Source organism: Schistosoma mansoni, chromosome 1 (assembly GCF_000237925.1).
Source record: "Schistosoma mansoni strain Puerto Rico chromosome 1, complete genome".
NCBI classification, from domain to species: Eukaryota; Metazoa; Platyhelminthes; class Trematoda; order Strigeidida; family Schistosomatidae; genus Schistosoma; species Schistosoma mansoni.
In genome coordinates, this window is record NC_031495.1 from 64,117,221 (window position 1) to 64,242,410 (window position 125,190).

The 125,190-nt window shown below is 37.0% G+C and overlaps 4 protein-coding genes and 1 non-coding gene across 6 annotated transcripts in view; 1 reads left to right on the forward strand and 4 right to left on the reverse strand.

The window, feature by feature from the left end:
- Smp_001090 (putative nuclear pore complex protein) overlaps positions 1–24,103 on the reverse strand; it is a gene marked incomplete at both ends in the record, with an annotated part of 32,026 nt that extends 7,923 nt beyond the window's left edge. The window contains 11 exons of the mRNA XM_018795188.1: positions 1,552–1,690; positions 7,921–8,117; positions 9,605–9,959; positions 12,092–12,277; positions 14,042–14,272; positions 15,764–15,877; positions 17,006–17,078; positions 18,878–18,969; positions 21,246–21,317; positions 23,731–23,863; positions 23,904–24,103. Of these exons, the coding sequence (XP_018649525.1) occupies positions 1,552–1,690; positions 7,921–8,117; positions 9,605–9,959; positions 12,092–12,277; positions 14,042–14,272; positions 15,764–15,877; positions 17,006–17,078; positions 18,878–18,969; positions 21,246–21,317; positions 23,731–23,863; positions 23,904–24,103 (1,792 nt within the window). The remainder of the gene's footprint in view (positions 1–1,551; positions 1,691–7,920; positions 8,118–9,604; positions 9,960–12,091; positions 12,278–14,041; positions 14,273–15,763; positions 15,878–17,005; positions 17,079–18,877; positions 18,970–21,245; positions 21,318–23,730; positions 23,864–23,903) is intronic.
- Positions 24,104–37,752: 13,649 nt separating this feature from the next.
- Positions 37,753–38,724, reverse strand: Smp_001085 (gag-pol protein; the record flags this gene model as incomplete). The annotated part of the gene is made up of 1 exon (XM_018795189.1): positions 37,753–38,724. One exon carries the CDS (start codon positions 38,722–38,724, stop codon positions 37,753–37,755), a length of 972 nt encoding a protein of 323 aa, XP_018649526.1.
- A 3,408-nt stretch (positions 38,725–42,132) lies between these two features.
- On the forward strand, positions 42,133–42,809 carry Smp_001080 (hypothetical protein). The gene is made up of 4 exons (XM_018795190.1): positions 42,133–42,296; positions 42,330–42,406; positions 42,442–42,488; positions 42,518–42,809. Exons 1-4 carry the CDS (start codon positions 42,168–42,170, stop codon positions 42,640–42,642), a joined length of 378 nt encoding a protein of 125 aa, XP_018649527.1. The 5' UTR covers positions 42,133–42,167; the 3' UTR covers positions 42,643–42,809.
- A 5,209-nt stretch (positions 42,810–48,018) lies between these two features.
- Smp_001070.1 lies at positions 48,019–113,676 on the reverse strand (the record flags this gene model as incomplete). 2 transcript variants are annotated; one of them, XM_018795191.1, is made up of 2 exons in its annotated part: positions 48,019–48,132; positions 113,203–113,676. In XM_018795191.1, the coding sequence occupies 2 exons, from the start codon at positions 113,674–113,676 to the stop codon at positions 48,019–48,021; spliced, it is 588 nt and encodes a 195-aa protein (XP_018649528.1). The 2 variants fall into 2 exon arrangements, with proteins under 2 accessions (XP_018649528.1, XP_018649529.1); XM_018795192.1 differs by lacking the exon at positions 48,019–48,132 and adding an exon at positions 107,149–107,268.
- Positions 113,677–119,995: 6,319 nt separating this feature from the next.
- Smp_tRNA_00896_Undet_???.1.1 lies at positions 119,996–120,065 on the reverse strand. Its single transcript has one exon. It is a non-coding gene (tRNA).
- Positions 120,066–125,190: the final 5,125 nt, after the last annotated feature.

Sequence of the window (125,190 nt, forward strand, 5' to 3'; positions counted from 1 at the left end):
AAAGCATGAGTCAATTGAAGCTAGACCAGTGCTTCCAAGTTTTCCTTGGTGGTCTAGCTTCAATTGACTCATGCTTTCAACTATGTAAATACTAAATCTCCACAAAAAACCCCTTCTGATTATTATTGTTTTATTAAGTCAATTATTGATTCCATCAGATGGAAATTTATTGACAACTAGGAAACACGGAGCAATTATTTCTTACTGGTTACGAACATAAAATCAATGATGAAATATCGAAGTGGACGAAATCGATAAGGTCACAAATCCTCGTCGACTGAAATGATTGAGATATATACCATATATCTCATTAACCATTGCCTATCATAATAGTCAATATTGGGTAGATTAGAGCTTAGTTGGAAGAAAGTCAAGGTTAGTCAAATCAAGATGTGACATTAAATTATGAGGTTGATGACTGTCGGTTTGAACTATTTTGGCAGCTATAGACCGTCTGTTTAATAATAATAATAATCAATGATTTCGAATGACATGTATTAAAATCAGAGGGATGAATTTCTCAGCAACCCAGTGATTTACAGTACCAAAGATTAGTGAAGTTCATCAAGTGTAAAATGAAACAGTGACTTATAGATGATATCGAATCGTTTAGTTTTGCAAATTGATTAAAGCTGGAAGTATGAACTATTGGATTTCAACTTAGTGGTCTAAAATATAATCGTCCTAAATTTGATTCTATGTAAGGGACTGAAGATGAGAGCGCGACGAAAGATCATAACAAGGATTTATATTTTATCGTAGTTATTACAATACTGCAATTGATCATCTCTATTGAATTACGTACATCTAGATAAGATTGCCTTAATATTGTCATTGGATCATAAGTTTTCAATAAATTTCGATTCTAACAAGAAGTAAAGTCCAGGAAATGCATTTTCGTCTATTTGAGACTTGTCACCTGAATGTCCTTGTATCCCTGAATTAATTATTGAATTGAGACTCAAACCTATCGGTTATCGCTTTAAACGCCATGCTATCTAACCATAAGGCCACTGGGTCTAAAAGATCAAACGTATTTGAACTTCAGTAAAGCATATCAACAATGGTGTTGGGGATGTTAAATCCCCAGAACTCGCACCGAAAACGCTTTTTTTCACCTTCGAATCGTATTTCCTACTTGGGAAAATGTTAAACGCTATTGGTCCGTTGTATCTTTTAATACGCTATTTTGTAATGCTTGCCAAGGACAATTTTATACTGTATACATACGTTTGATTTCTTCCTGCTGTGATTGTTTGTGCTTCTGACTGCTTACGGAATATATATCTTCCCCACTTCCAACTTGGACTTTTCACTCTAGTTAGCTGGGTCTGGGACGCATCAGTATAGTTAGCCTATGGGTCTCTGGTCACAAGTCTTTGTTCCGTTCGCTGACTAAGTGAATTCGTAACCGTTTCAGACATAACAAATGGAATATAGGTAAGTGATTCTGACAAGTCCAAACTATGCAGGAGAGTGTGTCATAGACTCTATTCAATGTCATTTTATCAATAAAAATGAAAAAACGTAACGCAAATTATGAATACCTACCTGATAAAAACCATGAATACCATTCAATTTGTAATGATTCATTAGGTAATGCAGAAACATAATAAGCAACTAAATCTGTTTCTTTATTTACAATTAAAAAGCATAAATAAGCTTTAATAATTTCTGAATATGATTCATCCTATTAAAAGAGAAAATGGAATAGTGAATAAGTAATCAGATGAATTGTACTGTGTAAAGTGAAATTAACAACAACAAAAAACATACTTCGGTTTCTGTACTAAATAATTTATTAACGTAGTAGTAATTCTAATATGAGTAGCTTCAAGCTCTACATTAAGTAGAGGGGGGAATAGTATGAATGATACCATCCAACTTTACATATCAAAGTTATGGGAGTGCACCCAAATGCCCTGGTATGGGCGAGAGTGGGGAGAGTCCGCTCTCCTTCTCCAAATGCTCTCACATGGCCACGCGTATATAGCCTCTGTCAGGGAAGTCCTACTCAGTGCCTTCTCATGATATTACTGTTGTTTAAGAAATTGAGAGGACGAAAATCGAATATCCGGCCCTTTAATCGGGTTGGTGAACACGGATTGTCCACCTAGGGGAGTTGGAAAACCCTCATTCCAAACCAGTGGTGCACATGGACTGGCTCCAGTATCCTGAGGGATCAAATGGCGTATGAATCAATCGTTGGTCACCGGCTACTATGACACTGCATCTCCTCACGATGCTCCACTGCCTTATGGATCAGACCTTTAGGTCAAAGACTCCGGGTGTGGTCCCCTGAGAAAACCACCTGTTTCAGTTTGGGCACCTGGTCAGTATCACAGCCCTCACACAAATCAAATGAGATTTGTGTGGCGCATATTTATCTGGTGCTTCCTTGTACCAATATTTATGTTTAAATAAATAAAATAAAAAAGTGAATACATAGTTGTAAGTGGAACAACTCTAACTACTAAGAAACCGCTTCATAGTCATAACCACTCTTTATGAAGAAAGTAAGAGAAGGTTACAGCAGGATCACCATTAGCTTCTATTCTCAGCTATATCTCATAACGTCTCTAGCCACTGTGTTGCACCATCTCTAGGACCCCAACCAGGAAGTCGTGAAGGACCAACAGAAGCCAGCCCTTTGCAGCTTTCTTTCATACCACGATACCATGTCATGTCCCGATCGTTGCTGCTACCTTGACGTGGTGGTCGGGCTTGCCTATCGTGATGAACTAATCGAGCTATGCTGGCTGGAACAATCGTTCCTCGAGGTCCTACCATGCCAGACAGGTCGGTTGAAGAGCGGTGAGACTAAAAGCAGCAAACCCAAGGTCCGAAGGCGAAGTCGTACTGCTGACTGTACAGAGGTGTGACAGCAGTAAGGTGTTTCCTTCAGACAACCAGCATGACAGCGATGCTGCCTTCCCACAAGGAGGGGTGGGGTTAGAAAAGGTCGACCCTAAAAATGCACACCTCGCTTTATCCCACGGATATCCGTCTCCGGCGGTAAGGTTTTTTTGAAGAACGGAGCTAACACAAAAACTACCCACAAAAAGGTCGTGTGTGACCGACCTCAAGCAGTTGTCCCTTGGGCACTGCGGTCACGCTCTCAGGTCATTAAGACCACTTCTAACCCAATTTCCTTTTCAGGTACCTCTAGAAGAATCCTTCCACGGTGTGGGCAACCGGGAAGTGATAACTGCCCTCATACCTCTAACAACACTCAAGACCACTGTATTCATAATCAATCTCCTTCTTCACTTCCTACTATTCCTTCTACCTTGACTTTCAACACTAAACTTTCTGTTCCGGTTTCCTCCTCAAGTGTCACCATGGCCAACGATTCTAGTGCGCGAAACGCTGTCCCAGGTCTACTAAAACCTCGCTCCAAACTACACATTGGAGCCTTCAACGTACGTACCCTATGCCAAATCGGTCAACAGGCCTCCTTAGCTAAAACTCTAGAATCTCGTACCATTGATGTATGCTGTGTCTCCGAAACACGCATACAGGATCCCAGTGTGGTCATTCACTTGACCTCACCTCGCCAAAATGGACAGCCGACGAAATACACCCTCCGTGTATCTGGCGACCCGTTGGCTAGTTCTCGTGGACTTGCAGGTGTAGGCATAGCACTAAGTACAAGGGCAGAACAGGCACTACTAGAATGGATCCCCGTTAACAGTCGCCTGTGTGCTGTCCGGCTAAATGGCTCCGTAAGAACTCGGAAGGATAGGGACACACGTCGTTGCCTTTTCGTCGTTTCTGCCTACGCTCCCACTGACTGCAGCCATGATGAAGTAAAAGATGACTTTTACAGAAAACTCTCTGAGCTTCTTCAGAAAGCTAAGCGCTCAGACATAGTAGTCGTAGCGGGTGACTTTAATGCCCAGGTAGGCAGCTTAAATCAAACAGAAAGACATTTAGGTGGGTGTTTTAGTATTCCGGCTCAACGAACCGATAATGGTGATCGTCTGTTGCAACTATGCTCAGACAATCGTTTATTTTTAGCAAGCACTAATTTTAAGCATAAGGAGAGACATCGTCTAACATGGCGACCACCTGCACCAAACCAACGATGGACTCAAATAAACCATATTGTCATCAGTCATCGTTGGAGAGGCTCAATAGAAGATTGTCGCTCGTATTGGAATACTTGTTTAGACTCTGATCACGCTTTAATACGAGCGCGCATTTGTCTGCGCCTCAATGGACGCAGGAAAATTACACTAAGAAGACCCATTAGGATTGAACTGGAGGACGAGAAAGCCAAATGCGAATGCCAGAAACAACTGAGTTCACATCTAGGCAGTTCTGTAAACGAGACTGACCCAGATGCTGCTTGGAAAGACATACGAACAGCTGTGGAAACAGCAGTAACATCTATTAGTCATTTAAACCATAGGGCTCCAAAAAACCAGTGGATTTCCTCTAAGTCTATTTCACTGATGGATTCGCGTAAACTCATCCCATCAGGCTCTGAACACGACGAAGAGCGTAAACAAATTAGATCTAGGTTAACTAAAAGTCTAAGGAACGATCGTGAGCAGTGGTGGGCAACGAAAGCAAAAGAGATGGAAAAGGCAGCGGCTGTAGGCAACACCAGGCAACTATTCAGACTAATAAAAGAAACCGGAATTAAGAAGTCAAGTGTAAGTGAGACAATCTCCGAAAAAGACGGAACCCTTATCTGCTCTCAACCTAAACGTTTAGAACGATGGGCGGAACACTTTAAGGAGCAGTTTAGCTGGCCTTCAGCTACTGCACAACTACCCACTATTCCCAGAAAACCTGAATGGAACATTGAGGTAGGCCCCCCGACCCTACTTGAAGTTCAAAAGGCTATAAGTAATCTGAAACGAGGAAAAGCAGCTGGTCCAGATGGATTGGCTCCAGAGGTCTTTAAATATGGTGGTCCAATTTTAGCGATTAGGTTGACTAATATTCTGGCTAAAATCTGGGAGACGGATGTAATCCCATCCGACTGGTCACAATCACTTATTGTCCCAATATATAAAAAGGGGTCCAAATCATCCTGCGATAACCATAGAGGGATTAGTCTGACTAACATAGCATCTAAAATACTAGCCTCAATAATTATCAGGCGCCTAAGACTCGTGAACTGCAAACACGAGAAAATCAGGCTGGCTTCAGACCTGGTCGTGGCTGTATCGACCACATATTCACCATTCGTCAAGTTTTAGAGCACAGACACGCTTATCGGCGTCCGACAATGATAGTTTTTCTTGACTTGAAAGCAGCATTTGACTCTATAGACCGAGAGGTTCTGTGGCAGTGTCTGTCATTGAAAGGTGTACCTGAGAAGTACATAAACCTTTTGAAGGCTCTTTACTCGAACACTATTAGTCGAGTAAGAGCTTATGGCGAACTGTCATATGATTTTACAACCTCAAGTGGTGTCCGTCAAGGTTGTCCACTATCCCCGTTTTTGTTTAACTTCATTATAGACTTGTTGCTGCAAATAACACTCTCTTCGACTGAATCTACAGGAATTGATCTCCTACCAGGGGGACCACTAAGCGACTTAGAATACGCAGATGACATAGTCCTGTTTGGTGAAGACGCTGGCAAAATGCAGAGTCTTCTGTTGGAACTCAGTAATAATGCCAGGATGTTTGGGATGCGTTTCTCCCCATCCAAATGTAAATTGTTACTCCAGGACTGGCCTGCGTCAACACCCGAACTAAGGATAGGGAGTGAAGTAGTCGAATGCGTCGACAACTTCACTTATCTTGGAAATCTGATCAGCCCTAATGGGTTGGTGTCTGACGAAATCTCTGCACGGATTCAAAAAGCTCGTTTGGCTTTTGACAACTTACGTCACCTATGGCGTAGACGAGATATCCGTCTATCAATTAAGGGATGAGTATACTGCGCAGCAGTTCGTTCTGTTCTACTTTACGCCTGTGAAACATGGCCATTAAGAGTAGAAGATACTCGTAGGTTACTAGTATTTGACCACAGATGCCTTAGAAATATTGCTCGCATCTGCTGGGATCACCGGGTAAGTAATAGTGAGGTTAGACGCAGGGTATTAGGGAACGATGGTAAATCAGTTGATGAGGTGATGAATCTTCATCGACTGAGATGGTTGGGCCATGTGTTACGTATGCCTGAACACCGATTACCACGACGCGCTATGATGACTAGTATTGGGGACGGTTGGAAGAGAGTTAGGGGCGGCCAAACCAAAACATGGCATCAGTGCTTGAAGTCACTAACTTCCAGTCTGAGCCATGTTGGCAGATGCAGACTACCTGGTTGGGGTCCGTGTGACTATCGTAACCAATGGTTGGAGATTCTGTGTGACATGGCTCAGAATCGATCAAAATGGCGTAGGTGTATACACTCTTTATCTTCCCTTAAACCTTGAGACTAAAATTGCTTCATATCTCTCTTCCTTCCTGTACTATATCCTTATATACAACCTATAATTTATATACTACTACCAACACTAAATTAACTACTATGAATCCGGTGTTGATCTTGTTGTGCTAACGAGGTATGGCAACTTGGACCGATGCATATATGTGCCTGGTCCTACGTTGTAGCTGACTGACTGACCATGTCATACACGGACTTTTCCTAGTTAGATGAAAAATTGCCATGTCATGTTTAAGTTATACCAGTCATACTATGTTTAAACCGGGTTCTTCTAGAAAATTTGGGAAATGCGGATTCCAAAATGACAATATACATGAACTCCAGCATCCTCAGGAGACGAATAGCGTAGGAATCTAGTCTGGTCAGAAGGAAGCAAGGGACTGAACCTTTTTACGCTACTTCACTTCCGTATGAATCACACTGTTAGGCCAAAAGCTTAGACACTAATCTACTACAAAAACCACCATCTACACTTTTCGCGTTTCAACAATATTGCACACCACACATAAATAAGGTTATGAATACTAATGAATAAAATGCTTTACTCCGCCTTTCTATTCAGTTTACTTAGTAACTAACTAAGCAGTAATTAAAATTCAATACTCCTCAAAGCGTCCTCAAGTCGTTAAAGTGTTGATTTATTGAGTGCTGTCATACAATGTAAAATATGATACATCATTTCTAAAACCACAGGTACCCTTTAAACTTGACGTTTTCAATGTTCACAAATTCATGTAGATCATACAACAGACAATTCTAGCTATGTAGTCTGGAAATTCTTGTTATCAAAGACCTGTATTCAAGAATTCACCAAAGTACTCCAAATTTACTCTCCATTTGTCAATTCAAAAAATTCGTTACTCGTGAAACTGTCCGGGAAATTTGTAGCATTGGTGTCTGGTCTGTGTAGCGTCAGTTTAATACTAGATACCAGGGTGCAACCTGTGCTAATCCACTGGATCCCCATTAATACTCATTGACATCCTGTTAGGTTAGAAGGTCCCATCAAAAAGAGGTCATAAATAAAAGCAATCTACAGAAAAGCTTACCGCATTTATGGTCTCAGTACCTCTTAAAAATTATGCAAGTGGAAGCAAACATGATATTAGTTTGTATAAATCATAATAGTGAATCAGTATTATAACATAACTACGACTGTTACATGACGACCAACTGCATCTAACAACAAAACAAGGCTGTTCTTGAATAGATTACGGTACCGTATCTTCATTATTATCATGATCTGATGACAGAGATTCAATCGTTTGTTTGCTTCAAACTGATGAAAAACAAGTCATTATATAATAAGCTACCAAATTAGCCGTTTGTACAAACGGCTTGTTGTGCTAACGAGGTACGGCAATTTGCAAAGATGCATATGTGTGCCTGGTCCTACGTTGTAGCTGACTGACTGACTGACCGTTTGTACAAAAGAAACAATCTCAAAGTTCAAATAAAAAATTGTCAATAAACCAAAGAAAAAAATTTCCCGAAAATATGAATTACCGGAATATCAGAATCTGCTGATTTTAAAAACAGAACAAAATGTGTCAGAAATCGAAGTGTATGACAAACTACTTGATCAGTATTCCCAACTTTATTCAAATTTGGCGGTTGTAATGGAGTTACATCTGGAACAATACCATCACCTAAACCATAACATACAAGTTTCGGCATAACATTGGCTAAAGTTAGGAGAAAAGCTGTAAAAAATTGAAAACAGAATGTATTGAAACCAACAAATGTGCTAGACATTGACAATCAAATTAAGATAATTCATCAATAAGCAAAAGGTATTTTTTTTAATAATAACCAAATGAGTAGTAATTAATGTCATGTATTGTGAGGAGTCTGCTCTTTTGTTCTTAATCGGAAAGTTCTGAAATGACTGAGCATGTTATATATTCTTTCGTGGAAGTCCTACAACTCACTACCTTTATATGGTAGGGTGTTTCCATAAAAAGCGAGAAGGTAAAAGTAAACATCTAACATTTAAATCAAGACGGTAGATAGGGAAACCTCACCACCAAGAGGAGTTAAAAAGTCTAGATTTTAAACAAATAATGCAAACGAAGTCCAAAATTGTGCACAAACCCACTTTGTTCACTGATATTACTCAACTGACCTATAGAAATCTCAAGATGAGCGCTGTTATGACACAACTTCATCTGAACTGTTTACGTAATGGAGCTTTAGTGAAAGTTATCGAATTCGAGATAGTGATTATAACTGAATAGTAAACGACATTTTTTCGATGAATGCAGTTAAACGATTAGGAACGCGTTCATATCCAACAGACTGTACAAGGAACCCTAATCTAACTATATACAGATACAAAAAAAACCGGTATCTGTTTAAAGAATTCAACATGAGATATATGGAAAAATCGAGTGTCTAGACTGTATATGCTTTTATCTCCAATATTAAAATGAAATTCCTTAGGTCTTCTATTACAGCTTATAATTTATTATTATTTAAACACATAAATATTGGTACAAGGGGGCACCAGATATATATGCAAAACAGAAATCTTATTTGATTTGTGTGAGGGCTGTGATACTGACCAGGTGCCCAAACTGAAACAGGTGGTTTTCTTAGGGGGCCACACCCGGAGCCTTTGACCTAAAGGTGTGATCCATAAGGCAGTGGAGCATCGTGAGGAGATGCAGTCTCATGGTAGCCATTGATCAACGATTGATTCATAAGCCATTTATTCCTTCAGGATGCTGGAGCCCAAGTGAACCATTGGTTTGGGATCAGGGTTTTCCAACTCTCCTAGGTGGACTCTCCATGTCCACCAACCCGATTAAAGGGCCGGATATTCGATTTTCGTCCTCTCAATTTCTTAAACAACAGTAATGTCGTGAGAAGGCACTGAGTAGGACTTCCCTGACAGAGGCTATATACGCGTGGCCATGTGAGAGCATTTGGAGAAGGAGAGCGGACTCTCTCCACTCTCGGCCGAACCAGGGCATTTGAGGGCACAGCTTATAAACATTGATTAATTAATAAGTGACATGAACCTACCTCTTTCTTGTTAAAAAAATTATACAGTTATCCCCTGAAGTAAAAGAATTTGGTATTCATATACTAGATTACTATGAATTTCATCACTTTCTTAAATGTATACACATTTTAAAACATTAAAAATTACACTTATGGATCAAATGTTTTTCTTAATAAAACTTACAATCATAATTCTTCAACATGATAGTCTGTTGTACAGCATAGAAAATGCAATATATAATAGCGTATACAGAAGGTGATTCCATATCATTCCCATTGGCACCGCCGCCACCAATATCATCATTCGTGTACAAATATGAAGTATCATCCATTAAGAAATCATTCATTGCAGAACGTAGTACTGATTTCATACGTAGATTATTACATTTTTCTAAACATCCAATAGCAGACCAACCTAAACGTGCATCGACACGTGCAAATACATCGGATAATGTCCAATCACCTGGTGTCCAAGCTGATTCAGGTAAGCTTAAACCGCCATCCAGAGGCCAATATTTAGATGTTTTCCCGGTAACAGCCTAAGAAATTAATATTTTAAGAATTAAATTAGAATAAGCTAATCAAAGAAGAGAGAATTTTGCTATTAAGTAAGATTGTATATAATTAGGAAGATAGAATCCCAACAATTCCATCCATAATGCACACTGACTGATCTGTTCATAACTAATCAACGCTAATGGAAAAATCAAGAGGATACTAGGAGTTTTCATCTAAATTCTACGTAAAAGTTTCTCTTTATTACTGTACATCTTTTTTGTTTAGCTTCGTTTGACCACATTGTATCTCAAATCAATTCTTTTAGTGATTTGTATTAAGTTAAGTGCATTGGTTAAAGAGTACTAGACAAGGGGTAATGTGTCGAGAAGCGGATGAAAAAAATAAGTCAACATTTCAAGTCACTAGTCAGTGAGATAGGAATTTTGTCACTCCATATTTTGATTCATGCTATTGCGTGGTCGAAACAAACAAAGTCTTTAAAAACTATGTCATTATAATTTCATATTGATTCAATATGTAATGTAAAGAGTCGTTTCCAACATAAATATCAATTATTCGTGGTCACGGACAAGATTTTATCTTCTAATGTTTCGTGATTGAATGGTATCTAAGGCTCTAAGGATTGTAGACATATTTGTTGTCAATTTGAGTATCACTAGTGTGAACCCGTTTCCAATCAGTTTAACTTCATTATAGACCTATTGCTCTTCGACTGAATTTTCAGAAATTGATCTCCTACCAGGAGGTCCACTAAGCGACTTAGAATACGCAGATGACATAGTCCTGTTTGGTGAAGACGCTGACAAAATGCAGAGTCTTTTGTTAGAACTGAGTAATAATCCCAGGATGTTTGGGATGCGTTTCTCCCCATCCAAATGTAAATTGTTACTCCAGGACTGGCCTGCGTCAACACCTGAAATTCACTTATCTTGGAAATCTGATCAGCCCTAATGGGTTGGTGTCTGACGAAATCTCTGCACGGATTCAAAAAGCTCGTTTGGCTTTTGACAACTTACGTCACCTATGGCGAAGACGAGATATCCGTCAATCAATTAAGGGACGAGTATACTGCGCAGCAGTTCGTTCTGTCCTACTTTACGGCTGTGAAACATGGCCATTAAGAGTAGAAGATACTCGTAAGTTACTAGTATTTGACCACAGATGTCTTAGAAATATTGGTCGCATCTGCTGGGATAACCGGGTAAGTAATAGTGAGGTTAGACACAGGGTATTAGGAAATGATGGTAAATTAGTTGATGAGGTCATGAATCTTCATCGACTGAGATGGTTGGGCTACGTGTTAAGTATGCCTGAACACCGATTACCAAGACGCATTATGCTGACTAGTGTAGGGGATGGTTGGAAAAGAGTTAGGGGCGGCCAAACCAAAACGTGGCATCAGTGTTTGAAGTCACTAACTTCCAGTCTGAGCCATGTTGGTAGATGCAGACTACCTGGTTGGGGTCCGTGTGACTATCGTAACCAATGGTTGCAGACTCTAGGTGACATGGCTCAGAATCGATCACAATGGCATAGGTGTATACACTCTTTATCTTCCCTTAAACCTTGAGATTAAAATTGCTTTATAACTTTTTTCCTTCCTATACTATATCCTTATATACAACCTATCTTTTATATATTACTACCACTAAATTAACTTCTATGAATCCGGTGTTCATCTTGTTGTGCTAACGAGGTATGGCAACTTGGACCGATGCATAAATGTGCCTGGTCCTACGTTGTAGCTGACTGACTGACTGAATCAGTCATATTAGAAGGTATATACAACGAAAAATTTCACAAACTAGAAAGAATCTGAGTATGATTATGTAGATGGACACTACATTTGACTATCTTTGAATAAGTATTAATCAACGTGAAATTAAGAGCAGTAAATTAGCAAATAAAACACTCGGCCACAAGTCTAAACCCTACTCTATCTACTTCAGTTAGGACACCACTGATTGGTAATTACTAGACCTTCCACACACATAAATGTGGAAATATTATGGCTGAAAGTCGAATCATGATACGTGAATTCAGGATAAAATAATCAACTTGGATTTTATAAATAAATATTGTTTATAACATACAAAAGTGTCATATAACATTACACCTTGTTAACATAGATACTCTGAAAGCATGAACTTACTAGTGTATCAGCCCTAGGACCAGTATTCAATAAACTACGTAGACTAGAATCTACACGAGCTTCAACTAAAGCACGACAATGTGCCCATGTTTGATCTGTCCATGAAGTTGGTAAAATTTGTGATAAAACATTTAAATTTCCTGATAATGTAGCATAGATAGCTCGTTCAAATGAACGTAATTTTATCTATATATATATATAAAATAATAATGAAAGAAAAGTTAATAAGACCTTCAATAGGAAACAAAGAAAATCCTCTTTAAAATAAAACTGATTTCAACATTCAATAAAATTTATAGGATATAAAGTGAATTTTAGAAAAACTAAATCATCTACTTCCAAAGAACACATTACGCCGGGAAAAAGAAGCGGATATGAAAAGGATGAATGTTAACTGGAAGGAACTAGAAAGGATTGCCCAGGACAGAGTTGGATAGAGAATGCTGTTGAGTCGCCTATGCTCCTCGACGAGGGGTAACAGGCGTGAGTAAGTAAGTAAGTAATTATAAATCATCTACTTAAATGAACCTGTAATAAAGTGACAACATTATAAGCTAAAACAGCTAACCTTCAAATATTAAAGTAATAAGTTCCATCTTCATTCTATTGAAATTGGATCTAAGTATCTGAGAGTACCATTGTGATATGTGCTACTTATATCGATATAAGTAGTATACAACGCTAGTAAATAATAGAATATCTAGCAGCAGAAGGTCGAGAAGGAAAGAACTGGAACAGAAGGCAATTTGTATGGAATTGATGAAACAGAGAAAATTGAGACAATTGATTAACATTTTGCGAATTAAGTATTTACTATATGGTTCTCAGATTTCACTAAGGTGTTCTGTAATTTTGTGTTCAAATACATTCGATTTTCTCCACTTGTGTTCTCGTTCACTACACTAATACTAGACATTATTATTATTATTATTACTATTATTATTATTTAAACACATAAATATCGGTTCAAGGGGGCACCAGATATATATGCGCCACACAAATCACATTTGATTTGTGTGAGGGCTGTGATATTGCCCGGGTGCCCAAACTGAAGCAGGTGGTTTTCTTATGGGGCCACATCCGGAGCCACAAGGCAATGGAGCAGGATACCGGAGCCCATATGCACCATTGGTTTGGAATTAGGGTTTTCCAACTCACCTAGGTGGACTTTCCGTGTCCACCGACCCGGTTAAAGCACCGGACATTCGCTTTTCGTCCTCTCAATTTCGTAAACAACAGTAATGCTGTGGTGTGGTCTACTTATATCCATATAAGTAGTATATGGTGTTGGTCAGACATAGAATGTATTTTGGCAGAAGACCGATGAGGAAAGAACTGAAACGAAGTGCAATCGGTTGGAAAATGCACGAACAATGGAATTAGAGAAGAAACAGTGAAGATTGAGACTATTGGTTGTTAATTTGCAAATTAACTGTTCATTGTATGGTTTTCAGAATTTACTGAGATAGTCTGTAATGTTTGCTTAAATACATTCGATTGTCCCCAATCGTGTTCTGTTCACTACGATGCCACTGTGAGAAGGCAGTGAGTAAGACTTCCCTGGCAGAGGCTATATACACTCTGCCATATGAGAGCATTTGGAGAGGGAGAGCGGACTCTCCCCTCTCTCGGCCGTACCAGGGCATATAAACGAATAGTTTGACTCAAACTAGAGTACTTTATACATTTCATCACCTGATAGATTACCTTATATTAAATGAATTAAATTACATAACAAGATGAGAAAGAAAGAAAACATATTCATTTTGTTAATAAAAGATAATTTCACTATCAACACAATAAAGAAAGAACAACTTGATCGATAGCATTCGATCAGCACTAAGAAGGACTTGACACGTATGACATTGATCATCACCCAGTGATCAATCAATAGTGAAAGAAAGAACAAATTTCAATGATATGAATGTCAATATTAAAATAAGAACTTACATTCTCTGAATTCCACCAACATACAGATTTGTATAAAATTCTCATTGGATTCCCTTCAATATTGAATTTCATTTGTAATGGTTTAGAATAATTAGAATTTTCATTTGTATCTTTTATTGTTTGAATTTGAGTTGATTCATTTTCCACAAAACCGGAATAATGAAATGGTCGCCAACCTTCAAGTGAGATAGCACGCCAAAATTCACCACGTTGTGTACAAAGAAGTTGAGCCTACAAAAAAAAACAATAATAAATAAAGTCAAATTGGTGAACTGTTGCTCAAACATCGTGGATTGGTTGAAGTTAGACATCAACACTGTTGGATGCCGGCTCAGTGGTCTATCGGTTAAGTGCTCTGGCGTGAGACTGGTAGATCATGGGTTCGAATCTCGCGAGTGCGGGATCGTGGATGTGCACTGCTGAGGAGTCCCATAATAGGACGAAACGGTCGCCCAGTGGTCCCAGGTTTTCCATAATGGTCTAGCTTCAATTGGCTCATGATTTCAACTATGAAAATACTAAATTCTCCACAAAACCCCTTCTGAACAAATGAATTTATTGAATGAAAGAGAATATTTTTTGTAATTTTGATCTGAAAAATGCACACCATATATCTAATAAGTATGTAAACTGAGCTGATAAAAATCTGCAGTACTTTAGAAAAACTCAGTAAGTCCGCGAAGCATTGGAAGTTGTTTACTGAGATAAGCCAGTGAAAATGGAATGCATCGAAGCATGAATCAAGAGTTTCGGGGGTGGGGGTGGGGTTGAGAAGACTACAAGAACAACCGTTGGTCTCCCGTGTTATTAAAAATACTGTACTTGGGAAATCTCTTGTGAATAAGATCGTCACTTCAATATATGCATGATTATTGATAAAATAATTTTGTGAAGATTGTCAGTGCTCACGATCATAACAAAGCGTGAAACGACAAATCAGTTGACGAACCTAACTTTTGATAGCTTCCAAAGACATTTCAAACAATATAAGCAGAAATCGAACATGTATTGCTATAAATATGGAGTATTTCGAAGGAACTGAGAATGTGGTTGGGACACATCACGCACTCCCAACCACCATCTTGATGTCCGGTGACAGCTGGTGTATGGGTAGGTTGAAAGAAAGCCAGGAGCGATCAAACCGAAACTTGACACCATTACATGAAGTCACTAACTGTTAGATTAAGCTGTGAAGGTAGGTGCAGACAATTTGGTCGACTTCCACATAATTATCATAACCAACGATTATAGACTCTGAATGACATGACTTTGTATCAGTCGCGCTGGGGCAGGTGTACTTACTATTCGTTTTTCTTGAAATACCAAGGTTCTTGATTATTTGAATTGTTTCATTTAATGAATCCAGATTTTCTTCGAGAATCATATTTTCTATGATTTGCCTTTATTACTAACACTAATATTCTTAATAATTGAACTATTCAGACATCTCAAAGCTGATGTTATGTAGCAACTTGAGCTGATGTGTATGACTAAATTTAACACATGTTTCAGCTGCCTCATTCGATAAACATTCATAGTTCTATCAATTCATCATGCATTTTTACTTAATACCCGAAATCTAACCTCAACACTACTGAGTATACATGAACAATCCTTCAAAGGTATCTAGGAACAATACTTTTTAGCCTACACAAATTCAAGTAGAAATAACAGTAGTGTGAAGAAATGAAGAAAGAAAAACCAAATTTGTAATCCACTTACACGATGAAGATCCCCACCACGAAGACATAGAAATAAATAATTTATAAATCGATCATTGTCAATTTGATCTTTCTGATCCAATTCATTGCCTGTTAGAGTTACAGCATCCGGATGCTAATTACACATGATGGGAATAGATTTATAGGAAAGATTTAAAGTGAACTAGTCAACTTGTTTACAAATAAAGAAAGCTAAACAATGTAAATTTAAGTGAATTGAATAAGCTTGTGAATATTTGTTTCATTTGAAGTTGGACTGACATCAGTTCTATTAATCACTAAAAACTATAGTACATTTTGATGTAGGTTTGTTCTCTGAGCTGGGTGGTTTGGTCGTGGAGCTTTCATCGTCCTTCTGAACGACATCATCAGCTGGTTCTTATTAAGAACCAATCAACATCGAGGTGCACAGGACAAGCTGTGAATCACATGTGCAGAAATTCAAACACTTCACTTTTATCCGAAGTTTGTACTGATGATGTCATTCAGAAGGACGATGAAAGCTCCACGACTAAACCATTCAGCTCAGAGAACAAAACTCCATCAAAATCACCCACCTGAGCTACAAATCTTCTCCACCATCTCACTATAGTACATTCAATAACATTATTTTTGTTTTTAGTGGAAGACTTCATCAACGGTAAAGATCATAATCACAAACATATAAGATTGAGTTTAGGATTGACAGCTTACATAATGAGTAGAAAATGCTTTTAAACTACTACTAAGTCTACATTCTTAATTTCAGTTAATTTGCATAACGCCATAATGAATGTTCGTAATATTGACCAGTTAACTAAGCTCTTAACTTTTACAGTTCAACTTCATGAAGCTTAAACATCGAAAAATGAAAATATGGTAACGTGATTGAAGTACAGAGGCCAAAATTGATTTGCATGAAGTAACAAATGGTGTATGAATCAATCATTGGTCACCGGCTACCATGAGACTGAATCTCCTTACGTTGCTCCACTGCCTTGTGGATTATGCATTTAGGTCAAAGGCTCGGGGTGTGTCCCTCTAAGAAAACCACCTGCTTCAGTTTGGGCACCTGGGCAGTAACACAGCCCTCGCACACAAATCAAATGATATTTGTGCGGCGCATATGTATCTGGTGCTTCCTTGTACCAATATTTATGTGTTCAAATAAATAATTAAATAAATGATATTCAAGTTTTAGAAAACTCCGGGAAAAAAATAGGGCTAAAATTAATAACACTACTTTTAAAACAAAATCACATACCAATTCTTTTACTAAATGATGTTTAGTAAGCTCCGCTTGTGAAAGATAACTTAATAAATGTGCCGTATTCTCCCTGTGAAATAAGAGCATAGATAAGAAATTATTCAAGTTATATTACTTTTTAAGTATGAAAAGACTTCTGTCTGAAAATTATTCATCAAATATTTAATCTAAATAGCGCAAAAATAATTGCCATTTAGTAATTCCATAACACTGATTTCAGTATTTGAATTTTAGATTCGTTTAAATAAGTTTAGTGATACAAAAAAATATGACTATCCCAAACACAAAGATGTGAATTGGAGTCGAGTATATAAATGCACAAATGCCCTGGTACGGCCGAGAGTGGGGAGAGTCCGCTCTCCCTCTCCAAATGCTCCCTCATGGTCACGCGTATACAACCTCGGTCAGGGAAGTCCTACTCACTACATTCTCGCAGTGGGGGTATTGTTTACGAAATTGAAATAACGAAAGGCGAATGTCCGGTGCTTTAACCAGGTTGGTGGACACGTAGAGTTCACCTACGGGAATTGGAAAACCCTGATTCCAAACCAATAGTACACATGAGCTCCAGTATCCTGATGGAACTAATGGCATATGAACCAATTATTGGTCACTTGCTACCGTGAGACTACATCTCTTTACGTTACTCCACTGCCTTGTGGATCAGATATTTAGGTCAAAGGCTTCGAGTGTGGCCCCCTAAGAAAACCACCTGCTTCAGTTTGGGCACCCGGGCAATATTACAGCCCTCACACAAATTAAATAAGATTTGTGTGGCGCATATGTATCTGGTGCACCTTTGTACCAATAATTTATGTGTTCAAATAAATAATAATAAATAATTAAATAAATAAACATCAGTTCAAGTTGCCATACCACATTAGCACAGAGATACAATCGTCGATTCAAATCCCATATTGGTAGAAGTAGTAAGAGTATAAGCATTAATGTGAAAGATTAGGGTTTGAAGATGTTATTGAAGGAGTATAATCCAATGAAATAAATTTGGAAATAGAAAAAAGATAGAGACATGAAGAATTCACAAGATTAGAATTTGGTAGAACATAAAGAGTGGATGCACCTTCGCCATTGCAAACGATTTTGAGACATGTCATTCAAAGTCTCTAACCATCGGTTGCTATCACCTCGCGAATCCCAACCAGGTAGTCTACACCTACCAACATGGCTCAGTCCAATTGTCAGTGACTTCATGGATTTGTGCCACGTTTTGGTCTAGCCGCCCATAGCTTTCTTCCAACCTACTCCTACACCATAAAACTTTGCACGTCGGGGCAGTCGGTGGTTGGGCATACGTAACGTGTCCCAGCCATCTCAACTGATAAAGTTTCACTAATTCATCAATCGATTTGCCATCCTTACATAGTACCCGTATCCTAACAACTGCATTACTTACCCGGTGGTCCCAGGATATACGAGCAATGCTTCGAAGACACCTATGATCGAAAACTAGTAGCCTACAAATATCCTCTACTCTAATCGGCCATGTTTTACTGCCAGGATGGAACAAACTGTTGCGCGGTAAACCCGTCCTTTGGTTGCTAGACGGATATCTCGCCTACGCCATAAATGACGCAAGTTGGCGAAAGCTAGACGAGCCTTCTGTATCCGTGCTGAGATTTCGTCACACACCAGACCACAAGGGCTAATGAGACTCCCAAGATAAGTGAAGCGGTCAACATGCTGAAGTACTTCACTACCTATCATTAGTTCAGATGCCGATACAACCCAGTCCTAAAGTAACATTTTGCATTTCGATGGGGAGAATCGCATCCGAACATGCTTGCATTGTTGCTTACGGTGGTGAGTTGCACGAATTAAAACATAGAAAGATAAAAAGAAATAAATTACCAAGCAGTTGTCTGATTGAACAAACATTCATATTTCTCAGCAACTTCTTCGATCTGCTCACGAACTATTTGTTCTAACCAATCAATTAATATCTATAATAAAAAATGAAAATTAAAGTGATATGACTTAATGTAACAACAGTAAGAGAGAGATTGACGAAGATGTTGGAAGAAAAGATGATACGGAAATAGGAAACAAATGAATATCACTTCAGATAACCATTTTAATGAACGGGTGAATGGTTCATAAACACACTACAACAAATCTATTACGGATGAACTTCATTCAAACAAGCAATTTTTTGGCGAAAGAAAGCTTTATGGTCAATATTGACCAACTAGATATTTCTAATGTTGGGTTATTAAGTCATTATATTAACAAGAATGTTCACATAAGTGTATTATTGTATAACAAATTTTAAGAGTTTCAGATTATAATTGAACTTCCTAATGGAAAACAAGTATGGGGTTTTCTTATGGTTGAACATTGTTCCCGTATAGTTATGCGGACGATCTTACCGTATACATGCTAGTTCCTTCCTCTGATGATTACTTTGAAATGAATAAGTTCGTAACATACATTGGTCAGTCTTATACTTAAACTTTTTAAATACTAAACTGTTAGCTTTAGCCTTAAAACACGAAAAGCAGTGAAACACATTGAAAGGAACGTTTTATGACTCCTGTTGTAAAAACAACACCAGAAGCCATTTATCTTTGTGGGTTTTTTCTTTAGACCCCTCTCGGTTTTCGCAAATTTCATTAATACCAAACAAAATTTTCCCATTAACCAGTCATGGAAAGAAGCCACATGCTTTTGACATCACTCAACTCTCACTTTGCAATTTGTAAATTCTTGCATATTATGTGTTTTTTTTCACACTGTTCCTCAATATTGCCTAGACTTAGGGAAAAGGCAAAGTCATGTTGTGTAAACACTCGAGAGAGTGTAACCCTGTTAATGGTGTACTATTTTGACGTCATCATGAAAATGGTTGCAGATAGTCATTTTAAATCCCCTAAACAACCGGGAAACGGGTTTTTATCAAATAGAAAGCATTCATGACATTCAAAACTTCATCCTTTTTTATCATCTGGAAAACCTAGTCAGATACAATCAACGTTAAGCCTGGCACAGAAATGTTTTGCCCCTAGATGTCAAACAACACTAGCACGATGAGTCAAAATTAACATGAGTAGTAAGTGAATGGAAATAATGTAACGGCAATGATATTGACAAAGACTAAACATTGAGAACATGGTTCGAAAAGAAAAAATGAAAAGGTATGCATGGAGAAAGACTGGAACTCAAAATCTAGAGAAAAAGAATGCATCTGCACCATTATGACTAGCTGTAACCTATGTCGGCCAACGCATCTAACTGATAAATGTATTTAATGCTCAGACGAGGCAGTTTGCATCTACCTAAATAGCTAAGACTGATAGTCAATGACTCCATGGACTGATGCCATATTTTGGTTTGGTCATTCCTAGTATTCTTCTACGACATCAAACAACAACATGCATTGAAGCAGGCAGTGGTTAGGAATATGTAATCCATGTCCCAACCATCTCAGTCTATAAAGACTCACAACTTCATGAACCATAATCTTAACCTCAACATTGTCTACTCGATTTTTTCACGCTAAGCGAATAATGATTTTAAAACATGAACAACAAGAAACATGAGGCCTACGCACGTCTTTTCCTTCCATAGACCATACTTTACAGCCATAGAGCAATACATAGCAGACTACTGCACAATAGATACCCTTCACTTGGCAGAGGTAAATATTGTTTACATCACGAGTGATGTAATTTAACTAAAGCTTAGTGAGCTTTCTAAACCTATATCCAGATATCGTCAGCCGTCGGCCAACCAACTGAATCTTTAGTGTGGATAATTTATTTGTTATAAACCCTAGAGGGTTAAATCTCAATTAAAAACAAATGTAAGTGGAAATAGCTCTTTCTCATTACCCATTCCCGATATTTCTAAGAATTTTGGCATCAGAACAACTAGAGATGCTTACATGGACCAACTGAATTCTAAAAATGTAGGATGTACAACGAATATTGCGATGTTAATGACAAACATGATCGTGCAGACCGAACACTTAGTTAAAAGGTAAAAACTTATTGATCGCAATAAGAAAATAATGACAACGCTCTTGTCTACCTTTGTGTACATCAAAACATGATTCTAGTGAGCAAGACCTTGAGGTATTTACCACTAAATTCATACTCGGTGTTCTCTCCCTACTAAAATCCAAGATTGGTCCAGAATGCAAAAAGAACAAATGGTGTATGAACGTCATAAACATGAAGGTAACTAATACATTACAGATGAATTTAAATAAATTACTAACCTGAGCTTCACGAAGTTCATTATCTCTTTCGTATAGTAATCGAATTATTTCCCGTTCGGAGTGATTAAAATTCTAACAGATGATATATACAATTCGAAATAGAAGAAACATAAAAACGAATAAAACAACACTAAACTGCTTTATGCCAACTAAAAATAATCAGTCCGGTTATGAAACACAAACAACTTATAGGCTAGATCATGGACGAACTGAGGTTAAACTTGTACACCATTGGATGCCAGCTCAGTGATCCAGGAGTTAAGCGTTCGTGTGCTAGACTAAAGGTCCTACGTTCGACACCTGACTGAGAGATCATGGATGGACACTCCTGTGAAACCCCAGACGACGACAAAATAGTTGTCTGTTGTCCCCAAGTTTCATTGGTTGTCTAATTTAGATCGCTGTGTGATCTCAATAAATCTTATCTCTTTTCTAGGCAAAGATTAATAAACTATAAACATGGTCAAAACAATCTATAAATTACATTTCTTTTACACTACGTTAGCGTAACTTATGAGGTGTTTCACAGATGTTTTTGCAAGAACCTAGTTGAAAACGAAATGCTTGACAATTGCTTAACTGAATTTTAAACAGCTTAAAATCTTTGAAAGACATCCGTCATATATAAAGTAGAAACTGGCGTATGAATGCTTCAGTCTAAGTACACACACTTCCTTAGCACAGACTGACAGCATTTTGCTTGTTTAGTTGGTTTGATTGCATCCTCAGCCACCAACACCAAATAGTTAAAATTAATTCTACATTGCCGAACGCCGTCCCTGTCAGAAGTGGTGTAATACAAGGTAGAGTCTTAGGCCCTTTGCTCTAGTTTTTAATCATGATATTTGTGGATGTTTTTGTGTGAGTAATCCCATTCTGTAAGCAGATGACCTTAAAGTAGTGTATTCATTTTCTCCTCACGAGCTGAACAATACAGCATGGAGCTTAACAAGGTAGCGCAGTGGTGCTCATAATGGCAGCTGGAGCTTAACACAGCTAAATGTGGATGGATATGCTTCGGTAATACATCACTCAAATAACATAAAATCACCCACATCCTTTGTTCGCTGTATTGATCCATACTGCTCTGAAAATGCATTAAATATCCTAGCACCTGTAAGTGTATCTTATTCCACAAGTGAGATTATAGGAATTTTAAATGATTAGCCACTCTTATTACTGAATTCACGTTTCGCATCCGTAAAGTAGAACAGAAAGAACTGCTGAGCAGTATACTCGTCGCCTAAGTGATGGACGGATATCTCTCCTTCGCCATAAGTGACGTAAGTTGGCAAAAGCTAAACTGAGATTCCATCATACACCAACCTATTAGGGCTGATCAGACTTCCAAGATAAGTGAAGTTGTCGACGCGTTCGACTACTTCACTCCTTATCGTTAGTTCAAGTGTTGAAGGAGGCCAGTCCTGGAGCAACATTCAGTGTCACTATAAACTAGAAATATCATGGTTTGGTCGCCCCTGACTTTCTTTCCACCTACTCTTACACCAGACAACATCGCCCGTCAAGGTAAGCAATAGTTGAGCATTCGTAACACATGTCCTAACCACCCTATTTGATGAGGATTTACTATCTCACCACTCGATTTGCCATCCTTATCTAGTACCCTTTTACTAACCCAGACATTTCTCATTCGAAGGTCCCAAAATACACGAGCAATGCTTCCAAGACATCTGTGATCGAATACTAGTAGCCCATGAATATCCTCTACTCTTAATGGCTACTTTTCACAACAATAAAGTATAACGGAGAGAACCGCTAAGTAGCGAACTCTTTTTTAGTTTGACAAACGTACGTCTGGCCTAGGTCACAAGTGATGCAAGTTGGCAGACGCCGATTGAGCCTCCTAAATCCGTGCTGAGGTTTTGTCGAACACCAACTCTTCGAGATAGTCAGACTTCTAAGATAAGTGAATTGACTGACACATTCAACTATTTTACCCTCTACCATTAATCCAAGTGTAGACGCAGACCAGTCCTGAAACGAAATTTTGCACATAGAGGGAAGGAAATGCACACCAAACACACTAGCATTATTGCTTAAAGTGGTCAGAATATTTTATTTTGTGGTCTTTACCAAACAGAACTATATCGTCTGAATAATTTTAGTTGTAAAGAAGTTCATCTACCACGCTATAAGTCAATTTTTTTAAACAGTAGTCACCACCAAATAAAACTTAAATGGGTGTTTTGAGTGTGTGATTTAACGACTGAGTTATAAGTGCCTAAGTAGTCAAGCGGAAACACTATGAACAACAGTTAAACAGCTACTGTCACTAATAAACAGTCCCAAAACAAATCATCCATAAACGGCAAATACAATTATACTTAAATTGACCAAAAAGTCAGATAAGTTCATGCAGATTTAACTATCTCTCGACAAGTTTTTAGAGCCCTAAAAGGAAAAAATATACTGTACTGAAATATCCGACAAACATAAAAAACACATATAAACACCAAATCCGTACAGATAAATCTTTTCCTTCAACTGTCCCGGTCCTAGATTCCGACTCAAAACGGTCCAAGTAAATGCTTGAAATAAGATTCCATGTGTTCCTTTCAAGATTAATCATTTCTGTAATATTACGAACATTAGGCAATCTAATAGGAAGGCGATTATATAAACTTGATTGTGTTTTACCCTTTACGATGAGACATTTTAGTAAACATTCTGGGTAGTCTATGAGCAATCTTATGGCATGCATTACCATACTGAATAGGGATCTCAGATAAAGCTGTTTGGGAATTTTTCCAAAGACTACAAAAATGAGGGAAGAGGCTTGATCCATCTAAAAACAATTTATTGCGTAAAAACATGAGCACTCGCAAAATACCGAACATCTCTGGATCCTCATCGAACAGAAGAGTTACATTATTGCTTTTCTGGAAGTGATCTACCTGGAACAGCAACAAATTAATCGTTTACCATGAGATAACTCACCTCAGACCGAGAATTGACCAGGCCAACTCCAGTCATTTCACAGGACTACATGATACCAATGACCAAGAAAAATTGTAAACGAAAAGAAATCAACAAATAACGTCGAGTTAAACCACGTTAATAGCAATTAAAGATTAATACAAACAGAATTAGGTAATTAGGTGGACGACAAAAAACCCTCCCTATGAATATTTACATTGAAAACTTTGTCTCTTGGTTCCTTCTTTTGCATATACTCTGACGCTTGTGCTATTATTGTGATCATATTGTTTTTTAAACCTAATCTGATTACAATGGTTGGTAGTTCATTCAAATGTGGACAGCCGAACTGTTTATTCCCCGTAGATGAAGGGATGCAGTGCGATGAATGCAAAAAATGGTACCACAAGATGTGTACCCGTCTCAGTCCAGCTGCATACAAAAGATGTTCTAAGCCTAACTCGCACTGGCTTTGTATGTTCTGCTGTACTAACAAGACGACATTAATTCAAGAGGCTATGAGCCTATTGGCTCTAGCCTGTAAAAGGAAAGATAGTGGGTGCGCTAGTAACGCAAGCACTGACAGTGAAGACTGTGTCAGTGTTGTAAGTGCTGTTACAAAACGCGCTGAACAACCTACTCTAATTAATGACGAAGTGAAACTTCCGTTACAACCAACGAGGAGTAAATCACCACATGGTATTGACATGAGTAATCATGTATCTTTAGTAGAAATTGAGGACCCGGATAAAACCGTCACCGTCCCCAATAGTCCCAATGCAGCTGTCCTGAATGACCAAAAATGGACCGCAGTAAAGAGGAAAAGGAAAGGAAAAAAAGCTAATGATAAAGCACACTTGGTTGACAAGCCATTGAGGAACTCACAGTCTGAGTCACTCAATGCATTATCGCACTCTGATAGAACGGCAGATCATCATCCTAGTGCGACTGAGAGGAATTTAATATCATCGAATATTATTGTGAGTAAATTGCCAGAGTCTAACGATCCAGATCCTAAGGTTAGACACACCCATGACTTAGAGAGGCTCGGAGAATATATCCGTAGCATATTACCAGATAACACTAAAGGTGTTCAGGTCAAAAAATCAGTTAGATTAGGTAAAAGAGCCGATGACAGTGTTCTACCCCGACCGTGTAGACTCCTTAAGGTAATCTTAGGGTCGGAGAAACAACGTAATCTTCTATTAAGTAACGCTCGAAGTCACGACAACTCTGACATTCGAATGCGACCGGATGTATCTCTTGAAGATAGAATAAAAAGGAAGACGGCACTAGCTGAACTAGAAACCCGTCGACAAAACGGTGAAGAAAATCTCCGATTGGTGGGTTTTCGAATAGTCAGGTCTTGGAAGCGAATGCTACCAAGGCCTGTGTGGATAGGTCGTTCCCCCTAGGAGTTTTATATGCCAATGCCCGTAGTCTAAAACATAAATTCTACGAGCTAGGAACACTGGTGGACAAATTAAGGCCACTCATTGTAGCTGTGACGGAAACTTGGTTAGTCCATGACTTCGATATCACCCCAGAATTATCCGGATATCATTGTTTAAGAGGTGATAGACATAGATGCAGGAAAGGAGGTGGCGTCCTTCTATACATAGCCAATAGTATAAATATCCGCTCCTCCGTTTGCGAATCCCATGATAGTGGAACTAGTGAAGCCATTAGCTGTGAACTCACTGTCGGATGTTGTACATTTGCACTCGGTGTCATCTATCGCAGCCCAATCTGCTTAGCTGATGACTTTATTTTAGAGCACATTCGGCTATGGAGTGCAAATAACAGATGCTTGATATTAGGAGACTTTAATGCACCTGACATTAGTTGGACTGAGATGACCACAAAATGCTCTATAAACTCATTTGATAGCAGGCTCTTGGAAACAGTAATGGAACATGCACTAGTACAACATGTATCCAAACCTACACGTTTTGGTGTAAACCAAGGTTCTTCTCTGTTGGACTTGGTAATTACTCATGAGACTGAGGATATTGCCAACCTAAATATTCTTCCCCCGTTAGTAAATAGCGATCACGCTGTTTTATCATTCACGTTTAGAGCTAGCGATATGATATACGATCAGATTAAGCCTCGCCCAAACATATGGAGAGCTAACATACCAGAAATTCAGGATTGTGCTACTAAGATAGATTGGTCAGTAGATACTAGCTCATCAGTTGATGAGGCGTGGTCTGTATTTAAAGGCAAGTTTAGTTCAGTCACGTCCCCGTTCATACCATACTTGGTGCCACGTAGACCGAACAATAGTCCACCGTGGATAAATAAAGAAGTTAAGAAACTCCTTAGGTGTAGAAAAAAACACTGGAACATGTTCATCTCTACTGGCTTAGAACAGTACAGATCTAGTTATTGTAAGATTAGAAATAATTGTAAAGCGTTAATTAGTAGAACTAGACGGTCATACGAAAAACAATTGGTTAGGGATTGCAAACATAGTCCAAAACGGTTATTCTCGTATATAAAGAAGCGAACTCAGAGAAGTGATGGAATACCATCACTTTTGATACAAGAAAATCCGTTAAGTTTGGCAAGAAATGATACCGAAAAAGCGGAAGCTTTTTCGGAATATTTCAGTAAAGTTTTTTCTTCCAATAATGAGGAACGATCACCTATTCATTGTGATTGTGGCGACTTGTTGATGGACCCTGTAGTTATTAAGAAAGAAACTGTTTTAAGCCTACTCCAGCATCTCAAACCTGATAAGTCTAGTGGTCCTGATGATATTCATCCTCGGATTATGAAAGCCCTCTCAGATGTTATTGCTGAACCCTTAGCGATGCTGTTCGATATGTCCCTACGGCAGTCCAGATTGCCCAGAGACTGGAAGGACGCAATAATCGGTCCGGTGTATAAGACTGGGGGTAGGGATTTAGTTAGTAACTATCGACCCGTCAGCTTAACTAGTGCAGTTGTAAAACTAATGGAAAAAATTATTCGGATGGCTGTTATAAACTACGTGGAAAGACATGATCTTTTGTCAAAGGAACAACATGGTTTTCGAAAAGGTCTATCATGTTTGACAAATCTCATTGCAAGAGAAGATTGGGCTGAGGCAAAAGATCGCAATATTCCTGTAGATGTCATTTTCATAGATCTAAGTAAAGCCTTTGATAAGGTTTCCCATTCTGGTCTTAAATTGAAACTAGAAAGTTTTGGAATCCATTATGCAGTCATAGACTGGATAAGTGACTTTCTTCATGAAAGGAGACAAAGGGTAAGAGTAAATGGGGCTCTCTCATCGTGGGAACCAGTAAAAAGTGGCGTCCCCCAAGGCACGATTTTAGGTCCTCTTCTCTTTTTACTTTATATAAATGAATTACCAGCTATAGCTAAGTCATCCGTCCTACTATTCGCCGATGACATTAAGATTTGGAGACCCATATATAGTATGTCAGACAGAATAGTTTTACAGGAAGATCTTAACTCACTAGTTGCATGGATGAATGGGTGGTCACTAGAAGTAAACCCTAATAAAAGTGTTGTGATGCAATTAAATAACTATGATGATTCGTATCACTACACATTATGTGGACTAGTGTTGCCCAAAGTAAGAAACTATAAAGATTTAGGAGTCATACTAAGTAATGATCTCAAAACAACCAGTCACTGTAAGGCTGCTGCTGCAAAAGGCTATAGGGCATTATGGTCTATTCGTAGATCTTTCCGGTATCTGGATGGGGAAATGTTTAGATTATTATACCCAACTTTCGTACGGCCACATTTGGAATATGGGATTCAAGCAGCGAGTCCTTGTTTCAAATATGAGGCGGATATGTTGGAACGAGTCCAACGCCGCGGGACAAAAATGGTAAAAGGCTTATCTAGCCTATCTTATGAAGACAGACTGAGACACCTCAACTTATTTCCGTTATCTTACCGGCGAATACGGGGTGATCTAATATTGGCATATCGAATCCTGAACGATGACCTTGGTACTAACATGTCCTATCTTTTCCTCCCGTCTAGGGCTGAGCATTTGAGAGGACATTCAAAGAAAGTCCAAAAACCGAGATCAAATCGTCTACGTCTGGAGTTTCGTTTCTCGCACCGAGTAGTGAATTACTGGAATTCTCTACCAGAACACGTAATATCAGCACCTTCTGTTGATATATTCAAGACGAGATTGGACCTCCACAGTGTAACAAACTGCAAGGATTAAAATAGGTCACTAGACCTTCTATCCTTATTACTGAAGACTGAAGACTGAAGACTGATTGGAAAGTTAAGATTACGTAGGATATTGTTAGCATCCCTTAGCTTAAATTCAGAACTAACTCTGAATTATTAGCATACAATTGGAACCAAGCATGAGATATCGGTAGATAGTGGTCAGAAAACTACTTATAATAAAAGTGTAACTAATTGATTTCTCCATTTAACGCGTTGTCTGTTGGCAGGTTTTGCCATATTTCTGTCCCTCATTTGCTTTGGGCTTGTTACTCAGGTGGCTCACATTGAACGACTCCTCACAGTAAACCCTGAAGACATTTCATTCATAAAATTGTACCACATGCAAGTGAAACATATCTGTATATTCACAAACAAGAGGCAATTCCGAACAACAAAAAACACAAGCAACATTATGAGTGTTTACAAATTTAAGGGGGCTCACTTGAACTTGAATATATGACTATCACTCAAAACCACCGATTCCGTAATAGTCCTACGAATCCTCACCACAATTCTCATACGACCTTGAAGTTTCGAATAATAACGTAACTCTACATGGCTGCTTAATTTATGTGTAATTTTTAATATTATTCCCATTTTTTATAATCTCACGTAATTTCAGTGATTACGATTACTGACAATTAAATACGTAGGTGGATATGCAATTTTTTTGTACACCTTTTACACGGTACGTTGGAAATCGGTTTCAGTTTCAGTTTTGGTTTGGAAAGGACAGGAGGCTTGATGGCCTGTGTTGGTCCTCTCAATGATGGTCTCTCAGCTGATCCAGCTTTCTTTTGAAAGAGTCGACGGATGGAGCCTCAACCACGTGCTGAGGTAATGAATTCCACTCGTTGATGATTCGATGGGAAAGTCGGTAGTCAGCTGATAAGTAATTCGTTCTGGACTTGTGAACCTTTTTGGAGTGTTCTCGTAGATTTTCTGTTTTGGAAGACAAGAAAAATGAGGGCATATCAGGTGCAAATTTGTTATTAAGCAATTTGAAAACTGTAATCAAGTCGCCTCTGATTCTTCTATATGACAGCTTGATCAATCTAGTACCATACGGGAGCTTCGCTATTCCGGGAATCAGCTTAGTTGCTGTTCTCTGAACCCTTTCCAAGAGTTCACTGTCTTTTTTTAGGCAGAGGCTAGCTGCTTGTATGCAGTACTCAAGTTTAGTACCCACAAACACCGTATACAAAGTCAGAAACGTTTTAGCGTCGAGGTGTCTAAAAGCCCTGCGTATGGACCATAAAGTCCTAAAACCTTTGGCGGCTATTGCACGACAATGTGCAGTAGTCTTTAAGTCTTGACTAACGATGACTCCTAAGTCATTGTGTGTCTGGACAATAGGTAGCTCAGTTTTATTCATCATGTATGTATCTGTACCCTGGTGGTCAATATGCATCACAATACACTTGGAAGTATTTATCGGCAATTGCCAGGTTTGGGATCATTCAGATAACTTCTCCAGGTCATTTTGGAGTTCTAAGCTATCACCCTTACTTTGTATCGCTCTCCATATCTTGACATCGTTAGCATAGAGCAAGACCGATGACGATAGCGGACGAGGGGGATCATTTACGTACAGGAGGAATAACACTGGCCCCAAAACTGTACCCTGGGGGACTCTACTAAGCACAGTTTCCCAGTTAGACAACTTGGAGTTCACCCTTACTCTTTGTTGACGCCCAACTAGGAAGTCTTTTATCCACATCAATAGATTGCCTCCAATCCCGACATTCCTTAGCTCATATAACAGTCGGTTGTGCGGAACTTTGTCGAAAGCTTTGCTGAAATCGATGTAAGCTACGTCTATAGGTAACTTTTGGTCCTTAAGAGCGCACCACCTTTCATGAGCGACTAGTAAGTTTGTGAGACAAGAGTAACCTGTTCTAAAACCATGCTGCTTTTCCGAGAGGATCCAATTTTTATCGAGATACTTAAACAGCTCCTTCCGAATGATCTTTTCTAAGATTTTAACAACCACACTGGTTAGGCTAATGGGTCGGTAATTCTCAGGCTTATGTTTTGTACCTGTTTTGAAGACTGGACTTACTATGGCGTTCTTCCAGTCTTTTGGTAGACGACCCTGGGTTACGGATAGATTAAAACATATGCTTAAAGGGTTCGCAACAAAGTTAGCTAACTCCTTTAGTAACCTAGGATGCAGTCCAGTGGATTTACCTATGCCAAGCTTAATTAGCAGACCAAAGACATCGAGTTCTTCAATGGTCACGTTGTCCAGTGTTTGTGTGTGGGGATTTTCATGGACTGGTGAGAAGGGTGTTTCTATGCTATATACAATGCTAAAGTATTTAGAGAATACTTGAGCTTTGCCAAAGTCGTCCTCCACTAGTGATGAGGCAGTACTGTCTCCCCATAGTGAAGGAACATTTCTTCTTCTTTTTGCTCTTTGGTTTATATACGAATACAAGCGTTTAGGGCATTCTATGGATTCCTTAACGATTTTCTCTTCGTACAGCTTTCTGGCCTTACGGAGGGTCGAGGCACAGGTATTTCGAGCCTTTTGATACTGAGATTTTGCCTCATCAGTCCCCAGTAACGTAAATCTATCCCACATTTTCCTTCTTTTACGGAGAAGGATGCGAACCTCCCTACTGAACCACGGTGGGGAGTTTCTCGGCCCCCTAGGTGTAGTCCAAGGGATGTGGGGGACGGTAACTTTTAAGTATAAATTCCGGAATACGTCCCAAGCCGTTTCGATCGATGACTCAGGGTCTATTTTCCAATCTACTGATGATGCTGAGTGAATGATATCTGGTATGTTTGCTTTCCAGACGTTAGGTCTGGATTGATCTGAGGCGTGCTCGTGATCGACAGTTATATGGAAGTCAAAGGTTAAAACTGCATGATCGCTTTTACGTATGGGTGACAAACCCAATTTCCTTCGGACTTTTCGAGAGATGAAGCCCCAACCACGTGTTGAGGTAACGATGGTCCAATGAGAAAGTCGATAGTCAACTGACAAGTGATTTATTCCGGGGTTTTGAACCTTTACGAGATGTCTTAGTAGACCCAGTTTTATAAGACGAGAAGAATGATGACATCTAATAACCAAATTTACTATTAGGTACGAAGATGCCACAGGTATTCAGAGTTTGACAACGTCTTGGCCAGTAACAGCTTTTATGATCGAAAGTCACAAGTGAAGACATGTCAAGAATTGATCAACCTAAGCTTGCTAGCGGTCGTAGGAGATGTGATGCACGGCGTACCAACTCGTGATCTGGTGTGGGTGCGTGACCAAGCACATTCAAATAGATGAGTCCATCAAAACTGATGTAGCAGGCTTAGAGAGCTGTTGATTTTGGGGATTTATTTACCGCTGCATGGAATTCAAAAACCGTGATTAAGTGGCTGCCAATCCTTTTATATGGCAAGGGAAATAGGTTTATTTTAGACGGCAGTTTGAAATCTCGGGAATCAACTTAATTGTGATTCATTAAAACTTTCCTAACAGCTTACTGTATGTTTCAGGCCGGAGCTGGCTGTTTGTACGCAGTACTCGAGTGAAGGTCAAATAAACTATGTGTACTTTATCGAGAAGTCTTAGCACCGATGGGGCCACAAACTATATGCTCAAAATCTATGATGAAGTGAATGATGAAATCAGAATCATACATTGAAAGGAACTGAGCATTGTTAAAAAGTTTGTACATAACAGTAATCGCACCTCACATTCCTTGAGCTGTGCTAAGAATTCCGTAGAAGTGCCCATTGTGTTTAAGTAGGGAAGTTCGCTCTCTACTTCATATGAGAAAAGTAGTGTGGGATTAATATGCGCTGCTGGCTATTGGAGAGATAAAATCTCAGGGTCTTACAGCCTGAAATGTTTGTTTTTTAAACCCTCTGACAGTCTATAATATAACAAAAAGTGAGGCTTGCTTAGTAGTCTGTGAGAGACCTAAAACGCTTATTTTCGGACATAAACCAGAGTGCAAGGAGGAGAGATATGATCCCGGTATTTTATGGAAGTAGTTGTGAAACATTGGCTATGGTAGGTTGTTTTTATAAAGCTCAGGTATTCTCAGTTTGAGAACAACCCAACCACACTTGATTGAGTAACTCTGGAAGAGGTTGAGGATGCGACAAGCATGGTAGTTTGACAACACTTTACCAGCAACATCTATTAGGAATCGTAACCACAAGGTGAAATCAAAAGTCAGAAACGAGGAGGTTGAAAGATATATTTGATAGGTTATCAATATATCGTGGATCAACTGATCTTATCTGAATAGCGATTGCATGGGAAGTTGAGCATGCGTTTTCCACTCGTGATCTGGTGCAGATGCATGACCGAGTGCCTCCAGCTAGGTGAGTTTTTCGTGTCTTAAGGTAACCCTCGTGCTATTGATAGAAGAAACCAGAGAAGTAGTGAATAGGTCTTTATTTCGATCTTCGCGCAGTCACAGTGGAGCGTGGGATTCTCTGTTCAGACAAACAAAGGCTCTCAACATTCAATATAAGATAATAGGGAATATAACGCTTACAAAAAGTAAGGAAGTGAATGAATACTTGAACAATACTGTTTTAGCATATGCTTGGTTGTTTGGGGTCAACTCTTAACCAACCAACCTGAGCTGTTACATTAGCTTCCCCCTAGAATCGACTTCCGTAGGAACGTCGGTTCGATTAACCTATCTATCGAAAACACCTTAGTTCTATTTCTCATCCCAAGGCGAAATTATCAACTCGCTCACTATTTGACTTACAATCAGTTACGACTAACGCTTTCAACGATAGTCCATGGATGTCTCTTCATTTACTAGCTTGTCATCTTATTTTGTAGCATGTGATCTTTTCTACAACTATCGCTGACGGTTTGCTGCGTGCTTTCAAGAGAAAGTGTGAGAATGTGGAATAAGAATATCTGAGGAAGTGCCGCGAGCGGGCTACCCAACACCATGTTGGTGAAGTACGATTTTTCCATGCTCAGACCGGCTATCAGGTGTTTACTCACCTGCCTCTTGAGTCGCCCTCAAGTAAAAAGTAAAGAAGAGTCTACTTCAAAGGTAATGATGAAAATCAAGCAAACCTGAAGAACTGCTCCACTGCCTGCATAAAATAATAAGATACAAAATGGAAATACATAAATGCAAATGATAATTGTTCGGTTCATGTAAGTGCTTGGCCTCCAGAACGGATTGGTATTCTGGAAGGAAATAGACATAGTGTAGATATCTTGTGCACGAAGAACCATGAAAACAACAACAACAAAAAAACTCCTTTGTAATGCATATATGTAAAAGGGTGAACTTGCTAGAAGTTGGACTCTTTAACAAAATCGATCAAATGCATGACCTTGAGCCAGTGACGACCGCCTTTTACAACTAGGTGCGTAACCGGTGTTCTTCTCAGAGTAATCCACAAAACGGAAATGAATATACGGTTAAGAAGCAAAAAAAAAATTGTGTGGAGTATGCGGATCAAGTACAGTTGTGTCAAATACCCTTTTCTGGTTTGATTTAGGTATGCATGATATATTGAAACAATATTTCGTCAATTCATTCAAGTAACGAATTGGTTTGCACCTCAGAAGTGTGTAAGTCCTATTACTCATTAGTATTATGAATGATTAGTCGATAAAAGGAAAAATTGCAGTCATTCCCCCGTGGTTTGATGTGGTCTAATGGCTAGGCACACGGTCCAGCATTCAGGAGGGCAGAGGTTCGAGTGCGTGGGGCCTGCGTTTTTGTTAACCAAAACCCCCTTCAATACAACGTTTGTTGGCCATAAGTTGCCCAGATATGAGAGCAAGATAACAAGAGGACGGATTGATATGTCAAAGTGCCATATTGGAGCAGTACAAGTTCTTTGTTTGTATTAATAATAATGCTATAGAAAAAAAATGATGAGAACTTTAATAAGTACTTGACCATGGTTTAATCCAAAATGTTTTGTCTAAAAAAAACAACTTATTAATAGTAGTATTAATCGTATCAAGCTACTAAACATATCTTCGACCGAAAACTTTTAGAATTAGTTCATATGGTATATATGTATAGCCAGTCTGCGTGAAAAATGTATACAGATATGTAAGAAGTACAACCAACATAGTTAATTAACCAGAAAAAGAAATTATAAAACTCGCCTGGGTTGCTTTTTGAATTCGTTGTACTTGCCAGTGTTAGTTGTATGAGTTTGATTAAAATCCTCAGCAATCGTTTCGGAATACCTAGCTTATGTGTCCAGTATTTAGAAAAAATATTTAACATAACACTTATATATCAAAGGTAAAAGGTCTGAGGAGTTGTATGTGAGGCGGAATGAGGAAAAAAAATTATTTCTAAGTAGATGCAGGGTCTGATTAGCTACGTGGTTAGATTTATCCTGCAGCCGAAACTGTCAACATCCTTGACTGACTAATCGGATGTGCCCAGCGAACCGTTTTAGTCATTTGTAAAGATTTATCATCTTTACATTTCGATTCCGTAATGGATTTGTCAGTTAAACGATCTAACAACACGTATGGTGGTCCATGATCTAGATAAGCCGGCTTTAGCCTATCAATACTTACTGTGTCGATGTTTCCATGTTTTTCTATCACGAAATATTTAGATTTTCTTGAGACGACTTTGAAAGGACCTTCAAACGGAAGACTGAGTGGTGCTTTTATTTTGTCACATCTTATCCAGACGTGCGTGCAATTGCTTGGGTCTTTAGGTATATATACGGCGCGCGATTGTTCACGAGTATTAATCGGCTTATGTTTAGACATGTGGTCCCGTAGTTGATCTACATAATTTTCTAAATTAAGTTTTTGACTGTTAGTATTAGGGTTAAAAAATTCACCTGGTAGTCTCAGAGTTGTTCCGAAAACCAGTTCCGCAGCTGAACACTGTGCGTCAGTTTTGACAGATGTTCGTATTCCCAACATAACTAACGGTAGGAATTCTGTCCACTGATTGGGGTTTGAGTGAGATATAAGGGCGGTTTTTAGCTGACGGTGAAAACGTTCTACCATCCCATTAGCCTGAGGATGATATGCAGTGCAGCGTATCCTATTGGAGCCTAGAAGTTTAGCCAAGTTATTAAATAGTTCGGATTCGAATTGCGCTCCTCTATCCGTCGTTATTGTTATGGGTGTACCAAAAATGGTTACCCAGTTCTGCATGAGAACTTTGGCTACTGTTTCCGCTGTGATGTCCGCTATCGGGATGGCTATAGGGAATCTGGTAAATCGATCTATGCATGTAAAAAGATAATTAAAACCGTTTGAACGTGGTAAAGGACCTACCAAGTCGATATGCACATGGGCAAAACGTGCATCTGGTTGCGAGAAAACACCTATGGGTGAATTTGTGTGACGATTTATCTTTGATTGTTGACATGCTGAACACTCTCTAACCCATTTGTATACATCCTTCTGTAAATTCGGCCATATATATCTGGCATTGATTAGTTTTGTTGAAGCTTTTGCGCCAGGATGAGACAAAGAATGAAAGTTATTATATATCAACTTTCGCATACTTTTGGGAACGAAAGGTCGCGGCATTGCCTTGGTCGTGTCACAGTAGATTAGAATACCATCGACAGGTGATGGGAACTGTTTTAAATTAGGACTTGAATTGTTTGTTTTAAGCAGGTTTTGTAATTCTAGATCCTGCTCTTGTTCGTTTCTCAACGTCTCGAAGTTTACTGTAGACTGCTGTAGCACGTTTATTTCTAGCCTAGATAAAGCATCTGCCGCCTGATTGTCCTGACCTTTGACATGTCGGATATCGCTTGTGAACTGTGATATATAGTCAAGGTGTCGGACTTCTCGAGGTGAGTATTTATCAGCTCTCGCTTTTAGTGCATTCGTTAGTGGTTTGTGATCCGTAAAGACTATAAATTCCCTGCCTTCTAACATGTGTCGGAAGTGTTTAATGGTTAGGTAGATTGCAAGAAGTTCTCGCCCGAAGGTAGAATACCTTGTCTCTGCTGGAGCGAGTCTTTTTGAGAAGAAAGCAATTGGTTTCCAGGCGTTTTTAACCAGTTGGTTAAGGGTACCGCCTACTGCTTTATCTGAAGCATCCACCATCAAAGCAAGTGGGGAAAGAGAATTCGGATACATCAACGTAGTTGCTTGAGCTAATTTATCTTTAAGCTGTTTAATAGCTTCGACAGCGTCAAAAGACAGTTTGAATTCTTTTGGTTTTCCTTTTAGTGAATCTGTCAAGGGTTGCATTAATTGTGCACAACCTGGTATGAATCTGCGATAAAAGTTAATTAGACCTAGAAAACTTCTCAGTTGTGTTAGAGAACTAGGTATGGGGTATTGTTTAATGGTGTCTTCTTTTTTGATCGGTTTAATCCCTTCTGGGCTTATTGTGTGACCGAGAAATTCTAAAGTTTGAACACCGAAAACACACTTACTTTGATGTATGTTTATTCCATGTTCATCCAGTCTTTTTAACACTGTTTTTACATGCTGTTCGTGTGATTGCAAATCGGGGCTGGCAATTAACAAGTCGTCTATATACCCCTGCGCAAATGGCATATCTCGAAGTAGATTGTCTATGAATCTTTGAAATGTCTGTGCCGCATTTCTCAGGCCGAATGGCATGCGTACAAACTCGAATAGGCCAAAGGGTGTTGTAATAGCTGTCTTGGGGATATCTTCATCATCCACTGGGATATTGTGATATGCCCTGACTAAGTCAATTTTAGTGAATATGTTCATACCCTGTAAACCGTTTGTGAAATCTTGGATATGCGGTATTGGGTACCTATCTGGTACGGTTTGACGGTTGAGGGCTCTGTAATCCCCGCACGGTCGCCAGTCACCTTCATTCTTCTTTGGGACCATATGCAAAGGGGATGCCCATTGACTATCAGAGGGACGGATAATACCCAGTTGTAGCATATAATCAAACTCGGCCCTAGCGATTTTGAGCTTATCTGGTGCTAGTCTCCTGGGTTTTGCAAAAACCGGTGCACCTTCGGTTTTGATAGTGTGACTTACTTTTAGTTTGTCTTTAGAAGGCTGTGGGTTTGGTTTAGTTAAGTTTGGAAATTCCGCGAGTATATCTTGGAATTTCGCTGTTGTTACTGGAGGAGTTTGAATCAAGTTAAGAGAGCTGATGTGACTTTCTTTGCCTTTTGTGTAATACGAAGTTTCTTTTAGTGTTAATCGCCGTTTCTTGGTGTCAACTAGAAATTCGTATCTCTCTAGAAAGTCCATCCCCAGTATTGCCAGATCTAAGTCGGCTACCGTGAAAACCCAAGGGAATTGCCTCCTGAACCCCAAATCTAGGGTCAAGTTTTTCTGCCCAAACGTCGCAATTTTAGTTTTATTTGCAGCTTGAAGTGTAATTGATGATGTTTCTCGACTAATCTCAGTTTTATTTTAAGGGATGATGCTAAGAGCAGCGCCAGTATCCACCAAGAAATTCAAGCCAGAGTTTCTGTCTCTAACATAAAACAAGCGAATGTTTAGGCGCCCCTCCTCAGTCGTCGCGACCTGGGGAGGGGTTACTCGTTTCCCGCTATCTTTAGAATTATGCTTAGGCCAGGCGCATGGTTGCATGCACTTGGTTGAGTTGACACCAAACTTCCAGTGGTACCAACAAAACTGCCCAGGTTGTCTGGACATTTGTGACCTGTTTTGTGACTTGGATCGTGGTCGTTGTGGTGACCTGCTCCTGTTTCTATGACCCATTTGCATTCTGGTTACGGCCTCAGTGAGACTCTTAACACTCGCAATGAGTCCTTCTATGACGGGGTCTTTTGCTGATTCTACTTTTTGTGTGTGATTTATTGTGCCTGGTCCAGTTGGAGGACCTCTCTCCATTATTCTATCGGCTATACGCGCTAAATGAGATAATGAGGTTTCAGGATCTTGTGCATTCAAACAGTGTTGGGCGTAGCATGGGAGAGCTTGTATCCATCCTTGTTTAAGAACTGCTTCACTCACTGTGTTATCACCCATTAACACTTGGAGGTGACGCAAAAACTGTGACGGCGACCGATCATCTAGTATTTCACCTTGAAAAAGTCTTTGGATTCTTTGACTATCTGATAATGATAAACGGTTTATTATCTCTCGTCTTAAGATGGTGTATGGTTGTGGTGATGGTGGATCTAAAATCAAGTCACGGACTTCTTTGGCGACTGAAGGAGGAAGGATAGAACACAAGTCTCTATAGCGAATCCCTTCAGATTTAATATTGTGTCTCGTGAAATAATGCTCTAGTTGAGCAAACCACAACTCAGGATCACTACGATCAAATTCTGGAAGTCGGGATTTCGTAGTCATAACAGTGTCTATCTCCACTGGTGACAAATCCTCCAGATTATGGGTTTCTATTGAGTCTGACATGAGGTATGTGACAAATATATCAATGAAGTTAGCACGAAAAATGGTTACTATAACACGGATAACTTAAGATAATACGGAATAAACTAGTTATATACTCAACTTAGTTTACGGATAATCAGGTCTACTTTTACGATTAAGTGAAAAAAAAATTAATAACCGAAATGAGGTTAAATTTGTGTTCAAAAAGGGCTCACCACTTTCGTGCCTTAAGGTAACCCTCGTGCTATTGATAGAAGAAACCAGAGAAGTAGTGAATAGGTCTTTATTTCGATCTTCACGCAGTCGCAGTGGAGCGTGGGATTCTCTGTTCAGATAAACAAAGGCTCTCAACATTCAATATAAGATAATAGGGAATATAACGCTTACAAAAAGTAAGGAAGTGAATGAATACTTGAACAATACTGTTTTAGCATATGCTTGGTTGTTTGGGGTCAACTCTTAACCAACCAACCTGAGCTGTTACAAGTTCATTATAACCAGTGTGGTAAACATCCAATGTCATCGACTAACAGAACTAGTTATTTTGAAGATTTATTTGCCGCCACATCTTCATGACTTTGTATACAGTGTTAGTTCATCCTAAACTCAAGTATTGGATACAAGCTGCTAAACCCTGCCTATAAAGAGACAGTGAGCTGTTAGGAAGGGCTCGAAGAACCGGATTTAGGCTGATTCTTGGAATCCCAAGGCTCCTGTATGGTGGCAGACTGACTAAACTAGATTTATTTCCTTTCTCACACGACCTCTCAATTCTGGCTCCCCTGGGGAAAAGCGATCACGCTGTCCTATCCCTCAGTTTTGTCAGCAAAACTGAGCTAATATATCTCGCCAACAGGCTCTGGAATTTCAAACGGTTGAATGTGTTAGCTTTACACAACTATCTACAACAGGTGGATTGGGATGTTCACCCTCAACTTGAAGTGGATGCTCATTGGGATTTCTTACTGCAAACGCTATTGTGTGCTACTAAGTATTCAGTTCCTCAAACGGTCCCAAAAAGCTACAAAGAACCCACAATCATCAAGAACAACACTCGTCGTTTGCTAAGCCGCAAAAGGCACTGTTGGGCTGAATATAAACGGACTGATAACAACGGCACGTTCAGGCAATACAAACATATAAGGGACATATGCACAAAGGCAATAAGAGAAGACAGGCTTCAGTACCAGACCAAGCTTATCGATAAATTTGTCTCAAATCCCAAAACGTATTCCGTTATGCAGCTTCTCTTCCACAAAGCAAAACTGGAGTTTCCCAACTGCTAGGTCCTAATGGTCCGACCAATAACGACGGTGATGCCGCTAATCTTTTGGCTGAGCAATACTCTCGAACATTTCAACTGACCCACATCAAATACACGGATGAGAGCTTCACCTGCACCCGCACAGGACTTTCCGAAGCGGGCCTGAGCGCTGACCTGGCGTTCCGTAAACGGCAGTACATAAGAAAAGGCACTTCTCCTGGTCCGGATATGGTTCATTATGCTATATTGAGGGAAGCAGCTTCAATCCTGGCATCACCACTTAGCGTGATGTTTTCATACTCGCTAAGCCGAGGCAAACTGCCGGAAAATTGGAAGCTGGCTCTTATCACATCAATTTTCAAAGGAGGTTGACGCAGTGAACCCTCAAGCTACCAACCAGTGGCCCTTCTCTCCATACCTTCTAAAATTATTCAGTCCCTAATGTACGACGGTATACACGAACACTTATTATCCCTAAAGTTCTTCTCATCCCAACAGCATGGTTTCAGAAAGTGTCACTCTTGTATGACCAACCCGCTGACTGCGGTGGATAGATGGACAACCATCATTGATCGTAAAGGGGAGGTAGACGTCATTTACCTGGAATTCTCAAAAGCTTTTGATAGATTCAACCATATGTGTCTTATCAATAAGCTTAGATGTTTGGGTATCAAACCCCCTCTGATTGACTGGACCGCCCATATCTAGAAAACCGACATTTTAAGGACAGGGTTAACTTCTCTTTCTCTCAGGCCATGGAATGTCCTACTGTGGTCCCCCAGGGCTCAATACTAGGTCCTCTTCTCTTCCTAATTTACATTAACGATCTTCCACAACAAGTTTCATCTGACTTATTGCTTTTTGCTGATGATGTGAAACTTTGGAGAGAGAGATACGTAACCAAGAGGATATACTAGTACTTCAGGAGGATCTGACTCGACTTCAAAGTTGGACAGACGACAACGGACTTACCTTCAACACTTCAAAGTGCAAAGTAGTCCATCTGCGACATATTGCAGACTATAGTCGCAGCTTAGGTAACTCCTCTCTAGAAGTTTCTCAAGTCGAAAAAGATTTAGGAGCGTTGGTACTCTATGCGAACTGTGACAAAAACGCCTTTCAAGCAAACCTTGCACTGGTAACATTGAAGTGCATTTCTGTTCAGTTTGACGGTAGAACCTTCCACATAATCTTCAACACTTTTATTAGCCCCCATTTAGAGTACGTAAACATAGTATTTCCTCCCTCCCTCCAAAAGGCTCCAAAAGGATAAGGACACTCTGGAACGTATACAACGTCGAGCCACGAAATCAGTTCTGGGACTCAAATTCAAACCTTATGAAGGGCACCTCCAATCACTTAGCCTTTACTCGTTAGAGTACAGGCGTCTTAGAGGTGACCTTTTTATGACTTACAGTATCCTTAACACTTCTGTTCATCCCCTTAAACATCTTCTTAAGCTTAGTCATAACACTAACCTAAGAGGTAACACCCAGAAACTGGAGACCCAACATAGCAGAACAGACTGTAGACACAACTTCTACTCCGTAAGAGTTGTCAAATGCTGGAATTCGCTGCCGACTGACCTAGTCCAGGTGACTTCCTAGGAGTCCTTTAAGAGGAAACTTGACCTATTCCTAAGGACTAAGAATAACATATTATTATGATTTACCAATTTCTTTTTTTCCTCTATTATCGCTAATATACCTAGTGTCTTGCCTGAAGGTATTGGTGATCTACTGCTACTAGACACGGGAGCCCGTTAAGCTAAAGTTTCTTCTATTCCGTCCACAACCATTTGAACTATTTGAACCATTTGAAAGGACCAGAGGTGGCTTCAACACAGATTTAAAACTACTCAGTGATAAATTCGCATCTGATGGGCTCCCATTGAGGTTGTCTTTCAAGAAGCACAATTTACGAGCATGCCTTAAACAGGTTAACAAGCTCAGAACAAATTACTTGTCAGTTGACTGTCGACTTTCCCATCAAATCATCAACAGGTGGAATCCCTCATCTCACGACACTGTTGAAGCTTCATCTATAGACTATTTCAAAGGAAAGTTGAATCAGCACTAGGACTAATATAACCCATTCCACCTTCTGCCTTTTGCGAACCGAAACTGAAATCGATCCCAAGTTTGCCCATTGTCATGGTGTGTAGGGCACATTATCACCGGCCTGTTTGGTCTTCAAGGTCATGTTCGACACAGGATCTTACCGTCCTAACCATGACCCACCAGCTGGGATGGAACCATATGATCTTCCTAGAGAAGGAGATTTAGGAGCCCTCAGCAATGCTCAACAGGAGGCAACAAATAAGCTCAAAGTTAGAGTCAATTAGTCCTATATTTCTTAACAGGCCCAAACTCGCGTAAATAATGAGCATTATTTACGGAAACATCCAGAAATTAAATACATGATAACTGCATTTTTGAGGTAAAAGCAGTCTTCTATTGTGCGATGTCTTGTAGAGATATTTTAACAAAACAGCCTGAAGATGCCAGGGAACATTTTGTTGGTAAGGTACATTTTAAGCTACATCTTCAGACTTTTTCACTGGTCCAAATCTTGAGTCCAATATAGAAAATATCAAGAGAGAATATATAAATCAGTACCATGACGACGAAGTCATACGCTCTTTAGCCCAAGAAGAACCTCAACCGGAAATCTAATTTATGCTTTATTGGGGTTTGTCTGAGAAAACAATTGGGTGCATGTAGTCTGTAAATTGTTAAAAACGTACTCCATTAATTTTTGTTTCGTTTACTTCTGCCCTTCCAATTTTTATTCATAAATATTTATCTATCCTTTCAGTAGTTTATAAAGATTTCTTTTAATCATTCGGTCTTTTTTTTCTTATACAGTCCATTTGGTACAGTAGTGGCCCTCCCAAGTTTGTGGCATTATTCAAAACTATTGAAGAGTACATAAGTTTTTGGGTGGTTGACCACCGGTGCGTCTTAAATGTCGAGCCACAATAAAACCGACAGATTGTGTTAAGGTTTGAATTGATTTTTAGTTTAAACAAGCCAAATAATGCAGCTGTGCTATTATAGTATCTTTGGTATTGTGAGAGGATTTGAAGATGTGTAATTAATGATTAGTGTGATATTATATTTTCCACAGTATTGTTCTAGAACCAGAAGTAACCTTTCTATGAGACCCAGTTATTCGATTTTACAGCGAATAAAATACATCTAGAACACCTAATTAAAATTCAATCATCCACATCATCAAAATCTAGTCAACTTCATAACATGATATTGATCAATAAATCTCACTCCTGATTCGCAATTTGAACTCTACTAATGGTGTTTTCTTATTAGAATTCATCTGAAGGTTAATCATAATAGTAAGTACTTAGATGTTGTTTATCTCACGATACTGTCAAAAAATATTTATGGTATTATTTGTGGATATATACTCTCGAAAATTTGTATCGTTAATCGATTTCATAAACTTTCCAATACTCAATGTCACTGTTCATTTTTGTTCATAACCTTGGTGAGGAAGGTTGATGGAAATGAAATGACATCAAGTAAGTATTTTGTACCAGTAAATGTTCGATGGCTTCTCAAGGCAATTAGGAAATGTTTTGAGTTTTTCTGGTAATGCAAAACTAGGATAAGAATAGATTTTGGCAGACCACGGTTACATTATGGTCGTATCAAGGTTGAAAGCGTATGAAGTATTTGATTGTGACTTAGTTGGTGTATGGAATTATGTTTCACGAAAGCTGAATTCAATTATCTGTGAGATAGATGTGTACTACTGAAGATTATGGAGCTTGGCTTCATTTTCTATGTACCTTTTCTGGCTGGTTCCAGTTCGTAATAAAGGAATCAACTCTTACTCTATCATCCTACATACCAACTAAATAAATGAAAAACTGATTTGTTTGGTGAGTGATTCACTCATTCATTTCTGCACATCGTTTCAGTGGTGTGAGTTGTACATATTTCACTAAATTTTACTTCATTAAAGTAGAAAAAAAATTGTGGATTTTATCTTTGACTTGTTACACTTTCGAACGATCTGATACATAGTTCGATTAAGTGCCCCCAAATGCCCTGGTACGACCGAAGATGATAGTCCGCCCTACCTCTCGAAATGCTCTTACATGGCCACGCGTACATAGCCTCTGTCAGGGAAGTCTTACTCATTGTCTTCTCGCGACATCACTGTTATTTACGAAATTGAGGGGACAAAAAGCGGATGTCCAGTGCTTTAACCAGGTCGGTGGACACGTAGAGTTCACCTAGGGGAGTTGGAAAATCCTGATTCCAAACCAATAGTACACATGAGCTCCAGTATCCTGATGGAACTAATGGCATATGAACCAATTATTGGTCATTTGCTACCGTGAGTCTACATCTCTTTACGTTACTCCATTGCCTTGTGGATCAGACCTTTAGGTCAAAGGCTCCGGATGTGGTCCCCTAAGAAAACCACATGGTTTGTTTTGGGCACCTGGGTAGTATCCCAGCCCTCATACAAATTAAGTGACGTGTGCGGCGCACATGTGTTTGGTGCCCCTTTGTACCAATATTTATGTGTTCAAATAAATAAAGACTAAGCTATGTAGGTAGATGCAAACTATCCGGTTGGAGTTTCTGTCTCCACTTAGTTTGCAAGCTCCTAACTCCCCCTCCCCAATAAATTTTTTTATTCCACCAGTCCACATTTTCCCTCGAATCGTATCTTCGATGCACGATCTTTCTTAATACCAATGATACTGTTACAACCTCTACTACTTTGGGATTATCTCTCTGTGTGCTAAGACAATGTGTGTACTTAGACTGATGCACTTATATGCCGGGTTCTACGTTGTAACTGATTGACTATCGTCCCTATTAAACTCTGCAAAGTAATTAATAGGGAAAAGAATACAAATTCATTGCGCTTTACCGAAGCCGTCTCCGTTAGAGAACCGCAACCGAATCCACCCGTTTAAAAAGCAAATTGTAAATTTATTACTGCTATAGTAAATTGGTATTTTTGTTTACTTTTCAATAATGATTATTTCGTAGTGCAATCTTCATTAAATTAGTCGTTTTTTCACCCACTTTAAAATTGTCTTCTTATTTAATTCTTAAACTTAAGTGACTACTGTTCGGTTGATTAAAGAATTGACGGAGTAAAATGGATCTATATTGTTCTGTTTCAATTGTTTTAATAATGCTGGACCATGAGAGTCCACACCAGTGACTCTGGCAGGCTTCTCACCTATTCAGTTAATTTGTTTGCAGTAAATATGAATGGACGATTTGTAACGCTCGACTTCTGATATAGGTGTTGTATTATGGCTTAGGATTATGATGTAGAGTTTAGGATTTACGGTTATAGTTAGGACTAAATGTATTTTCAGACTAACCGTAAAATTTAATACCATCCTTTAAATCCTGGACCCATAATTTCTAAACCTAAATTTTAATCCTAAACTGTAATACTAGCTCTATATCATAGCCCTAAAGCCTAAATCTTATTCCTAAACCTAGGCTTAAATATCTGGTGATAATTTCGTCATTAAAATAGGAATACATGTCCTGTTTCAATTTATTCAGAGTTTAATCAATCGGAAACAATTCTTCAGTGTGATGATCTATTTTATTATTTGTAGAAGTCATACTGTTTCACTATATGAACAGTTGTTGAAAATTTTGCTGGTATATGTTATCATGTACCACTGAGTTCCCACGGTGTTCAGCATTCTTTTTATATCATAGAACGTAGACTGGAATGATACCTTTTCAAATAATAAATTCTAGATGTTATGGAATGCTAGTGCTTGATGTAGTATTCATGTGTTATTATGAGAGATTTGTAGAGATTCTTCAGTTTGAAGATATTTTGCATTACCGATTGATTTCTGGATGACCATTGGAAAATAAAAGAAAACTGGACATCTGTCTTGTACTAGTATAGTTTTCTTCTGCTGTATATACCTATGACTTCGTTAAGACTGGGACCCACTATATGTAGCTCTGACGAAGAGTGAATTACTTTTGGGCTACTGAGTTAGCATCCAAAGACAGTTTCAGCCAATTCCTGAAAACTGTATGACCAATGTTTATCCATATATGTAGTGCCTTGTAGCGAATAACATTTTTACACGCGTACAAGATTGATTCTTATTTTAGGTTACATGAACTGTTCTAATTTTCTCAGTCATTTTGTTATTCATATATGTGACATTGAGCACGGGAGCATAATCGTACGATCCGTCTTTATGCTTGTTTGTATCTTTCATATCTGTGAATATTGAGTCACTATTTAATCAAACTGAGTTGGCTGGTCCGTCTTCTCTATCTCTCATCTTAACATCTGTCTCAGTAAATGAGTTGTTGAAATAAATTCTTCCAACTTAATTCGTGCTTGACTTTTTGTTGCTACCGTCACCAAAACGGAGTTAACCCAAGTTGGATAGGCGAAATAAACTGTAGAATTTATCTTCATGACTTAATTCAAACAGGGAGTCCGATCACAGGCCTAGAGTTTGTCTCAACTCTGATGGTGAAAAAAGCTGTAAACGTAAATGAATTGCTATGAATATGCCTATTAATTCCTATTATAAATAAAACCGTAAACTATATCTTGACACAGAGTGTATAGAAGTAGTCAGTAGAATACCCTTAATTGAGATTTCGTACTAGTTGCCATCTCTGCAGTCATAAGGATAATTACTCAATAATCAGTCACCGTACGTATCTAAATCCTACAAAAAATGATTTGTGACTTAAATAAGTCAGTGGAATAGCTTCAGACTATGAGTCTTGGTGATGTGAATTAGAATCCTTCATAAGTTATCAATAACCTCAAGATTAAAAGTAATCCTGCTAACTTGTTACATGGGTTCAAGGTTTCCTATCGACTATCTTCATTCATCTAACATCAAAATGTAATCGACACAATACTGAATGAATTAATTCAATCGTTCAATTGCAATTATGAGTAATAAAATTTTCATAATTGAAATCATGAGTCGATTGAAGCTAGACCACTATGGAAAACCTGAAAGCACTGGACGGCAGATTTGTCCTATTATGGGACTCCTCAGTGGCAGTGTGCATCCACGATCTCGCCTCTCCTTGGTGGTCTAGCTTCAATTAACTCATGATTTCAACTATGAAAATACTGAAATCTCCACAAAACTCATTCTGATCTATAATCATATGCTCACTAGTGAATGACTTCAAGAGATATTTCCTGGACTTCTAGTGGGAAGCAGTAATCAGTGGAGTTCAACCAAGTCTGTTGTAAAGATATCAACTCACTGAAGACAATTGGTGAACATTTGCTCAAACTTCGTGCATTGTTTGAAGTTAGACATTAAAACCGTTGGATGCCGGCTCAACGGTCTGTCGGCGCGAGACTGGATTCGAATCTCGCTTGCATGTGGTATCGTGGATGTGCACTTCTGAGGAGTCCTATAATAGGAAGGAATGGTCATCCAGTGCTTCCAGGTTTTCCATGTTGGTCTAGCTTCAATTGACTCATGATTTCAACTATGAAAATACTGATAAAATGTGATCAGAACTAATGAAATAAACAAATATGACATTGACTTATATTCAGTAATAAGTCATTATATAAATGATTTTTCAATGTTAAATATAGAAAAAACAAACAAACAAGAACAAAAAATATGAGATAATTATGAAATGCATTAGAGTGTAAGTGAATTGTCGTTTCTTTTTCTTGCTTAAAATAAATATAAGACTTATGATGATTGATGTCATTATGCCTAAACATTGAAGAAAAAGAAGAAGACGAAGAACAAGGAGTGTGCCTTGTCTCTTCTGTTGTTGTTGGTGAAGTTGTTTTTCATTTCATTATGGAATAATCAAAATAATGATGTGGAACTTTCGAGAGAGAACGAGAGGAAATTCAATGAAATTTTTTAATGGTAACATAGAGGAATGTGAAAAATGTTTTTTTTGGTTTTTGTTTTTAATAACACTCCTTTCCCACCCCCTCTCACCCCTCTTTCACACACACACACACACGATGAGAGACCCCCTTTGATTAGTTTACCTTCGTATTCCATATTATTCACCAGTATTTGTTTTGCTTTGATGATAACGATATTGATGTCTATTCATGTTTCTAGGGCTACTCTTCTTCTTTTTCTTTGTACATTTACATGTTAATATATTCCATAGCTTATTACGATAAAATTGAAAGAATACAGTATATGTATAACCATTTAATGCATAATTTATATCTTTTATTGATGTTAATAAACGTGATAAATGGGCATATAATAAATGTTCACATTTTGTATGTTTATAATTTAAATTAGCTCTTATTGTTAAACTAATACTAACTGGAAATGTAAAACATAAATAAAAAAATGATAATAATAATAATGCTACAATACGACCTAACTCTTTACGATCTTCTATAATTGTATGACGACGACGTTTTATTAATGAATTCATTGTTAATCGAAATGAATTCTCTTGTTCTGTTGTTGTTGTTGTTGCTAGGGGTGATGGTGATTTTGTTTCTAGGGATGTTGTTGTTGCTGGGGGTGGTGGTGATGTTGCTAGGGTTGTTGTTGTTGCTGGGGGTGGTGGTGGTGATAATGTTTTATTGATTGATGTAAATTCATTTAATGATAAATTCATTTGTTCATCATTACTCCAATTCATAAATTTTAAATTATTATTAATTGTTTTACATAATATACGTCGTTTTGATTTAATACTAATTAATTTAATAAGTATTATTAAATTAATAAATATTAATAATATACATGGTACCATATAAGTTAATACTGTACTAAATAGAAAAGATAATAAATCTTTATTATTAATTTGATAACCATTTGTACCTAATGCACATGTTAATGAAGGGGATGAACCTAAATGAGAAAGAAAAGAAAAAAAAGAAAACAGGGGGAGGGAATGTTGATATCTGATGTGAACCGGGAAACAAGAAGCTTTAACAAACTAGGGAAACTATTTTTTTGGGGGGGATGTTATTTCATTTCATTCAAAGCTTATAAAATAGTAACATTTAATTTTACCCCTAGTCTATTATACAGATCATAAGCTTTTGTTTGATGTATGATACACTGCCATAGCCTTTTCCGTTCCAAAGCTATTGTAATTTAGACGTAACCTTTTGTACTTTATTTTCTACTCTAATCCCTCAGCTTTGAACATAATTGTATTTTCATAGTTGAAATCATGAGTCAATTGAAGCTAGAGTACCATGGAAAACCTGAAAGCATTGGACGGCCGTTTCGTCCTATTATGGGACTCCTCAGTGGCAGTGCGCATCCACGATCCCACACCCGCGAGATTCGAACCCAGGACCTACCAGCTTCGCGCTGGAGCGCTTAACCGATAGACCACTGAGCCGGCCGGCTCAGTGTTACTGTCTAACTTCAACTGATCTATAATTGTATTTTCCTAATTATTGTATGTTGTGGTCAGGTTAGTCATCTATTTATTCATGTATCTTTTTACACTAATCTGAATTCGGAATTTGGGTATCAGATCGGGATTGGAATAAAGGGAGTAGTGTTCCAGTTGTCTTGTCTTCTCCCTCTCGCGCGTGCTTGTCAGCTAATCAGGGATAGAATAGTTTTTGTCAATCTACCCCCGCTTCGAACTCACACATACTAGCCTCAAGGTTAAGCCAGTCAGCCTATCGCGTCAAGGTTTTAATCTACATTAGACAAGTTATCCTCGGCACTAAAGTGGGTAGATAGATCAAGGACGTAACAACATCAGTAGTTTGTTTTGTAGATTATCAATTTTCAAAATAGTGACAACCATTAAAATGTGAAGTAGGGTATGTTATTGTAGCTGTAAATAATTCCCCGAAATCAATCGCTCTGTAAGTGTTCGATATTGAATGCTGACCATATTGGTTTTAGTGGACTCGCTTAACTGAAAGCGCTCGGTCATGCATCCATACCAGATCACGTTACAGAACGACGTGGGAAACATCTCCTACGATCATTAGCCAGATTAGACCATTCAGTTCTCGATATATTGATAACCCATCAAATATATCTTTCAACCTCCTCGCTTCTGACTTATGATTTTAACTGGGTGGGCACGATTCGATTATAGAAGTTGTTACTGGTAAAGAGTTGCCAAACTACAATACTGGTGGTATCTTCATTGTCATATGTATGACCCACGAGATATCACTTGTTTATTTTATTTATTTATTTAAACACATAAATATTGATACAAGGAAGCACCAGATAAATATGCGCCTCACAAATCTCATTTGATTTGTGTGAGGGCTGTGATACTGCCCAGGTGCCCAGACTGAAGCAGATGGTTTTCTTAGGGGGCTACACACTGTGCCATGTAAATCACATCTATAAGTGCCGAATCCATCCTCACTTTTAGTACTATATGGACTATGATACTTGATTGTTTTTTCTCGTGAAGGTCCTATCTTCTCTCATTCTTCTTCACGTGTAGTTGCTACCTTTTCTATCCTGTACCACTGAATCCACTTTGATGTAAGATTAGTCTCCCATTAGTCATTACTATGGACCCCAATCAAAGTTGTAAAAATCATAACATAACTAATGTGAATATAAATAAGTCAACTGTATAGAGAATCCCTGAACCATAACATGGGTTCACTCAGTATGAAAATCACCAATAAGAATGAAGCCATTTGGTTATTAACTACTTATGAGTAGCCTAAGCCTTCTTTACAAAAATGTCAGAAAAGTAATACAAGATTAGACTTAAATACTCATAGAAACCTCCTAATTCCACCACGACTTACCACATTGACAGAAATATAGTTTCAGATAAGATGAAAATTTCCGAACGATTACAAAAACAGCGGTATTAAAGTAAGATTAAGTAAAAAGAAGTCAAAATACGCTGCAATCCCACATTATAGGGAAGTACAAAGATCTAAATCTAGAGTATATTTAGTCCATTACCAACTATACTGTAAGCATATAGAACTCCGCTTTTTGAAGAATAATGTCTAGTTTTAGGACTGAAGTACTTTTTTGGATTTTCTGGTTTACTTATCATTCTATTTTACTAATAATAACTACGATAATAATCGTCATGTACACTGTTTGAACCATGTTTGAGTCCTACAGATGAAATTGATCCTCTCAAAGTTGAAGATACTCCTTCTCGGTAGTTCTCCAACATAATGCAGCGTAAGTCCATGATTTCTTGATATCTCTAACCTTTCAACAAGGGACCTAAGGCATTCAGATTTCATGACAACTACATTATTTTTAGACAATTGAGTTTTAAATTGACTTATTCCCATTTCCAGCTTCAATCAGTTTATGATATTGTTTGACTTACAATCATTTAATATAATCAATGATAACTGTCTCATTTAAGGTAACGCCCTTAAATTGACTACTTGAAAGTTTTATGTCTGAATATAGTATTAAATACTTTCAAAGATGAGGATGTGAAAACCTTTACATATCTGGGAGCATCATTGGTGAGCACGGTGGATCTGATGCACATGCGAAGGCACGGTTCTGCAAAGCAAGAGCAGCATATTTACAACTGAAGAACGTTGAAACTCAAAACAATTATCAACCAACATTATGATCAAAATTTTCAATACAAATGTCAAGTCAGTTCTACTGTATGGAGCGAAAACTTGGAGAACTACGAAAGCCATCATCCAGAAGAAACAAATGTTTATTAACAGTTGTCTACTCAAAATACTTCGGATCTGTTGACCGGAAACTATCAGCAACGACCTACAGTGGGAGAGAACAAATCAGAATCCATCCAGCGGAGGAGGAAATGAGGAAGAAGCGCTGGAGGTGGATAGGACACACATTAAGGAAAGCGCCGAACTGCGTCACAAGACAAGCCCTCACAGGGAATCCCGAAGGCCAAAGGAGAAGAGAAAAACCGAAGAACTCATTAAACCGAGAAATAGAGGCAGACATGAGAAGAATGAACAAAAATTGGATAGAACTACAAGCGAAGGCCGTGGAATGAGTGGGTTAGATAATGCTGGTCGGCGGCCTATGCTGGATTGGGAGTAACAGGTGTAAGTAAGTAAGTAACCAAGTTTTCAATAATTCTTCCAGCTACTATAAATATTCAATAGATTTCGATAGTTTTTATCAGTTTATTTAGTTTAGTCAAACAAAATAACTATTGAATTCAAAAAAATTGCTAAGTCCAAATGTAATAGAATATAAAGAATAATAATACATGATTACTAACGAGTGCCAAGTAGCATGAAACCTAGGTCCATGTTTTCTTGTTGACTACCTCCAATCACCATCTTATCTCAACATAGTGTACACCGTATTGAGTCACCTAGATTAGTGGATACACTGCGATTCGGTTGATAGGATTCGATCTGTACTAAGAAAGACCTAACATACATGACATTGTTATAGTTGAAAGCATGAGTCAATTGAAGATAGACCACCAAGGAAAACCTGGAAGCACTAGACGGCCGTTTCGTCCTATTTCGGGATTCCTCAGCAGTGCGCATCCACGACCTTGCCGAAGATTATCAGAACTGTGTTATGATTATTAGCGCAATACATTTCAAACAATCTGATCACACATTATATAGTTGTTAAGAACATTTATACATAAAAATAAAAGGCCAACTAGGCTGGAAATGGGAAGTAAGTGTAGAGAAGGATAATAATAACAATAATGATAATAATATGAAAACAATTTGAAACTTAATCACTCTGGATAATAAGTTAATCTTACCAGGGTAGGTTTAAGGTGAGAACAAACTGTTTTTGAATACACAAGGGGGTTTAAATTTTCGTATGGCTAAGGCTTCCATAAACCTTAGTATACGATACCACAAAAGCCGAGTTAGGATCAATCTTATGGCTTGTTTCGAAGATATGTTTGGTAATAGAGGATAATGGATATTTATCCTCTACTGTTATCGGGTCATTTAATTCTATTTGTTTCTGTAACCATTTCAGTACATGTTCACACACCCTAATTTTGAGATCACGAATACTCCTCCCTATTTATGTGTGCCACGCACACATTTAAATTAGTAAATACAGTGGGATGTGATACAATCGTTTTCATGTCTTCTAGGTTTTGGAAGAAGCATGGACCTCGTTTTTTCTTTGATAATGACCTTCGTTGTACAATACGTTATGTTGATGATTGATTTAAGCCTTTGTTTCAATGAAATCCTATTTGAATCACCTGTAAATGGTAAGGTGATGTAGACAGGCTTGTTTTCCACAAAGGCTACAATAGGTCTCACTGTACCATGAACTTTCCGTCTATTTAGAACTTTAAGTGGATAACCATTCCCCATTAATGTTTTGTTTAACAACTTAACATCATCATCAATAGCGTGATTTGTGCAAATACGATCAAGCTTATTAAATAGGCACCTTATCAAACCTTGTTCGTATTGCACAGGGCAATAACTATAATAACTAAGGTATTGACCTGTTCACGTTGGTTTTTGAAAAATGGATCGTTTGATTGAGCCATCTTCTCGTCTACTTAGAAGTATATCCAAAAAAGGAAGCTGATCATTCTTCTCCTCTTCGAGACTAATGTGGTTTTAGAGAGTATTAACTTTATTCAATAAACAATTCATATCCTCCTTCCTTTCATAGATAACTAAGATATCGTCCACATATCTCTTATAAATTGATACGTCCATTCTAGTTGACCTTTTATGTAACAAAGATATAATGTATGATCAGATTGTTCGAAATGTATTACACTCATATATTATCATCATATAGTTCTGTTAATCTTCGTCTCTTCTTATATGATCTTTATCATTGAATATAAATGTGACAATAAATAAAGCCATGCATAATGGTAATACTACTACTGTAGTGAACAAAACACCGGTTGGGGACAATCGAATGTATTTAAGCAAAAATTACAGACTATCTCAGTAAATTCTGATAACCAAACAATGAACAGTCAATTTGCAAATTAACAACCAATTGTTTCAATCTTCTCTGTTTCTTCTCTAATTTCATTGCTCATGCATTTTGCAAACGATTGCGCTTCATTTCAGTTCTTTGCTCATCGGTCTTCTGCCAAAATACATTCTATGTCTGACCAACACGATATACTACTTATATAGATATAAGTAGACCACACCACACTACTACTACCACCTCTACTACTACTACTACTACTACTACTACTAATAATAATAATAATAATAATAAAGTTCCCATCAATAATTTATAGCCATTTCTTTTTGAAAAAATCGATATATACCAGTACATTATTGTTTCTAGGGTAAACTTGTTATTTACTTTATTAATAGTGAATGGAAATGGATTTAAAGATTAAAAGTCTATTTCAAATGTTAATGAATTACAAGTTTACATCTTATGTACTTAGATAAAAGAATTGTATCCCTTATAATGTTTATTTTTGATAGGGTAATAGAAGAAGATAAAGATTATCAGTATTATATTATACTATTGTAAGGAAAGATGGATAGTGGATAGCAGTGGAATCCATCATTTTTTTTTAGTGTCGGTTGCTATGTTAAGCTCGCATAACTTATTCTAGCCTCCAAACAACCTAATTTATTCATTCTTCTTAAGTTACATTTTGACTTTGTTAATTATTCACTTATCAATCTAGGTTGTTTGTATATGAGTGTATGGTTGAGCACTTCTTATCCTATTTATCATACATCTGTAACTTATTTTTATCTAACTATAAATATCGATTCACGCCTTGTGAAATTGAGTTCGCTCACTCGCCTTCTCCATTGCGTATCATTTTGTTTTACTTCACTTTCCAATCAACGATTGTATGAAATATACGTATTCCAAATCCATTTTCGTATCTGAGGAGTCTCACAAGATGATGAAACGGCCATCCAGTGCTTCCAAGTTTTCCATGGTGGTCTAGCTTTAATTGATTCATGATTTCAACTATATAAAATTATTTAATTCCGTCATTCAATAACACGATTTAAGTCGACGATTATGTACGTAGATTGATGGAATGTATATTTCGATAGCAATCAATCATCTGATCTCATTGGATTCACATATACGGGCAATAGAATATCTCCTTCACATTCTATATAATATTTCCGATTCATAATTCCTTTCTAATTCCATTTCTATTTTCTTCATAGTCATATATATTCATCTACTGATATGTATTACATACTACTTATATCTAGCAAAATAAGTAGTATACCATATAGTAGTAGTGATACGAATAAATTAACGGATTATGAACTCTTTATGAATAATTATCAAGTCCGTATTGTTTTTTTTATTATGTAATATGAGTGATTAGTTCAAGGTGTTTTTCTTTTCTCGAACTTTCTCTCTTTTTTTTCTTGTTTTTTTGTTGAGAAAAAACAAACAAACAAAAATATCCATAAAAGAAAAGTTTAATTTAACAAATATTGATATAGATATTTATTATTATTATTATTATTATTATTATTCAATGATAATTGTAAACAAATAAAAAGGGGGGAACGATGATTATTATAATAATTGAATTTCTAGGTTTTATTTATCCCGCGCCTACCCCCACCCACGCGCCATCCCTCCCCCCGTCTTTCATGAGTAAATATTTTTTTCTTTTTTTTTATTCATTAACATTTATGTAAATAAATGAAAGAAAAAAGTAAATAAATTTTGTTTGTTTACTTTTTTCTATTTTTCTATAGAATATTGATTAGACCAGCATTCTCCAACCCAATCTGTTCTGGGATAGAACTAGGAAAGAAGGCCCAGGACAGAGTGGATTAGAGAATGCTGGTCGGTGGCCTATGCTCCATTGGGAGTAACAGGAGTAAATAAGTAAGTAAGTAAGTAATTGATTAGAATAAAATGAAAAAAAAATGATATGTTTGCACTTGTACAGTAAATAAATAAATAATAATAATAATATTAGAAAGGGGTATTGTGAAGATTATTAATAATTGAATAGTTGAATTTCTTGAGTTCTGGGTTCGAATCCCGAGAGAGGGATCATAGATGCTCACTACTGAAGAGTCGCATACTAGGATGAAATGGTTGTCCAGTGCTTTCAGGGTTGTTTTTTTATCGTGGTCTCGCTTTAATGGATCCATGAATTCAACTATTAAATTACTAAAATCTCCATAAAATGTCTTTCTGATAAGAGGAATATCATTGTCGTAATATATATAAATCCTTGTGTTTGTCTTATATACTCTTTTATGAAAGTGTTACAACTTTAGCCTTGTGCTCTATTAATATATAACGTAATGATACCGCCAATTATCGATAGGACCAATGACACACCAAACCCGTACGAGGAGTCTAGAGTATTTATTGGTCCTTTTTCCTGTCTAGTCCTATATGTTAAGTTCAGAACATCAATCTCAGCCTTTGCGATACGAATCATGCATTCTAAATATACTGGATTTTTATAAATTCTAAACAGACCACATCACACCATAAAATAGTTAATAACATTTGTACAAGATCTAGCCAAATGTGGCTGTGAATATAGGAGACTGTAATTAATAGACTGGGGATAACTTAAGAATGGTCAATCGTATAATAATAGCCTTTGGAAGCACTGAACACCCATTTCATCCTAGTAAAGAACTCCTCAGTATTGCATACACATGATCTTCCTCGTGAGATTTGAACCCATGACCTACCAGTCTCACGCACAAACTGTGGTCTAGCTTCAATTGACTCATGAATTCAACTATAAAATTTTTCAATAGTTGAGACCATGAGTCCATTGAAGCTAGATCACCATGAAAAAGCTGGAAGCATTGGACGACCGTTTCGTACTATTATGAGACTTCTCATCATTGCGCATACGCGATCCCACCTCGCGAGATTCGAACCCAGGACCTATTAAAACTACAAATTCACATACAATTCATTCTATAAAGTTATGTAATTCATTGAAATAAAATTTTTTTTTCAATGAACCTGTTATATTCCGACAAGAATTATGGATGGCAACTGTTCGGATCTATCTTATGAACCCATACTATACATATATAAGAACTTTCGTCTAAATTAGAGAGAATAGTTTCACAGCATTTAGGCACCGAGTTGATGTAAGACATTAAATAAGAAGAATATATATCTGTAAAATCTCAGCGAAGTGAATTTGAAGTAAATCCAACATTTCACCTGGCAATCTGGTTCAAGCTTTTTCAAGAAAATATGCACAAACCAGTAAGAATATACCGGTATAATTAGATAGAAGATTCAAGCAAGCCACAAAATGATAATATAGTTTACGCTGTCATGAACCTGATAAGATGGTAGTATAAAAGCACCGACAGATACGATCATAAACAGACTAACAAGAATTGTATTTAAACTTCTTACATTTATCAAAATGAATTAAGTGGTAGCTGCTTAAAGAAAGCTTGGACCAGATTGCCAGGCAAAACGTTTGATTTACTTCACTTAGTATTGTTTGTTTGAATGCTTCCCATTGATGTATTGGGACTGCAACTAGTCAGTATGTAATTGGCAAATGTGCATACTCTGCGTAATTGCCTCGATATACCCTTAATTCACAACCATTATAAGCAAAGATGGATAGTAGCTAGCACTAGAACCCAGTTTGACGCGCGTTTCGTCCTATTGGGGAGTCGTCAGCTGGATGTACCTACCTGTCAGAGTTGATGTTCACTCTGGGACTTGAAACCAAAACATTCATATTCTCCTTATAATAAGCTTTATATTAACCTATAGACCTACAAGTTATAACACAACCTAATGATTATGTTGATCTAGTCAGTTGTTCTATTAACTACATAATAATAATAATAATAATAATAATAGAATCTCATGAGATATGAAATGCTGTTTATATAATTATGTTTATTTGGACTTTCTTAGTTTACATCTATACTTAACTAAACTATTAGTTCTATGCATGAATAATAAAGTTTGTTTGTTTTGTTTGATTTGTTATTTAGTTCAGTAAAAGTAAATATTGAAATATGTAAATGATATTTCTATTAAAGATTTATATCCATTTGATTATTATGAAGAATTGGAATAGTGCTCACTAGTGACTGGCTTCATGAGGTAAGTCCTGGAGTTCTGGTGAGAAGTCATGACCAGTAGAACTAATCCATGTCAGGTAAAGACAGGTATCTGCCTCAGTACAATGGAAGTTGGTCGCGCAATTTCGTGGATTGGTTGAGGTTAGACATTAACACCGTTTGGCGCTGGCCGGTTCAGTGGTCTATCGGTTAAGTGCTCGCGCGCGAAACTTGTAGGTCCTGGGTTCGAATTTCGCTCGCGAGGTGGGATCATGGATGCGCACTGCTGACGAGTTCCACAATAGGACGAAACGGCCTTCCAGTGCTTCGAGGTTTTCCATGATGGTCTAGCTTCAACTGACTCATGACCCAGGGCGCGCGTTTCGTCCTATTTTGGACTCGTCACTCGGATATACCTGCATCTGAGTTGATGTTAATTCTGTGACTCGAACCCAGTACCTTTCGCTTCAAACGCCATCGTGTTATCCACTCAGCTGCTGAGTCCTGATAAAGAAAGGTACTGGGTTCGAGTCCCGGCCGACGAGTCCTGAATAGGACGAAATGCGCGTCAAACTGGATTCCACTGCTAGCCACTATCCATCTTTGCTTATAATGCTTGTGAATTAAGGCTATATCGAGGTAATAAGCACAGTACGCACGTATGTAAAGAAGAGACTGATCAATTGCAGTCCTAACACATCAATGGGAAGCATTCAAAGAAACAATACCAAGTGAATAACTGTTTTTCATTAAATATTGACTAGGTGACTTATATTAAGACGAAGTCTCATTGGTGATTACGAGATGAATCTAATGTCTTTGACAATTATTATATCTGATGAAACAGAAAACATGAATCCAACTAATATGTCCTGCTAAGAATAAGATGTATTAAGGTTACCTAAGTAAGACAATTCCTGCCTCATAATCACTTAATTTTGTTAGTAGATATAAAGACTATCCAACTTTTTACTTAACTATGTTAAAGTCGTTGATCAAAATCCATAAGATACTATTGTAAGAATTTATACTCAATATAAGGGTACATGAATTAAAATGGATGATAATCATATGCTCACTAGTGGCTGACTTCAAGATACATGTCCTGGAGTTCTAGTGGGAAGCAGTGACCAGTGGAGTTCAACCACGTCTGTTGTGAGATAGTAACTCACTGAAGACAATCGGTGAACGGTTGCTAAAACTTCGTGAACTGGTTGAAGTTAGACATTAACACCATTGGACGCCGGCAGGCTCAGTGGTCTATCGGTTAAGTGCTATGGCGCGAGACTGGTAGGTCCTGGGTTCGAATCTCTGGAGTGCGTTGTCGTGGATGCGCATTGCTGAGGAGTCCCGTAATAGAAAGAAACGGCCGTCCAGTGCTTCCAGGTTTTCCATAGTGGTCTAGCTTCAATTGACTCATGATTTCAACTATGAAAATACTGAGATCTCCACAAAACGCCTTCTGATTAAAATGGATGAATTATTTACACAGATACAGTTACTACTTATATGTTCATATAATAGTCAGTTAGTATATACTAAAAATTCCTTTGGCTTGGGACTATAGTCATTCAATATTTATTAACTTAGTCCTATTTGTAATATTCTCCTAGTCAATTCAGACAATAGATGATAACAAACAATTATTCTGATTATGGTGTGTGCTACTGATATCGACAGATATAAGTAGTATATATCATCAATTGAAAATGAAATGCCTTGAAGCAGAAGGTTAAAATGATCAAAGAAAATAGAACGATTAAAGGGAATGATTAGTGTGGGAACGAAAAATGAATGAAGTCTGAGACGATTGGTTGATATTTCGCAAATGAAGTATTTACTTTATGGTTCTTAGATGTTCTGTAATTTGTGTGTTGAAATACATTTGGTTGTCCGCCACTTGTGTTCTCGTTCACTACACTAATTTACGATCAGATCATAAACTCATTGAATTTTCGGCATCCATAATTTGAAAAGACACTAATTCACCAAAACAGTTCAATATGTACTGGGCTTTATACTAAACACGAAGAGTAAACACCAACTGAGGAGTTCCACAATAGGGTGAAACGGCCATCCAGTGCTTCCAGGTTTTCCATGGTGGTCTAGCTTCAATTGACTCATGATTTCAACTAGAAAATTACTAAAATCTCCACAAAAACCCCTTCTGATTATAATCAACATATACTCACTAGTGACTGGCTTCATGAGGTATTTCCTGGAATTCTAGTGAGAAGCAGTAACCAATGGAGTTCAACCGGGTCTGCTGTGAGATATCAACTCACTGAAGGCAATGGTGGACGGTTGCCCAATTTCGTGGATTGCTTCAAGTTAGACATTAACACCGTTGGGGGCTGGCCGGTTCAGTAGTCTATCTGTTAAGTGCTCGTGCGCGAAACAGGTAGGTCCTGGGTTCGAATCTCGCGAGTTGGATTGTGGATGCACACTGCTGAAGAGTTCCACATTAGAAAGAAACGGCCACCAAGCAGTGCTTTCAGGTTTCGCATGGTGATCTAGCTTCAATCGACTAATGATATCAACTCAGCTTCTGAGTCCTGATGGCCACTTGCTTATGCAATAGGGTGAAGTTTGAATTCATTTAGTACTGTTTGTTTGAATCTTCCATTGATGCTTAGGACTGCAACTTGTCAGTCTCTTATTGGTATATGTGCATACTGTGCGTATTACCTCAATATAGCCATATTTCACAAACATTATAAGCAATAAGAGACTGACCAGTTGTAGTCCTAAACATCAATGGGAAGCATTCAAACAATCAAAACTAAGTTAAACGAATACCAGTTCAATTACAATCATTTCAACAACTGTCAATGTCCTGTTTCTTTTATTCTATGTCTCATAAAATCTAGAAAAATATACATATGAAACATGAACTATGTACACTATTGACTGTATATGAATGTCATTACTTGTCAATGTCTATATCGCAAGTCAATAAACCATTTTGGTATAGATGATTTGTAGAGAGTTTATATTACAATTTGATCATGGTGAGGCAGCTATTAAAAACCAAGACATGTTGGACAGTTTTTTTTATCCTAGTACTGGATTCCTCATCTATACACATTGATGTTCCCATTCCCCGGTGAGAAAAAAAAACAGCTGTTCACTTTATTCTGGTTTTCAACAGTTGTAAAACTAAGGTCATTTCATAATATAACCTACATGATTCAGGAATCTCCAAAAACTCCATATATGAATTATAATCACATGTGTTCCTACTGACGGGATAATTCAAGGAGTTGCAATGAGAATCCAGTGACCTATTTACACTCGAATCATATTGCGAATTGATATGATAGACAGATATAAATTATTGTGTGACCTTATTTGATCTTCACATGTTTAACTGTAATGATATCAGATAGATTATATGTATTCACATATATAGATATCCATATATTATCTGCTTATCTCTTTGTCTGAGAACGAATTTGTTTGAAAGAAACCTTATGTAATTCTATTTCATGTTATAATATATGTATTTGTACACTACAAGCAAGGCCCCCAAATGCCCTGGTACGGCCGAGAGTGGGGAGAGTCCGCTCTCCTTCTCCAAATGCTCTCACATGGCCACGCGTATATAGATAGCCTCTGTCAGGCAAGTCTTACTCACTGCCTTCTCACAGTGGCATTACTGTTGTTTATGAAATTGTGAGGACGAAAAGCGAATGTCCAGCGCTTTAACAGGGTTGGTGGACACGACGCGTCCATCTAGGGGAGTTGGAAAACCCTCATTCCAAACCAATGGTGCACATGGACTGGCTCCAGTATCCTGCTGAGGGAACAAATAGCGTATGAATCAATCGTTGGTCACCGGCTACCATGGGACTGCATCTCCTCACGATGCTCCACTGTCTTGTGGATCAGACCTTCAGGTCAAAGGCTTCGGGTGTGGCCCCTTAAGAAAACCACCTACTTCAGTCTGGGCATCTGGGCAGTATCACAGCCCTCACACAAATCAAATGAGATTTGTGAGGCGCATATTTATCTGGTGCTTTTTTGTACCAATATCTATGTGTTTAAATAAATAAATAAATAAACACTACAAGCAAATATAATCTCTAAGGTGTTGATGTCAAAGCTCAGTACATAATTAATCTGGATCACTTAGTAACAAGAGTGTAATACAACCATAATAAAAGACCCTGTGACTAGTCAAATCTAGTCATGTCATATATAAAGCAAGTACCGAAAAGTGTCATGGGTATATGGTTGGATAACATAAAAATTGACTGAAGTTATAAACATAAATCACAAGATGTACAATTAATGATCTGAAGGTTAAGCATTTGTCTCTAGGTCATAGATTCAGTCTCTGGTAGGATTGTAATGCAATACTGCTAAGGTGTCCTGCTTGAGGACAAAACATCTAATCGGTATGTAACTAAGGTCACTCCATAAGATAAACTGTAAAAATTACTTCCTTAAAATTTATCACTTTTCTCATCTGCATATGATATGTACAAAAAAAATCAATAATTTACGGTCTAATGAATGTGTTCCATTTTTATTTTTCATGAATTAATGAGTAGTATCTGACAGTTTTGACAAAGAAATTAGAATTTGAGAAGAAAATACAATAAGGGAATGTCTGTAAAGTTAACTTTGGATTAGTAGCTTTAAAGTATATTTCTAGCAAGTTTGACAGTCAGTCAGTCACAACGTAGAACTTCGTACGTACGTACATCAGTTCGAGTTGCCATACCACATTAGCATAGAGATGCAGTTGTCAATTCGAATCCCAAGGTAGTAGAGATAGTAACAGTATAAGCAGTAATCAGAAAGATTAAGGTTTGAAGATGTTATTGAAGGAGTATGATCTAGCGAAATAAATTTGAAAAGAGAAAAAAGAAAGGGACATGAAGAATTCACAAGATTAGAATTCAGGAGAACACAAAGAGTGGATGCACCTAAGCCATTGCAAACGATTTTCAGCCATGTCATTCAAGGTCTCTAACCATCGGTTGCTATCATCTCGCGAATCCCAACCAGGTAGTCTACACCTACCAACATGGCTCAGTCCAATTGTCAGTGACTTCATGGATTTATGCCATGTTTTGGTCTGGCCGCCCCTAGCTTTCTTCCAACCTACTCCTACACCATAAAACTTTGCACGTCGGGGCAGTCGGTGGTTGGGCATACGTAACGTGTCCCAGCCATCTCAACTGATAAAGTTTCACTAATTCATCAATCGATTTGCCATGCTTACCTAGTACACGTTTCCTAACAACTTCGCATATAATATTTGAAATTTATTTAGTATTACTTCAAGTATGATACCATTATGTTTCATCCTTCCATTCGAAGTAACTCCGCTTGTAGCTCTTCTAGAGTTAATGCCGATCCCAAGCCCAGGTAAAAGAAGAGGGTTGGGCGTGGGATCGGCAACCCCATCCCGTAGAAAAAGTGTTGCCTAAAAAACGCCAACCAGTAGGTTTAATTTGAAACGGACAGCAATCAAAGTAACAACAAAATTTAAAGAATAATAGAGTAGGTAAAGGACAATTCAAAGACCATATGTAAATGATGTATTTAATGTATGATTTTTATATTTTACCAACCCACTATGTAATCAGATGATCTTCCCCACCTGATTTCTCGTTCACCATAATTTGACCTATTTTGGAGAGTATCCAGCAATTATGAATTAAAAATGAGTGTCAATTAGCGGGAAATAATAATATAATTAGGAATTAAAGGAAAACAGCAGAAATCATTACAATCATTGCCCCTAGTTACTAAGTTGATATACTCTTGAGTTAATCACTTAAAAATGGTTAACTTAATCTTTCTATAATCTAGATTATCATTTTTCAATCGCCAATTGGGCATATTTTCATTGGTTACCACAGTTATTTCTATGAAGTTAGACTTGGGTTATGGTTCAATAGTCTAAAGGTTAAGCGTTGGTGTGAGAGACAAAAGGTTCTAGTTTCTACTCACGGCGGCAGAGTCATGGGTGTGTACAACTGAGGAGTCGCATACTATGGGCGAAAGGGTCTTCCAGTGCTTCCGATTTTCCAGTATGGTAAAACGTTTTTGAAATTTTCGTTATAATAGACAAACATCCAATTCATTTCAGTAAATGACTGAGAAGTAAAATAGTGATACATTCTTCAAGTAACTTCATTTAGTGTTAAAAACTATCTTATATGTCCTCTAAGTTGGATCGTCTATTTTGGAAGCCTTGGTTGACGACATCATCATCATCAACGTACAATTCAGAGTGTACCGATCTTTTAAGATGTCTTTAGAAAAGAAAGATGGTGCACACTACTGATATCAAGATTTCATTTGTTATTTTTAACTATTCAGTCACTGTTTGGCGGCTTTTCGACCGGCTCTGTGCTTGGTGTTTCTGACCATAAAACATGATGACTGGGCGATAATTTCAATACACCAATGTCTGTACGTCAGAGCATTATGTTGACATATGGCTCCTTATCATCTAGTGGGAAACAACTTATCAATGATGCTGATGTTGCTTTCTTATGAGGACGAACCCTTAGACTCATGTATGTTAACCTTAAATTAGCTTCACTTCCTACTTAAAAATCCTATTACCGACTAAACCAGACTCTTATACTAAAACTAAAGAGCTCATTTATGACTTCGAAAAAGAAAGATGAATCTCCTTCATTTGTACAGTCCTATATCTATTTCAGAAGGGGTTTTGTGGACAATTTAGTATTTTCATAATTGAAATAATCAGTCAATTGAATCTAGACCACCATGGAAAACCTGGAAGCACTGGACGGCCATTTCGTCCTATTGTGGGATGAAACGGCCATCCAGTGCTTCCAGGTTTTCCTTGGTGGTCTAGCTTCAATTGATTCATGATTTCAACTATGCAAATACTAAATCTCCACAAAGAACCCCTTCTAATTATGTATTTACCTTATTATTTTACATTGTAGACTGTTCTAAACCTTATTTACTTTATTTCATGACTATCAGTTCTTCGTCACTACTCAACGCTCATAGAGCACTCCGGCTTTTACATCGTACATTACAGTTTTACTATCATTAATAATATTCTTATACACCAACAGTCGTTTCTCTGTTTCTGTAAAGGATATGTGTTATAAAATCTCAACTTACCCTTTCAGTTTACTACATTATATTCTGTATTATTTGTAACAATTTAATAGTACCTGTGAACTGAACTACCCCACGTAACTTTCTGTTATCATATTATTATCATTATTATTATTATTATTATTATAATAACCTGATCCATGACCTCGTAGGCGCTTATGATCTTCCTCATAACCTGATAGAATAGTTTTATTTCGATCTATCCATTAATTGAATTTTGACCAATCAGAAACTTTCCTTAACTTTCTATGTTGAGATAAGATGGTGGTTGGAGATGGTCAACAAGAAACCTTGGACTCGGGTCACGTGCTACTTGACACTCGTCAGCAAGGTGTATCTGTAGTCTTGAGGGGACTGGTGCTCCCTGACGGATTCGATACCGTGTCACCCAACTTCACAATCAGAGATGTTACCACTGAGCTATTTGGGCCGCGACCGACCTCCTGTGGGAGTGAGATGTAATCACAAATGATTGATCACTGAGTGGTGATCAATCTCATGCGTGTCAAGTCCGTCCATAGTGATGTTTATACCCAATCTACTTACTAACTTTATCGGGCAGATAAGTAATGAGAATAATACTTTTGTGAATGAGAACATAAATGGGGATAATCGAATGTATTTCAACACAAAAATTACAGAATCACTTACTAAAACTTGAGAAGCAGACAGTAAATATTTCATTTGCAAAGTATCAATCAATCGTTTTTGATGGAGTTTTGTTCTCTGAGCTGGATGGTTCGGTCGTGGAGCTTTTATCGTCCTTCTGAACGACATCATCAGTAAAAACTTCGGGTAGAAGTGAGGTGTTTGAATTTCTCCACATGTGATTCACAGCTTCTCCTATACAAATCTTTTCCACCATCTCAAAGTCAAACAATCCTCTCACATTTCACTGTTCTTTCTTTTCCACACTAATCAATCTCTGTTATTGTTCTATTTTCTTTGATCTTTTTAACCTTCTGCCACCAGGCATTTCATTTTCAATTGATGATACATACTACTTATATCCGTCGATATCAGTAGCACACACTATGGTAGTATTCAATAATTTATATTCCGTTAAAATGTATACTATTCTCAGTATAATATATTGAACAGTTGTGAACATCTATTCTCTACTACTTAAAACATTCCCTATTTGTCATTTATATACAATCGCAAGCCGTTTAAGCCGTTTATGCACTTAAAATATGAATATTAGATAAGTTGTTGTAGGGCATTCTTTTTTTCTTTCTTTAACCTATTTAAGTAGTATACCGCTAAATGACAAAAATAATTGACTAATCATTGTAGTGTTTTTTAACAATTAAGTTTCGCATCATTTCACACAATGATAAGTTTGATCAAAAGCACTTATTGCTAATGATGTAATGAGTTAGTTAAAACAAAATCCGACCTATTTAAAATGGATGAACAAACAAAGTTATTCAAAGATATGTCCATATCCTTAAAGAGATTTTAATGGATAAACGTATTTTATAAATATAATCAGTTTAAGCTAGATCAACATTGAAAATATGGAAACACTGGAAGACCGCTTTATCGTAGTATGGAACTGTTAGGCGGTGTGCATCCACGATCGCATACATGGGATTCGAATCCAGGGGGAGGGTTTCGCAAGAACATAGACACTAACAGCATCGAATGCCGACCCAGTGGTCAAGAGGTTGTAGCTGTAAATAATTCCCCAAAATCGATAGCTTCTTAAGTGTTCGACATTGGATGCTGACCACATTAGTTTTAGTGAACTTGTTTAACTGAAGGCGTTCGGTCATGTATCCGTACTAGATCACGTTACGACTCAGCGTAGAAAACAGCTCCAACGTTCACTAGCCAGATTAGAGCAACCGCTTCTCGATATATTGATAACGCATCAAATATATCTTTCCTACCTCTTCGCATCTGACTTCTGGTTGTAACTAATTGGGAGACGATTCGAATATAGGTGTTACTGGTTAATAGTTGTCAAACTAGAATACTAGTCGTATCTTCAAGGTTAAGTTTTCGCGCCCAAGACCAAAAGTCCTAGGTCTGAGTCCCGTGTGTAGGATTGTAGATACGCTTTGCTCAGGAGTCCAGTACTAGAATGAAACGGTCGTCCAGTGCCTCCACGTTTCTAATGATGGTCTAGCTTAGATCGGCTCGTGAATTCAACTGTGAAAACTTATTGTTTGAAAATAATCATTACTAAGAACTAAAAAAAATTCATAGCAAACATGATAACGTTTAAAATATCATTTTCATTTAAATTAAGAATTACTCAATAGTACTGAGGTGAACAAACGTGACTGTTCCTTTTGCAAATGTCAATCAATCGTCTCAGACTTTATTGTTCCTGCATTTCCATACCAATCGCTTTCTGTTGCCGTTCTTCCCTCCTCGATCTACTCAACCTTCTGCTACCAGACATTCTATACCTGACTAGTGTTATATACTACTTATGTCGATATAAGTAGCACACACTCTAGTACATGTAAATGGCCATCACATTAAATGCAATTCAAAAACTTTATCAGAAGTGTTAAACACTTTACATTTAAGTCATTGATTATGAAAACTAAGTCATATTAAAAAAGTATAATTATATCATTATACATTCATTCATTTTCAGGGAAAAAATAGGTGAATGAGGAAAGTAAAGCACAAACTAGTTGAAAGAACACAATAAATTATAATGTAGTGGCATTAGACACTAACCATAAGACTTTTGAAGCTAGGTATATAATTACTAAAAAGATTTATATTCAACAACTGACATGAACAGAAGGTCAGTTATAGAGACGGAGGTAAGGATTAATTCAATTGAATTGGATGGCATGGTTTAGCGTTGCAGATGTGGTCATTCTGTATAACGTGTCTTTACTCATATTAAATATATTATTCTATCTTTAGCTTAAATGTGTTCTCTATCATATATTGGTGATGATTATGATAGAACGAGTCAGTATAGACAATGATGTAACTTTCACGTAAGATCTTATAGATTAAATAGTCATATCATGACAACTCTACAACTTTAGGATTAGGTCTATTATTAGAGTAGTACTAATAACCAAGTGAGGCGGGATTGTGGATGCACAGTGCTGAGGAGGAGTCCCACAATAGGACGAAATGGCCGTTCAGTGCTTCGAGGTTTTCCATGGTGCTCTAGCTTTATTTGACTCATGATTTCAACTATATAAAATTACTAAAATCTCCACAAAACCCCCTTCTGATAATCATCATATGCTCACTAGTGACTGGCTCCATGAGGTATTTCCTGGAGTTCTAGTGAGAAGCAGTGACCAGTGGAGTTCAACCAGGTCAGCTGTGGGATGGTAACTCACTGAAGACAATGACGGACTGTTGCTCGATTTCGTGGATTGGTTGAAGTTAGACATTAACACCTCTGGATGCCGGCTCAGTGGTCTGTCGGTTAAGTGCTCGCGCGCGAGACTGGTAGGTCATGGGTTCGAATCTCGTGGGATGGGATCATGGATGCGCAATGCCACTGAGGAGTCCCATAATAGGACGAAACATCAACCCAGTGCTTCGAGGTTTTCCATGGTGATCTAGCTTCAATTGACTCATGATTTCAACTATATAAAATAATATATACTGTTATAACAACTTGTTCTCATAACTAACTAACTAACTAAACATACATTTAGTATTGTTTGTTTGAATCTTCCCATCGATGTGTTAGGACTGCAACTGGTCAGTCTCTAATTGGCATATGTGCATAATGTGCGTATTGCCTCGATATAGCCTTAATTCACAAGCATTATAAGCAGAGATGGATAGTGGCTAGCAGTGGAGTCCAAGACTGGGTTCGAGTACCAGAGTGAACATCAACTCTGAGATGCAGGTACATCCAGCTGACGAGTCCCAAATAGGATGAAAAGCGCGTCCTGGATTCCACTGTTAGCCACTATCCATCTTTGCTTACCATAACTATACATCGACTGAATTTCTGTTTTTCTTTCTCTCTTCTTCCCATTTGTTTTTCATTATCGAAAATAAAACGATGTGAATTCATTTATTTCTAAATGAAATTATTCATTCAACCATGATGCTACAATAAAATGACAAATTTGATTTAAAATAATTAAATATTGGTCATTTAGAAACTTAATTTCTTTTTTCAGTAGTTTATAATAAAATGAAGAAAAAAAAGTAGTAAGTTGAGACATCAAGATATGTCTATAGAATTCGATCTGTATTAAGAAGGACCTAATATACATGACATTGATTACCACCCAGTGATCAGTCAGTTGTAAATACATCTCAGTCCAACAGAAGGTCGGTCGCGGACTGAATAGCTCAGCGGTAACGTTTCTGACTGTGAAGCTGGGTGATACGGGATCGAATCCGTCAGGGAGCACCATTTCCTGCAAGATTACAGGTACACCTTGCTAACGAGTGCCAAGTAGCACGAAACCTGAGTCCAGTCACCACATTATGTTTTTCTATCGCTTACCAACTAGTTTTGTAGAGTAGAAATTATGTACGCGTATATAGACTCTGTCAGGGAAGTCCTACTCACTGCCTTCTCACAGTGGCATTACTGTTGTTTGCGGAATTGAGAGGATGAAAAGCGAATGTCCGGCGTTTTAACCGGGTTGGTAGACACGGAAAGTCCACCTAAGAGAGTTGAAAAACCTCGATTCCAAACCAATGGTGCACATGTGCTCCAGTATTCTGAGAGAACAAACGGCGTATGAATCAGTCGTTGGTCACCGTCTACCATGGGACTGCATCTCCTCACGATGCTCCACTGTCTTGCGGATCAGATCTTTAAATCAAAGGCTCGGTGTGTGGCCCCCTAAGAAAACCACCTGCTCCGGTTCGGGCACCTGAGCAGTATCATAGCCCTCACACAAATCAAATGAGATTTGTGTGGCGCATATATATCTGGTGCTTCCTTGTACCAATGTTTATGTGTTTAAATAAATAAATAAATAATCTTTGTTATAACACGTGCTTTGTCTGAACTCACTTTAACTGCTATCCCATTTACATTGAAATTTTTTTTAAATCTTTGTATAGTTCTGTACTCAACAGCGGAAATCGATAACTTTGAGATGGTGGAGAATATTTGTAGCTCAGGTGGGTGATTTTGATAACTTAAACAAGGATCAAAGTCAAAACCTCCAAGATTTAACAGTCCCTACAAATCCTCTATACTAATAGTTTTAGTTGGATTTAAGAAACGTTCATGCATTTTTCAGAGCATTTCCTTATAAACCTCTTGAAATACTAGTCCAAGGTAGTTAGTCTGTGAAATGTGATAAATAAAATTCCAAACATTTTCAAGTCATTTTTATATATAGTTGAAATCATGAGTCAATTAAAACTAGACCACCATGGAAAACCTGGAAGCACTCGATGGCCGTTTCGTCCTATTGTGTGACTCCTCAGTGGCATTACGCATCCACGACCTCGCCTCACAAGATTCGAACCCAGGACCTACCAGTCTCCTAGTGTTTCCAGGTTTTCCATTCTGGTCTAGCTCCAATTGACTCATGATTTCAATTATAAATAAAAATTACTACAATTCTACACAAACAACCCCATTTTCAAGTAATGCTTACCATAATAAAGTATGTTTGTGAGACTATAATTTATAGACGACCTTTGAATGACGCCATAATGACTTTGAGAGTGTCTACCTACTTACCAGGATTAAATGAAGGTTATAAACCCATGTGATGAATTAGAATTAGGCATTACAGTTGATAGTTAAGGTTTAGGAATTAGATTTACAGTGTTTCATCATGAACTGACATCAACTAAAATGCCAAAGTGCTATTTAGTCAAATAGATGAGTGAATTTTACGTCATACATTGTCTATTCTTTATATAAGTAGAACTAAATGTTCCGTTTTTATTTCGCTTTTGAAATCACATAATGGGATAATAAATCCCATCCCGTAAATCATAAACTTTTAATGAACTAAGGAAAGATATTCACTACAAAAACATCTCATTAAGTAAATACCAATTTCATTCAAAAATGGTAGGTGATAGCATCCATTGCTATGATGTTAAACTTGAATGGTTTAACAATGCAATGGATGCTAATAACTCTGCCTGTAGCTGTTCTAGAGTTATTGGTGGTCTTGTGTCAAAATAAAGGAAGAGGGTTGAGCATGGGGGCCGTCAACCCCATCCCATAAGAAAAAACCTTGCTGAAAAATCACTAACCAGAATAAACAAATTAAACTATTTAAACTCTGCTCTAGGAGTTCAAGGAAGAATTATGACGCCTTATGATGAAACACGAGATTCTTTGGAAGTCTCGAGGCCAATGCCCCTTCTAAAACCCAGAGAAACAATTAATATAGGTAAATGGAATGTCTGAACAATGTGGGGAACCGGGAAGACAAATCAAATAACTATGGAAATGAGGAGATACAATTTGACAGTGTTCAGAATAAGTTGGAACCATTGTACGTAAGCTGGACAGAAAAGATTGAATTCGTTAGTCGTGAAGAAAAAAATGCTTCGCACGCACAGAAAGTTGCTCTGGTACTGTTCAAAGAGACACGAAATGCAAGTCAAGACAGTCTTACTGTATGGAGCTGAAGCGTGAAGAACTACCACAATCATCATCAAAAATGTACAAGTATTTACAAACAATATTCCATACACACGAACAAATACAGACGAAGACAGCAAATATAGCAGCAGTCTCTGCATCAATAGGCCTCAACATGCACATAGGAAAAAGCAAGATTCTCAGAAATAACACGGAGAACGTCAACCCCATCACACTTGATGGAGAAACTCTGGAAGATGTAGAAACATTCATGTACTTGGGAAGCATCATTGATAAACAAGGAGGGTCTGATGCAGATGTAAAAGTGAGGATTGGCAAAGCAAGGACAGCATTTCTACAATTGAAGAACATATGGAACGATTGTCAACTAATTTCGAAGTGAGAATCTTCAATATGAACGTCAAGACAGTTCTATTGTATGGAGTTGAAGCGTGAAGAACTACCACAATCATCATCAAAAATGTACACGTATTTATAAACAATTGTCTATATATAATGCTGAATGTCCGTTGGTCGGATACCATCAACAACAACCTACTGTGGGAGAGCACAAACCAGCTTCCAACTGAAGAGGAAATTAGTAGGAGACATTGGAAGTGGATAGAACACACATTGAGGAAATCATCAAACTTCATCACGAGGCAAGCCTTAACATGGAATTTTGAATGGAAACAAAGAAGAGGAGGGCCAAAGAACACATTGCGTCTGGAATCGGAAACAGACATGAAAAGTGTTATAACTGGCCGATTTTGAACGCTATATTCGCTACCCTAGGCTAGTTCCGTACCCCCGAGCTAGAACTACTCCGCGACTTGAAGACGAGAGAAAAGGCACGAAGTTTGAGGGAAGCACTTTACTACAGGGTTCAATCTTGTTACAGAAAATCATAGGTATTTATAGATGTTAGCCAATCCATTAACGACATATTATGATACCGACCAATAGTATCACGCCACGTTGGAACTCTAGAATGTTCCATCATATTCTGATTGGCTGGGGCTCTTTATGAGCCTCTGGAGGCTTTGTTGGAGTTCTCCGGAAGTCGACTAAACAAAAAGAATGAATGTTCCTTGGCAAGAACTGGAAAGGAAGGCCGAGCACAGGGTTGGTTGGCGAATCCAGTTGAGTGGATTATGCTCCTCCACGAGGGGTAACAAGCATGAGTAACTAAGCAAGTAAGTTTAATACTTATTTTGTCTTTTTATCGATAACAATACATCTGCTATCAAGAAATGTAATCCAATAAAAAAGAATCTCTCATTAAACTATAATACCACATGGTAACCATGATAGAAATAAAGTAAAAAGTATAATAAAACAGGAAAAAATCGTTTTTTTTTTCAATTTTCGGGGGTTAGAATTCAATATTAAAATCAAATAAATTAGATCAAAATAAAAAAAATTGAGTAGCTTGAAAAATGAATTAGTTTTTAAAATTGAATAAGAACAAAAAAAGATAATCAATTTCAGACGTTCTTTTATTACCCCCCCCCACAACCACTACCACACCCACCCTTCCCCCCACCCCCATGTCATTCTTAAGAAAAAAAATTTTTTCAGTTCAAGTTTTTTGGAAATTAAATTTTTTAGGTCATGAATAAAGAAAAAAAAGAAAAAAAATTGAAGAAATAAATTGAAATATTTTTTTTGGTTGTTGTTGCTATTTTGATTTGAAACTACTACTTTTAGACTAAAGTAATATAATCGTGGTAAGCAAAGATGGATAGTGGCTAGCAGTGGAATCCAGTTTGACGTGCGTTTCGTTCTATGCACATATGCCAATTAATGAATGACCAGTCGCAGTCCAGAACATCAAATGGAAAGATCAAACACACAATACTAAGTGAATTAAACTTCACCTCATTGCACAAGAAAGTGGCTATCACGACTCAGTAGCTGAGTGGATAACGCGATGGCGTTTGAAGCGAACGGCACCGGGTTCGAGTCCCAGAATGAATACTAAATCTGAGATGCAGGTACATCCAACTGACGAGTCCCAGGTAGGATGAAATGCTAGCCACTATTCATCTTTGCTTACAATTTTTGTGAAATAAGGCTATATCAAGGCAAGTGAATTTAAAGTAACATAAGATTGGATGTTTTGAATATTTTTTAAAATTCAGTATAAAATATTAGATGTTTTTGAGGAATACAGTAAGTCTAGAGCTATTGTTTAATGTATGTAATTAACTACAATAAAAAATTCACAAAGGTTTAGGTGATTTAAGCTGTTAAAACATTGAAAATCTAGTAATACTAGTGGTTAAGCGCTCGCGCTCGAGACCCGTAGGTCCTGGGTTCGAATCTCGTGAGACGAAATCGTGGATACGCACTGCTGAGGAGGAATCCCACAATAGGACGAGTTGGCCGTCCAGTGCTTCGAGGTTTTCGATGGTGGTCTAGCTTCAATTGACTCATGATTTCAACCATAAAATCACTAAAACCTCCAAAAAAGCCACTTCTGATAATACTAGATAACTGTTTTAGGCTAGTATATGTTTCATCAACAGTATGCTCCTGATGATCAGAGAAAAGATCAGTATTACATAATTACTAATCTCTATAAACATCGTTACTAAGGTACTTTAATTAAAAGCTCATAACTTATTGCAATAATATATAATGGAAAATTCAAAGACACTATAGTAGTTAGTGGTACCTTTCTATTTGTCTAGTTTTTGTGTAAACAAATTGTAGTTTCAACTCACTAGATATTATTTGTTTGAATCTTCCCATTGATGCTTTTGAGGACTGCAATTGATCAGTCTCTTATTGGCATATGCTCATACTGTGCGTATTGCCTCGATATAGCCTTGATTCACAAGCATTATAAGCAAAGATGGACTCAGTAGCTGAGTGGATAACACGATGTCATTTGAAACGAACGGTACTGGGTTCGAGTCCTAGAGTGAACATTAACTCTGAGATGCAAACACATTCAGCCGTAGAGTCCTGGATTCCACTGCTAGCGAATATCCATCTTTGCTTAGAATACTTGTGAATTAAGGCTATACGGAGGCAATTGCGCACAATATGCACATTTACCAATAAGAGACTGATCAATTAAAAACCTAAACATCAATGGAAAGATTCAAACAGACAATAAAAAGTACATTTATTCATGGTAAATGTTTCGAAAGCTTAATTGTCAGTTAATTAAGTGAAATGAAAATTTAAGTAATTTCAAAATATTTATCATGACTCCGCTTATAGGAATCGAACCCGTAGCATTTGGTCTCATGAGTGAAATCTTGAAGTCTAAACTAATGAATTGGCACGTAAAGATATTAATATACATTTTCAATCAATCTACGACATTAGAAAATGATCGTGCAATGTTTTAGACTGATTACAGTTGAACATTAACAGAACAGGATGCCAGCTCAGTGATCTACAGATTAATTGCTCGTAGGAAGAAATAGCTGTTCTAATGCTTGCAGGTTTTTATGGATATATATATATATAATTTGATACGAAATCTGATGGTTCATGTTCAGTAGCAACTTATGTTGCCCTTAAACTATCATAAGGTGGTGTTCTTCTTATGAGAATAAATACTGGAACACTAAAAAGGTTTTCATACTGAAAAATTATGTATGACGAACAAGTGATATGTATGTATATAATGATAAAATTCAAGATTATTTTTTACTTCACTGAATGACACTAGTTTGACAACTAATAAAAATCAAGAAGCATCGACTAACTTTTTTGTCCTAGAATGGGAGTGTTCAACATTGGGGATTCAAAACTCCATCAGGAGTCAAACACAAAACCTCTAGAGTTTGATGAAAATAAATGACTATGTGGACCATTAGTTTGTTATTAAATGGTACAATTTTAGCTTTAATCAATTTATGACATAATATGATATTTATTCCATGTCATTAATAACAACTGTTTCATCATTAAAATATTTGGACTCTATCAGTCATATTTTTTAATCAGAAACTCAGGTAAATTTTAAACAAAGTTACGGCGAATTCACTTGGTATTATTTGTTGAAATCTTCTCATTGATGTTTAAGACTGAGACTGATCAATTGCAGTCCTAAATATCAATGGGATGATTCAAACAGACAATACTAAGTGAATTTAAACTTCATCCCATTGCAGTGGCTATTACGACTCAGTAGCTGAGTGGATAACGCAATGGCGTTTGAAGTGAAAGGTACTGGGTTCGAGTCTCAGAGTGAAGATCAAATCTGTGATGCAGGTACATCTAGCTGACGAGTCCCAAATAGGACGAAACGCCCGTCAAACTGGATTCCACTGCTAGCCATTATCCATCTTTGCTTATAAGTTACGGCGAGATTATAATTTATGGACGGACCAATCAGATTTAAGATAACAAGTCTTGGATTTTGGCTCGAAATTCACTTACCTATTTGACCAAATAGCATCTTGACATTTTAGCTGATGTTAGTTCATGATAAAAAATTGTAAATCTAATTCCCAACCCCTAACAATCAACTATGAATCAGAAAACCTTATTCTTCAAACTGCTTTATAACTCTCATCTGATCCTAGTTATTAGGCGGACATTCTCAGGGTCACTTTGGTGTCACTCAAAGATCATCTATACGTTATAGTCTCACCGTAACTTACTGGTGAACTAATTATTATAATTGATTTATAATGATTTTGTTTTTCATTTTTACATTACATTCATCACAGACTGATCTTAGTTTAGATATCACTCATCTTTACAAAACCTCTTTTCAATGAACCAATCTGTTCAGTTTAGTTAAGTTGAATCCATGCAATAATCATCTTGTCAAAATAATCTAATCTATTTTAATAGTTGAGATCATCAGACAATTGAAGCTACACCATCATGGAAAACCTGGAAACATTGGACGACCGTTTTGTCTTACTGTAAGACTCTTCAGCAATGTGCAACAATCATCTTGTCAAAATAAACTAATCTATTTTAATAATTGATATGTTGAGTCAATTGAAGCTAGACCATCATGGAAAACCTGTAAGCACTGGACGAACGTTTCGTTCTATTGTAGGATTCCTCATCGGTGTGCATCTACGATCCCGCCTCGTGAGATCTCGCTCACGTGAGACTAGTCATAGTTCATAATTCACATGATTACTTTCATTATATTAAACAAGTATCATATATACTTAACTCTTTCCCTTCAAAAAGGCAAAAAAAGTAGAACTAATCAACGAGTTGACATTTATTTCAATATTTTATATATATACCCATTAAAATAATTTCATTTATCAAATTTAATTTTGACTATATTTACCCCCCCCCCCTTTTAACTCATTTGAAAAGTTGAAAAGGTACCTAATAGATCATGATAGACTAGGCAACTATACCGATGGGGAAATGAAAAAAAAATACAAAAAAAAGAAACAAAAAAATACAAAAAAAACATCGATGAAATTAGAAAAAAAATTTTCCCTGATGAACAAAATTTTAATTTTTTTTTGCTAAAATGAAAATGAAAACAATTTGTCATTTAAATAAGTCAATTTATAATTATAGCTTCAATGGACTAATGATCTTAACTTTTAAAAGTACTGTGATATTGACAAAAACCTACTTCTGATATTAATCATCGTGTGCTCAATAGTGACTGGCTACAAGAGGTATTTCATAGAGTTCTAGTGAGAAGCCGTGACCAATGGAGTTCAACCAGGTCTGTTGTGAGATAGTAACTCATTGAAGACAATGGTGGATGTGTGTTATATCTTGTAACCGAGTGGATGCCTAGTTAATGTATGACGTTACGAAACCGCCAATCAGAGAGCAGCGAATTATCGATTGGAACAGTGACACACGAAAACCGTACGAGCAGTCTAGAGCGCTAAACGATTCGGCTTCTGCCTAGCCCAGCCAGTTAAGTCCAAAAACACCAATAACAGCCTCTGTGGTATGAATCATTATTCCCCAACATACTGGGTTTAAATATCAACCAAATAGACCACATCATACTATAAAATAGAAAATAACATTTACACAAGATTTGGCAAAATGTGGCTGTGAATAGGGGAGGGGGAACAGTAATCAATAGACTGGGGATAACTCAAGAATGGTAAATCGTGTAATAACAGTTCATAGGTCGAAATAAAGCTTATAATAAGAGGGACACGAATATGAATAGTTTAATTACTTAACAATTATACAATAGGGAATATACATATCATATTGGTCTATAAATAGTCCTCTAAAGTTATCATTCACAATTCTTTTCGGGATACAACAATGTGTCGATCAGTTTCATGCATTAGTTGAAGTTAGACAATAACACCGTTGGAAGCCGGCCGGTTCAGTGGTCTAATGGTTAAGCGCTTGCGCGTGAGATCGATAGATCCTGTGTTCGAATCTCGTGAGGCGGGATCGTGGATGCTCATGGCTGAGGAGTCCCACACTAGAATGAAACAGCCGTCCAGTGCATCTAGGTTTTCCATGGTGGTCTAGCTTCAATTGACTTATGATGTCAGCTATTAGAATTGTAATTTTGTTTATAAAATAGACAATTAAACAAAAGCAATTAATATTTTAGGAGACATTATAATATATAGACGTATCAATCAGGTAAAAGAGAACAAGTTTTAGATTTTGCTGCGAAATTCATTCATTCGTTTGGCACAATACCATCTTGTCATTATAGATGATGTCAGTTCATGATGAAAACCTTAAATCTAATTCCTTACCTTAAATATCAACTGTAAATCATAATTGTAATTCCACACACAGGTTTATAATCTTCATTTAGTCTTACTTATTAGATGGACACCCTGAAGGTCACTTCAGAGTCGCTTAAAGGTCATCCATACATTTCAGTCTTACCAATTTTTGACTATCAGTTCATAGTTGAAAGCGTCAGTCAATTGAAGCTAGACCACCATGGAAAACCTGGAAGCACTGGACGACCGTCTCATCCTATTGTGGGACTCCTTAGCAGTACACATCCACGATCCCATCTCAATAGATTCGAAACAAGGGCCCACCAGTCTGGTAGTAACTGAAAGTAACCTAAATCTAATAAACATTTAGTTATTATATACATTAAACTCAATACAATTTATGACAAATTACAATGTTTACTTTTCTATGATTATTTGCTTAGAATAAACTGATTGAGTAAATATTTGAAACAGATTTATGTAAAGAAAAAACCGGAAAAAATTATTTTTCAGTAGTTGAAATCATGAATCAATTGAAGCTAGACCACCATGGAAAACTTGGAAGCACTGGACGACCGTGTCGTCCTATAGTGGGACTCCTCAGTAGTGCGCATCCACGATCCCGCATGCACAAATCGAACACAGGACTTATCGATCTCGCGCTCGAACGCTTGACCTCTAGACCACTGAACCGGTCGGCATCCAACGGTGTTATTGTCTAACTTCAACCGATCCATGAAATTGAGCGACACATCCACCATTGTCTTCAATGAGTTACTATCTCACAACAGACCTAGTTGAACTCCACTGGTCATGGCTTCTCACTAGAACTCCAGTAAATACCTCTTGAATCCAGTCACTAGTGAGCATATGTTGATTAATATTTTTGTTAAACTGGTTTTTTTGGAAAATCTAATATTCGATAGTTAACCTCAATGTGACTACTTGTCTAAATAATCTCATATCTTATGGATAATGATTCAAAGTTGGGTGGTCAGAGGAAGTCTACAGAAAGCCCTATTTGTCACTATACAATGGATAGCTTATTTTTGTTTTGTTTAAGGGAAGGAAAAGGGTTTAGAAAATATTTTTATTTCCAGATGATCCTCATTATAAACTAATCAGTTGTGGTGTATCATAGGAAATCAGAGAATATTGGATAGATGTTTTATCGTAATATGAGACTCCTCAACACTAAATAAAGACTACTTCACCGTAGGTTATATCTAAGACCTTCACTATTCATGACATGAGCTCGATCGGTAAACTATTGAGTACACATTTTGAACTTTAATTGATTCGTGATAAAGCGTAACGATTATCCTTTATCACTGGTAAATACTATGTTATTGTTGACGTATCTGGACTTCATTCATACTAATGAAAATTTCTGACTTGTCAAAATTTACAAGTGTCCTAATATTGCAGAATTATACATCTTGGTAGCCAGGGAGATTCATGAATTTGATTTTTGGCCACAACTTTTTACCTAAGGACTAGTGAGATTATTCATCTACTCAAAGTAAAGTAGGTTAAGTTGAGTTTGGATTCGCTACCTCAAGATCGAAAATCTGGCGCCTTGATCATATAAAACATTACTCCACTAAGCAAAGATGGATAGTGCAATGGGGTGAATCTTCCCATTGATGTTTAGGCGAAAATTTCTGAGTTTGAGTCCCAGAGTGAACATCAACTCTGTGATGCAGGTACGCCAAGCTGACGAGTCCCAATTGGACGAAACGCGCGTCTTGAATTCCACTGCTACCCAATATCCATCTTTGCTCACAATACTTGTGAAATAAGGCTATATCTAGGCAATACGCACAGTATGCACATATACCAATAAGAGACTGACCAGTTAGTCCTTAGCATCAATGGGAAGATTCAAACAAACAATACTAAGTGAATTACTCCACTAAGTTTCTGGGTACTTCATTAATGAAGTTTAATCATTAAAATAAAAAGAAGAAACATACATAACCCACAGATTAACCATCTAGGAATGAATAGCTTCAATAGAATGTTCTATTCTATTTAAAAAGGTGCAACTTTTAACTGTCAAACTGCACAGATACCTAATAGTCATTGGTTAGAAGTACAGTACTTCCTTTATTACATTTCAATTTGGTCATGTGATGTTGCAAGGTCATATGATATGTGTATATTATGAATGTTAGGCGACAATTATGATTGAACTATTTATCTAGTTATATTCATTGCCCACATGTATTTGTCTAGGTGTTTTCTGGATAAACAATAATATAAAACTGTTTTGTGTATTATTATTATTTGGCTTATAATAGCAGAACTTCTAGGATCAGTGATTGTTTTCTGTCTCTTTCTGTCTGTCTCCAAAAAGATTTATCTAAGTGTTAGGAATAGTGAGTTACTGACTTCATCAGATTGGAAAATATAATAGTCGCACCAGAATTAAGATTATTAATAATTAACAGTATAGTCAAGACATAGTAGTTAGGTGAATAACTCGATGGTGTTTAAGGCGAACGGTACTCGGTTCAAGTCTCAGAGTGTACACCAACTGTGGGATGCAGATTCATCCAGGTGACGAGTTCCAAATAGGATGAAACGCGCGTGTAGGATTCCACCGCTAACCACTATCCATCTCTTCTTAGAATGCTTGTAACTTAAGGCAATATCGAAGCAATATGCACAGTATGCACATATGCCAATAAGCGACTAATCAATTGTATTCCTAAACATCAATGAGAAGATTCAAGTAAACAATACCATGTGAATGTATACAAACAAATATCGTGCTTTTACTATAAAATAACTCATTATTGTTACACGTTAAGTGTGTTGTTTGTTAACGTTTTCGTGGTTAAGGGAAACGAATTTTTTATACGTTGTAAGTTTGCATTTTATATGAGATTACCATATCAGCTCAGTCAATTAATTAGTCGAACTCTATCCGTATGAATTTATCTAAAAGCATGATATATTCACTGTGCACGCGTATATAGCCTCTACCAGGGAAGTCCTAACCACTAGATTCTCGCACCAGGGGTGTTGTTTACAAAATTGAGGGGACGAAAGGCGAATGTCCGGTTCTTTAACCAGATTGGTGGACACGGAAACTCCATCTAGGGGAGTTGGAAAACCCTGATTCCAAACCAATGGTGCACATGGACTCCAGTAACCTGAGAGAACAAATGGTGTATGAACCAATTGTTGGTCACTGGCTACCATGAGACTGCATCTCCTCACGATGTTCCACTGCCTTGTGAATCAGACCTTTAGGTCAAAGGCTCCAGATGTGGTCCCCTAAGAAAAGCACCTGCTTCAGTTTGGACATCTGAGCAGTATCACAGCCCTCACACAAATCAAATGAGATTTGTGTGGCACACGTATATCTGGTGCCCTTTTGTACCAATATTTATGTGTTTAAATAAATAAATAAAATGTGCACTATGTATGAGTGTATATTATCCCATGTAAGATTGATTCGATGCTATGTCACCCTGAGAGAATGAAAGGGAACAATTTACGAGGTAAATTGTTTATTCACTAATACCAGATATCCAGCCAAAATAACCTGTCTCTTACATGCTAATCCATTATAGATCAAGAATATGGTATCAGCCTGATTAACATGTATATAGTGTTGTAGTGAACAAAACACGGGTGGGGACAATCGGATGTATTTAAGCACAAATTACAGACTATCTCACTAAATTCTGATAACCATACAGTAGTAAACAGTTAATTTGCAAAATAACAATCAATTGTCTCAATCTTCACTGTTCCTTCTGTAAATATTAGTCCGTCTTCTCTGATTTCATTGTTTATGCATTTTCATACCGATTGCGCTTCATTCCTGTTCTTTCCTTATCAATATTCTGCCAAAATACATTCTATGTCTGACTATCACCATATACTACTTATGAGGATATAAGTAGACCACACCACAGTATGACTATCAACGAAATTGGGAAAATATATGACAAACTACACACTAATGTCTATTCACATTCATTAGACATTCTCAAATTTTTATAATTAGCTACATACATTAACATATTTACATATATGTTTCATTTTTCTGTAACTCCAGATACTTTTGGATCCTCAAGAAAGATTCTGTATGTTTCTTGTTCCCTTAACTACAATCTGACACCTAGATGTCAACGTCTGTTAATATTCGGCGCCGGATAACAAGACATTGAATTCATCACCAGTTATATTAGTTTCCTCAAAATTGAAGATATACCTACCTAATGAATGACAAATGATTTAAAACCTCCGACAACCTAACAACCTACCAGACTTCAAATATATATTTCACAATCAATAATTCATTATATAAACGATATATAGATGAAATATATGATATACATATATCATATGGTTAGTTCACCTTAACATTTCATGCTGAGAGAAAAACGAAATAGTAACCTGATATTTCGACATATATATACATATAAGGGGATTGTTTGTGGAGACTTTTTTTAGTAATTTTTTATATATAGTTGACATCATGTGCTCACTAGTGACTGACCCCATAAGGTATTTCCTGGGGTTCTAGTGAGAAGCCGTGACCAGTGGAGTTCAACCAGGTCTGTTGTGAGATAGTAACTCACTGAAGACAATTGGTGAAATGGTTGCTCAACTTCGTGGATCGGTTGAAGTTAGACAATAACACAAATGGATATCGGTCGGCTCAGTGGTCTATCTGTTAAGTGCTCGCGCGCAAGACTTGTAGGTCCTTGGTTCGAATCTCGCTCGCGAGGCGGGATCGTGGATGTGCATGACTGAGGAGTCCTACAATAGGATGAAATGGCCATCCAGTGCTTCGAGGTTTTCCATGGTGGTCTAGCTTAAATTGACTCATAATTTCAATCATATTGCGTGCTGGATGAAGAATCTGTTATGTTGTATTTTTAACATTTTATTTAGACATGATATTGGTTGACTAATTATTGGATATTACCAAAATCTGTGTATAATTATGAGTGTAATTGTTATATAAGTAGTTGTTTTCTTTTGGAGGATGAATTAAACTTTTTTCTACCATTGATATTAATCGGCTTATTTGCATTCTATAAATCTCATTGTTTCCGGTTCTTCACCCCGAAATGACCTGGGACAGCCAAGGGTGAGAAGAGTTTGCTCTCACTCTACAAGTGATCTCACAGTGGCACAAGTATACAGACACTACCAGGGAAGTACTACTCACTGCCTTCTCGAGGCATTACTGTTGTTTATGAGATTAAGAGGAGGAAAAGCGAATGTCCGGTGCTTTGACCGAATTAGTGGATATGGAGGATCGATCTAGGGAGTTGGAAAACCTTAAATCCAAACTAATGGTGCACATGAGCTCCAGGTTCCTAAGGAAACAAATGGCTTATGAACCAATTATTAGTTACCGTCTACGATGGGACTTCATCTCCTTACGTTGTTCCACTGCCTTGTGGATCAGACCTTTAGGTCAAAGGCTCCGGATGTGGTCCCCTAAGAAAACCACGTGGTTTGTTTTGAGCACACGGGTAGTATCCCAGTCCTCACCCAAATTAACTTACTTGTGTGGCGCACATGTGTTCGGTTCCCCCTACGATTCGAGAATGTTAGACGAGTCTCTGTGTTTAATCACAGTTGTCTCAAAACAGTTGCTGACATTCAGTGTTAGCTCCTTCCTAGTAATGCGAAGGTTTAGTGACATGTATCCGGACACAGTGACAATAATTAAATTGGTATCACCATTAGGAAACACTGCCTTCGGCGATTTGGATATGTCAAACGTATGTCGTCCCAGAAAATTCCACATTGTGGATTATTTACTGAAAGCTGGGACCGGTTGGAAAAAGCGAAGAGGTGATCAGTGTGTGACACGGTGTTATTGCATGAGAGGAAGCTAAACAACACTGGGACTTTTGGTCCTTTGCAACTCCCTGGTTGGGGATCTTAGTGATGGTTCTAAACTTTATCAAATATAACTCAGAAAATAAGCCAATAAAGATCCTGCTGTAACTTTCCTTTAGTTTGTTCATAAAAGTGAGAGGAATTTGTTTAACGGAAGGAATCCTTTCTGATTGTATTTGTTTCTAACTGAACTGCTACTCTTATTATTGTTACTACTATTTCAATCTCATTCCTTAATTGCTATTCATTTTCGTCGTTCTTTTTTTTGAATTATACTTTTCTTCCTTTTCCTATCTCTTCACCAACTCAGTACAAATGTTATCAATACTGTAGAGTGTAGAACAAGAGGGAAATAAGTTTTTATGTTGTTGACCTTTTCAAACATCATCAATAGCTTTCCAGTTACTAGGTAGAAACATTAGTGAAGATTATTTGATCTAAAGTTACTTTAAAAGGTAGATTAACTTCAATCAAACAACTTCTGGAAAGGTAAGTTGAATCAGACTTTTGTTTTTGCTTGCTTAAGATGGTGTATACTTATATACTGTCAAGGGATAGAAAGTAGGGTCTTTAGAGAATCAATCCATTTAGATCATTATATTTCCTGTGAAATGGCATACCTTATCTTTTTTTAGAATGTTCTTACTATGGGGATAAAAGGCTTACGGAAATATTGAGAAAAAATACAATCATATTGAAATGGTTGAGAAGATTTGTAGCTCAGGTAGATGATTTTCATGGAGTTTTGTTCTTTGAGCTGGATGGTTTGGTCGTGGAGCTTTCATCGTCCTTCTGAACGACATTATTAGCACAAACTACGGGTACGAGTTTGTGCCAATGATGTCGTTCAGAAGGACGATGAAAGCTTCACGACCAAACCATGCAGCTTAGAGAACAAAACTCCATCATACAGTCATATTGTCAAAAACCTATCTTCCGCTTATTAAAAAGCGATTACACAAACACACATACCTACCTTATTTATAATGAACACTATTTTCGACAGGATTAATAAACAAGTATTTGACTATTTCGAATCAGTAGCTCAGTGGATTACACATTGGGATTTTGAAGTAAAAAAGCAGTTGATTTAAATCTTCTTATGAGCATCGACTTGAGGATACGTGTATATCCAGCTGACGAATCTCAAGTGGGATGAAATACTCGTCCCAGTTTCCACATGTAAAACATGTGACAGAATGTCTATTTAAAGGCAATCCTCACAAGATGCACACATTTCTACCAAAACTGATTGAAATTCACTAAAATTATAAACAATAGTCAGGAACAACCTACTATGGGAGAAAACAAACCAAATTCCAGCATAGGAAGAAATTAGGAAGAATAGCTGGAAGTGGATAAGAAAATACATATTTAGGAAAACACCCAACTCCAAATCGTCACTTGGAATCCTCAAAGTCAAAAGGGAAGAGAAAGACCAAAGACCATTTTACACCGAGAAATGGAGAAACTGGACGAGCGTTTCGTCCTATTGTGGGACTACTTAGCAGTGCGCATGCACAACTCCGCCTAGCGAGGTTCAAACTCAGGACCTATCAGTCTCACGCGTGAGCGCTTGACCTCTAGACCACTGAGCCAAAATCCAACGGTGTTAATGTCTTATTTCAACCAACCACATCCACTATTGTCTTCAGTGAGTTGATATCTCCCGACAGACCTGGTCGAACTCCACTGGTCACTGCGTCTCTTCTAGAACTCCAGGCAATACCTCTTGAAGTCAGTCACTAGTAAGCATATGTTGATTAATATCAGAAGTGGGTTTTTGTGGACATTGAAAATTGGAAAACCTTTATAATCAAACATAGATGCATGTCTAGCAGTGGATTTCAGGAGGTACGTTTCGTCTTACTTGGAACTCACCAGCTGAATATAACTTATCTTTATATTCTTTATTTTCAATGTTTTCTTGTTATTAACGAATTTGGTCATATACATATATATAATCAAACAAACAGTACTAAGTGAATTCAAACTTCATCCCATTGCACAAGCAAGTGCCTATAAGGACTCAGTAGCTGAGTGGATAACGTGATGGCGTTTGAAGCGAACGATAATGGGTTCGAGTCTCAGAGTGAACATAAACTCTGAGATGTAGGTACATTCAGCTGACGAGTCCCAAATAGGACGAAACGCGCGTCAAACTGAATTCCACTGCTAGCCACTATCCATCTTCGCTTATAATGCTTGTGAATGAAGGCTATATTGAGGCAATACGCACAGTATGCACAGTATGGCCAATAAGAGACTGACCAGTTACAGTCCTAAAAACATCAATGGGAAGATTCAAACAAACAATACTAAGTACATCTATTGAATAGTTTATTATAACTTATCTAGATATTACAAAATTCTTCCGAAAACGGAAATTTATTTTTGTATTTTTTTCTGTATTCATTTCCATAACATTCATAACTGATTCCTTCTTTATCCAATAGGTACTAAACAAAACCATAGACAAGTTATTTTTACACCCTTTTAAACAGTTACTCTCCTAGTGTTGGATAACTTTACCGCTATGTAACCAACCCCTTTGACAAATAAAGAAATAGAATGCATCCATATGTATACCACTAGAGATGAACAGATAGATTAGCAAATAGTTAGAATGAGTATTTTAAGAAAAGTGACGGTTTTCATGGTTTTCAATATTTCTTAATGATTATTAAAATTCTTATGAATTTTTGTTTACGGGAAGGGGGAGGGGGCAGGGGGGAGGATAAAAAAAACATTAATTCAATATTATATAATGAAATATAATTGATATAATTGAATTTAATCACTGTCGGAAATAATAACCGAAATGAAAATTTGACAATTTTCTTTTTGTTGATTTTTTTTTAATTTTTCCATAGAAACTAAATTTTACTTATGGATTATTGATGTACCGACTTCTTACCTTTTTTATATTTGATTGTGTTTCTGGGGAGAAAAGAATTTATTAGATGACTATTTACCGATAATAATTTTATGTAAACTGTCTAAATCGGAAAAAAAAACTAAATATATATTTCTTGAAATGTAGAAATAGTTGTATTATTGTTAATTATGAAAGTTTATGTTTAAAATACAATCTAATTAGCATTACACAATCACTAAGTCATACGAGGGATTTCAACCGTGGACCTTCGATCTTGTACTCGGACGCTTAATCAGTCAGTCAGTCACAATGTAGAACTTCGTACGTACGTACATCAGTTCGAGTTGCCATACCATATTAGCATAGAGATGCAGTTATCGATTCAAATCCCATAATGGTAGAGGTAGTAAGAGTATAAGCATTATGTGAAAGATAAGGGTTTGAAGATATTATTGAAGGAGCATAATACAGTGAAATAAATTTGGAAAGAGAAAAAGGAAAAGGATACAAATAATTCAGAAGATTAGAAGTTGGGAGAACACAAAGAGTGGATGCACCTAAGCCATTACAAACGATTTTGAGCCATGTCATTCAAAGTCTCTAACCATCGGTTGCTATCATCTCGCGAATCCCAACCAGGTAATCTACACCTACCGACATGGCTCAGTCCAATTGTCAGTGACTTCATGGATTTATGCCATGTTTTGGTCTGGCCGCCCCTAGTTTCCTTCCAACCTACTCCTACACCATGGAACATTGCACGTCTGGGTAGCCGGTGGTTGGGAATACGTAACACGTATCCCATCCATCTCAACTGATGAAGTTTCACTACTTCATCATTCGATTTGCCATCCTTACCTAGTACCCGGTGGTCCCAAGATATACGAGCAATGCTTCGAAGACATCTATGATCGAATAGTAGCAGCCTACGAATGTCCTCTACTCTTATCGACCATGTTTCACTGCCACAAAGTAGAAGGGAACAAACTGCTGCACAGCAAATTGCGTGACCAGCTTCTATTGTCTCACACTCGATACGGATAAGCTTCACTGGTCACTAGATGTTAAGCGTTCATGCGTGAGACAGAAAGTATTGAGTTGGAATCTCACGTTTAGGATCATGAATAAGCGCTGTTCAGTAGTCCCATACTAAAACGAGACGGTTATCTAGTGATTACAGATTTTCAATGGTAGCTCAACATTGATTAATTCGTGATCTCAATAAAAAACTCAACAATTTCCACAAACTCATACTGAAAATATAGCTAGTCTATCTTGATATATATAGATCTGATGGGTTAAAGCTATTGGTACTAGAATCAAGCTTAGGTATAGACCTCAGATCTTCGAATTTCAGGATGCCTTAATAGAAAACTTCATTAAAAAGATAGGAATCACCAACTGGCCCTCATTCACAATAAAATTCTCTTGAATTGCAAAATACAGTACTCCGTTTTACCATTCAAACTTGTTAAATCATAAGTTCTACACAAATTTCAATATTTTCATTCTAATGTCCATTCTATAAATAAACAAATGTCCTTTTAATAATTGAATTCATGGTTTAATTGAAGCTAGACCACAATGGAAAACATAGAAGCAGTGGATAACTGTTTCGTCCTAGTATGGGACTCTACAGCAGTATGTATCCACGACCCCGCCCTGCGAGATTCGAACCCAGAACCTATCAGTCTCACACGCAAACGCTTAACCTCTAGACCATTGAGATGGAAATTGTAGAATTCACAACCGAACGTTACTAAAACCAATCAATGCTTACGAATTTTTCATAGTTCAGTGTTGGATAACCTTTTATGTATCCTTAAAATCAATATTGTTTCACAAACAAAATACTTAGGCTAATTAACTATTGATCCAATGGATTAAAAGCATTCTGATGTTTACTTTTCTAGTCTTTTATAAGTGATGATGATAACATGAAAAGACAATTAACTAATTACTTTATACTAATTTTATACTGACCAATTGATACTATGTTATGTGCTACTGATATCGATCGATATAAGTAGTATGGATCATCAATCAAAAGTGAAATGCCTAGAGGCATAAGGTTAAGAAGATCGAAGAAAACGAGAACGAGAACAAAGAAGGATTGGTGTAGAAATGAAAGAACAATGAAGTTTGAGATTGACATGTTCAAAATGAAGTATTCACTGTATGGTACTTAGATGTTACTAAGATATTCTGTAATCTTGTATTCCAATCCATTTGGTTGTTCACAATTTGTGTTCTCGTTTACTACAATACCAATTAGATAGACTGAGGAAACATATTCATGAAATTCCCGATCTAATTTTCTTTTGACAGGAATTGAGTGTCCAAGTTGTTTATATTCTATTAATTTTGACTAATAAAAATGAGATTTTATGTTATTCCGGATCATAAAAGGATCATAAATTCTATTGTTAGACAAATCATTTTTCATATAGATTTGAATAGTTCAATTCATGAGTTGATCTAAACTAGATCACTACTGTTGTATCCCGAAGAGAATTGCGAATGGCGATTTTTGAGGACTATTTATTGGTCAATATAATATGTATATTTCCTATTGTAATTAACCTAATCATATTCATTGTTCCTCTTATCATTAGCTTTATTTTGACCTTTGAACTATTATTATACGATTCTTGAGTTATCATCAGTTTATTGATTACTATTCACAGCCACATTTGGCTAAATATTGTACAAATGTATTTTCTATTTTACGGTACGGTGTGGTTTGCTTGGTTGGTATATAAACTCAGTATATTTATGAATAATGATTCATACCGCAGAGGCTGTTATTGGTGTTTTGGATTTAACTGGCTGGGCTAGGCAGATCGCAGGATCGCTTAGCACTCTAGTCTGCTCGTACGGTTTCGTGTGTCACTGTTCCAGTCGATAATTCGCTGCTCCCTGATTGGCGGTCTCATCAAGTCACACATCAACTAGGCTTCCACTCGGCCAGAAGATATAACAACTACTAAGAACATGAAAGCACTAGACGAGTGTTTCATCCTAGTATTAGACTTCTGACGAGTGTGCATCCACGAACTTGTCTCATACTTGGGCGAAATAGCTTTCTAAGGCTTTCAAATTTTTAACGGTAGTCTAGCTTAGATCAACTCATGAATTCAACTATTAAAAGTTTTACAATCTCCACAAATTCCTATTCTGATAATTATAAATTGGTTAGAATTGTATATTTGGTGTTATACGTTGTTTTCTAAATAGTTCTACATTACAGTCATGGGTACCCCCAAATGCTTTGGTACGGCCGAGAGTAGGGAGGGCTCACCCTCTTTCTCAAAATGCTCTCACATGACCACGCATATACAGCTACCACCAGGGAAGTCCTACTCATTACATCCTCACAGTGGCTCTGTTGTTCACGAAATCGAGAAGACAAAAAGTGAATGTCCTGCACTTCAATCAGGTTGATGGATATGGAAAGTCCACCTAGGGAAGTTGAAAAACCCTGATTCCAAACCAATAGTGCATGTGGGCTCCAGTATCCTGAGGGAACAAATGACGTATGAATCAATCGTTGGTCACCGACTACCATGGGACTGCATCTCCTCACGATGCTCCTGCACTGCCTTGTGGATTAGACCTTTAGGTCAAAGGCTCGGGGTGTGGCCCCCTAGGAAAACCACCTGTTTCAGTTTGGGCACTTGGGCAGTATCACAGCCCTCATACAAATCAAATGAGATTTGTGTGGGGCATATATATCTGGTACCCTCTTGCACAAATATTTATGTGTTCAAATAAATAAATAATCATAGGTTAAATATTGTCTTCTGATAATTGAGGGTTTAATAAGTTGCTCAGATAACTGACAAGTCAACTAATCATGTTGCCTTGACTCTGAATCCAATTAGATCGTATATTGATTGTTATCGTAATATATATGTCGCTTATTCTCGTATATAATTAACAAGTTGAATCGCATTAGGGAATAACAGAACTAAATGAGTCAAATACGAGAATGGAAGTTTGAATATGTATATTTCATGTACTGTATTGATTTGAACAGGCAATCAGGGAGTCGAAACAAAGAGGGAAAAGTGAAGCGGATTGAAGAAGAAGTACACAAACATATGCTCATATCGAAACAGTCAAGATTGATAAGTGAATAATTAACAAGATCAAAATATGACTCCAGAAGAATGAATAAATTGATCTGTCTAGAAGCTAGAATATTCTAATATAGGCTTAACATAGCAACTGACATTATACATTAGACAATACACGAATAAGAATTATTCTTTTTTTAACCTTTAAAACGGACAAAACCGTATAACCCTATGGTGTTAACCAGGAACTATTAACGTTTATTGGTATATTATGGAATTGATATTTATCACCAATCAATAGAATATTTACCTGGACTATAATAACTAGTACCTAAATGGTAAAAAAAATACCAAAGGATATTTTCACATATTTTCTATGATTTATATGATCTTTACACATTTACCCCTTTAAAAGGTAGCTTAACTCTATTGTTAAGAAAAATATTGACCATAAATGATACTACTTATATAATCAGATTGTGGGCGGCCTGTACTCCTCCACCAGGAGTAACAACCCTAAGTAAGTCAGTAAGTTTTTGATAGAGTTTTGTTCTCTGAGATGGATGATTTGGTTGTCGAGCTTCTAAACGACATCATCAGCACCAACTTCGGGTAGAAGTATATGATCATATTAAAAATAAACAGTAGGAGTTTAGAAATAATTAACCAGTTAACACGAAGTCATGTTTCAACCATCAAAAAACGTCTTTCATAAAGGTTAACCTATAGATCACTTGGTGTTGTATACTTGTATCTTCCCATTATTGTCAGTCACATGTTGGCATATGTCCATCCTTTGTGGATTACCTCGATGTTGTCTTAGTTCACAAGCATTCTAAGCAGTGATCGATAGTGGGTAGCAGTGCTATCCAGAACTAGCGTTTCGTCCTATTCAGGACTCGTCAGCGAGAATATACAAGTATACAACACCAGGTGAATTTAAACTTCACCCTATTGCACAAGCAGGTGGTTATCAAGACTCAATAGCTAAGTGGATAACACGATGGCATTTAAAGAGAACGGTACTGGGTTCCAGTCCCTGAGATGCAAATACATCCAACTGACGAGCCCCAAATAGAACGAAACGCTTATCCTGGATTCCAATGCTACCCACTATCCATCTTTATTAACCTACTATCCATCCATTTTAGAAATTGATAATCTCTTTCCCCTGAACTTTGATACAAGCATATTTTCAATTAATTACCACAATTTCTTTTCCTTTTCTCTTCTTTTTTTCTTCTTTTTCCATAAACCCATACCTTTTTGATTTATCATGTAAATGAATTAACTTTTTTTTTGGTGTGTGTTTTCATTCAATAATTTACATGATAAACTACATTCATTATTATACAATGAACGAACTTTTCTTTACAATTAATCACTACTATACTTCGTCATTATCACTATCACTATCTTCATCATCATCATCAGCATCAGCATTGGCATCATGGTTGTGTTGTCGGGTAGAACAAACTGGATACACATGTACCCAGTTGATAATAGATTAAACAGAAAGGAATCTTTCCTCTCTCTCTCTCTATAGATATATATTCAAACTATTATACATCCCCCACTAATGTTTTATAAGTAGAATAAAGATAGAAAAAAAACAAACTTTGTATCCATGTAAAACACAATTTTTTTAAAAAAAAAAAAAGAGAAAAAGGTTTATCATTCTAATGTATCCAACATTCCCGTAAGGAAAGGGGTGGGTATATTTGAAAGAATCTCAGATCATTATTTATTCAATCTTTATTTGTTTATATAGAGAAACGTGCTTATCTATAACATTTAGATAATATGGAAGAAATAGAATGGTTATATCTATATAGAGATCCTTTTTTTTTCTGATTTCAATGTTTCTTGGTAGTTTTTATAATGTTCTAATAGGAATTGTAAATTAATAGTCTTATCAGATTTTAGTAAGTTTATAGTTGAATTGAATCTATATAGTTACTAAGATCTCTATAAAACCTCGTTCTGATAATTATCATATGCTCACTAGTGACTGATTTCAAGAGGTATTTACTGGAGTTCTAGTGAGAAACTGTGACCAGCGGAGTTTAACCAGGTCTGTTGTGAGATAGTAACTCACTGAAGGCAATGGTAGATTGGTTGAAGTTAGACATTAACACAGTCGGATGCTGGCCGGCTCAGTGGTCTAGAGGTTAGGCGCTGGCGCACGAGAGTGATAGGTGCTTTATTAGAATCTCGGTAGGCAGGATCGTGGATGCGCACTACTGAACAAACCCACAATAGGACGAAACGGCCGTCCAGTGCTTCCAGGTTTTTCCATGGTGATCTAACTTCAATTGAATCATGAATTCAACTATAAAATTAACATTCTGTTTATTTAATCAAGGGAATTGAACATAAGTAAGTGCTTTTAGATCTTATGCCATACATATATATATGTTCTGTTTTTTAAGGTATCATATCAGTTGAATATGGATATTGACATCAGTATCTTATTTAAAAAATAATATATATCCGTTAATTCAAGTACCATTGCAGTGAATGAGAACACTGGTGGGGACAATCGAATGTCTTTAAGCACAAATTACAGACTATCTCACTAAGATCTGACAACCATACTGTTCCTTCCGTAAATATCAGTCCATTTTCTCTAATTTCATTGTTCATGCATTTTCCCACCAATTGCGCTTCATTCCTGTTCTTTCCTTATCAATATTCTGCCAAAATACATTCTATGTCTGACTATCACCATATACTACTTATGAGGATATAAGTAGACCACACCACATCATTACATATTCTTGTGAATTCCACTGGTCATAGATAATGTTAACAATGTTACACAGAAGAAAAACTCCAATTTATTTAGAATACTGACATTGTGATGTGTACTACTAATGTCAATAGATATAAGTAGTATGGATCATCAACAAGTGAAATCCCGTGGAGGCAGAAAGTTAACAAGGTCGAAGAAAAGAGAAAGAGAGAACAAAGAATAATTGTAAAGGCTAGTGTAAAGTTGGAACAATCATTTTGTGTACTTATCTTAATGAGTATCAATTTTCTTACTGGACAATTTCTATGGTTTGTTGTTAATGTCTTATCTAGTGAACAAATGACTTGAATTAGTCAAAACAATGACAGTAATATTAAATAACATAAATATTGGTACAAAGTAGCACCGAATACATATGTGCCATACAAGTCACTTGATTTGTATGTTGGCTATGATACTGTTCAGGTGCCCAAACCGAAGCAAGTGGTTTTCTTAGCGGGTTACACTCAGAGACTTTGACCTAAAAGTCTAATCCACAAGGCAGTGGTGCAACGTAAGGAGATCTAGTACCATCGTAGACGGTGACCAACAATTGGTTCATTCACCATTTGTTCCTTCAGAATCTTGGGGTCCATGTACACTATTGGTTTGGAATCAGGGTTTTCCAACTCCCCTAGATGAATCCTCTATATCCATCGACCTAATTAAAACACCGGACATTTTCTCCTCTCGATTTTGTAAACAACACCCCCCACTACGAGAATGTAGTGAGTAGGACATCTATGATAGGAGCTGTATACGCCTGGTCATGTGAGAGCATATGGAGAGGGAGAGCAAACTTTCCCCACCCTCGGTCGTACCAGGGCATTTGGGGGGCAAATGAAGATTATTGAAGAAATCATGATTGATATACGTATAGTAAACAAAAAAAATTATCAGTTAAACAATAACATCAAAGTTCACCTTCCTTTTGACGACTTATGCTGTCAAATAATTCAAAACAAATTCTTTATACTACTGAATAATTCAAAAATCAATAACTTGATTGACCATCCTAAACCCTTAGGGAACATTCATTTGATATGACACCAAAATGATTGTCTCAAAATTGGGATTTATTACATTTAAATGTAATGAGTAGAGTGATTACATTTGTTGATAGATGATTAAACTGGTCACATAGAGTAAACAGTTTAAATCTCAGTTGGAGTATATTTACTTCATTTCTAGTTACCACGTATCCGGACGCTCGATGCCAACCTTTATAATGATTTGTTAGAAGAAAGTTGAGTGATAACTAATAGAAATACATAGCACCAGCTATTGTAGATAGTGGGCTTTTAACTTGTAGCTTGGTAGAGTTGTAAACATTATAGCTGAGGACTTTATGATAATCTTGTTATTTGATCGAACATGGTGAGTGACATGTATAATTAGTTCCTTCGTAGTGATGTATCTATATTTCTTGCTTATCTTCCATAAAATTCTTGAGTCTAATGCATACTGATTTATTTCGTATAAACTATATTCATTAGCTAAGTCGATAACTCGATGGGATTTAAAGCGGGCGGCACTGAGTTTGAGTCGCGGAGTGAACATCAATTCTGAGATGCAGGTACACCCAGCTGACGAAACGCGCGTCTTGCATTCCACCGCTAGCCATTATCCATCTTCGCTTAGAATGTTTGTGAACTAAGGCAATATTAAGGCAGTCCGAAAAGGATGCACATATGCCAATAAGAGACTGATCAATTGTATTCCTAAACAACAATGGGAAGATATAAGCAAACAACACCAAGTGAATCTATATTCACTAAGTTTAGTTTATCACATTGTTGTGATGAGAGAATGGTCAGTCAGCCATTCAGCTACAACGTAGGACCAGGCACATATATGCATCGATCCAAGTGGCCATACCTCGTCAGCACAACAATATGAATACCAAATTCATAGAATTAGTTAATTTAGTGGTGGTAATATATAGAAAATAGGTTGTATATAAGGATATAGTACAGGAAGAATAACAGATATGAAGCCATTTTAATCTCAAGGTTTAAGGGAAGATAAAGAGTGTATACACCTATGCCATTGTGATCGATTCTGAGCCATGTCAAACATTGGTTACGATAGTCGAGTGGACCTCAATCAAGTAGTGTGAATCTACCAACATGGCTCAGACTAGAAGTTAGTGACTTCAAGTACTAATGCCACGTTTTGGTTTGACCGCCCCTAACTCTCTTCCAACCATCCCCAATACTAGTCAGCATAGCACGTCGTGGCAATCGGAGTTCAGATATACGTAACACGTGGCCCAACCATCTCAGTTTATGAAGATTTACAAACTCATCAACTGATTTACCATCATTCCCTAATACCCTGTGTCTAACTTCACTTTTACTTTCCCGGTGATCCCAGTAGATGCGAGCAATATTTCTAAGGCATCTGTGGTCAAATACTAGTAACTTGCGAGTATCTTCTACTCTTGATAGTCACGTTTCGCATTCGTAAAGTAGAACATAACGAACCGCTGAGCAGTATACTCATCCCTTAATTGATAGACGGATATCTCGCCTTCGTCATAGGTGACGTAAGTTAGCAAAAGCCAAACAGGCTTTTTGTATCCGTGCTGAGATTTCGTCAGACACCAACCCATTCAAGCTGATCAGACTTCCAAGATAAGTGAAGTTGTCGACACGTTGGACTACTTCACTCCCAATCGTATGTTCAAGTGTTGACGCAGACTAATCCTGAAGTAACAACTTGCATTTAGAGGGGGAGAAACACATCTCAAATATCCTTGTATTGTTACTCAGTTCTAACAGAAGATTCTGCATTTTATCATCGTCTTCACTAAATAGGACTATGTCATCTGCATATTCTAAGTCGTTAAGTGAAAGATTATGAACATGAATAACTTGCATTAATAAACATTGATGTCAAGTGTAACAATGAATCTCATAAACAAACTACTAAGATTTCTTAATAACTCAATAAGTAAGAAATTGAATTTGCTGATTGTTTATAATTTATAGTAAATAACTTCTTTATATAAATAAATAATACAATTAACATAAATCAATTTGAACTAAAAGTAGAAGGGGTTAATTTTTGTGAAGATTTCAATATTTTCATAATTGAAATTATGAGTCAATTGAAGTTAGATTATCAGGATTAATCTAGAAGAATTGAATGACCACCATTTTAGTAGTAAATTATCTCTAATTAATGAATATTATAAACTAACTATTTTGAAAATATAATTATTGACATCAAATGATAAGGGCTTTCCTTTTAAGGAGGAACAAACTTAGATAATACTTAGAGTCAAATATTCACTCTTTAATCGAATGTATAACATATTTGCCGATTATATTGATAGTATAAAAAAAACAACTTTGCATTCCATTTCAGTATCTACTTAGTATTGTTCAATTACAATGCAAAAGGGGGTTTTGTGGAGATTTTAGTATTTTTTTTTTTTAGTTGAGATCATGAGTCAATTGAAGAAAGACTACCATGGAAAATCTGGAAGCATTGGACAACCGTTTCGTCCTATTGTTAGACATTAACACCGTTGGATTTCGGCTCAGTGGTCTATCGGTTAAGTGGTCGCGCACGAGACTGATATGTCCTGGGTTTGAATCTCACGAGCGGGATTCCACTGCTAGACACTATCTATCTTTGCTTATAAGAGAGACACAAAGTTTTTACAAGACTAAGAAGAAGGATACAGTTTTGTTGAACTATGGAGTTTAAATATGGTGAGAGGAAAGCAGTTAGAATTTTTTAATACTTGAACATCTAATCGACTATAATCATTCTGTTGATCCACAGTTTGATTTTAAGGTTCTATAAATGGTTCATTCAAATCTATCTAAGATTTCTTCGTATCTGAATCCTAAAAATAGACGAAGCTCTCACCATCCATGAGCTCAAGTCAGAACTATGCGTACAAAAGAGGTATGCTTCATCATTATCACTGCCTTGTCTTCTGTCTATTATTATTATTACTGTCTTCCTCCTTTTGTGGGAGACAAGAAACCATATTCCAGTGGAGGAAGAAATCAGGAAGAAGCGCTGGAAGTCGATAGAACTTACACTCAGGAAATCACCTAACTGCGTCACAAGGCAGACCCTCACATGGAATCCTGAAGGCTAAAGGAGAACAGGAAGACCAACGAACACAATACGCCAAGAAATGGAGACAGACATGAGAAGAATGAAGAACTACTGGATAGAACTAGAAAGGAAGGCCCAGGACAGATTGGGTTGGAGAAGTCTTTCTCCTTTTACTTATGCCTCATATTTTCATTATTTTATTTATAATTGTTCATGATACCACTTCGTTTATTTCGCATCGCTATTACGTTTAATTACCTACAATTGTCATCATACTACATTCACTCCATGATTCGTTACTAACTGAATAAATCTTTTGTTATTATTCATATTACGTAATCTAATATTGTAATCTTTCTATTACATCATTATGATTATTCCTTATCCTTAGAAAAGGGGTTTTTGTGGATATTATAGTAATTTAATAGTTACGATCATGAGTCAATTGAAGCTAGACCACCATGGAAAAACCTGGGAGCATTGGACGAACATTTCGTCCTAGTATAGGACTCCTCAGCGGTACGCATCCACGATCCATAACACGAGATTCCAATTCAAAACCTATCGGTCTCGCGAGCGAACGTTTAACCTGTAGACTGTTGAGCTGGTATTCAATGGTGTTAATGTCTAATTCATATGTCCTCACAGAATTTATCCTTTAACATAAAAGTTTTTTCGTATTTATATATATGTACCGTTACCCCTCGTGGAGGAGCATACGCCGCCCACCATCATATAAATGATTGTATAGCTTGATAATAAATTCGTTGAACAAAAGATCTTTTTGAAGTGAACAAGAACACCGGTGGAGACAATCGAATGTATTCAAGCACAAATTACAGACTATCTCACTAAAATCTGACATCCAGACAGTAAACAGTTAATTTGTAAAATAACCATCAATTGTCTCAATCTTCACTGTTCCTTCTGTAAATATCAGTCCGTCTTCTCTGATTTCATTGTTTATGCATTTTCCTGCCAATCGCGCTTCATTCCTATCCGTTCCTTATCGACCTTCTGCTAAAATACATTCTATGTGTGACCATCACTAATATACTACTTATATGGATATAAGTAGATCACACTACACTTTCACTGAACTTCATCAATTCAAAATAGATGCTTAGTAACTAGTAAACACCCTTTTAGTCTTCAATGAAAAAATTCTTTTGTACGTGTTTAAAATAAACAAAATAACAATTAAAAAATAATGCTTAAAGGCATTAAATGTGTTTATTGAAGTGTATAATATTAGGGTAAGAGATAGAATGTTGTAATGCAGCAATTAGACATTGTTGACAAGAATGAATTTCAATAATCATAACAACAATAGAAGCATCTATGCCATAACAGATTTAAGGTCATTTTTGAAGATGATAAAATTCAACAAAAACAAACAAACAAACAAACATAAGGAGAATGTGAGACAGTAAATAAAAGAAGTCCGGAAACAGAATAAGATGAATCATGTGATGATATATGACAGTAGTTATGAAGAGTTTATATCAGTTTCAGATTGCTTGAAATTAGATATGAAAGATGTGAAGCATTGAAATGATTATCAGAAGGGGGTTTCGTGGAGATTTCAGTATTTTCATAGTTGAAGTCATGAGTCAATTGAAGCTAGACCAACATGGAAAACCTGGAAGCACTGGACGTTCGTTTCTTCCTATTATGGGAGTCCTCAGCAGTGCGCATTCACGATCTCGCCTCACACTACTGAGGAGTCCTACAATAGGACGCAACGGCCGACCAGTGCTTCCAGGTTTTCCATGGTGATCTAACTTAAATTGACTGACTCATGATCTAAACTATATAGTATTGAGATGATTTGTGTTATAATTTGTAGCTTTGTGACCCTATCAATATATGGCGTAATGATATAGCCAACTAGAGAACAGTGACTTATCGACCAGACAAATTACACACAAAATCTGTACGAGCAGTCTAGAGTCTCTATCAGTCCTTCTTCCTGTCTAGCCCTACCTACTAAGTCAAGAACACTTATCTCAGCTTCTGAGATATGAGTCAAGTATTTTAAATCTACTGGGTTTTTATAGAAACCAAACAAACCACATCACACCATAAAATAGGAAATAACATTTGTACAAGATCTAACCAAAAAGTGACTGTGAATGTGGGAGATAGTAATTGATAGACTGAGCATAACTGAAGAACGGTAAATTGCACAGTAATAGTCTATAGGTCAAAATAAAGCTTATAATAAGAGGAACATGAATATGCATGGATTCCAAAGATTATCTTTCATCATAGGAAATCAGGTATCATCTAGACTAATGCCCAGAATATAAACGCGATCGACAGATGTCGACCACCACTCAGGACTAACTAACATAACAATGAATTCACTTAGTATTGTTTGTTTAAATATTCCCAGTACTAAGTTAATTTAAACTTCACCCCATTGCACAAGCAAGTGGCTATCAGGAATCAGTAGCTGAGTGGCGTTTGAAGCGAAAGGTACTGGGTTCGAGTCGCAGAGTGAACATCAACTCTGAGATGCAGGTACATTCAGCTGATGAGTCTCAAATAGAATGAAACGCGCGTCCTGGATTCCACTGCTAGACACTATCCATCTTTGCTTATAACAACAATGATTGTTTTCACATGTTTCATTAATGTAATCTTGATCCAATTAATGTAGTTACAAACAGTGTATTCTTATCAAACAAGTGACGTTCGAATTGCTAAATAATACAAAACTAATAAAAAAGAGATTCCTAGTTTAGATAGTGAGTGAGGTTATACCTGCACATAGCTGAAGAGTCCTATACTACTATCGAGCAACTAACTGGTGCTTCAAGGTTCTCAATGGTACCCTGAGTAACATCAGTCTATGATGGATACAATCTGTAAAGTAAAATACTTAACAATAGAAACTAACTTCAACTGAGATATTGTACTACACAAAAGTTTCAATCCATTTTGAAAACATTCGGTTCTACACTTCATATGCTCTGAATTGAGAACTTCTTTATTCTTAAACTAAAACAAAATACTGTACAGTATTTCATAATTTTTTTAATTGAAGTTTAACTAGGTCTACTCTATGACATAAACTGACCAGTTGCAGTCCTAAACATCAATGGGAAGATTCAAACAAACAATACTAAGTGAATTTAAACTTCATCCCATTGTACAAGAAAGTGGCTATCAACACTCAGTAGCTAAGTAAAGCAAACAGTACTGGGTTCGAGTCCCAGAGTGATCATCAAATCTGAGATGCAGGTACATCCAGCTGACGAGTTCTAAATAGGACGAAACGTGCATCAAACTGGATTCCAATGCTAACTACTATCCATCTTTGCTTATAATCCATTCTAGTTGTCATATTACTCTTTAAACTGTTTTTTCTTTTTTTTTTTATTGCTGTTATTGTTTATTGAAATGTGACAATCCTTTCCAAAATTTTTTTTCCTTTTTTTGCGTCATCTACCATAAAGCTTGTGAAAATCATGTTACTCGTTTTCGATTTTTTTTTTGGTTTCACTGTAGGACACCTTTTTTCTGTCCTAATGTTCAAGGTCACCTGTCAGTTACAAGTATGCAAAAGTACTGTATCACCAAAAATAGCTATTTTACAGAAGAAAAAAAAATAACTGGGTTCGAATCTCAAGTGGTGGAATCTTGGATGTGGACTTCTCAGGAGTCTCATACTGGGATGAGACGGCTGTTCAGTGATTTCAGGTTTTTTCATGGTGTTCTAACTTTATTTGAATCACGAATTCAACCTCTTCTGAGAAAAATAACTGCAGTACTCATTCTATGAAGTGTTAGTAAATTGATTATGGTATTATGATATTAAGTTAAGTTAGATAGTTCAGGTTTGTACTAATCCCTTATTCAATGATTATTTAAGCATGTCATTAAGTTTAGACTTCAATGTGGAAGTTAATAAACGGATAGCTATGACAAAAACCAAGCTTCATAATAATGTATAGTGCCTGACTGATTGATTGACTATTAACAATCATCTATACTTACTTACTACTTACGCCTGTTACCTCTCGTCGAGGAGCATAGGCCGCTCCCAGCATTCTCCATCCAACTCTGTCCCGGGCCTTCCTTTCCAGTTCTTTCCAGTTGTTATGCATCCTTTTCATATCTGCTTCTATTTCCCGGTGTAATGTGTTCTTTGACCTCCCTCTTTTTCACTTCCCTTCCGGATTCCAAGTTAGGGATTGTCTTGTAATGCACATTGGTGATTTCCTTAATGTATGTCCTATCCATTTCCAACGCCTTTTCCTAATTTCCTCTTCAGCTTTAAACAATAATTAATTGTAAGCGGTATTCGTCTTGAAACTATCTCAGTTGAGATACTGCTGAGATATAGAGACCACTGGAGAACTTTTGTATCTGACTAAAAAACTCTTATATAGTATTCACATATAATCACATGAAAAATCGGGTCTGAAACTGTCCGGTCACAAAGAATTCATTTATCCTTTACGAAAATTGATTTGTTGTTCAATCTTACACATTGCTAACTTCAACTGATTATGAACATGTTACGACAGTCATCGGATATTATTAGTGATAAATGATTCACTTCTAATATGTTTGAACTCTGTGCATCATTATAAGCAGTGGAATCCAGGACGCACGTTTCTTCCTATTTGAGACTCGTCAGCTTGATGTACCTGCATCTCAGAGTTGATGTTCATTGAGGACTCGAACCCATTACCTTTCGAGGTAATATGCACAGTATGCACATATGTCAATAAGAGACTGACCAATTACAGTCCTAAACATCAATGGAAAGATTCAAACCAACAATACCTACTGAATCTGTGGATCATTGTTTATTATGTGTATTTTAAATTAGATATTTTGTATACATTAATACCTGTCATCTACGTAGAATACGACTCATTTCTCTAGTCATTTGTTATTATTGTCGAAATATATTTATTATCAGAAGGGGTTTTTTGTGAAAATTTCAGTATTTTCATAGTTGAAAGCGTGAGTCAATCGAAGCTAGATCACCAGGGAAAACCTGGAAGCACTGGATAGCCGTTTCGTCCTATTATGGGACTCCTCAGCAGTGCGCATCCACGACCCCGCCTTGCGAGATCCGAACCCAGGACCTACCAGCCTCGAGTCAAAGCACTTAACCGATAGACCATTGAGTCTGCCAGCATCTAACGGTGTTAATGTCTAACTTCAACCAATCCACGAAGATTGAGCAACCGTTCACCAATTTTCCTCAGTAAGTTGTTATCTTACAACAGAAGTGGTTGAACTCCAATGGTCACTGCTTCTCACTAGAACTCCAGGACATATGTTTTGAAGTCAGTCACTAGTGAGCATATGATTATAATCATAAGGGTATTTTTTGTGGAGATTTCAGTATTTTCATAGTTAGAAATGTAACTAATGAAAGTTTTCATCTTTAAATTGATATATTCTTCTTAATTAATTCATTTTTCAGGTACTCTGGTATAAACTACACTATATGTGTAAGGGTTAAACATAATAACCGGTTGTCCAAACCAAGTAATTTAAAGAGGGTTTTCGAAACTTAGGCCTAGTAATTAAAAGTCCCTAAGCCACTGCTTGTTGGTAAAATGTTGAAAGAGATGATACTGATAATGTTGGTGATGGTGTTCGAAACATTATTATATATTATGATTATCATTATTATAGTCTATAGAAATGATACTTCATAAGGAATTAATATTGAACGCAATTTACAATTTATTAATCATTGAGTAGCGATCAATGTCATGTGTGCCATTTCCTTCTTAGGAAAGATGGAATTCTATCGACCAAGTCGCAATGTGGCCATTAGTTTACATGATTTGACATTACACGCACTATGTTGAAATGAGATGGTGGTTTGAGGCAGCCGACAGGAAACCTTAGACCTAGGTTTCGTGTTATTTGGCACCCGCCAGCAAGGTATACATGTAATCTTGAGGGACCTGATGCTCTACTCAGTGATCAATTAATTGTAAATACATCTCAGTCTTACAGAAGGTCAATCACGGCCTAGATAGCTAAGTGGTAACATCTCTGACTGTGAAGCTGAATGACAAGTCGTCTTATCCGTCAGGGAGAATCAGTTCCCTGAAAATTACAGGTACACCTTGTTGACGAATGCCAAGTAGCACGAAACGTAAGTCCAAGGTTTCCTATCGACTACCAATAACCACCATCTCGTTACATCACACTTAATAAAAATATTTCTCGAGATATCAGTAATACAGTGAAAGAAGGAAGAATAAGGACAGAATAATGTTCCTTACTTATTTTAAAAATAAAAAAAAATTTATGCAATAAATACCTTTTTCCTTAAATTCTATATTAAGAGAAAGGCTAAGATTAATTATTGACTCCTAAGTAATAATGGTTGTCATAGTGACTAAGAGTAAACTTTTCTAGACTTTAGTTTACGAGTCCACTATTAATCATTTCAAATTAATGGTAGAATATAAAAATTATCACTCTTCACTAGATTCATAGTCTATCAATAAAATCTTACGAAAATGACAATATTCGGCACCTTGGAGTTCGAGCTTAGAAACATGTATTGAACATTGAATACTTATCTTATTGACTCATTTCTTCTTAACAAGTCAACATGAATAAACACCAATACATGTCTGATCATCAGAAGGGGGGGGGCTTGAATTTATGAGTCAAATAAAGCTAAACCAACATGGAAAATCTGGAATCACTGGATGTCCGTTTCGTCCTAATAAGGAATTCCTCAACAGCGTGCATCAACGATCCCACTTGCATTGCTGAAGAGTCCCATACTAGAACGAAACGGGTGTCCAGTGACTCCAGATTTTTCATGGTGATCTAGCTTTAAAAAAGTGAATGACTATCCTAAACATTTAACACCAGTTCTTCATAATTAAAACATTTATAGTATCTATGATATGATATCCTTATAAAAAGCCATAGATTAAAACAGCGAACTTTCAATCATCAAGTGAAGAGTCACAATCACTTCAAAACTCCTTTGTTTTGTCTTGTGGATAGTAAAATTAACTTTTATACACAAAATCACTTGTCAATCTCGGTTACAAAATTATTGACCCAATAGATTACCGACATTACTTATTTCTACACGAACTTACTTACTTACGCCTGTTACCCCTCGTCGAGGAGCATAGACCGCCCACCAGCATTCTCCACCCAACTCTGTCCTGGGCAATCTTTTCCAGTTCTTTCCAGTTGTTATTCATCTTTTTTCATATCTGCTCATTCCTTCAACTCCCAGGGTAGAGTTTAAATGGTTTGAATTATTTTTTCCGGTTAGCTTTTTTTTAGCGAGTTAGTTTTTCTACAGGATGAGGTCGCTAACCCTATGCCCAACCCTCCTCCTTCACCCGGGCTTGGGACCGGCAGTAACTCTAAAAGAGTTGCAGACGAACTGCAATTAACATAAACTCCAAATATGAAATAATCTTCAGCGTGTTGATACTTTACAAACAAGCAGGGTTCTGTGGAGATCTTAGTAATTTTATAGTTAAATTCATGAGCTGATTAAAGCTAGATCACCAGGGAAAATCTGGAATCATTCGATAACCGTTTCGTCCTAGTATGAGACTCCTCAGAAGTGTGCACCCAATATTTATAATCACCAATACAAGGTGAATAAAATTGAATGTATACAACTATTGAAGGTTGATATCTTATAAGTCAAAAGTCACATTAATTCATTTTTTCAAAGTTTATTTCAAACAAAATCTAAATTCAACAATGAACCAATTAACGAATATCAATCAACTAGTTTATTATGTTAATTAGGATAAGTAGTAGTTTCTTTAGTTCAATGTTAATTAACTCCAATAACACTATTATTTCTATAGAACGTTATTTCATATAGTCCATTTTCATTACAGTAACAATTCAGTAACTCTAATCGTTACATTTCATTCATAAAAGTGGTTATCAGGACTCAGTAGGTAAGTGGATAACGCGATGACGTTTGAAGCGAAAGGTATTGGGTTCGAGTCCAAGAGTGAACATCAACTCTGAGATGAAGGTATATCCAGCTGACGAGTCGCAAAAAGGACGAAACGCGCGTCAAACTGGATTTCACTGCTTGCCACTAACCATCTATGCTTAGAATGCTTGTGAATTAAAGCTATATCGAGGCAATACGCACAGTATGCACATACGCCAATAAGAGACTGATAGGTCCTGGGTTGGAATCTCGCGAGGCGGTATCGTGGATGCGTACTGCACAGGAGTCCCACAATAGGACGAAACGGCTGTCCAGTACTTCCAGGTTTTCCATGGTGATCTAGCTTCAATTGACTCATGATTTCAATTATATAAAATCACTTAAATCTTCACAAAACCCCTTTTTAATAAAGACTGATCCATTGCAGTCCTAAACATCAATGGGTAGATTCAAACAAAACAATCCCAAGTGAATTTAAAGTTTCATTTAGTTTATCCAAATTGATGTAATGATTTCAACTGACTTAGTGAAAAGTGTGAATTTCCAGCCAACCATTCACCCACTCACCCACTTACCCTTCTCTATCTTATTTTATACACAAACTATTGCGATCATTTACATTTTGATGTATTACATCATTTGTATACCTGTCAATAGATCTACTTTACAAAATAGTTCATATAACCATTATGTAATCTGATTTTTTTCTTTTTCTTTGAAAAAAACCATTTCTATCGCCAGAATACAAGGATCATATGTATCGGAAAAAAGTTTAGGTAAGACCTATCATTTAGGAAACCAGTGTTTTTTCTTTGAATAATTTTTCTGGTTAGCGTTATTTCTAGCGAGTTGGTTTTCCACGGGATGGGTTCGCTTACCGCATGCCCAACCCTCCCCCTTTACACGGGCTTGGGGTTGGCAGTAGCCCCCCAACTGCGTCACAATACAAGCCCTCACATGGAATCCTGAAGGCCAAAGAAAAAGAGAAAGACCAAAGAATACATTGCGCCGAGAAATGGAGACAGATATGAGAAGAATGAACAAAAATTGGATAGAACTAGAAAGGAAGACCCAGGAGATAGTGGGTTGGAGAATGCTGGTCGGAGGCCTACGCTCCATTGGGAGTAACAGGAGTAAGTAAGTAAGTAAGCTTTTTCTTTTCCCTTATGTTTTATCGATTTTTTTTCTATGAACGTAGAGCTATTCAGCTTTTTTTACGAGTAACATTACTGGTTAACCACTAATATTCATGATGTCAATATGAATTATTGAAGGCTCTTTTTTCCAATCAACTAACACGATTTCTATTACATCTTCATCTTCATTGACTATTAAATCACACACAATATAACACTATGATTAGAATGGTATATACATACATACTTTAATTCTTACATCAAATCAATTGTAAAGGTTGGAAAACTACAGTGTGGATGCACCCAGCTAACGAGTCCCAAATAGGATGAAAGTTACATCTTGGATCCCAGTACCAGTTAATTTCTAATTGTGTTTAAAAAAATTTATCCATGTATGTTTATTATATTTTTGGGACTCCAGCAGTGCGCATCCACGATCCCGCCTCGCGAGGAGTCCCACAACGACCATCTAGTGCTACCACGTTTTCCAAGGCGGTCTAGCTTCAATTGAATCATGATTTCAACTATGAAAATATGTTATTTTCAGTAATATATAATAGCATTGTATTAAGGAGATCATAAACCAATAGATGTTATCCAAATACATGAGTGAATTCGGTTAGTAACTAACTACACATAAACCCTTTATAAATAGCAATTGATTTGTTTCATATGCACAGTGTTAGCTTCAGAAGTAGGAAAATAACATTTTGACTAGAATGTTATGATGACACCTTTTAGTACGTCTGAATTATTGTTAATTCGTTATGTACCGTTTGCTTCGTTCTTTGAAATTTTATGACATGATTTCATGTATTGGATGACTACGACCAGATAAGAGCGTTTTGTGGAGATTGTAGTAATTTTATTTATTGAATTCATAAGTCGATAAAGGCTAGACTACCATAGAAAACCTGAGAGCACTGAACGGCAGATTAGTCTTAGCATGGGACTTTTGAGCAGTGTGCGCCCATGATCCTGGACGGTAAATTCAAACCCAGGACCAGGAAGTTAGACATTAACACCGTTGAATACCGGCTCAGTGCTCTAGAGGTCAAGCGTTCGCTCGCGAGACCGATAGGTATTTGCTTCGAATCCCGTGTGCGAGATCATGGACGAGCATTGCTCAGAAATCCCATACTAGGACGAGACAGCTTTCCACTTATTCCAGGTTTCCCATGGTGATCTAGCTTACATCAAATCATGAACTCAACTATAAAATGATCGTTTATTTGGGGCGCCGTGGTGGTTGATTATTCATGTATGCAAGCTAATGACATGAACATTCACAGTGTTTAGATAAAAATAATAGGGGTTTATTCGAGGGGTTCATTTAACGGATTTATGACTGAAGAATGGAAAAAGTATACATATCATCGGATCGATAGGAGTTAAGTCTGGTTCGACCTGAGTTTAACCTTATTCTTGCCGGTTGTAATGTATAAACTGTCAAAGTTTAGAATGCTAGACTATAGTCGAAATAGAATATTCTAAATTCTAAATGATAGGCTTCTTTTCTAGATTTCGAATAAAATATCATTATAATTAATCATCAGGAGGCGAAACCCGACTGGATCATGGCACTAATCCCAAGTACCGTCGTGAGCGGTAACACACATGGTAGAGATCGGCCTAATCAACCACTCTATCTATACACACAAATGATTGCGATTGCTACAAAGAATCATTGCATAATTATTGTTGATTCGAAAAAAAAGAGTCTGCTCCCCCCAAAGGGGGTGTAATGGTTCTGCGTAAGCAGTGCAAAAACAGCTATTGAGACCCAGTAGTTGTGCCATGCTTCGATGTAGCACTCTTCTTCCTCAGAAGGACCTACCAAGCCTCACCATGTTCCTATGGCTGGAAAGAGAGGGGGGATAATCAACCATCGTTCAATGGTCCAAAAGATTTCCCATATTCGTTTAACCAAAAAATGAAAGTCAAAGAAATCTGAAAAAAAATCTTAATATAGAATATAAATATCTACAACTTCGTAGGATGCATCGAAAAAAAAGAAAAAAAATAGAGAAGAAATTCCAAAATGAATGAAATACCATTCCCTACAATGTAAACAGTGATTTTCAGTCCAAAAACAAAGTTAAGGGAAAAAAAAATGTGACTGTGACACTTTTTTTGTGGTTGTCTACATTAGCCTTTACATGCCAACGAAATTTACTTTCAAATGTACACACACACATACACATGCAACTAAAAAAATCAATCCAAATTGTTTGCTATTGCGTGCATTATATTCTGCTATAAGGGTGGTGATCCAAAAAATTTAATCAGCAATTTAAGGCTTTGGTTATTAATAAGATTACTGACCAAAGTAAATATTTCAGTCCTACAAGGGGACTGAAAAGATTGGAGATTGTGAAACCGAATGATATACGTTCATATTTCACAAGGAAAGTTAGTTTCATCAATATTTCGGTATACCTTATTGATGAGTTTCGATGACCACTAAACTGGGGTTAAGAGATTTCGTGTGACGTTTTTTCAGCCATTAAACATAAGAAATAACACTAAATGTACACGAGTAATTATTAGTGAGGTTAGACGTAGAGTCTTAGGGAATTATGGGAAATCAGTTGATGAGATCATGAATCATGTTACGTATGCCTGGACATCGACTACCACGACGCGCTATGCTGACTAGTATTGAGGATGGTTGGAAGAAAGTTAGGGATGGCCAAACGTCAACGTGGCATCAGTGCTTGTAGTCACTAAATTCTAGTTTGAGTCATGTTGGTAGATGTAGACTACTTGGTTGTGGTCCGCGCGACTATCGTAACCAATGGTTGCAGACTCTAGGTGACATGGCTCAGAATCGATCACCATGTCGTAGGTGTATACATTCTTTATCTTCCCTTAAACCTTCAGATTAAAATTGCTTCATATCTCTCTTTCTTCTTGTACTATATCCTTATATACAACCTTTCTTTTATATATTACCACCATTAAATTAACTAGTTCAATGAATTTAGTGTTCATCTTGTTGTGCTAATGAGGTGTGGCAACTTGTACCGATGCATATATGTGCCTGGTCCTACGCTGTAGCTAATTGATTGAGTAACACAAGATACAATCGATAAGAAATCATTTTTGAGACCCTGGTGTAACTCATCCTTCCTTGTTGACTACAATTTGTGTATATTCTGAACAACACACTATAAACTGAAAAAACTGATTCGAAACTTTGATTAGACATTATCATTGTAGATGTAGATTCATGTCAAGCATTGATAGAACACAAATAAAATAATAAAATCACTCAAAGATCTTTGTTAGTCACTTTTAAGCATTCAAATGAGAAATTTCACTGATTCTTTTAAGTGTAATATTTCGTCGCCTGAACACATCTTGTCCGATCACTTTGTTGATATGCTCAAAGATAATGTTTATGACAGTCTATTTGTGACTAAAATCAATTAACTTAAGTCTAGTCATTTATTTACACACAGTTCTATTGTATGGGGCGGAAACTTGGAGAACTACGAAAGCCATCATCCAGAGGATACAAGTGTTTATTAACAGTTGTCTACCCAAAACACTTCGGGTCCGTTGACCAGACACAACCAGCAAAAAGCTAGTGTGGGAGAGAACAAACCAGATTCCATCCAGCGGAGGAAGAAATCAGGAAGAAGCACTGGAAGTGGATAGGACACACGTTGAGAAAAGCACTTAACTGCGTCACAAGGCAAGTCCTCACATGGAATCCTGTAGGCCAAAGGAGAAGAGAAAAACCAAAGAACACAATACGTCGAGAAATGGAGACAGACATGAGAAGAATGAACAAAAACTGGACATAACTAGAAAGGAAGGTCCAAGACAGAGTGGATTGGAGAATGATGGTTGGCGGCCTATGCTCGATTGGGTGTAAAAGGCGTAAGTAAGTAAGTAGTCATTTAATTTAATGATTTAATATCAATATTTAGAAAAACAATATGATTCTTATTGGAATAACACATTGAATTATACATCAACTGTATTATTGAATGAATGAATAAATAAGAGAAAATGAAACACAACTATAATTTATAATGGTTGAATTTATGAGTCAATGTAAACTAGACTATCATGGAAAACCTTTAAGCACTAGACAGCTATTTCGTCCTAGTATGGAACTCGTCAGTAATATGTATCCATGATCCCACATGCGGGACTTATTCAGTGCTTCCAGATTTTCAATGATGTTCTAGCTTAAATCAACTCATGAATTCAACTATTATTGTACTTATGTAATACATTCTAGTATATGTAAGTTTAAAATAATACAACATAAGTTGATAAATATTTATTCAAAATCTTAATCATGAGTCAATTGAAGCTAGACCACCATGTAAAACCTGGAAGCACTGGACGACCGCTTCGCCTTATTGTATCACTCCTCAGGTCCTGGGTTCGAATCTCGCGAGAGCGGGTTCGTGGATGCACACTGCTGAGGAGTCCCATAATAGGACGAAACGGCCGTCCAGTGTTTCCAGGTTTTCCATGGTGGTCTAGCTTCAATTGACTCATGCTTTCTACTATGAAAAAATAATAAATTATCATAATATTTACAAAATGAATAATAAGTAGTATGTAACGAAATTCATTATAACCATTGAAACATATGACATGACTTTTAAAGATACTAATCATATTCATCCTAATTTGAATGAACTTCAAATATAAATATTGTAACATATCAAAGTATACTGTATTCTACTCAATGGTCACCATCTTCTCTTCTTATTCCTGTTCTTCTTCTTCTTCTTCTTCTATTTCTTCTCATGATCATTGTTTTGCTTTATTCTAGAATGATGTCATTGTAACTCCGCCTGCAGCTCTTTTAGAGTTACTGCCGTTCTCAAGCCCGGGTAAAGGAGGAACGTTGGGCATAGGGTTAGCGACCCCATCCTATAGAAAAACTAACTCGCTAAAAGAACGCTGACCAGAAAAAAATAATTCAAACCATTTAAACTCTACCCTGGGAGTTGAAGGAATGAGTAGATATGAAAAAAGATGAATAACAACTGGAAAGAACTGGAAAAGATTGCCCAGGACAGAGTTGGGTGGAGAATGTTGGTGGGCGGTCTATGCTCCTCAACGAGGGGTAACAGGTGTAAGTAAATGATGTCATTGTAGAATGGTAACCTATTCTAGAATCCTATAAAAATTTCTGATCATTGACAATTATAAGATGTTGGAGAAGATTTATAGCTCAAGGTGGGGTGATTTTTAATGTACGTTTAGTTCTTTGACCAAACCATCCAGTTCAAAAAACAAAACGTACATCAAAAAAATTGACAATTTGTATTGTTACACTTCGCTGTCAAATGCCCTGGTACGGCCGAGAATGGGGAGAGTCCGCTCCCCTTCTCCAAATGCTCTCACATGACCACGCGTATATAGCCTCTGTCAGGGAAGTCCTACTCACTGCCTTCTCACAGTGGCATTACTGTTGTTTACGAAATTGACAGGACGAAAAGCGAATGTCCGGCGCTTTAACCGGGTTGGTGGACACCGAACGTCCACCCAGGGGAGTTGGAAAACCCTCATTCCAAACCAATGGTGCACATGGACTGGCTCCAGTATCCTGCTGAGGGAACAAATAGCGTATGAATCAATGGTTGGTCACCGGCTACCATGGGACTGCATCTCCTTACAATGCTCCACTGCCTTGTGGATTATGCATTTAGGTCAAAGGCTCGGGGTGTGGCCTCCTAAGAAAACTACCTGCCTCAGTTTGGGCACCTGGGCAGTATCACAGCCCTCATACAAATCAAATGAGATTTTTGTGGCGCATATATATCTGGTGCTTCCTTGTACCAATATTTATGTGTTTAAATAAATAAATAAAATTGTTACATTTCAATAAATATAAACAATTTCAAATAAGATATCACTTACTTTTCATTATTTCTTCTTCATCATGATGATTATCAATACAATCTGAACAATGAGATAATGGATACATTTGATTCGATGTAGTATAGTTATTCATTATACTACTATTATCCATAAGAGTAGTAGTAGTAATAGTATTCATAGTAGTATTGATAAAGTTAGTTAATGTCATATTTGCATTTTTATCAATTAAAGTTTGTAACATAGCATATGGTATACTTAATATCAATCCAATGATTACAATGATACTACATATTACTATAGCCATATTCACACCACCATTTGATCGACATTTTAATGGCCAATATAAACAATTCACCCGATCAATACTAAATGCAACTAATAAACAACCAGAATTAAATACAAACCATGTACCAATTAATTCCATTAATTGACATGACAACAATGAGAAGGTATCTAATTTAATAATGATGCTTTGATTAGTTATATAATATAAACCTCTTCCAAGGAAATCATCCAAAAATGTATTTGTTATTAAGACAAGACTGTCAGAAATAGCTAAAGTGATCACATAAATAGAAAAACGATTCCATGGTTTATGGGTTAAAAATAAATAAAATGCTGACATATTACCAAATACACCAAATAGTACAAGAACTGGACTAATATAACCACGTAGGAAGCCGACAGCTGATTCCATATTCTGTACATGAATTGAACATTTTTCAATGAATGGTATAGATGAAGATGTATTCAATGATGTTGAAAACATTGTGTTTAGTTAAAGTGAAGCTGTTTGAATGATCCTTTTTTTATTTTGATGATTAAATTTATACTGAGTTTCAACGATAAAAATATATAAAAAAAAGTTCATATATTCACATTATATAAGTTTGTTATTGTTGTTGCTGGGGTTGTTGTGGTTGTTGGGGTTGTTGCTGAGGCAATTGTTTTTTGGTCATTATTTGAAAGGATAAATTATTTTTATATTAAATAATATTGAAGAAAAATAAAACACTCACCCCCTCCTCGTCTTATTTTAAACGATTTTGATTGGTTATTATATTTGTGTGTCTGTTCATCGATCACGAGCGGTTAGTTTATATATGTCTTTAATGTATGGTGTGTCTATAATTTTAAATATAATAATTAACTAATCAGATAGTTAGGTGTATTTCAAAGGTGAATATAAAGTTGTTGGCATCTTGAAGTGAAGAATTCTTGACTTCTTTCCATTGAATGATCTTTATGATAAATATTCTCGAAATGGTCAATATCCAGTAAGAGTAGGTTTGGAAGAAAGTTAAGGGTGGCCAGATCAAAACGTGGCACAAATCAATGAAGTTACTGACAATTGAACTGAGCCACGAACTTGAAATAATGATAGGGAGTGAAGTAGTTGAGCGTGTTGACAGCTTCACTTATCTTGGTAGTCTCATCAGCCCTTGTGGTCTGGTGTGAGACGAAATCTCAGCACGGATACAGAAAGCTCGTCCACCCTTCGCAAACTTGCGTCATTTATGGCGTAGGCGAGATATCCGTCTAGCAACCAAAGGACGGGTTTACTGTGCAGCAGTTCGTTCCGTCCTACTTTATGGCAGTGAAACATGACCGGTAAGAGTAGAGGATATTCATAGGCTACTAGTATTCGATCATAGGTGTCTTCGACGCATTGCTCGTATATCCTGGGACCACCGAGTAAGTAATGTAGTTGTTAGGAAACGGGTATTAGGTAATGATGGCGAATTGATTGATGAAGTAGTGAACCTTCATCAGTTGAGATGGCTGGGACATGTGTTACGTACGCCCAACCACCGACTGCCCCGACGTGCAATGCTTTATGGTGTAGGAGTAGGTTGGAAGAAAGCTAGGGGCGGCCAGACCAAAACATGGCATAAATCCATGAAGTCGCTGACAAGTGGACTGAGCCATGTTGGTAGGTGTAGACTACGCGGTTAAGATTCGAGAGATGATAGCGACCGATCGTTAGAGACCTTGAATGACATGGCTCAAAATCGTTTGCAATGGCGAAGGTGCATCCACTCTTTGTGTTCTATCAAATTCTAATCTTCTGAATTCTTTATGTCTCTATCCTTCTTCTCTTTTCAAATTTATTTAACTGGATTATACTCCTTCAATAACATCTTCAAACCCTTATCTTTCACATAATGCTTATACTCTTACTACTTTTACCACTATGAGATTTGAATCGACAACTGCATCTCTGTGCTAATGTGGTATGGCAACTTGAACTGATGTACGTACGTACGAAGTTCTACGTTGTGACTGACTGACTGACTCATTCAACCAATTTTATATAAGTTTGTCAATGCACTTTTTCTTGCAGAAGTTGTTTAATGAGTATTTTATCAAATGATTCAAGAACATTATCCGGTTTATATGGAAATAGGTGAAAGCAATTCAATAAGAAGCTCTGTAATCAAACACTTTATGAATACAGGTTATTCGTTTAAAACTGACTCCGAATTCAAAGTCGTCTACAAGGTAAGTACAAAGCTGACAAATGTAGTGAGCTTCCATCTTCTTAACATTACCGAATCATTTACTATAGATTTGGGAAAAACAGGATTATGTAAGTAGGAAAAACTTGTACAACTTTTTCTTCCAACTGCTACATTCTTGATTTGTCTGCCCAACAATATACAGGAAAGAAATTGTCACGATCTAAGGTAAGACCTCGACACAACTTTGAAGCTAGAAATAATTGAGTCCGAATTGAGACCAATGATCTTGAACACAGAGACAAGAACTATTCTATCATTTGGTCGGTTAACATAGCTGATAGAGAAAAGGACTGAACTGAAACACTACTCGATTTATACATGATTCAGATTAACGTAAAGAAGACAAATGAATAAATAAGTAACCAACACGACGACAACCAACAAGCACCTAGAAAAATACAATTATGTTCAAACTAAACATTCGGTTAGTGTACAAAATGTTACGTTTAAATTGTAATAGTCTTGGAATGGAGGATGGTATGGTAGTTAATCATACATAAAACAAAAGCTTACAGTTTGTAGAATAATCTAGAAGTAAAACTAAATGTTGCCATTTTACAAACTTTAAAGTGAGTGAAGTAATAGTCCCAAAAATAGCCTCCATTGTTCATCATGGCTTCGTTATTTTTCTATTCAGATCACTACAGTGATCTTAATTTCACGTAATTTTTTCTTTCACAGGCATCTGCTCGCTTTTAATCTTGTTCTCTATATATCTTTTACAGCCAGGTAACCTGTTTCTGTTTCCATGATCTTCCTGGTTACAGTTCACTTCACCTTCAACATTGTGTCTTGTTACGATGGGGATTCTCATTCCAATTATAATTCTTTATCTGCCTTTATGCTGAATATTTGATCTTTTATTACCATCATTATTATCAGTTTCTTTTTCGTGCCTTTATTTATTTCGTTTACCGTTACCATGTTTAACAGAATCTTTATCATCCCTATTACTGTCATTATTATCATTTTAAAACATAAGTATACATCTGCGATTGTAAAGCTTGGAAAATGGATTTACCAAAAAGCAAACTCTTCGCCAAACTTACTTAGGCCAGCGCATCTACAACCCCGCGCGCTGGACTTGAACTGAGGACCTATTGTGAGGCTGTGACTCAATGAATACAACGATGGACGGAGGCACAATTTCGTGAAATGGTTGAAGTTACGCATTAGCACTGATAGATGTTGGCTTAGTGGTCTAGATATTAAGCGTTCGTACACAATATCTAATGTCCTGGGTTCGAGTAGCGAGTGAGGGATCATGGATGCGCACCACTCAGGAGTCCCATAATAGGACAAAACAGTCCGTCCAGTGCTTGCAGGATTTCCATGGTGGTCTAGCTTTAATTAACTCATGAATTCAACTAGTAAATTATTACTATCTCCACAAAACCCCTTTTTTGCAAGTATTTTATTATCTATCAATTATATAAAGATACATATAACCAAATGCTTATTTAAGATGTTACAATTATCAACTAATGGATATATATTAAGTAACATGACGCCATCACAAAATCAATTGCTTACCCTAAAACTATAAAGATATTACATAATAGCCATATGTAAGATATTAATGATCAAAAAACTTACAAATGTACAGACAAATAAGTAGTAAAACGAAGAGGTAGATCATCAACATTGAAATGTAACAAAATATCATCTTTATGATTTTCTACGAATAGATCAGAAGCGGGTTTTGTGGAGAATTTTCGTATTTTCATAGTTGAAATCATAAGACATTAACAACGTTGGATGCCGGCCGGCTCAGTTGTCTAGAGGTTAAGTGCTCTGGTGTGAGACTAGTAGGTTCTGGGTCCGAATCTCACGAGTGCGGGATCGTGGATGCACACTGCCGTGGGAGTCCCATAATAGGACGAAAATGCCGTTCAGTGCTTCCAGGTTTTCTACGAATAGTCTTTTCAATAGATTCTTATTCCATTCTATAGTTCTATAACAAAATTATTGTTCTGAAAGGGATGCCAAGTTTAAAGCAAATTCATCGTTTAAATTCACTTGGTATTGTTTACTTGAATCTTCGCATTGATTTTCAGAACTGCAATTGATCAGTCTCTTATTGGTATATGTGTATACTGTACGGATTATCTCGATATCGTCTTGATTAATAAGTATTCTAAGTAAAGATGGATAATGGCTTGCAGTGGAATCCAGGATGTGCGTTTCGTCCTATACCACTAAGAGACTGACCATTTTCAGTCCTAAAAAACAGTGGAAAGATACAAGTAAACAATATCAAGTGAATTTAAACATCAACCCACTGCGTAAGCAGGTGACTATCGATACTCAGTAGCTAAGTGGATAACGCAGTGGCGTTTGAAGCGAACGGTCCCGGAGTGAACATATATTGATTGAAATTGTACTGTTACATTTTCATAGTCGTCAACACCATCTAGAGTGGCTAAGCAAAGGTGTAATGAATACAGTAAACAATTCAGTTCAAACCGGTTATAGTAACAAGATAAACTAATGGTTTTTAATACTTTACTAGGTTAGTAATTTCCTGTCGAAGCCAATTAGACTTAAAGTTCTCCAAACGCAAAGAAGTAATAACTATGAGGATTGAAAAAGTTGAAGCTATTCATATAAAAGATATATGTCCAACTCCTTCTCTTTTAGCTTAGTCAATTTCAGTTCTTATTATCAGAAGGGGTTTTGTGGAGATTTATTATTTTCATAGTTGAAAGCATGAGTCAATTGAAGCTAAACCACCATCGAAAACCTAGAAGCACTGGACGGCCGTTGTGAGATATAAACTCACTGAAGATAATTGGTGAACGGTTGCTCAACTTCGTGGATCAGTTGAAGTTAGACATCAACACTATTGGATGCCAGCCGGCTCAGTGGTCTATCGATTAATTGCTCCGGCGCGAAGCTGGTAGGTCCTGGGTTCGAATCTCACGGGTGCGGGATCGTGGATGCACACTCCCATAATAGGATGAAACGACCGTCCAGTGCTTCTAGGTTTTCCATGGTGGTGTAGCTTCAATTGACTCACACTTTCAACTTCATTTCTATTTATTATAGAATGATTATATTTGGCCAATGTACCTGCAGGACTCTTTTTTTTTTTTTCTATTTTCATCCCTTTAAACTAATCTTATTTGAATATTAATGTGTTTGTTATTTTTATTTGTATATCTTTAAAAATAGGCTGTCTGCCAATTTGTTTTGATTTTATGTTTGGCTATTGATCACATGATTTATTTACCAATCGAAAACAAGACTTTCTCAATCTTAACATTGTGTCGAAACAATGACATTCGACGTGTATGAGTAGTCTAGCGTCCTGCTTTGTCCGCCTAGCCCTTCCAATTGAGTCCAAAAACACCAATTGCAGCTTCTGTTATACGAATCCTTAATTTCAAACATACTCGGTTTATATACCAGACAGACGGACTTCATCACGCCATCAAATAGAAAAGAATGTTTGTACATGATCAAGTCAAATGTGGTTGTGAATGTGGGAGACAGTAATCAATAAACTGAATATAATTTAGGGACAATAAATCGTATAATAATAATCCATAGGTCAAAATGAAGCTTGTAATGAGATGAATATAGATATACACAATCTGATTACTCAATAGTTAAACAATAAGAATATATATAGGATAATCGTCCATTAACAGGTCCTAGGAGTTATCCGCACTCATGTCTTCGCTAGGATATAAGACTTTGTGTGATATTCGTTAGTACTACTTTTGTCATCAGTAATTATTTACTTAGTTACGCTTGTTACCCCTCGTAGACAACAATTGGTCGCCCACCAGCATTCTCTATCCAACTCTGTTCTGAACAATCCTTCCCAGTGCTTTCCAGTTGTTATTCATCCTTTCCATGTTTGTTTCCGATTCCCGACACAGTGTACTTCCGGCTTTCCTCTTTTCAATTTCCCTTCAGGATTCCAAGTTAGTGTTTGTGTGTTCTATTCACTTCCAAAGTCTTTTACTAACCTCCTCATCATTTGGAAGTTGGTTTGTCCTCTCTCACAGTATACTGTTGCTGATGGTATCTGACAAACGAACTCCTGAGTATCTTGTGTAGACAAGTGTTTATAAATACTTTTACCTTCTTGACGATGGTTGAAATAGTTCTCCACGTTTCAGCTCCATACAGTAGGACTGTCTTGATGTTCATATTGAAGATTCTCACTTTGATAAATATTTACATTTGTTTTGAGTTCTCTATACGTCTTTCAATTGTAGGATTGCTATCCTTGATTTGACAGTCCTCACCTTCATGTTTACATTTTGTCATCAGTAACCCATATATGTTGTGTAAAATAGACATTAGATTTAATTAAATTTCTTCTTCTACTTAAATATAACAGAAATGTTTATACTTTCACTGATATATGTAATGCTTTGCGATTTCGTCTTCCTAGACATGACTCTATCCTAAATTTCATCTCAAATTCAAGAATGAATTTTAATAGTTGAGATTATAAGTCAATTGAAGCTAGACCACCATGGAAAACCACGAAGCACTGGACGGCTGTTTTGTCTTATTGCAGGACTACTCAGCATTGCACATCCACGATCCCGCCTCATGAGATTCGAACTCATGACCTATCATTCTCGCGAGCGAACGCTTAACCTCTAGACCAGTGAGCCAACATCCAACGGTGTTAATGAGAAACTTCAACCAATCCACGAAATTGAGCGACACATCCACCATTGTCCTCAGTGAGTTACTATCTCAAAACAGACTTGGTTGAACTTCACTGGTCACTGCTTCTCACTGGAACTCCAGGAAATACATCTTGAAGCCAGTTGAAGCATATGTCGAATAATATCAGAAGGGGGGTTTGTGAATATTGGAAATTGGAAAACCTTATCTTTATAATCAAAAATCGATGGCGGCTAGCATATGGCATATGTGTATACTGTACGTATTGCCTCGATATAGCCTTAATTCACAAGCTTTATAATCAAAAATGGATAGCGGCTAGCTTTGGAATTCAGGAGTCACGTTTCGTCTTACTTGGACCTCATCAGCTGAATATAACTTATCTTTATTTTCAATGTTTTCTTGTTATTATTGAATTTGGCTAAATCATTTAGAAAAAAGAATTCATCAAATACCAAATCAGACAGTCATAATACATCAAACATAATTCATATTTCTAATCCATAGATTATGTTATCATAAAGATGAACTCTTAAGGGAATAATCGGAAAACAAAAATTTTCCTGTTAGAGCTTGTTTACAAAAAAACTACTGGTTTCTCTTATATTGAAATTTCTATACAGAAAGATAAATGTAACTGTAAGGATGGCTCGTTGGTAAACTCTAGGAAGCCTTCAAGAAGCCCACAAAGTGCCGAAGACATTCCATCCAATCACTGCTAGAGGGGAATATTCTAGAATATCGACGTGTAGCTTCTCTATTGGATGAATGAGAAGGACGCCCTATGTGCCTATTGGCTGTCCCAAATATTAATGTATTTTTCAACCAAAAAACCATAAATACATGAGATTTTTATACTATATTTTGACACTGTTTGGGGAATCAAATTCCTATTTACTAGTCTTCTGTTTTCTCTCTTGCGATATTGCGGGTTCGATCATTCAAGTAGTTCAGTAGTAGTACGCGGCATAGTAAGAATCTAAAGCTCTATATATAACAGTAACACACTACTTTCTTAATTTTAATAGTAATCTGTATATCAAAATTGATTTTCCAGAACAAAAATCATTTGCACTAAATCACATGATTGAAAAGTGTGCTTAATAGATTAGGCAGTAAAAAAAAAGAAACACACATCAAAGGGGTGGCTGTCAATTATTCAAAAGAAAGATAGACTAGGATCAGACATTTACAATATTCATCATTTGTATTCTTAACTAATAGTTATCTAACAAAAATACCCTATTATCTTGTCAGTCAATAATAAACAATGAAGTCCATTGTAATTTAAATCAATCAAAGTACTATTATACAAAATAAATTGACGAAGAGGATCAGGATGGAAATCAACAACAAACTTTCCGTATATCCAGAATGTTTTCATTCAAAAAACATCCAATGTATCCAATATATAAGTGCAAACAAGTATATAGAGAATGGATGGGACAATATTATTTCAAGTATCTACGTTAATATGGGGGAATTTTCCAAGATTGTCGAACTTTTGTAGTTTACATCACTGACTTAGATTGACCACCAGTGAAAAACTGGAAGTCCGAAACGGCTGTTTCATCCTAGGATATGACTCCTTGGTAGTGCCCATCCACGATGCACATGTGGAACTCGAATCCAGAAACTTTTGGTCTTGCACAAAGGCTTAACTTATAGACCACCACTGAGATGGGGTTCGGCGGTGTTAGTCTCTCCATTCAACTAATCTCCACAACTATATGCAGATAGAAAATAAGATATGAAGAAGTTGAATCATGTTTCCTTCTATGTGTTGAAGAATAAACATTAAAAACAGTCAATCTAATCAAGGCATTTATACAAAATATGACTAAGAAAATAATAATCATAATTACTGAAGAAACGTCAGCTTACGAGAGAAGTAACAAATGATCTTCCTATTTCAACAACAACACTTCAAATACAATATGTAGCGGACATACAAGGAAAAGAGGATTAAGCGAAATATCATATCTGAACTGAAGGTAGGACAATTGAATTGATAATTTAACTAAGGAGGTGTGCCATACAAGGGCTATGCCACTATTTATTCATACTGGTTGACTGGGGTCCTTGAGCTAGTTATGTTGTCAGATTGAGCTCACAAGGTTGGCATGAATATATAATTTGTCTATTTCCAAGTCAATTATTTGTACCACAAAAACTCATTAGTCTAAAAAATAATCTTATAGTTGAAATCATGATTCAATTGAAGCTTGACTACCATAGATAACCTGGAAGCACTGGACGGCTGGTTCGTTCTACTTTGGGATTCCTCAGCAGTGCGCATCCATTATCCCGCTCAAGGGATTCGAACCCAGAACCTTTCCATATACTCGGACAGGATCATGTCATTTCCATATAAAACACATTTTCTTCTTAACCTTCAGCAATGCGCGGACTAAGAAATGTTTATACTATGAATCATTTAACTGAATAGCTCAGTGATGACAAGGAATCCCATTAACCAAGAGTTTGCTTTTCTTTCAGGATTACAGTTTTACTATGTTGACTAGTGATAAACGGTACAGAATCCAGGTCTTTGATTTTCAGTCTACTACTACTTCCAACCACCTGACATCTCAACATAGTGTTTGCATATCCATGTAACTTCATCTGGTGGCTACAATCAAGCTTGGTCTAATGAGCGCCAAAAGAACAAGTCAAGCTTGACATTGATCACTACTCAATGGGATAATCTCGACATCAATTTCCTGATCTTTATTAACATGTCAAGACAATGAAGAGTTACTGATGCACAAACTTCCTGTTTCTTTTGAAAGACAAATTTTCTTTTCTATCAACTGATTATGAATATTGAACTCTCATTTAACAGGACTGATTTTTCAAAAAGTAGGATAACATTTTGACTTATGTTCATTCCATCAGTAACAGAATGAGAAACATCACTGAAAGTAGAGTGTTGAATTTAATAGATAAAGTTTTGTTTATTTGATCCTTACTACAACCTCTATTGGTTTTTACTTTTATTTAACAATAAAACATCTCAATAGTTGAGATCATGAGTCAATCGAAGCTAGACAATCATGGAAAACCTGGAAACAGTGGACGGCCGTTTCGCCTTATTGTGGGATTTCTCAGCAGTGCTCATCCACGATTCCGCCTAGCGAGATTCGCATCCAGGACCTATCAGTCTTGCGCGCTTCTCTAGAACACTGAGCCGGCACCCAACGGTGTCAATGTCTAACTTCAACCGATCCACGAAATTGAGCGAAAAAAATCTGGAACTTTCCAAATTAATATTTGATTATGAAACTAAACATGTGTGTGTATATGTTTATGTAAGTGTAACTGTGAATGTGTTCATCTGCTTAGGAGCATAATGTACTGGACAAAAATGCATCTAGTGAGTCAGTTCCTAAATGCTGATGATTCTTGAGTGACCTTCACAACTTTCATTGTTTAGATGCCTATGCTTCAAACAACTTCTAATCATTTAGTTTTGTGTTTAATATATTGTATTTGTATATGGAGTTTTTTGGTACAATATAGTTGCCTAATCTGAAGATAACTCCGCCTTTAGCTCCTCCAGGGGCTACTGCTGGTCCCAAGCCCTGGTAAAGGATGAGGGTCGGGTATGGGGTTAGCGACCCCATCTCGTAGAAAACCAACTCGCTAAAAAACGCTAACCAGAAATCTGAAGTTAGTTGTACTGTCATTCAATTTGAAGATGAACCTTAATAGTCCAGTCAGTTGACCACAGTTTATTCTTGATTAATTTCTACGCCTGGTTTACTCATAAATATAAAACATACTTAATGAGTTCCATTCAATATCCTTGATAATGTGGTTAACTGGGATAGGATTCAATGTCATAATTTCGTTAGTATCGGTGACTTTGACCAAATATATTCCCACCTACGAATATCAGGTTTCACAGCTATCAAGTAAAACAGAACTAGCTGGTAATCAGAATAATAGTCTTTTAACTTCCAGACGAAAATCTTATCTACGCCACAAGTGATTCATATAGACTAAAACCATGTAAACGTTGTTAATCCGTGTTGAGATTCATTTGAGATAAGTGAAGTGATCAAAAGACTAAACTGCCTCATTCCTCTATCATCAATCTAACTGTTGACGCAGACCTACAACTGTCACGTCCTTGAATCTATCTACCCACTTTCGTGCCGAGTATAACTTGTCTAATGTAGATTAAGACCTTGACGAGATAGGCTGACTGGCTTAACCTTGAGGCTAGTATGTGTGAGTTCGAAGCGGGGGTAGAGAGACGAAAACTATTCTACCACCTGATTGGCTGACGAGCACGCGATAGAGAGAGAAGACAAGACAACTGGAACACTACTTGCTTTATTCCAATCCCGATCTAGTACCCAAATTCCCAATTCCAGATTAGTGTGAAAAGATCCATGAATAAATAGGTGACTAACCTGACCACAACGTACAATAATTAAGAAAATACAATTATGTCCAAAACTGGGGGATTAGAATAGAAAATAAAGTACAAAAGATTACGTCTAAATTACAATAGCTTTGGAACAGAAAAGGTTATGGCAGTGAATTATACATCAAACGAAAGCTCATGATCTGTAGAATAGATTAGGGACAAAAGTAAATGTTACAGTTTTACAAGCTTTGAATGAAATGAAATAACGTCCCCCGAAAAATAGCTTCCGTAGTTTGTTAAAACTTCTTGTTTCACTGTTCACATCAGCAACAATATTTTCGATTGAGATATCGTGAAACGCAGCTTAAACATGCTTGCATTATTACTCAAGGGGTTCAGGAGATCCTACACTACATCAACATCTCCATCTAACAGAACTATGTCACCTACACAATCCATCTCGATAACTGGAAGTGTATGACTAGCTTGTATATGCAGAAAGTGTTGATGCTTTCATCTAAGAAAAAGCCCGATATCAGATATCAATAGTAAAGATATATAAATCCTTTAACTAACAATATCTCAAGTATATTAATAATGATTCTATATTTACTTATCAGAAGGGGTTTTGTGAAGATTTAATATTTTTCATAGTTGAAAGCGTGAGTCAATTGAAGCTAGACCATCATGGAAAACCTGAAAACCCTGGACGGCCGTTTCGCCCTATTAT

Coding starts and splice junctions, on each gene's coding strand:
- Smp_001080 (XM_018795190.1), top strand. CDS start 42,168: ATGTTCGACACAGGATCTTACCGTCCTAACCATGACCCACCAGCTGGG. Junction 42,407..42,441: donor ATGATAACTGCATTTTTGAG/GTAAAAGCAGTC, acceptor GATGTCTTGTAG/AGATATTTTAACAAAACAGC. Junction 42,489..42,517: donor TGCCAGGGAACATTTTGTTG/GTAAGGTACATT, acceptor CTACATCTTCAG/ACTTTTTCACTGGTCCAAAT.